The 121,896-nt window shown below is 47.1% G+C and overlaps 1 protein-coding gene across 1 annotated transcript; it reads right to left on the bottom strand.

Moving 5' to 3' along the window:
* Nucleotides 1-1,310: 1,310 nt before the first annotated feature.
* On the bottom strand, nucleotides 1,311-100,702 carry PITRM1 (pitrilysin metallopeptidase 1). The gene is made up of 27 exons (XM_069729693.1): nucleotides 100,501-100,702; nucleotides 85,836-85,938; nucleotides 85,519-85,625; nucleotides 82,062-82,213; nucleotides 66,122-66,236; nucleotides 62,947-63,043; nucleotides 57,189-57,349; nucleotides 54,785-54,911; nucleotides 53,802-53,890; nucleotides 53,392-53,520; nucleotides 52,938-53,051; nucleotides 51,049-51,145; nucleotides 50,806-50,940; nucleotides 41,314-41,452; nucleotides 38,428-38,544; nucleotides 25,240-25,369; nucleotides 23,426-23,546; nucleotides 23,237-23,313; nucleotides 22,849-23,014; nucleotides 22,604-22,704; nucleotides 10,992-11,112; nucleotides 9,142-9,207; nucleotides 7,689-7,801; nucleotides 7,312-7,437; nucleotides 7,089-7,234; nucleotides 2,490-2,592; nucleotides 1,311-1,584 (listed from the first exon to the last, which is right to left on the bottom strand). Exons 1-27 carry the CDS (start codon nucleotides 100,533-100,535, stop codon nucleotides 1,491-1,493), a joined length of 3,081 nt encoding a protein of 1,026 aa, XP_069585794.1. The 5' UTR covers nucleotides 100,536-100,702; the 3' UTR covers nucleotides 1,311-1,490.
* Nucleotides 100,703-121,896: the final 21,194 nt, after the last annotated feature.

Here is a 121,896-nt window from a genome sequence, read left to right as displayed (position 1 = left end):
CGGCTCAGCAGACAGTATCACACAGGAGAGGATTAGATACACGGCTCACCAGACAGTATCACACAGGAGAGGATTAGATACACGGCTCAGCAGTCAGTATTCCACAGGATTAGATACACAGGTCAGCACAGGATAGGATTAGATACACGGCTCAGCACAGTATAGTGATAGATGCAGGGTCTGATGTCCTGTGAGGAGCTGCAGTGAGGTTGTGCAGCACAGAGTCTCCCCCATCCCCCTCTGCTACCTCTCTGCAGCTCCTGATAAGAGAACATCAGACCCCAGCACTTCAGACTCTCTAGCGATTCTAGAGATTCAGCCACACACCAGGCAGCAGAGAACAGGGAATGGCCGCTGAGTGTGAGGGGAGACGATGGAGCTGCTCCTCCAACAGCACAGCTCAGTCACAGTGGAGCTCACAGGTACACTCCACTGTAGGCTGAAGCAAGATGGCGCCGATCTCCTGCCTCTGCTGTGATGTGGCCACATCAGAGCAGAGAAGCTTATAATGCTAGCTATGGGGTCGGACGCCGACTACAGATGTCTATGTCCAGGGCTGCCGTATGTGAAGACTGTAAGTGTCGTGCAGCTACACTTACAGTCCTGCAAATGAAAATGGCGGCGCCCAGTGGCAGAAAAAAAAATGAATAAAAAAAAAACAATAAATACTATGCACTTGAAAATAACTTATGAAAAGGAATTAAAGAGGTTTTTTTTTTTTTTTTTACAATATTAAAACGCGGCACCTTCCCTTTAAGATTAGATTATTACATTAAATAGACATTTAGGAATAAAATAAATGTTAGTTAGGGACCGCCCCTTTAATCTGGGTATAGCATAATCAGTCATCGAATCATCAGACTGATTGTAGATGTTGTTTTACCATAAATGGTTAAAACTTGCAAAATCCTTGTAAACACAGGCAACTTGCTCGTTGTTAAAAATCTCATTTTAATTCTATAGTTTTCTGCTCGTTGTCTAGGTTATCGGCCACTCTGCTGTCTTTTCAGAGGCGGCCATTATCCTAGAAACAGAGTGCAGTGCTTACAAGCTCTTTCCATTAGAGATTATCAGCACAGATATGAAGCAGACTAAATTGCTAGGTACGGCCGGACTTTCTGCATCTGAGAGGAGCGGAGTGAAGCTGCCTCTGCTTGCAGCATTACAAAGCGCACAATTTGGGCCAACACTGGTGCTGTAGACTGTCAATCCGGAGCACAGTGCCACCTGCCTCCCCCAGGCCAGGAGCTGTGCGCTTCTGAAGAGCGAGGATGGGGAACAAGGTTTGAAATGAAAGACATAAGGCAAAATACTTTTGAATTCTTTAGTCCTATAATTCAACATTTCAAGAAATGTTAATAGTTTAAAAAATAATTTGAGAATGGCATGATAGACAAATATATATAAATATCAGTAGATGTCATTTACAAGGACTGGTCAGCTTTGTACTGTTTTAACAACTCTTCCTCTTTCTTTATGGAGAATACATTTCATCGGATAATCCAGGTTGGGTCTTTGGCAATACTTGCATTTTCAGGGCCCAGAATAGCTGCTCCATGTGTGCACTGACCAATAGCTAAATATCTGCGAGGGACAAAAAAGCACAAACATGGGGTTGATCATATATTAATGTGTTTTTTTTAGAATATATATTTTTTTACTTTAAAATATCAAAAACGTAAATTTTGTGGAATTTCAATAATAATTTTCACAATTGGATGCGTTGAAAAAAAAAAAAATGTTCCTGTGCTGACAATCTTATAAATGTGCCCCTGCTGTGTACTGTGTAATGACTGTGTCTGACCGTACAGGGACAAGGTCTGATCATACCACAGCTCCTGGGTAGGGGAGGAAGCAAAAGACTATACAGACATTACTGCGAGGGATCGCAGACGATTTACTTTATCGAAATAATGAGATGTGATCCCGCGCTGTAATGTCTGTATGCTTCCCCCCTGCCCAGGAGCTGTGAAATGATCAGACCATGTCATGTACTAACATCAGCTGAACCTGCCGATACCAACTGTTTCGGCAGACAGGCTGATGTCTGTCGGGGCGCCCCCTACAGGTGACTGTTGGGGGAGTTAAGGATCCAGCGTGTTTTATTTCTGACTGCCGATTCTTTCGTTTACCCGAGATAAACCTCCAGCATTGCGGCTCTGTCGGAACACAGGAGCGCTTCGGTGTATGGGAGAGTAGGGCAAGATCGTTTGGCCCGACGGCTAGCTGAAGTGTATGGGGCACGTGAACGGTTTTTTCAGCCGCGGTCAGAGCACCACTCCACCCGCATCTGTTCAAGGCGCATGATGGCTGATTAATTCAGCCATCATGTGCGGGGAAAGATGTGGGCTCAGCGTGCGAGCCCGCATCAAAGGCAGGGACACATAAATGCAAGTCAAAGATTTTGAATGGGTTACGCGGAAATACAGAGACAAGAGGCTGAACCCACTGTGAACCCTGACTGTATTCTTAGTAATGGCCACACTTACCTGCAGGCGACATTAATGAGATCGGAATGACTGACGGCAAACAACTGCTCTCTGTGCTTCTGTTTCATCTCATCCGTGATGCCGTGCAGGAAGAGACTCATACCTAAAGAATATTACAGATGTTACAGGTGACTCCTAAGTGCCAGGGAAGCCAAGCATCAGAGGAAGCTATGCGATATGGCATGCTATAAGCTAAACGAAATTCAAGATATCATTGAGTGTTTTCAGATGGTTCCTACTATCCAAACCTGTCTGCATCACACGGACTGTGGTTTGGAAATAGCTGGGCTTAAAAGCGGTTGTTTAATTAACTGACCATATAGGAAAAACATCAGAACTCGTATGGCTGGGGCTTTGTCTGCTGGAATAAACGTGACAGTTCAGGTGCACACGGTCAGTCAACGCTGCGGTTTGGACGCTGTGTACCTCCGGCTCACCCGTGGAGATGGACATGCAGCGCGTCTTTCCAGACCGCAGCATGTCAATTTAGCTTGGGGAGATGCGAGTCTCCGCAAGATGAATTTCACCTGTACAATGTATTGGACGCGGTGATTCCGCACAGTTCAGTGATCACATGTACATTCACCTGTGTTCAAAAGCCGGAAGCGATATGGACGCAGCGGACATGTGCTGCGTCCAAAGCGCTGCCGATTACTGACCGTGTGCACATACCCATAGAAGTGACAGGAAAGTGATCAGTGAGATTACAAAAAGGTAATGTTAACCCCTTTCTGCCAGCTGATGGAACAACAGGATTTTTGGTTGCTTACCGTAAAATCTGTTTCTTGGAGCCTCCATTGGGGGACACAGGAACCATGGGTGTATGCTGCTGCCACTAGGAGGCTGACACTATGCAAATAAAAAAGTTAGCTCCTCCTCTGCAGTGTACACCCCACCGACTGGCATTAAACTCTTCAGTTAGTGAGAAAGCAGTAGGAGAAAGAACAAGGTTGAAAAACCATAACCACAAACTTGAGAACTGTAAATGTGAGAACAGTCAGAGAACATATAACAAAAACATTGGGAGGGAGCCGTGTCCCCCAATGGAGGCTCCAAGAAACAGATTTTACGGTAAGCAACCAAAAATCCTGTTTTCTTTATCGCCTCTCATTGGGGGACACCGGAACCATGGGACGTCCCAAAGCAGTCCCAAGGGCGGGAAAAACAGACTTCCATCAGGTCAGAGGACTCACCACTGCCGCCTGCAGGATCCTTCTGCCTAGGCTGGCGTCCGCCGATGCGTAGGTATGGACCTTGTAAAATTTGGCGAACGTGTGGATGGAAGACCAAGTTGCCGCTTTGCAAAGCTGTAGGGCGGAAGCCCTGTGGTGCACCGCCCAGGAGGCGCCGACTGCCCAGGTAGAGTGAGCCTTAATCCCAGGAGGGGGCACTCTGTTCTTGACCCGGTAAGCCTCCAAAATTGCCATTCTGATCCATCGAGCAATAGTCGCTTTAGAAGCCGGCTGGCCTCTGCGCGTGCCATCAGGAATGACGAAAAAAGAATCCATCTTCCGGAAAGTGGACGTTCTGTCCAGATAGATCCTCACAGCCCTGACAAGGTCCAGCTTGTTCAACGATCGCTCCAGAGGATGAGTCGGAGCTGGACAAAAGGAAGGTAGGACGATGTCCTCGTTGAGGTGGAAGGTGGAAACCACCTTAGGAAGAAAAGAAGGTGGGGGCAGGAAGACCACCTTGTCCTGGTGAATGACCAAAAACGGAGGACGGCAAGACAGGGCCACCAGCTCGGAAACGCGGCGAATGGACGTGATGGCCACAAGAAAGGCCACCTTCCATGATAAAACTGATTGAACCTCTTAGGGAGATTCCTCTAAGGGAGAAACCTTCAGAACGTCCAGTACCAGGTTTAGGTCCCATGCCTCCACAGGGGCCCTGTACGGCGGGACGGCATGGGCTACCCCCTGAAAGAAGGTCTTAACCTGTGGCCAAGAGGCCAAGGTCTTCTGAAAGAGGATGGAAAGCGCAGAGACCTGACCCTTCAGGGAACTAAGAGCCAGGCCCGAATCCAGTCCTGCCTGAAGGAAGGCCAAAAGAGAAGGCAGGGAAAAAACCATAGGCGGAACGCGGTTGGACTCGCACAAACGGAAGTAGGCCTTCCAGGTGCGGTAGTAGATCCTGGAAGACGAAGGCTTCCGAGCCTGAATCATGGTGTGAATCACCCGGTCCGAAAGGCCGGACGCTCTTAGAACCGCGGTCTCAACAGCCACGCCGTTAAACTGAGCGACCGAGAATTCGGGTGGCAGATCGGACCCTGGGACAGCAGATCTGGCCTGTCTGGAAGGCGCCAGGGAGCGTCCGCGAGTAGGTTGACGAGCTCCGCGAACCAAGCTCTCCTGGGCCAATCCGGGGCGATCAGGATGACCGGCACCCCTTCCACTTTGATCTTCTTCAACAGTTTGGGAAGTAATGGAAGGGGTGGGAACAGGTAGGGCAGCTCGAACTGTGACCAAGGAATGGCCAGAGCATCGACGCCCACTGCGAGAGGATCGCGGGACCTGGAGACGAACTGCGGAACCTTCCTGTTGACTCGAGATGCCGTGAGATCCACATCCGGAGTTCCCCATCGAAGACAAATCTGATGGAAGACCTCCGGATGCAAGGACCATTCCCCTGCCGCGAGGCCCTCGCGGCTGAGGAAGTCGGCGGCCCAGTTTTCCACGCCGGGGATATGCACCGCGGATATCACCGGAACCGTAGCCTCTGCCCAAAGGAGGATCTTGGATACCTCGGCAAGGGCCAAGGAGCTCCGAGTCCCCCTGACATATGCCACAGCCGTGGCGTTGTCCGTCTGGATCCGGACTGGAAGGCCCCTGAGGATCCTTTCCCAGTGGCGGAGGGACAGAAAGATGGCCCGAATTTCGAGGACGTTGATTGGCAGAGATGACTCCTGCGGCGACCAACGGCCCTGAACAGTCAGGTGGCGAAAAACCGCACCCCAGCCGATCAGGCTGGCGTCCGTTGTCACCACCTGCCAGTGAACCGGAAGGAAGGACCTGCCCTGGGAGATGAAAGGTGACGTCAGCCACCAGTTGAGAGACCGCCTGACCCGAAAGGAGAGTCTGATCGGTCGATCCAGGGAGAAGACTGACCTGTCCCACTGAGACAGAATGGCTTGCTGAAGGGGTCGCGAATGGAATTGGGCGAAGGGAATCGCTTCCAATGTAGCTACCATCCTCCCCAGAACCTTCATGGCCGAACGGAGGGAGGGAGGTCGAGGACCCTGGAGCAAGCGTATGTCCCGACAAAGAGTGGATCTCTTGTCTTTGGGAAGGAAGACTCTGCTCTGACGAGTGTCAAAAAGCATGCCCAGAAAGATGATGCGCTGAGAAGGAATAAGGCAGGACTTCTTCTGGTTTACCAGCCACCCGAAACGGGCTAAGGTGTCGAGAACAATGGACAGGCTTTCGTGAGCCTGAGCAAAGGACGGAGCCTTGATGAGGATGTCGTCGAGATATGGAAATAGGACCAAGCCTCTGACTCTCAAGATGGCCATCAGCGCCGCCATGATCTTCGTGAACACTCTTGGCGCGGTTGCGAGACCGAACGGCAGGGCGACGAACTGAAAATGATCTCGTTGCACTGCGAAGCGCAGGAAACAGTGATGTCCGGGAAATATCGGGACATGGAGGTAGGCGTCCTGGATATCTATTGAGCATAGAAACTCCTGAGCCTCCATGGAAGCAATTACTGAACGAAGGGATTCCATCCTGAAGTGTCTCAGGCGAACTCTCCTGTTCAGCAATTTGAGGTCCAGAATGGGGCGAACTTTGCCATCTTTTTTCGGTACCACAAAAAGATTCGAGTAGAAACCCGTGAAGCGTTCTTTTTCTGGGACGGGAACGATTACCCCGGATTTGAGCAGAGAAGCGATGGCTGAGAAGAAGCCCGGAACTAGAGCGGGGTCTCTTGGAGGACGGGATTGGAAGAAACGATCCCGAGGTCGGGAAGCGAACTCTATTTTGTATCCCGAGGATACAACTTCCCTGACCCATGCATCCTCCACTGCGGAAATCCAGACGTCCCTGAAAAGGAGAAGACGGCCGCCCAATCTGGGAGTTGGGCTGGAGTCTTGCCGAGAGTCATGCCGAGGTGGATCTTCCAGTCCTGGGCCTGGAGGATCTACCCTGGGAGAAACGAGGACGCCAGGACGGAGTGGGCCTAAAGGACACCGCCTTCTTCTCTTGACGTGCCTGTGGCCTCTGTTGCTGCTGGGAAAAGGAGTTTGACGCAGCGAAGCGACGAAAAGGCCGAAAAGAACGAAACTGTCGTATCGACGGCAGGAAACGACGAGATTACTATAGTATTTTCTCTGCAAAGGTGGGGAATCAAGGGATAATAAAGGCACTATTGTAAAGCAGAGCTCAGGCCCTATTGAACGATATTTTTATCTCCTATCGCAAAAACGGAGTGACAGGTTCCCTTTAACATAATGGCTGCATAGGAAGTTTGGAAACGGAGAAAGGCACCAGCCACAGGAGAAGCCAGAAACTGTGCATGGAAAGAACAAAAAGGCAGAAATGGTGAAATACAGTGCGCAAAACAAAACCAGCTTTTGCTGTCGGCATAAAGTCCTACGTGTACCTTTATCAGACGGAGCAACAGGAGAATCCACAGCTGAGAATACTGACAACTTGGCTTCCTCAAGGTCTTGTTCAGTGAAGTTCCCAGACTTGGCCCAGTCTACAGCCTTCTCAAATGTGGACAGTGTGGACAGTGAATTGGGATCTCTGTAAAATGAGCGAACATGAGAGTCTCCTCCAATTTACGACAGCTGGGTCTTCATGAAGTCATTTGTTATTCTTACCGATAGGAGTAAAATGTGAAAACTCCATCAAAACTCAGCCTGGCCCCTCCACCGTAGGCGCCTCCTTTTTCCCGGATCTCCCCATGGAGGAACTTTGCTGTCATTACTCGTGCAAGTAAACGAAGGCTAAAAATTTAAACAATGTTCAGAGCAGCCATATATAATGAACAGATGTGGATTTCAATTTTCTCAGGAACTGAAAACTTTACAATTTTGCAACATACAAGCAAAACCCACGACAGGCTGTAATTCACATCGCAACCACAGGGTGGCCGCACAAACTCTTAGCATAGACTTCTCGTGACAAGACATCACAAATCTATAAATGCACATATACAATATATTCTTACAAGATGCCCGCCTTGTATTAATGTTACCTGGCATAGTCATCATGCGTGTAAGGCACAGTCCGTATACATTCACCAATATAATTTACTGGAAATGGCAGGGAAAAGAGGGTCTTCATCTGACAGGGTTTGAAAGTTGGGTCCTGTGAAAACAAAACAAGCGCCTTATGTTATAATGTGTGACTTTTGGTTTTAACACACAAAAATGCACTAGCGCTTAGTATGTCTGAAAAGTGATAATTCTAATAGCAAATTTGTTCTCATCTCATGTTCCACTGTGAAATATCCCATAATACAATGTAACAGTATCCAGAAACCTGAAAGACTAAGGCTATGTGCACACGTTCAGGATTTCTTGCAGAAAATTCCTGAGAAAAACCTGAAATTTACTGCAAGAAATCTGCATGCGTTTTTTGCACGTTTTTGATGCGTTTTTTCCCGGACATTTCCCAATGCATTTTATAGTGGGAGATCCGCAAAAAAAAAAAAACAAAATTAATGAACATGCTGCGTTTTTTACCGCGATGTGTTTTTTTCGCGGAAAAAAAAACGCATCATGTGCATAAAACATGCAGAATTCATTCAAAATGATGGGATGCATATTGTATGCTGTTTTTTTGTGGTTTTATAGCGTTTTTATCGCGAAAAAAAACGCAAAAAAAATCAGCAACGTGTGCACACAGCCTTAAGAGCTTGTCTGAATGCTGTAAATTATTATTAAAATTACAACCTTCATACAAAAAGCAGCAGCTTTACAATATATTTCTTAAAAGTCCTCTCTGTTCTCAATAAAGGAGCAATTTATACAATTTTATAGATTCCTGCTCAATGCCGAGGCTGCCGGCCGCGACTGCAACCATTCGAAAGTCAAAGGAATCCTAAGTAAGGAGAGGAGCACGTACAAGCCTTTTTCTAAAGAACTTGTAAGCGCTCCAGCGTCACGTTGTAGAGGTAAAATGGCTTCAGCTCGCAGCATCGCAGAGCTCACTGTTCGGTCCAGCAGTGCAAACCAATGCCACCGGTCCAGACTGTCAATCACGAGCGCACTGCTACTCTCCAAAATGCGACAGTCTCACTATATTCAGTATGTGATACACATCCACAGGGAACACACTGTATTGGCGCAGGCTGCAAGCTCCAGTTCAGACCTGAGGTCGTTTACCATAAAACATGGTAGAAGAACCTGATAAACTGCCAGCCTACGCCAACACGTTAAAGAGGTTGAAAAAAAGTAGGATGAGTCCAGCTGATAAAAAAAAGGTAGTCTTTATTCCAAATCCGTATAAAATAGTGACATGGCACCCGTTAATGAGGTCGTCCACTACTTTTACACTGAGGACCTATCCGACCAATGTAAAGGCAGTGCACGACCTCATTAAGAGGCTGTAAAAAGCAGCATCAGTTCTGCCTGTAATAAACACAGTAATAAACCTGGATCTAATATATAAAATCCAATCTGTATTATCATAGATTAGCAACTTACATGAATTAATTTTCTGGAGCTTTTGTGGGAACCATCTTGTCCAGGCGATGAAGGATTTAAAGATTTCTGTGATAGAAATCAAATGTGATGTATTTAATAATTATCAGGTATATTAAAAACAAACATCCCATACAATCACATCGCTGCATTATGGCATTAGCATAATTAATGGGCAGCACAATGGCTCAGTGGCTAGCATTTCCGCTTTGCAGTGCTGGGGAGGGTACAAATCCCACCAAGGACAAAGACCAAGTTTGTGTGTTCTGTCCATGTTTTCGGGGGTTTCCTGCGGGTTCGCTGGTTTCTTCCCACACTCCAAAGACATCCCGATATGGAATGTGAATATGATGGTGCCATATAATATAGGTTACAGATCGGGGACCAAAGTCTGAGAAGAGACAAGTCCGATGCGGCCGCCGGCCGACTTTTCCTAGCACCGCTCTAGGCAATTGATGGGTATCTCGCTGTAGGAAGTGCCCGTCAATCACCTGCAGTGGGCACTGGGAAAAACAAAATGGCCGCAGTGGTGCTGGACTCTCTTGATCAGCAACCTATACCCTCTGAAACACAGCAACGTTTCAGAGAAAAATATACTTGGCTGCAAACCATGGGCACCATGAGTCAGGTGACAGGTTCCCTTTAAATAGCAGCTATACAGGGGGCTACGGACACTTGTCATGGAAAAAATTACTTTGTTACCATCCGATAGAAAGTTACACCAAGGTTCAGTCTGCAACGTTTATTCCTTAATTCATTTTCGGACCCCTGGCATTAGTAACCTGCCCCTAGTTCCAAGACTTTCCTCCTGTGGGGTGTTCTCTCAGTAATATAGGCTGGATGTGATGTGTGAACCAAGTGTGCTGCCGTCTTCACTATCTCTTATATGCAAGCACAGCTTCATTCCTGGACCGATTCCCCTTCAACTGAGATTTTTTTTCCCTCTTATCTGCTAACAAACACTGATTCCAAAGTAGAAAAATATTTAGAATTGAGAGTCCTCAGTGGTTGATACCTTTTACAAAGATATATTTCTTTCCTGATTCCAAAGTAGGTTTTTTTGCACTTGCACCTGATCATGAGTTAGCTTTTTCAGCTGTGATTTCCTTGCACAGGCACTTTGCTCATATATTGTTGTTTTGGCCAGTGAATGAACGTATGGGACGCTTAGGATTCATGTGTTGGGCAGTTTGGCCATGTATATATGCACTTTGCTGGTATACTGCTTTGCTGGCTAGCTCTAACATATGAGACTTCTATAAATCTAATAGCTTAACTCGCCAATCATAGAAGTATTATCTATTAATTTCTTTCCCCTCTCATAATTTGTGATAAACTCTGGCCTGGGCATTACCATTGCTTTTTTTGCCCAATTGTTCATCTCCCCAGGGTAATAGTGTATCTTCTCCATATTCACCTCGCTTTTTATGATTTTTGTATAAAATGAATTTTGTGATCAATAAAATTATGCCAATTTATTTTACTAATCCAAAGTCAGCACTACAATTTCTTAGCTTTTGAATCTCTACCAAAAGGTAGAGATTGATCAGATGGTGGGAAGGGTCATCAGCGGCGCCTGCATGCTCCATATATTTAGGCTGTGTTGTCCAGGATTATGCATTTACATGGTCCTATAGTCCTGATAATCTATCACTTACAGTTTCTGTATGAGTTAATGGCCACTAGCAGGACCCAAATAATAAAGGAGGGCCAGAACTTAGATGTTTGGGTTTTTCATTCACCCGGTGGTGGTGGAGTCTGTACTGATTATTTGTAACTATACACAAGAAGTAAAAAAAAATCCAGTAAAAAATAGAGGTAAGGGGACTTTAGTATTGGATGTGGTGCTTTACCTCAACAATATGAGGTCTGATTGCTTTGCGCTCCTTTTTATTCCGATTGATCCCAGCCAAAAAGTGTTCCACCTCCTTTGCTGCGGCAGACATCTGCTGAGGGGTGGCATTCACTGAGCACCTAGTAGGAAAGGAGAACAATGTGGTCGCACCGATACAGACATTCCAAAAAGACTTCACAAATTCAACTGTATGAGCTTCTACCATAGGGGTCAGACCGCAGGGACCCCAACCGATCAGACGGAGTAATGCACAACCCTGTTCTCACGGACTCGTGGCACTATATCGACCCTCTCTGCCGTCCCATAGAGTGGATTCGGGCAGGGGGATCTACTTGCCTGGCCACCATTCCAGTCCATTCTAAGGATCAGTGGGGGTCCCAACGTTTGGACCTCCACCGATCAACTAGAAAATGGCGATAACTGTTTGAAGCAATAATATAGCACATATGACCTAACGCTCCAATCGCCACGTGTGTCTCCCGACTTCCTGGGAATAAGATAATTTCGTCCTGTCTGCACCAGGCTCCACCAGGTTTGTTCCTCTAATTGCCCTTTATGTACACGAAAGGAAACATATCAAAACAAATGCACCAAACGCCTCCAGTAATTGGCGCCAATAACCTCTCTCTAATGACTGTCACCATATTACATGTTGCAGACACTTAGTGCACCTTGCCCCTGGCCTGCAGAAAAGACGCACGGCCTAAAATGCAGGTTTAAAAAAAATTAGAGTGGACATTTCTGACACAAAATAAGCCAATTACAGATAATCATTGAGACCGGGCAGTAAAATAAGACAGATTTATCCGTCAGCATGAAGCACACTGCTAAAACAGGATTTTTGGTTGCTTACCGTAAAATCTGTTTCTCGGAGCCTTCATTGGGGGACACAGGAACCATGGGTGTATGCTGCTGCCACTAGGAGGCTGACACTATGCAAATAAAAAAGTTAGCTCCTCCTCTGCAGTGTACACCCCACCGACTGGAAGTAGGATATTCAGTTAGTGAAAAAAGCAGTAGGAGAAGCAACATGTTAAAGATAGAAAGTCAAACTGTGACAATATAACACAATAAAACAGAGCTGTTCAACTTGGGAGGGTGCTGTGTCCCCCAATGAAGGCTCCGAGAAACAGATTTTACGGTAAGCAACCAAAAATCCTGTTTTCTCTATCGCCTCATTGGGGGACACAGGAACCATGGGACGTCCCAAAGCAGTCCCTGGGGTGGGAACAGCAGAAAAAAAACTCCATTCAGGTCGGAGAACTTACCACTGCCGCCTGCAAGATCCTTCCGCCTAGGCTGGCAACTGCCAAAGCGTAGGTATGGAGCTTATAACATTTGGCAAATGAGTGAATGGAACACCAGGTTGCCTTGCAAAGTTGTAGGGCAGATGCCCCATGGTGTACCGCCCAGGAGGCGCCCACTGCCCGGGGCAGAGTGAGTCTTAATCCCAGGAGGAGTCACTCTGTTCCTGACCTGGTAAGCCTCCAGAATAGCAGGTCTGATCCAGAGAACAATCATAACCTTGGAGGCTGGCAGGCCTCTTGGCGCACCGTCTGGAATGACAAATAGACGGTCCGTCTTCCTAAAGAAGGTGGTCCTAGACAAATAGATCCTCACCGACCTGACCAGGTCTGGCCTGTTCAGCGAACGCTCCAGAGAATAGGTCGGAGCAGAACAAAAAGGTGGGAAGGACGATCTTATTGAAGTAACAAGGAGGACACCACCCTGGGAAGAAAAGGCGACGATGGCCGTAAACTACCTTATCTTGGTGAAGAACCAAGAAATGGGGCGACAGGAGAGAGCCACCAACTCCGAGACGCGCCTAATGGAGGTGATGGCCACCAGAAACGACACCTTGCAGGACAGAACAGACAGTGAGGCCTCATGGGGAGGTTCAAGGGGGGGAACCCACAGCCTCCAGAACAAGATTAAGCTCCTTGGGATCCACGAGAGTCCGGTACAAGAGAGCTGCATGCACCACTCCTTGAAGAAAAGTTCTGACCTGAGAACGGGACGGATATATATCCTTGTACCGTGATAGCCAGTAGATAAAATATTTGGAATTTAATTAGTCTATGCCTGATGAAGAGGCCTGAGAAGTCTCGAAGGTTTGCAATTTGCTACCATCTTTTCAGTTAGCCATTAAGAGGTATCAACCACCGAGGTCTCTCAGATCTAAATATCTGACCTGAGAACAGGAAGTCAAGGACTTCTGAAATGGGACTTCAGAAAGAGAATGGAAAGCGTTGCTACCTGACCCTTTAGAGGACTAAGGTCAAGGCCAGCATCAAGTCCCGCCTTGAGAAAAGGCCAAATGGAAGGATTCAACAGCCAAGATGTTAAATTGAGCAACCAAGAACTCTGGTGGCAGATCGGTCCTTGGGACAGAAGATCTGGCCTGTCTGGGGCCTCCAAAGGAAGTCCGCGAGGAGATTGGCGATCTCAGCGAACCAGAACCTTCTGGGCCAATCTGGTGCGATCAGAAAGACCGGCACCCCCTCCGCAATGATCTTCAACAGCCTGGGAAGAAGGGAAGGGGAGGAAACAGATAGGGAAATACAAAATGCGACCCAGGAATGGCCAAAGCATCGGTCTCCACTACAAGAGGGTCGCGGACCTGGAAATAAACGGTGGAACCTTCCTAAGCAGTCGCGACACCAAGAGATCCGCGTCCGGAGATCCCCATCAAAGGCAAATTTGAAGGAAGACCTCCCGATGCAGGGACCACTCTCCTGCCGAAAGGCCCTCGTGGCAGAGAAAAACACCGCGGCCTAGTTGCCAACACCGGGAATATGCACTGCGGATAGTGCCGGAACCGTCGCCTCTGCCCAGAAGAGGATCTTGGATACCTCCGCCATTTCCAAGAGACTGATTCCCTCCATGGTGTTTGACATATGCCACAGCCGTGGCATTGGACGTCTGGATTCTGACTGGCAGACCTCTGAGAACCTTTTCCCAGTGACTCAGGGACAGAAGAATGGCCGCTATCTCAAGGATGTCGATCGGCAGAGGGGAATCTTGCTCCGACCAACGCCCCTTTAACTGACGGATTGTGGGAAACCGTGCCCCAGCCGGGAAGGCTGGCGACCGTCGTCACCACCTGCCATGGGCGAGAAGGAAGGACCGGACCTGGGGAATGAGAGGGGATGACAGCCACCAGCTGAGAGACCATTAGAATCGGACGGAAGGCCGAATCGGATGATCCAGAGACAGCACCGACCTGTCCCACTGAGAAAGGATGGCCTACTGAAGTGGAACAGCGCAAAAGGGAACACTTCCGATGCTGCCACCATTCGTCCTAGGACCTTCATTGCTGAACGGAAGGAAGGCAGCCGAGGGCCTTGCAGAAAACTCCGTCCTGGAGAATTGCCCGTTTCTCCTTGAGAAGAAAAAAATAACAAAAAAACCCTCGACTGACAGGTGTCGAACAGCATGCCTTAGAAGACGAGGCACTGACTCGGAACAAGACAAGACTTTGTTCTGCTGACCAGCCACCAGAAACGGGACAGGGAGTCGGATGATTGTCACTCTCCTGGGCCTGAGAGGGGGGCGGAGCCTTGATGTCTTCGAGGTACGGAATGAGCACTAGGCCCGTGATCCTCAAAATGGCCATAAATGTAGCCATGATCTTTATGAAGACACTGGGTGCAGTCGCAAGACCGAGTGGCAGGGCGATGAACTGGAAATGACTCTTCTGCACCACGAAACGCAGGAGACACAGGTGTGCTGGGAAAATCAGAACATCGAGATAGGCTTCTTGGATATCTATGGAGAACAGGAATTCCTGTGGTTCCATGCAAGCCAATACTGAACAGAGGGACTCCATCCTGAAATGCCGCAGGCAGAACCTTTTGTTCACTAACTTAGGAACCAGATGGGTCGAACTGCGCCGTTGTTCTTCGGCACTACAAGCAGGTTTGAATAGAAACCTGTGAAGCGTTCCTACTGAGATGGAAACGATAACCTCCGAACAAAGAAGAAAGGCAATGGACACAAAGAAACCTGGGATCAGATTAGGATCTTGTAGAGGGTGGGATTCGAAGAAGCGATTCCGGGGCCGCGAAGCGAACCCCATCTTGTATCCAGAGGATACCACCTCCCTGACCTCGACTGAGGCAAGCCAAACATCCCTGCAAAAAAGAAAAAAACAAAGACGCCCGCCCAAACTGGGAGGAACACTGGGCCCTTAGCATGAGTTATGCCAAGGAAGATCTGCCAGGTCTGGGCCGGGTGGACCTACCATGGGAATTGAGGGAACGCCAGGAAGGGGTAGGCTTGAAGGAAGCCTTTTCTCTAGCCAGGCGAGACCGCGGTCTGTGCTAGCCAGAGGAATATTCTGACGCCACGAACCAGCGAAAGGACAAAAAGGGAGCTGAACTGCCATATCAGGGGAGGCCAGCGACGCTCGTGCCTCCCGTTGCGTCCTTAATAATTTGTTCCAGCATGTAGTCAAAGACGGGCCCCCTGGAAAGGGAGGCTGGTAAGGGACTTCTTTGAAAACAAGTCCACCTGCCATGTCTTGAGCCAAATATTCTGCCAGATGGTCACCATATTGCTGGATACCTGAGCTGCACAAGACACGCATCTAGGGAGACAGCTACCAAATATTTCCCTGCATAGGAAATCTGGTACGTCAGGTCGGCCAGCTCCCCCGGAAGAGGTCCAGCCGTGGTACCCTTACAAGGCTGTTTGGTCCATCTAGCTGTGGTCCTTGAGACCCAGGTAGAGGCAATGGCCGAGGCACAAAGCAGAAGCAGCCACTTCAAAAGGCTGATTTTTCCAGCGATTCTATACTTGTATCCTTGGAATCCATGAGGGATGCTGCATTAGAAAAGTCGAAGGACCATGTTGGCGGACAGTCTGGGGACCGACGAGTCCGCTGCCGAGAAATCAGTCCAGTTAGCGATGAGCTCAGGGGAGAAGGGATATAGGATGCCGAGACGCTTCCCTGTCTGAAAGCATCTGGTATGGTTCACCTTTCCCCTGGCAAGTACCACAACAAATTCAGTGTGTAGAGCAAAGACCTTGGAAGTTGGTTTTGACCGTCTAAACGAAACCGCCTTTTCTGCGGGTTCCGTAGATGTATCCATGATGCCTAAGGTCTGGTTGACTGCAATAATAAGGCTTTGCACCCTATCACTCATGCTAGAGGCCTGTAGTGAAACAAAGTCTGAATCTTCCTCTGAAAACATGACCGAGGACGCCCGTCTGACTCGGGAGAGGAGGATCTGGAAGAGGGATCTCACCGTGCCAGACCGGAGGGCGAGATGGATCGGGAAAAGGACAGAATTTCGCTCCTGTCTGGATCTCTTGTGACCTGTGTTGAAAAGGCCGGATGGAGAATCCTGTGATCCACTGGCAACTGCGGGGGGCTGGGAAGGACAATCTGTCAAGCACGGACACCAGGGAAGTGACATCCTGGTGAGGTCCGCCACAGACAGAGACAGAAGGAAAGCCCACCCAGGGATAGGGGCCTCGGTCTCACCCGGGGTAGGAACTCCTGGGCGGTGGTTTCATGATGAGCAGACCCATTAACTGATGCCAGAACATTAGGGAATAGGAGAGCCGAGGAGAGTGTCGGGCTGCAGAGCAGCTACTCACAGTAGGTGCAGTCATCCTGTATTCAGCTCCAGACTGTAGGGCTGCTGTGCCAGGAAGAGAAGGCTCCACAGGAAACAAGTACAATCTGGATCAATAGGAAAAATGGCAGTCACAAGAGGGTGTCCAGGTCCAGGAGTGAAAAAGCGCACACTGCAGGGACACATGCTGAAAAGCCTGCTGAGACAGGAAAAAAGGGCAGAGCTAAATCGCGGGACCAGGGGGCGGAGCCAAGTGCCGGGGGCGGAGCTAAGTCCCGGCAGGAAGGAGCTGACTAAGAGCTAGGTGGGAAAAAAGCCCGCCCGAAAAGCAAGAAGAAGAGGGGCGGAGCCAGCCCTGCAGCTAGGCCCGAGTGAAGCCGGGACCTAAATTAGAGCTGGTGACCGCCGGAGGATGGGGGAGCGGCGCAGAGGATTGAAAAACGCTGCAAAACAATGCCTGCAGCCCCAAATACCCGCAAAATTAAAGGGGAAAAGACCCCCGATGCCCCACTCTGCAGCTAGGCCTGGAAGAGGCCGGGACCTAGATTACATCCCATGACCACCGGAGCACGGGGGAAGTGTTGAGGAAAGCCCTAAAACTGCTGCAAAGGTAACCTGAATTAAGGGGCCCACTATTAAAATAAAGGAATTTTTTTTTTTTCTTTCCCGATCTTCTTTCTTCTGTGATCTTCTTATCTCTGTACCTGGGGGGAGAGAGAGAGAGTACCTCCCCATCCAAGATCGGACGTCCGATAATCCAGCATAGTGGGACGTCCGTGTCTCCTCGAACCGACAGGCTCTGGTGGGCGAGTGGGTGGGAGACGGAGGCAGGCCCGGGTCTGAATCACCTCAACACGCTTCAGTGTTAGGGGCTGGGGTCCTGCCGACCAGACTTATGAGGATACGGGGTGGCAGTACACGCCGTACTCATAGTCTCTTTGTGGGACTACAGGTGTGACTATTCACACTGTATCCCTCCGTGGTACCTGAAAAGAAACGACGCACATTGAGGTAGATAAGGGTCTAATGAAAGACCCGTGTCCACCTCCTACTGACACTAAACTAAACTGAATATCCTACTTCCAGTCGGTGGGGTGTACACTGCAGAGGAGGAGCTAACTTTTTTATTTGCATAGTGTCAGCCTCCTAGTGGCAGCAGCATACACCCATGGTTCCTGTGTCCCCCAATGAGGCGATAGAGAAACAGAGCTTTTAAAGGGAACCTGTCACCAGGAGACAGTGGCCAGCTTTTGACCTCATTCTTTTCCCACTTTTTAATCTTCCTTACAGCTCCAGAGATATGGGCCTTTTTATTTTATGGCCTGAAGTGGGCGTGGCTCACGGGATAGTGCAGGGGCGTGTCATTCAGCACGTCTGCATAATTATCCTGTGAGCCATGCCCCCTGGGTAAAGACCATGTAAATTAGCACTAAATAAAAAAGCCCGTATCTCTGAAACCATATAGTGGATTTAAACAAAAAAAATGGAATAATAATAATAATAAAAAAAAAAGTCAAATTTTTACCTATCTAGTCTAAGCTTGCACGGTCTGAAAATCAGACAGTATAGATGGATGTGTTTCATTATTTTTGCCTTCCATCACTGCTCTCCGGCCTCCTTATACAGCAGGTAGAAGAGTGCTACCAATGATTAGCCACAGGCTTAATTCCTCCGACTCACGCCGTTTATACTTTGTGAGGTCTGTGTTGATTCTCAAGGATTTGCAGATTATCAGATGCAGCTTCAGCCTGTCTGCCCTGCCTCCTGCTTGTAAGAGAACACAGGGAGGAGAAAGCAGGTGCCAGGGGAGCCAAGCTAATGCTACATCACACAGGATATACGGAGACAGTGGGAATTAGGGCACAGCAGATATGTGGCACAAAAGTCTGCAATACACCTGCGGTGTTTTAAAACTACCCCGATCCTCTAAGAAGCATACATTTTAAAAATGTTTGACTGCAGTACATTATATATATATATATATATATATATATATATATATATATATATATATATATATATATATATATATATATATATATATATACATATATACATATACACACACACACACATATATATATTCATATATATTATTATATTCACACAATTTTGTATGTAATTTTATTTTTTATGTTTAAATATGCTGGCACCTGTGGAAAACAAGCAAAAATCAAATATATATTTATATCCCCCTTCAACCCCCCAAATGAGTTTTTATTAAATATCATCTACACGCTACTGAGAAAAAAAACCAAAATAACCCTGCAGTTAAAGTAGACCTTTTGCAACGGTCAGTTTATGCTGAGGATTTTGACCTCCAACACACCCTTACAATGCATAGTGGGCTGTATGCAGCAAATCAGTCGCCAGGATCCATGGAAATCCAGATAGAGCTCATGCAGATTTTGCAGCAGATATTGATGCAAATTTATCACAGACTGCAGCAGAATATTTGTGTATAAATGTACCTTTAAAAGGCCCCGTATTCATCAGATCATTCAGCCAACACCTATGTCTCCAAAGTCTCTCATACACAAACACTGTTCTCTAGGAGAGGGCTGCTGTTGGACTGCTGGTGGCTTATACCCCAGAGAACAAAGGGAGCGGCCATTGGAAATCTGAAGCCCCTAAAGGTACCGTCACACTTAGCGACGCTGCAGCGATACCGACAACGATCCGGATCGCTGCAGCGTCGCTGTTTGGTCGCTGGAGAGCCGTCACACAGACCGCTCTCCAGCGACCAACGATGCCGGTAACCAGGGTAAACATCGGGTAACTAAGCGCAGGGCCGCGCTTAGTAACCCGATGTTTACCCTGGTTACCATCGTTAAAGTAAAAAAAAAACAACCACTACATACTTACCTACCGCTGTCTGTCCCCGGCGCTGTGCTCTGCACTCCTCCTGTACTGGCTGTGAGCACAGCGGGCGGAAAGCACAGCGGTGACGTCACCGCTCTGCTTTCCGGCTGCCCCGCGCTCACAGCCAGTACAGAGAAGCAGAGCACAGCGCCGGAGGACAGACAGCGGAAGGTAAATATGTAGCGGTTGTTTTTTTTAGTTTAACGATGGTAACCAGGGTAAACATCGGGTTACTAAGTGCGGCCCTGCGCTTAGTAACCCGATGTTTACCCTGGTTACCAGCGAAGACATCGCTGAATCGGCGTCACACACGGCGATTCAGCGATGTCAGCGGGAGAGCCAGCGACGAAATAAAGTGCTGGACTTTCTTCCCCGACCAACGACATCACAGCAGGATCCTGATCGCTGCTGCCTGTCACACTGGACGATATCGCTAGCCAGGACGCTGCAACGTCACGGATCGCTAGCGATATCGTCTAGTGTGACGGTACCTTTATCCTTCTCTCTCCCAACATCACCTGTCGGGAGAGAATCAGGAGATGCCCACACAGATTAGACTGCCAGCCCCTCCTGTCAACATCTGCCAACACCACTGACCTTAGTCAATGTCTATGGGGGCTGTAAGGCTATGTTCACATGTGGCGTTTTTTGATTTTTTTAATGCAAATAAAAGCTAAATTTTACAGCACCAGCAAAAGCAATGAGACTTCAGAAATCTCATGCACACGCTTGTTTTCTTCATGATCAAATTTGAGAACTTTAACATTTTTTTTTTCCAATCTGCAGCGTGTCACTTTCAGTGTTTGGACCGTTTCTTTTTTCACCCATAGAAAGCAATGAAACTAAAAAAATGCTGAAAAATTGCAGTAAACAGGTTTTGCTGTATTTTTGGTGACTAAAACTAACTTTATTAAATATGTACTGTAGACAAATCACACATGTTCCACCCCAAAAAAAAAAAAAAAAAAAGCGACCTTTACCCCCTTAATCCCCGATGCTTTTTTAGGTTTTGCATTTTCGTTTTTCGCTCCCCTCCTTCCCAGAGCCATAACTTTTTTATTTTTCCATCAATATGGCCATGTGAGGGCTTATTTTTTGCGGGACGAGTTGTATTTTTGAACGACACCATTGGTTTTACCATGTCGTGTACTAGCAAACGGGAAAAAAAATTCCAAGTGCGGTGAAATTGCAAAAAAAAGTGGACACTTGTTGTTGGTTTGGCTTTTTTGCTAGGTTCACTAAATGCTAAAACTGACCTGCCGTTATGATTCTCCGGGTCATTACAAGTTCATAGACACCAAACATGTCTGGGTTCTCTTTTATCTAAGTGGTGAAAAAAAAAATGGACTAGAAACTTTGCGATAAGAAAACAAATGGCACAATTTCCATTACCCGTAGCGTCTCCATTTGTCGTGATCTGGGGTCAGGTGAGGGATTATTTTTTGCGCGCCGAGACGACGTTTTTAATGCTACCATTTCAGTGCAGATACGTTCTTTTGATCGCTCGTTATTGAATTTTAATGCAATGTAGCGGCGACCAAAAAAAACCAATTCTAGCGTTTTAATTTTTTTGTTGCTATGCCATTTAGTGATCAGGTTAATCCTTTTTTTTTTAATTGATAGATTGGGCGATTCTGAACGCGTTGATACCAAATATGTGTAGCTTTGATTTTTTTTCTTTGTTTTATTTTGAATGGGGCGAAAGGAGGGGGTGAGTTGAACTTTTAAATATATATTTTGTCATATTTTTAAAAACATTATTTTTACTTTTGCCAAGCTTCAATAGCCTCCATGGGAGGCTAGAGGCTGGCATACCTGATCGGCTCCGCTACATAGCAGCGATGCTCAGATAGCAATGCTGTAATTCTGCTACATAGAGGCTATGAGCGGCGACCACAGGGTGGCGCTCATAGCAATCTGGCATCAACAACCATAGAGGTCTTCAGGAGACCTCTGGTTGTCATGACGACGCACTGCTGACCCCTGATCACGTGACGGGGGTCAGCGGTGCATGCATTTCCGGCCAAATGGCCGGCAGCTTGTTAAATGCCGCTGTCAGAATTTGACAGCGGCATTTAACTAGTTAATAGGTGCTGGAGGATTGCAATTCCGCCCGCGCCTATTGCAGGCACATGTCAGCTGTTGAAAACAGCTGACATGTTGCAGCTTTGAGGTGGGCTCACCGCCGGAGCCCACCTCAAAGCGGGGCTTCTGACCTCAGTCGTACTATTCTGTCTGAGGTCAGTATGGGGTTAATTATACTCACATGCGGGGGCGGTCCACTCTGAAGGGTGTCGCTGGTCTTGGTCTCTTCTTTCGATGCCGTCCTCATTGCTTCGTGTGGATGACTAGTCCCTACGTAACCCACACAGGGTCCCCCGGCATCGCGCTCCTGCACGGCCGTACTTCACTTCTCTGTCCTGACGAGGACAGAGCAAAGTACTGCAGCGCACATGCGAAAGGTCAAAGAGGAGACCCCGTGTGAATGATGAAGGGGGCGCGTCATCCACACGAAGCAAGACAGACGGCAACGAAAGAAGAGAAGAGGCACTGGACCAAGACCAGTGACACCCACTACCCCTGCAGGCGGTAGAACAAAAGCTCTTTTTCTTGTCTTGCAGGTCGGGTTGGGTGCGTATATACTCCATTATAGAACGCTGTATATCAGGCCTGAAAGGTGGCGGCCGGATCTCAGATCAGCCAAACCTGGGGACAGGTTCTCATTAATTGGACATATAACAAGCAGAGGATTTTACAAAATCACTAGAAGGGCTAATATGGATTATATTTTTTTTCCTATATTTACTGGTGCCGGGTTTGTGGTGAGTTGGCCATACCTGACACTGAACACTGGGGGGATTTACCCTAAGATTGGAGCTGCAGTCAGAGCTCTGGGCGTAGGAGGTCAACTGACGCGATGGATCACTCAGCAGCTAAATCCTGGATTCTACAAGGGCCGGAGCTTGATTGTTGCACGGGTCGACAACCTGAGGCACTCCAGCAGTTGTAAAACTACAACTCCCAGCAGTCATGTTACACTCATGAAACGCTGAGAGTACAGCTGCCGTGCCCAAGGTTGTGTACCCCAGCGCTGAAAAATCTGGTTAACAATGAGCATCCCAACATATAGATTTAAAAAAATAATTAATGCAACGTAGAGCTTTACCTAATGCTGTCGCTTAGTAGTAAGAATTTCCGTATACGTGACATCTTCCGTAGTAACGGGCTCAAATCAGACGTTTCGGCAATCCTTTTCATCATTCTGACCTATTGCAAACACATTGAAAGTTAAAATGTGCCAATAAAAAGGAAGTCAGAAGCCAAGAAAGGTGCAGCTGAATGCATGAAACCTTTACCCCAGAAATAGTATAAGGTCGGCATTTAATGACTGTCGTTCTTGGGTTTCATTACCTGATCCATGCCACTGAAGAGCTCCTGGAGTTCTCCGGCCGGGGTCAATGTACGGCTTGCTCGTATAGCAGCGTAAGTATGGCCAGAATCTGGGATGCCGTTGGACATCTCCTGTGCGCTCATCCTCACTAAAACTCGGAGCCGCTCCTCATCATCAAAACGGGGACTGAGGGGAAAAATACACTTTGCATTAGCAAGGTTCAGATGGTCCAAGTACAAAGTAATCAATAATGGTCTGCAATGGCACATTACATATGGAAAAACGACATTACAGCTGGTGTCTCTGCGCTCTGATATTAAATAATGTTCTGCAAATTAGAATATACCAGAGAAATTGCTACAAAAAAAAAAAAAAAACACAAAAAAGCTAAAAAGAGGATTAAAATACCTGTTAAATATTTCACTCCACAGGTACATCATGTCGGGCAGATTCCTGTCCAAGCAGAGAGATGAAAACAGCACCCCCTGGTGGAATAAACATATAACACATCAATCACATGAAAGCAGCCAGCCTTGTCCTGCCCAACAAAGGGAATAAAGGAAAACAGATTGTATATTGTACAGTCCCTGAGGTCACCTGTTCATAAGTGTCCATGTTAGAGTCATCCGTTACAATGTGCGGACAGACAGACATCCCTCCTGTCGTCAGCTCCATCTGTTGCGCTTGCTCTCGGTAGTTATAAACGCCGCAGCCCATCCTACAGAACATAACTGCGTCAGTCATCACACGGCAAAGCACATCAGTAGGAAAGTTACTAAAAATAAGCCACATGACTGAGGTAATACCTTCACCATAAAACTAAAAAAAAGTGATTTATGTAAAGCAGATGTAGCAGAGCTGCACTGGTCATGTGTCAGTGTCTAATTATGAACCAGGAGGTAAAGTAACCTGTCACAGCTTAGGATTTATTTTCCTCCTTGAGGCTGTGTGCCCACGTTGCTTTTTTTATGCGTTTCTGCTGCATTTTTCGCCACAACGGAAACGCATAAAAAGCATTCCCATGCAATCCTATGGGATTCCGCAGTTGCTGTGCTCATGATGCGGATTATCCCGCTGCAGAATCGCATAGCGATAAAATCCGCAGAATGTTCATTATTTCTGCGGAATCACGGCAATTCCACCGTCATAGGATTGCATTGAAATGCTCACTTTATGCATGTGGCTATGCCCACCATGCGTAAAGTGAGCGCTTCATGTGCGGATGGTACCCAGGATCAGCAGGAGACTCTCCTTCAGGCCCTGGGAACCAAATTCATGTAAAAATAAGAATTAAAATAAAAAATAGGGCTATACTTACCTTTCGATGGCCCCCGGAGTCCTCCCGGCCCTCAGCGGTGCACGTGGTGGCTTTCGTTCCCAGGGATGCATTACGTGAATCACCTGAGATGAAGTCACGGTCACACGACCGTGACGTCACAAAAGGTCCTTCGCGCAAAGCATCCCTCGGAACAGAGCGTACCGGGAGAACCGCTGAGGAGATCAGGGGCCGTCGGAAGGTGAGAACAACAATATTTTTTAATTTTTTGTATCATTTTTAACATTCTATCTTTTACTATTGATGCTGCATAGGCAGCATAAATAGTAAAACGTTGGTCAAACTTGTCAAACACTATGCTTAATAAATATGATCAACCTGTCAATCACTTTTGCAAGCGATGCTTCAAATTGTTTGTAAAGTAAAAACGTGCTTTGCGAGAAATGCATGCGAATTCCGCATGCGTTTTACCCGCGGCAGGGAGGGACATTTCCGCAGCATTTCTGCAAAATGGACACATAGCCTGATCCTTGGCTGCTCTTTAGCCAAGCTTTATTACATGTAATACATATAGGACAGAGGCGGTAGTTGGCACGTGACTGTAAATGGGCCAAAAAAAAATAAAACACAAAAACGCATGAGTGGTCACATGACATTTGCGCAAACCCCTCAGGTTGTGTATTGGAGGGGGCGCCAAACTGAATTCTTGTCCCTGGTGCAGATAAACCTAGATTCACCTCTGTCTGATATAAAACAGCATAATATATACACACATATATGACAAAAATTAAAAAAAAACATAAGTGACACTGAGCCTCACAAATCCCACAATATTCTCTTCTGAGGCCTACTGGTTCCCAACTGGTCTCTTTCTCAACAAACCGTAAATGGCCACTGAGCCAACACTGCGGCCAGCAACTCACTTAGCAGTCATTTCGTCTGTGCCAAATAGGAGCAGAAATAGTAAAGCGGAGAATCAAGAGGTGCAGAACAAGAGCAGCGGGGACTAGTAGGCGAGTGTGAGCTTGTGATTTCCACACCCAATGCGGACTCTTGGTCCGACCTCATAGTGCAGCCGTGGTTCCTGCCCTCTGGCAGTAGCCAACCATCAGGGTGTTACACCCACCACACTTACTTGGTTATTACAGAGCAGAACAGAGGCACATACGGCTTCAGCTCCTCGGGAAGAGGATTTAGGCTGGAGATTGCTCGGAAATATACCAAGCCATTTGTCGGCTGAGCACAATACTGGACAGGAACCTCACCTGAAATACAACATGTCACAATACAGATTATGTGAGGATGGTCAGACCTCATCTGGAATACTGTGCTCAGTTCACAAAAAAAAAAAAAAAAAAAAAACATCGAAAAACTGGAGAAAGTTCAGAGAAGAGCTACCAGGATGGTGAGCGGTCTGCAAAGTATGTCCGACGAGGAACGGTTAAAGGATCTGGGAATGTGTAGCTTGCAAAAGAGAAGGCTAAGGGTATGTGTCCACGTTCAGGATTGCATCAGGATTTGGTCAGGATTTTTCATCAGTATTTGTAAGCCAAAACCAGGAGTGGAACAATTAGCAGAAAAGTATAATAGAAACATATGCACAACTTCTGTATTTATCATCCACTCCTGGTTTTGGCTTACAAAAACTGATGGAAAATCCTGACCAAATCCTGATGCAATCCTGAACGTGGACACATACCCTTAGAGGAGACTTAATAGCCATCTACAAATATCTGAAGGGCTGCCACAGTGTAGAGGGATCATCATTGTTCTTGTTTGCATATGGAAACAGGAGAAGCAATGGAATGAAACTGAAAGGGAGAAGATACAGCTCTGGCAAAAATTAAGAGACCACTGCAAAATGTTCAGTTTGCCTGATTTTTCTCTTAATAGGAATATTTTTGAGTAAAATGTAAGTTGTTCTTTTATTCTATAAACTATTGACCACATGTCTACGAAGTTCCAAGCAATACATTTTGTATTTACTTTCTGAAAATGAGAAATGGTCGAAATATAGGGATTTTTGTGTACTCACCGTAAAATCCTTTTCTCCGAGCCATTCATTGGGGGACACAGACCGTGGGGTGTATGCTGCTGCCAATAGGAGGCTGACACTAAGTGATACAAAAAAAGTTAGCTCCTCCCCTGCAGTATACACCCTCCTGATGGCTCTCAGTTAACCAGTTCGGTGCAAAAGCAGTAGGAGATCAATAACAATATATGAGCGTATAGCATGTCATATTCTAAAAAACAAGCATAAGCTAATAACAGGGTGGGAGCTGTGTCCCCCAATGAATGGCTCGGAGGAAAGGATTTTACGGTGAGTACACAAAAATCCCTATTTCTCCTTTGCCTCATTGGGGGACACAGACCGTGGGACGTCCCAAAGCAGTCCCTGGGTGGGGACAACAATAGATCAGGCCCTGTGTAACCGCTACTTACAATTGCGCCACCGCGGCCTGCAGACTCCGCCTGCCCAGACTCACATCTGTGGAAGTGTGGGAATTATAGTGCTTCAAGAATGCATGCGGACTGGACGAATCCGCAAGCTTGCAGGCGTGCCTTGCTGACGCCTGGTGCCTAGGACACTTGATAGACAGGGAGATAGGCTGACATCTAGCACGGAAGGACTCCTGGATGGTGAAAAGAATTCACCATGTTATCATGGTCGATGAAACGGCTAAACCCTTCCTGAAAATGTCAGGAAGCCTTCCTCTACCGTCAGGAAGCCCAAATAAAACGTCCAACCTTCAAAAGGACGTCGTCCTCAAGACGTACCTACTCAGAGCACTCACTTCGTCCAGAATATGGGGGATCTTAATCCATTTTGTGGACTGGAGCCAAAAGAGATGAGGGAAGAACTATGCCCTCATAACAGTGGTAATACAGTACCACCTTGGTAACAAGGGATGGAGATGGCCTGAGGACAACCTTGCCTCGAAGGTAATAAGGGAAAAAAGTCTGAAAGAGCAGAGAAGCTAGCTCCGAAGACTCGTCAGAGTGAGAATATCGCAGAGGAGAACGGGACGACTTTCCCTGATAGTAAAGTCTGCCTGGATGAAAAAGGAGCCTACAGTGAGGCTCCTAGGAATAATAAGGTCCCAATGATCTAACGGTTTGCGATAGGGAAGAACTACGTGTAAAAACTCCCTGTGAGAAAGTCCCTACTTGCAGTTGTGCTGCGATAAGGCGAGAAGATACTAGCTCCGCAAACAAAAAACGGACGTGGTCAGTGCGGATCTCTGAGGATCACTGGGGCCCCTTTCTGCTTCCGAAAGGCTTTCGGAAGCAGTGGAAGGGGAGTTATGGAAACTGGTACCACGGCAGAACCAGAGCATGGAGAGCGATGGCTCTTGGATCTCGAGGCCGAACCACGAACTCGAGTACATTGGCCTTCAGTCCGGATGTCATCCCACCTACAACTGGAGAGCTCCAGTAAGGACAGATCTGATGGAAGACTTCGGGGTGAAGTTCCCACTGACTTGAGGCGGAACCCTGACGGCTGAATTTGTTTGCCGTTCAGAGTTCTACTTCTGGGATATATACTGCCGAGATCACCGAATAATAGACTTCGGCCCATCAGAGAAAGTGAGGTACCTCGGTCATGGCGCCTGACCGTGGGTACCTGCTAGATGACTGACGTAAGGCACCGCCGTGGCATTATCCAATTGAATTCGGATAGGGTGACCTGCCAGAAGGCAGTGGACCTGCTGTAAGACTACCGTTCGGATCTCCAGAACAATGATGGGGAGAAGAAGACTGGCATTGGAAGTAGTTACTAATAACCATTGAACCGGGAGAAAGGCCCTGGATGAAGAAGGAGCTCAGAGACTATTGTCTGAAAGTCTGTTTGACTTGCTGAAAACGAGCGGAGCGAAGGAAACCGCTTCCATTGTCGTCACCATTTTTCCTCAGAACTCTCTTAGCAAATCGAATGAAATGAGGGGGTGAGTAATCAAGTCCTCAGAACTCTCCTTGCGCGAGCTCCCTGTTGAAGGGCCATGACCTTGTCTCGAGGAAGAATTACCATCCTTCTAGAAGTGTGCAGGATCATCCTCAAAAAGGATATCTGCTGGGCTGGAAATGAGGAGAACTTGTCTAAGTGTAGCTGCCAGCCCAGGAGAGAAGGTATCGCAAGAGATATAGACGACTCAGCGTAGTCCTGGAAGGGCGGCTAGACGGACCAAACAAGGCAGGACAAGCACGCCTCTAGAGTGCAAGAGAAACATGACATCCGCCATGACCCGAGCGAACACTCTGGGTGCGGAAGCAAGGCCGAAGGACAAGGTTGTGACTTGAAAATGCTGTTGACGAATGGAAAGGCGAAGGAATTTTTGCAGAGGGCAAGCAACCCGAATGTCGATGGATGCCGGAAACTGCACCTTTTTCTGTTGAAGTAATGGCTGAGCGGAGGAACTCCATCCAAAGAAGGAGGACCATGTCAAAGGTTGTTAGAAGTTTGAGGTCCAGGGTCGATCTTACTTTTCGTTCCCCTGTTTGGAACCAAGATCCCTTAGATCTAGACTGTGCTGGACGATCCTTATACAATCCTTTGTCAGTCTCCCGCTCAAAGGATTTGATTGGACAATAAAATAAAAACGTTGGGGTCTGAAACAGACCCATGTGCCTCCTACAGACACTAAGTAAGAACTGGTTAGCTGAGAGCCAGCAGGACGGTGTATACTGCAGGGGAGGAGATAACTTTTTTTGTATCACTTAGTGTCAGCCTCCTATTGGCAGCAGCATACACCCCACGGTCTGTGTCCCCCAATGAGGCGAAGGAGTAAAAAAAAAAAACAGGATTTTTGGTTGCTTACCGTAAAATCTGTTTCTTGAAGCCTCCATTGGGGGACACAGGAACCATGGGTGTATGCTACTGCCACTAGGAGGCTGACACTATGCACAAAGAAAGTTAGCTCCTCCTCTGCAGTGTACACCCCACCGACTGGCATTATACTCTTCAGTTAGTGAGAAAGCAGTAGGAGAAAAGAACAAGGTTGAAAAACCATAACCACAAACTTGAGAACTGTAAACGTAAGAACAGTCATAGAATCAGATAACAGAAACATTGGGAGGGAGCTGTGTCCCCCAATGGAGGCTTCAAGAAACAGATTTTACGGTAAGCAACCAAAAATCCTGTTTTCTTTATCGCCTCTCATTGGGGGACACAGGAACCATGGGACGTCCCAAAGCAGTCCCACGGGTGGGAAAGACAGACTTCCATCAGGTCAGAGGACTCACCACTGCCGCCTGCAAGATCCTTCTGCCTAGGCTGGCGTCCGCCGAAGCGTAGGTATGGACCTTGTAAAATTTGGCGAACGTGTGGATGGAAGACCAAGTTGCCGCTTTGCAAAGCTGTAGGGCGGAAGCCCTGTGGTGCACCGCCCAAGAGGCGCCGACTGCCCGTGTAGAGTGAGCCTTAATCCCAGGAGGGGGCACTCTGTTCTTGACCCGGTAAGCCTCCAAAATTGCCAATCTGATCCAGCGAGCAATAATCGCTTTAGAAGCCGGTTGGCCTCTGCGCGTGCCATCAGGAATGACGAAAAAGGAATCCGTCTTCCGTAAAGTGGACGTTCTGTCCAGATAGATCCTCACTGCCCTGACAAGGTCCAGCTTGTTCAACGATCGCTCCAGAGGATGAGTCGGAGCTGGACAAAAGGAAGGTAGAACGATGTCCTCGTTGAGGTGGAAGGTGGAAACCACCTTAGGAAGAAAAGAAGGTGGGGGCCGGAAGACCACCTTGTCCTGGTGAATGACCAAAAACGGAGGGCGGCAAGACAGGGCCGCCAACTCGGAAACGCGGCGAATAGACGTGATGGCCACAAGAAAGGTCACCTTCCAAGATAGAGGAATCTCCCTAAGAGGTTCAAAGGGAGAAACCCTCAGAACGTCTAGTACCAGGTTTAAGTCCCATGCCTCCACAGGGGCTCTGTACGGCGGGACAGCATGGGCTACCCCTTGAAAGAAGGTCTTAACCTGTGGCCGAGAGGCCAAGGTCTTCTGGAAGAGGATGGAAAGCGCAGAGACCTGACCCTTCAGGGAGCTAAGATCCAGGCCCGAATCCAGTCCTGCCTGAAGGAAGGCCAAAAGAGAAGGCAGGGAAAAAACCATAGGCGGAACGCAGTTGGACTCACACCAACGGAAGTAAGCCTTCCAGGTGCGGTAGTAGATCCTGGAAGACGAAGGCTTCCGAGCCTGAATCATGGTTAAACTGAGTGACCGAGAATTCGGGTGGCAGATCGGACCCTGGGACAGCAGATCGGGCCTGTCTGGAAGGCGCCAGGGAGCGTCCGCGAGAAGGTTGACGAGCTCTCCTGGGCCAATCCGGGGCGATCAGGATGACCGGCACCCCTTCCGCTTTGATCTTCTTCAACAGCTTGGGAAGTAATGGAAGGGGTGGGAACAGGTAGGGCAGCTCGAACTGTGACCAAGGAATGGCCAGAGCATCGACGCCCACTGCGAGAGGATCGCGGGACCTGGAGACGAACTGCGGAACCTTCCTGTTGATTCGAGACGCCGTGAGATCCACATTCGGAGTCCCCCATCGAAGACAAATCTGATGGAAGACCTCCGGATGCAAGGACCATTCCCCTGCCGCGAGGCCCTCGCGGCTGAGGAAGTCGGCGGCCCAGTTGTCCACGCCGGGGATATGCACCGCGGATATCACCGGAACCGTTGCCTCTGCCCAAAGGAGGATCTTGGATACCTCGGCAAGGGCTAAGGAGCTCCGGGTCCCCCCCTGATGGTTGACATATGCCACAGCCGTGGCGTTGTCCGTCTGGATCCGGACTGGAAGGCCCCTGAGGATCCTTTCCCAGTGGCGGAGGGACAGAAAGATGGCCCGAATCTCGAGGACATTGATTGGCAGAGTTGATTCCTGCGACGACCAACGGCCCTGAACCGTCAGGTGGCGAAAAACCGCACCCCAGCCGATCAGGCTGGCGTCCGTTGTCACCACCTGCCAGTGAACTGGAAGGAAGGACCTGCCCTGGGAGATGAGAGATGACGTCAGCCACCAGTTGAGGGACCGCTTGACCCTAGAAGAGAGTCTGATCGGCCGATCCAGGGAGAAGACAGACCTGTCCCACTGAGACAGAATGGCTTGCTGAAGGGGTCGTGAATGGAATTGGGCGAAGGGAATCGCTTCCAAGGTAGCTACCATCCTCCCCAGAACCTCCATGGCCGATCGGAGGGAGGGAGGCCGAGGCCCCTGGAGCAAGCGTATGTCCCGACAAAGAGTCGATCTCTTGTCCTTGGGAAGGAAGACTCTGATCTGACGAGTGTCGAATAGCATGCCCAGAAAGATGATGCGCTGAGAAGGAATAAGGCAGGACTTCTTCTGGTTGACCAGCCACCCGAAACGGGCTAAGGTGTCGAGAACAATGGACAGGCTTTCTTGAGCCTGAGAAAAGGACGGTGCCTTGATGAGGATGTCGTCGAGGTATGGAAAAAGGACCAGGCCTCTGACTCTCAATATGGCCATCAGCGCTGCCATGATCTTCGTGAACACCCTTGGAGCGGCTGCGAGACCGAACGGCAGGGCGACGAATTGAAAGTGTTCCTGTTGTACTGCGAAGCGCAGGAAACGGTGATGTCCGGGAAATATCGGGACATGGAGGTAGGCGTCCTGGATATCTATTGAGCATAGAAATTCCTGGGCCTCCATGGAGGCAATTACTGAACGAAGGGATTCCATCCTGAAGTGTCTCAGGCGAACTCTCTTGTTCAGCAATTTGAGGTCCAGAATGGGGCGAACCTTGCCGTCTTTTTTCGGTACCACGAAAAGGTTCGAGTAGAAACCCGTGAACCGATCTTTCTCTGGGACGGGAACGATTACCCCGGATTTGAGCAGAGAAGCGATGGCTGCGAAGAAGCCCGGAACTAGAGCGGGATCTCTTGGAGGACGGGATTGGAAGAAACGATCCCTGGGTCGGGAGGCGAACTCCATCTTGTATCCCGAGGATACAACTTCCCTGACCCATGCGTCCTCTACTGCGGAAATCCAGACGTCCCTGAAAAGGAGAAGACGGCCGCCCAATCTGGGAGGTGGACAGCCTGGAAACAGGGGTATCCACCGAGGGAGAGACCGTCCAATTTCTGGTGAAAAAGGATATAACACCCCCAGGCGCTTTCCCCTCTTAAAATGTCTAGTCGGATTCTCTCTCTCTCTCTGGACAAGATTTCCTCGAATTCAGGATGAGGAGTGAAAAATTTAGAAGGTGGTTTGGCCCGTCTAAACGAAACCGCCTGATCTGCGGGTTCCGTAGAGGGATCCTTGATGCCACAGGTTTGGTTTATTGCCCCAATGAGGTTCTGGACCGTCTCCCTCATGGTGGCGATTTGGTTAGGATCCAGCTCCGAAATATCCTCCGAGGGCGCATCAGATAATGCCTCGCCTGACTCAGGGGAGGAGGCTCGGGGGGGCACCGACCGCAGGGGAAGGCCGTGCGGCGAGATGGAACGAGAAGAGGACTCAGACCGACGTTCATGTCTGGACCTTTTGTGGCTAATCAAGGAGGGTTCAGACGGCTGTTCCTGCGACCCGCTGGCAGCTGCAGGTGTCTGCAGGGGTAACCGATCCAGCGCGGACACCAGGGTTTGGGACACCCGTGTTAGATCAGCCACCGATTGAGACAGAGAGGAGGCCCAGCCTGGGATGGGGGTATCACTCTCGGGCGGAACGGCCGGGGGGTCCTGGGCGGCGGGGACAATCGGGTTGCTACAGGACTGACATAGCGGAGAGGACTGACCTGAGGGAAGTTTGCTGTTACAGGACGAGCATGCAAAGTACTTAACTAAGACAGAAGATGAAGAAGTAGGGGGGGCGAGAGCTGCCCCCTTTAGAGTTAGACATTTTGATAGGTCCCTGAAGAAATGCCAGTGGGTTAGGGGACAGTGGGGCAGAGGGGGGTGTCAGTCTGCAGTGCAGAGCTACTCACGGCAGATGAAAACGGATTCTCGAGGAAGCTGACCGGCTTGATGGAATGGACCTCCGGCAGAAAAGTAGTCCCTCTGGCAGGAGGTATGGGCTCCTGCCGAAAACTGGGTCAGTGAAGATGCCGAGCTGCGGACGTGTGCTGTGGCGACAGGTGTCTGCAGAGGAACCTCGTGTTCCAAGATGGCGCCGGTGGGTGGGGAAAGGGGCGGGACTAGTGCCCCTGCCACAGAGAGGTTGTCAGGCGGGAGAAAAGCCCGTCCGACGAAGAGGAAAAGGGGGCGGAGTCCGGCGCCGGAAGTAGGCCCCGGCAGAAGCCGGGGCCTAAATTACAAATGGGTGCCGGAGAAGGCCGCAGCGTCTGGTAGAAAAAAGGAGCGGCGCGGCAGCTGAGACGCCGCACACCGCGGCAGACGCAAAGCGGTGTGGTGGCCTGCAAGCCGCCGTGCAAAGGTGGGCTGGACGGCCGCATACAGCGGCCGGGAACAGCGCAGCTGCAGGGACCCGCAGCGGTGTGGCGGCTTAGCAGAGCCGCCGCACTGAAGAAAATTAATGAACGGCCGCTTACAGCGGCCGGAGCCGGACAGCCGCAGGCAGTGCGGCGAACGGAGAGAGGCCGTGCTAGTGGCAAGGACACTGTTGAGAGCGGCCGGAACAGAGTGCAGTGGCAAGGTATTATAGGGAGCTGCGCCGGGCACAGGGGCAAGGCGGCCGCTGCCACAGCAGCATTGCGGCGGTTGAAAGAGATGGGGCCCAGCTCGGGAAAGGACCCCTTACCTCTGCCCAGCAAGGAAGGTGACTGCACCTGCAACCCCTAAATAAGGCACCTCCTTAGGGACCGTTAGGGAAAATACTCACCTTAGACCTCCCACGCCGGTACTAACCTGGAAGGTATCAGACGTCCAGGGGCTGATGGACGTCCTCGTCTCCGCAACCGACAGGCTCTGGTGGGCGAGTGGGTGGGGGATGGAGCCAGGACCGGACTTCTGAGCACGCTGGTGTGCTAGGATCTTGGTCCTGGAGAAGGATCTATGAGGATACGGGGTGGCAGTACACACCGTACTCATAGTCCGCCTTGTGTGAGTACAGGTGTGACTGTTCACCCTGTATCCCTTCCAGAAAAGAAACGACGCACATTGAGGTAGATAAGGGTCTAATGAAAGACCCGTGTCCACCTCCTACTGACACTAAGCTAAACTGAAGAGTATAATGCCAGTCGGTGGGGTGTACACTGCAGAGGAGGAGCTAACTTTCTTTGTGCATAGTGTCAGCCTCCTAGTGGCAGTAGCATACACCCATGGTTCCTGTGTCCCCCAATGAGAGGCGATAAAGAAAAACGCATTGCTTGTAGACCTCCAACAATGCAAAAAACAAAAAAAAGTTCATAATCATTTAGAAACAACAATACTAATGTTTTAACTCAGGAAGAGTTCAGAAATAAAGATTTTGGGTACCTACCGTAAAATCTCTTTCTCGGAGCCTTCATTGGGGGACACAGAAAACCATGGGTGTATGCTGCTGCCACTAGGAGGCTGACGCTATGCACAAAAAGTTTGCCCTCCCCAGCAGTATATACCCACCAACTGGCAGGAAGCTCATCAGCTAGTGAGAAAGCAGTAGGAGAAGCAACAGGTATACAACTGTCATAACATAACCACAACGAACAATAAACAAGTGCGGGCGCTGTGTCCCCCAATGAAGGCTCCGAGAAAGATTTTACAGTAGGTACCCAAAATCTTCCATTTCTCTATCACTTCACTGGGGGGACACAGGAAACCATGAGACGTCCAAAAGAAGTCCCAAGGGTGGGTAAAGGTATTACCGCCAAATCAGAGTTTGGGTCACTGCTGCTTGTAGGACGTTTCTACAGAGATTCGCATAGGACTAAGCCTACATGTGAACCCTGTAAGCACTTGGCAAAGGTATGACAGGAAGGTGGCAGGTGACAGAGGAGGCCTCCACTGAGCGAGAGGAGTGCGCAGTGATCTTAAAATGGATGAGAGCTGTCCATTAGTTGGTAGGCTTCAGAATGGCAGAGCGAACCCAGAAGGCCTCGATAGACTTGGAAACAGCCCTTTACGAATATATTCTGAGATTAAGAACAGTGATTTTGCAAATCTGATGGGTGCTGTCCTGCGAAGGTAGATACAGAGGACTCTACCAGGTACAGTTTGTTTAGAGGTCACTCTTGATGAAGAAAGGGAACAAAAATGGACAAAAGGAAGAAAAAAACAAAAAAACTAAACAGTATCCCCATTGGGGAGAAATGCAAAAAAAAAAAATCACTTCAGGCAGAAATGATGGTATCGGACGTTAACACTACCTTATCCTGGTAACACCCCAGATAAGGAAGAACAAGAGATCTGCGAGCATGGAAACTCATCTGATAGAAGAAACGGCGTCCGGGAAGGCAACATTCCAGGAAAGGAGTGAAAGACGTCTCGTAGAGGTTTGAATGTTGATTCTTGAAGAACATCGAGTAGTAAATTGAGATCCCAAGGGGTTTCCGGAGGCTTGTACACGGGAAAAAAAGACTGACCAACTCCCTGCAGAAAGTACTTGATCTGCAGGTGAGACATATAATCTTTCGAAAAGGAATGGAAAAAGCAGACACCTGTCTCTTGGGAAAACTGAAGGACAGGCCAGATCTCAAATGTAAGAAGGACAAAATGGAAAAACAAATGAAAGACCCGTGGTGAGGGTCTGATTAGTTACACACTAGAGGAGAAAGATTCTCCACCAACGGTGGGAAATGCGAGAAAAGGAAGGTTTCACAGCTCTGAACATGGTCTGGATAACCTGATTGGAGAAATCGGACAATTTCAGAAACATGGTCTTAGTCATGCTCTTAAATAGAGTGACGGTGAAATCTGGTGGAATAGAGAACCCTGAGAGATCTGGAAAGTCCTGGAGTTTCTACGGAGTGCCCGTGATTACTTCTGCATACCTGAGTCTTCTGGGGCGATGAGAATGTTGCTCATTCTGTAATGCTGTAGATAAGCCCCGATGTAACCTGAAAGATGAGAAAAACAAGTTAGATTATACTCACCCAGGGGCGGTCCTGCTGCGGTCTGGTCCGATAGGTGCCGCGGTCCGGGGCCTCCCATCTTCTTACGATAACGTCCCCTTCTTTGCTTCCTGCCGCGGCTCCAGTGCAGGCGTACTATATCTGCCCTGTTGAGGGCAGAGCAAAGTACTGCAGTGCGCAGGTGCCGGGCCTCTCTGACCTTTCCCGAAGCCTGCGCACTGCAGTACTTTGCTCTGCCCTCAACAGGGCTGATAAAGTACGCCTGCGCCGGAGCCGCAGCGTGAATACAAGAAGAGGATGTCACCGTAAGAAGATGGGAGGCCCCAGACCGGACTGCGACGCCCATCGGACCGGACAGCAGCGGGACCGCCCCTGGGTGAGTATAATCTAACTTGTTTTTCTTATCTTTTAGGATACATCGGGGGCTTATCTACAGCATTACAGAATGCTGTAGATAAGCCCCTGATGGCGGTGGCCTTAGCTTATAGGCAAATTTTGGGGTGACAGATTCCCTTTAATAAAAACAACAAAAGCCTAGAGGTAGAATGGGGCTGAGGCAGCACGTGTCCACCTCCTACTGACACTAAGCTAAAACTGATGAGCTTCCTGCCACTTGGTGGGTATTTACTGCCGGGGAGGAGCTAACTTTTTTGCATAGTGTCAACCTCCTAGTGGCAGCAGCATACACTCATGGTTTCCTGTGTACCCCCCAAAGAAGAGATAGAGAAGTCAATATTTTGTGGAATAACCATGATTTTTAATCACAGCTTTCATACGTCTTGGCATGCTTTCCACCAGTCTTTCACACTGCTTTTGGGTGACCTTATGCCACTCCTGGTACAAAAATTTAAGCAGTTCTTCTTTGTTTGATGGCTTGTGAATATCCATCTTCCTCTTGATTACATTCCAGAGGTTTTCAATGGGGTTCAGGTCTGGAGATTGGGCTGGCCATGACAGGGTTTTGATGTGGTGGTCCTTCATCCACACATTGATTGACTTAGCTGTGTGGCATGGCGCATTGTCCTGCTGGATAAACCAGTCTTCAGAGTTGGGGAACATTGCCTGAGCAGAAGGAATCATCTGTTTTTCCACGATAAACTTGTATGTGGCTTGATTAATACGTCCTTCGCAAAGAACAACCTGCCCAATTCCAGCCTTACTGAAGCATCCACATATCAACACCGATCCTCCACCAAATTTCACAGTGGGTGCAAGACACTGTGGCTTGTACGTCTCACCAGGTCTCCGTCTAACCATTAGACGACCAGGTGTTGGGAAAAGCTGAAAATTAGACTCATCACAGAAGATTACCTTGCTCCAGTCCTCTATGGTCCAATCTTAATGGTCTTTGGCAAACTTCAGCCTGGCTCTCCTTTACTTCTCATTGATGAAAGGCTTTTTTCTAGCTTTTCATGACTTGAGCCCTGCCTCTAGGAGCCTGTTACGAACTGTTCTCGCCGTGCATGTCACCCCAGCTGCCATTTGCCATTCCTTTTGTAGGTCACTTGATGTCATCCTACAGTTGCTGAGAGACATTCGAATAAGATGACGGTCATCCCAGTCAGTGGAAAGTCGTTTTCGCCCTCTGCCGGTTTGTAGCTTTGTTGTCCCCAATGTCTGCTGCTTGACCTTGTTGTAATGGACTGCAGGCTTAGAAATTTTAAGGATGGAGGCAACATGACACTCACTGTATCCCTCTTCTAGTAAAGCCAGAATTGAGCCCTTCTTTTCCTCACTCAAGACTTTTCTTTTCAACTCCTTTGGCATGGTTAAAAGTTTTTTCATTCCTATTACTTTTAGGATATTACTAGCACTTGTTTTGCCATCCAGCTTGTCCTATACTGAACACCACAGCAGGATTTTTTTTATACTTTCCTTCGTTAAATAAGATTTGGTTCAGGTGATCACCTAATCAGAAGCACATTAAGTAGAATGAGGCGTGCTCTGGTTGGAATTCAACTGACACTGGAATGGAATGGCTGTCAGACATGTAGAGAAGCTGATTTTTATAAAACTGTGCAGTTGTCTCTTAATTTTTCCCAGAGCTGTACAGATTAAATATTAGAAAAAAACTTTTGCCAGTGAGGGTGATCAATAAGTGGAACAGGCTGCCACGAGATATGGCGAGTTCTCCTTCAATGGAAGTCCTCGGAGGCTGGACAGACATCTGTCTGAGATGGTTTAGTGAACCCTGCATTGAGCAGTGGGTTGGACAACAATGACACTGGAGGTCCCTTCCAACTCTAACATTCTAGGATTCTATTTAGTTTTAAGAGATGAAAGCATTTCATATACCTATAAGATGACAGAAGCATATACTCCCTTATCATTCACTGAAGCCTTCATTGCACTGGGCTCACCTGCATAGGCCAATTCCAGATCTGTATGTGGGATTGTTGGTTCGATGTCAGATACTTTGAGTGCGGGGAGACAAGAAGCATCCTGGGGTTTACTCTGCAGCTCTAGTAGCTGTAAACCTGAAATAATACAAGTATTTTTATTGAGATAAATTAATAGTTGGGGCAAAAAACTAGAGCAGTACGGCAGAAGGGAAGTTCGCAGACTTCTACTGTTATTTCTCCCCCTGTAGCCTTACACTGACCGCCAATGGTGTGATATATGGACTTTTCTTCATATTATTACTGCCCTCTAACAATTACAGGATAGGTGATCTCCAATTGTCAGAAACAGAGGGGCTCTAGGTCTAGGCATCCTTTTGCTATAAAGCCCCACAGTAAAAGTTTTGCAAAGCATGGTTTCTTTATTTGCAATGTCCCTGAGTAGGAAAGTGCAGTCTGAACAGCGCACCCACAGCGCTCACTGTAAATGCTCCTGTCAGAGAATCGAAGTGGAATTTAACAAGTTAATAGATGCGGGCAATACGCCGCTCTATTTGCAGTTGTTAGATGGTGGCTGAATAACAACCATTATTTGCTGGGAACAGTGCAAGCACCATTTCTGAGCGCTCTCCATTAGTGCTGAGCGAATATACTCGGTACTCAAGATTTCTCGAGCATGCTCGGGGGTCCTCCAAGTATTTTTTAGCACTCGGAGATTTAGTTTTCAGTGCCGCAGATGAATGATTTACATCCGTTAACCAGCATAAGTACATGTGGGGATTCCGTAGCAAATCAGGCAACCCCCACATGTACTTATGCTGGCTAACGGATGTAAATCATTCAGCTGCGGCGCTGAAAACTAAATCTCCAAGTACTTACAAATACTCGGAGGATACCCGAGCATGCTCGAGAAATCTTCAGTAACGAGTATATTCGCTCATCACTACTCTCCATTCACCCCTTGCCGGACAGCGCTGCACGCGCACTGCAATCACCTGCCGACCAGCGCTGCACGCGCACCGCAATCCCCTGCCGGCCAGCGCTGCACGAGCACAATACCCTGCCGGCCAGCACTGCATGCACACCGCAATCCGCTGCCGGCCAACGCTGAAGGCGCACCGCAATCCGCTGCCGACCAACGCTGAGGGCGCACCGCAATCCCCTGCCGGCCAGCACTGCACATGCACCGCAATCCCCTGCCGGCCAACGCTGCACGCGCACCACAATCCGCTGCCGGCCAATGCTGAACGCGCACCGCAATCACCTGCTGGCAAACGATGCACGAGCACCACAATACTCTGCCGGCCAGCACTGCACGCACACCGCAATCAGCTGCCGGCCAACGCTGAAGGCGCACCGCAATTGCCTGCCGCCAACGCTGCACGCACACAGCAATCCGCTGCCGGCTAACGCTGCACATGCACCACAATCCCCTGCCGGTCAACAGTGCACGCACACCGCAATCCGCTGCCGGCCAATGCTGAAGGCGCACCGCAATCACCTGCCAGAAAATCCTGCACGAGCACCACAATACCCTGCCGGCCAGCACTGCACGCACACCGCAATCCGCTGCCGGCCAACGCTGAAGGCACACCGCCATTGCCTGCCGCTAACGCTGCACGCACACAGCAATCCGCTGCCGGCCAACGCTGCACATGCACCACAATCCCCTGCTGGCCAACAGTGCACGCACACCGCAATCCGCTGCCGGCCAATGCTGAAGGCGCACCGCAATGCCATGCCGGCCAACGCTGCACATGCACCACAATCCCCTGCTGGCCAACAGTGCACGCACACCGCAATCCCCTGCCGGCCAACGCTGAAGGCGCACCGCAATCCCCTGCCGGCCAACGCTGCACACGCACCGCAATCCGCTGCCGGCCAACGCTGCACATGCACCACAATCCCCTGCCGGCCAACAGTGCACGCACACCGCAATCCGCTGCCGGCCAACGCTGAAGGCGCACCGCAATCCCATGCCGGCCAACGCTGCACATGCACCTCAATCCCCTGCCGGCCAACAGTGCACTCACACCGCAATCTGCTGCCGGCCAACGCTGAAGGCGCACCGCAATCCCCTGCCGGCCAACGCGCACCGCAATCCCCTGCCGGCCAACGCTGAACGCGCACCGCTATCACCTGCCAGCAAATGCTGCTCGAGCACCACAATACCCTGCCGGCCAGCACTGCACGCACACTGCAATCCGCTGCCGCCAACGCTGCACACACACCGCAATCCGATGCCGGCCAACACTGCACACACACCGCAATCCGCTGCCGGCCAACGCTGCACACACACCGCAATCCGCTGCTGGCCAACAGTGCACGCACACCGCAATCCGCTGCCGGCCAACGCTGCACATGCACCACAATCCCCTGCCAGCCAACAGTGCACGCACACCGCAATCCGCTGCCGGCCAACAGTGCACGCACACCACAATCCGCTGCCGGCCAACGCTGCATGAGCACCGCAATCCCCTGCAGAACAGGGTTGCACGTGCATCACAATCCCCTGCAGAACAGCGCTGCACGCGCACCACAATCCCCTGCACAACAGCGCTGCACGCGCACCACAATCCCCTGCAAAACAGCGCTGCACGCGCACCATAATCTCCTGCAGAACAGCGCTGCACGCGCACCACAATCCCCTGCAGAACAGCGCTGCACGCGCATCACAATCCCCTGCAGAACAGTGCTGCACGCGCACCACAATCCTCTGCAGATCAGCGCTGCACACACACACGGTGATACCCTGCATACCCACGCTGCATATGCATTTTGATCCTCTGCCAACCAGCGCTGTGCGTGTACTGTACTGGTTGTTAAGGGGTTACTCATTTATCAAAAATTTTAGAATTTGCTGGAAAATCAGTTGTGTAATTGATGTGTCAAAAAGGTTATAGTCACCTTTCTCATAGACTTGTTTTCTCTCTTCTTCATTCAAAGCCAAAACCTTCTGGTTCAGTTTTTCATTTTCTAATTGATCTTTCTTCTCGTAATAATTTTCGTCAGGACTCATAGACAATGTCATGGTGTGCAAATTATCCTGTAATATAAAGGGAGCGATAAGCAATTTTTATTTGCAAACTTGGGTAAACTATGACAGTCTTAGGCCATGTGCACACGTTGCGGATTTCACCGCGGATCTGCAGCAGTTTTCTATGCGGTTTACAGTACCATGCAAACCAATGGAAAACCCAATCCACTGTGCACATGCTGCGGAAAAAAAAATGCGCAGAAACTCAGCGTTGTTTTTCCCACAGCATGTCAATTCTTTGTGCAAATCTGCAGCGTTTCTGCACCCACTGACTTGCATTGAGTCGGGCACATCCGCAGCAAAACCACAGATGTAAAAAAGATCTGCGGTTTAGCTGCAGGGGAAACGCTGCAGATCGTGAGGAGGGAAGTGTGGGGTGGAGACTGTGCATGTATGTGTGGGCCGGGTCTGCGGGCTGTCCGTGGGTCTACAAGGACGTCTGCGGGGGTTTGTGCGGGTCTGCCGGGCGTGTGTGTTAGTGTAGGCATCGTCCGATGGGACTACAAGTCCCACCGGCTATGCCCGCTACAGAGAGTGACACAGCCAATGATGGGACAGTAGTAGTCCCATCATCCGGCTACTGTGTTGAATGTAGATAAAGAAACATACACATATACAGTACATACAACATATGACATACAGAACATACAACATACAGTACATACAACATAGAGTACATACTCACCATCACCTTGATCTCTGAAGCCCTTGCCCATCTGTAAAAAATATTAAAATAATAAACAAACAATATACTCCCTGTGTCCACAGATATCCAATTAATATGAGTGTCCCACGACGATCTCCCGTGGAGAGCTGCCACATCAGCTGATGCGACCACTCTCCAGGGGCTCCAGGATACAATCACGGAAGGTATCTTTCCGCATTGTATCCCTCCGCCTCTGTGAGAAATAGTTCCTACTCTCACTTTTGGCACTGCTGTGTGGGAAAATTCATACACAGCTTTGCCATAAAGTGAGATCAATGAACTCAGGTAACCTCTTCAGTGATGCACTGCAGGAGCCATTGTCTCCTGTCAGTGTGTCACTGGAGGCCTATAGAGCAGTGACATCACCCGATGTCACTAGTCTATAGGGAAGATCGTTGGTGGACACTCGCTATTAATTGGACTAAGGAGGAAAGTGAGTATACGGTTGATTTATTATTTTTAATTTTTTGCAGGCGATCGAGTATGGTAAGTATGGTGAAATTAAGAATATTAAATACTTTTTTCTGGCTGTGTTTTTTTTTTTATTTTTTTTTTTTAACTCTCACTACTATAGGATTAGTAATGGATAGGCGTCTTATTTACGCCTCTCCATTATTAACGGGCTTAATGTCACCTTACATTAGCAAGGTGACATTAACCCTTTTTATTACCCCATATCCCACGGCTACAGGGGAGTGGGAAGAGAGGGGCTACGTGCCAGAATTGGCGCATCTTACAGAAGCGCCATTTCTGGGGCGGTTGCAGGATGGTATTTGTAGCTGGGGGGGGGGGGGGGGGGGGGCAGGCAAATATCCATGCCCCTCTCTAGGCTATGAAAATCAGTCCGCAGCTGTCTGCGTAGCTTTTCTGGCTATAAAATATAGGGGGACCCCACGTCAATTTTTGTGGGGGGGTCCCCCTATTTTAACAGCCAGTAAAGGCTACGCAGACAGCTGCGGGCTGATATTAATAGCCTGGGAAGTCTGTCGATAGGCGACAGATCTGTCGATAGGCGACAGATCTGTCGATAGGCGACAGATCTGTCGATAGGCGACAGATCTGTCGATAGGCGACAGATCTGTCGATAGGCGACAGATCTGTCGATAGGCGACAGATCTGTCGATAGGCGACAGATCTGTCGATAGGCGACAGATCTGTCGATAGGCGACAGATCTGTCGATAGGCGACAGATCTGTCGATAGGCGACAGATCTGTCGATAGGCGACAGATCTGTCGATAGGCGACAGATCTGTCGATAGGCGACAGATCTGTCGATAGGCGACAGATCTGTCGATAGGCGACAGATCTGTCGATAGGCGACAGATCTGTCGATAGGCGACAGATCTGTCGATAGGCGACAGATCTGTCGATAGGGGACAGATCTGTCGATAGGCGACAGATCTGTCGATAGGCGACAGATCTGTCGATAGGCGACAGATCTGTCGATAGGCGACAGATCTGTCGATAGGCGACAGATCTGTCGATAGGCGACAGATCTGTCGATAGGCGACAGATCTGTCGATAGGCGACAGATCTGTCGATAGGCGACAGATCTGTCGATAGGCGACAGATCTGTCGATAGGCGACAGATCTGTCGATAGGCGACACTGTCGATAGATCTATCCGTCATCTATCTATCTAGCCCATTCCTTCTATTTATCTCTGTTCTATCATCTATCTCCTTCCTTCTATCTATCTATATCTGTCTATAGAAGGAATGAGATAGATAGATGATAGATATAATAGATAGAAGGAATTAGAGATAGATGATAGATATAGATAGATGATAGAAAAGATAGATGACAGATAGATCTATAGATAGATAATATCTATCGATCTATGTATAGATCTATATACCCATAGATCTATCTGTCATCTATCTATTTTCTACCTATATTTATCTATCTGTCTCTCTCCGTGTAATGGAGTGCGGGTTGGACAAATGTAAAAGAGGAGGTTGGACAAGAAATGACATCACAAATTTTTTTTTTTGTTCAATAATACATCTTTAGCTTTCAAAAACGCATCAAACACACCTGCGTTTTCTGCCAAGAGATGCAGATTTAGTGCAGAAAAATCTGCAGGCAAATCTCCAACGTGTGCACATACCCTTAATTCAGAAAATGCTGGAGTAAAAGGGTAAAAAAAAATAAAAATAAAAAGTATCATTAGACACATGCCTCTTAATAAATTTGCAGCACTTTTGCTCATCAGCGCAGATCTACGCCTGCTAAGATTTGTTTCATCATTGATGCCAGATTCTGGTGTAGTTTATAATAAATCAGGTGGTGTGTGAACAGCCCCCTTACACCAAGCTCCCACTTTGTAAAAATTGTCAATGAAAAAACAGGATTTTTGGTTGCTTACCGTAAAATCTGTTTCTTGGAGCCTCCATTGGGGGACACAGGAACCATGGGTGTATGCTGCTGCCACTAGGAGGCTGACACTATGCAAATAACAAAATTAGCTCCTCCTCTGCAGTGTACACCCCACCGACTGGCATTAAACTCTTCAGTTAGTGAGAAAGCAGTAGGAGAAAGAACAAGGTTGAAAAACCATAACCACAAACTTGAGAACTGTAAACGTGAGAACAGTCAGAGAACATATAACAAAAAACATTGGGAGGGTGCTGTGTCCCCCAATGGAGGCTCCAAGAAACAGATTTTACGGTAAGCAACCAAAAATCCTGTTTTCTTTATCGCCTCTCATTGGGGGACACAGGAACCATGGGACGTCCCAAAGCAGTCCCAAGGGCGGGAAAACAGACTTCCATCAGGTCAGAGGACTCACCACTGCCGCCTGCAGGATCCTTCTGCCTAGGCTGGCGTCCGCCGATGCGTAGGTATGGACCTTGTAAAATTTGGCGAACGTGTGGATGGAAGACCAAGTTGCCGCTTTGCAAAGCTGTAGGGCGGAAGCCCTGTGGTGCACCGCCCAGGAGGCGCCGACTGCCCGAGTAGAGTGAGCCTTAATCCCAGGAGGGGGCACTCTGTTCTTGACCCGGTAAGCCTCCAAAATTGCCGTTCTGATCCAGCGAGCAATAGTCGCTTTAGAAGCCGGCTGGCCTCTGCGCGTGCCATCAGGAATGACGAAAAATGAATCCGTCTTCCGGAAAGAGGATGTTCTATCCAGATAAATCCTCACTGCCCTGACTAGGTCCAGCTTGTTCAACGATCGCTCCAGAGGATGAGTCGGAGCTGGACAAAAGGAAGGTAGAACGATGTCCTCGTTGAGGTGGAAGGTGGAAACCACCTTAGGAAGAAAAGAAGGTGGAGGTCGGAAGACCACCTTGTCCTGGTGAATGACCAAAAACGGAGGGCGGCAAGACAGTGCCGCCAGCTCGGAAACGCGGCGAATGGACGTGATGGCCACAAGAAAGGCCACCTTCCAAGATAAAACTGATAGAGGAATCTCCCTAAGAGGTTCAAAGGGAGAAACCTTCAGAACGTCCAGTACCAGGTTTAGGTCCCATGCCTCCACAGGGGCCCTGTACGGCGGGACGGCGTGGGCTACCCCCTGAAAGAAGGTCTTAACCTGTGGCCGAGAGGCCAAGGTCTTCTGAAAGAGGATGGAAAGCGCAGAGACCTGACCCTTCAGGGAACTAAGAGCCAGGCCCGAATCCAGTCCTGCCTGAAGGAAGGCCAAAAGAGAAGGCAGGGAAAAAACCATAGGCGGCACGCGGTTGGACTCGCACCAACGGAAGTAGGCCTTCCAGGTGCGGTAGTAGATCCTGGAAGACGAAGGCTTCCGAGCCTGAATCATGGTGTGAATGACCCGGTCCGAAAGGCCGGACGCTCTTAGAACCGCGGTCTCAACAGCCACGCCGTTAAACTGAGCGACCGAGAATTCGGGTGGCAGATAGGACCCTGGGACAGCAGATCGGGCCTGTCTGGAAGGCGCCAGGGAGCGTCCGCGAGAAGGTTGACGAGCTCCGCGAACCAAGCTCTCCTGGGCCAATCCGGGGCGATCAGGATGACCGGCACCCCTTCCGCTTTGATCTTCTTCAACAGTTTGGGAAGTAATGGAAGGGGTGGGAACAGATAGGGCATCTCGAACTGTGACCAAGGAATGGCCAGAGCATCGACGCCCACTGCGAGAGGATCGCGTGACCTGGAGACGAATTGTGGAACCTTCCTGTTGATCCGAGACGCCGTGAGATCCACATCCGGAGTTCCCCATCGAAGACAAATCTGATGGAAGACCTCCGGATGCAGGGACCATTCCCCCGCCGCGAGACCCTCGCGGCTGAGGAAGTCGGCGGCCCAGTTTTCTACGCCGGGGATATGCACCGCGGATATCACCGGAACCGTTGCCTCTGCCCAAAGGAGGATCTTGGACACCTCGGCAAGGGCCAAGGAGCTCCGAGTCCCCCCCTGATGGTTGACATATGCCACAGCCGTGGCATTGTCCGTCTGGATCCGGACTGGAAGGCCCCTGAGAATCCTTTCCCAATGGCGGAGGGACAGAAAGATGGCCCGAATTTCGAGGACGTTGATCGGCAGCGCGGACTCCTGTAGCGACCAACGGCCCTGAACCGTCAGGTGGCGAAAAACCGCACCCCAGCCGATCAGGCTGGCATCCGTTGTCACCACCTGCCAGTGAACCGGAAGGAAGGACCTGCCCTGGGAGATGAGAGGAGACGTCAGCCACCAGTTGAGAGACCGCTTGACCCGAAAGGAGAGTCTGATCGGCCGATCCAGGGAGAAGACCGACCTGTCCCACTGAGACAGAATGGCTTGCTGAAGGGGTCGAGAATGGAATTGGGCGAAGGGAATCGCTTCCAAGGTAGCTACCATCCTCCCCAGAACCTTCATGGCCGATCGGAGGGAGGGAGGCCGAGGACCCTGGAGCAAGAGAATGTCCCGACAAAGGGTGGATCTCTTGTCCTTGGGAAGGAAGACTCTGGACTGACGAGTGTCGAAGAGCATGCCCAGAAAGATGATGCGCTGAGAAGGAATAAGGCAGGACTTCTTCCGGTTGACCAGCCATCCGAAACGGGATAAGGTGTCGAGAACAATGGACAAGCTTTCGTGGGCCTGAGCAAAGGACGGAGCCTTGATGAGGATGTCGTCGAGGTATGGAAACAGAACCAAGCCTCTGACTCTCAAAATGGCCATCAGCGCCGCCATGATTTTCGTGAACACCCTTGGCGCGGTTGCGAGACCGAACGGCAGGGCGACGAACTGAAAATGATCTTGTTGCACTGCGAAGCGCAGGAAACGGTGATGTCCGGGAAATATTGGAACATGTAGGTAGGCGTCCTGGATATCTATAGAGCATAGAAATTCCTGAGCCTCCATGGAAGCAATTACTGAACGAAGGGATTCCATCCTGAAGTGTCTCAGGCGAACCCTCCTGTTCAACAATTTGAGGTCCAGAATGGGACGAACCTTGCCGTCTTTTTTCGGTACCACAAAGAGGTTCGAGTAGAAACCCGTGTACCGTTCCTTTTCTGGGACGGGAACGATTACCCCGGATTTGAGCAGAGAAGCGATGGCTGCGAAGAAGCCCGGAACCAAAGCGGGATCTTTTGGAGGACGAGATTGGAAGAAACGATCTCTGGGTCGGGAGGCGAACTCTATTTTGTATCCCGAAGACACAACTTCCCTGACCCATGCATCCTCTACTGCGGAAATCCAGACGTCCCTGAAACGGAGAAGACGGCCCCCCAACCTGGGAGTTGGGCTGGAGTCTTGCCGAGAGTCATGCGGAAGTGGATCTTCCAGTCCTGGGCCTGGACGATCTACCCTGGGAATAGCGAGGACGCCAGGACGGAGTGGGCCTGAAGGACACCGCCTTCTTCTCTTGACGTGCCTGTGGCCTCTGTTGCTGCTGGGAAAAGGAGTTTGACGCAGCGAAACGACGAAAAGGCCGGAACGAGCGAAACTGCCGTCTAGGAGGAGGGCGACGAGGTTTAGCCTGGGGGAGAAGGGAACTTGTGCCCCCAGTGGCGTCCTTAATGATCTGGTCCAGCTGGGAACCAAAGAGACGAGAGCCCTGGAAGGGCAGACTAGTGAGGGACTTTTTGGAGGACAAGTCCGCCTGCCAGGCCTTGAGCCAAACGGTCCGGCGGATGGCAACGGCATTGCTGGAAGCCTGAGCCGCACAAGACGCGACATCCAGGGAGGCGGAAACCAGGTATTCACCAGCGTGGGAAATCTGGTTGGCAAGTTCCGCTAATTGCGCGGGAGGAGCCCCGTCCAGGATACCTCGCCGCAGATCCTTGGCCCATTTTGAGATGGATTTTGAGGCCCAAGTGGAAGCAAAGGCCGGGCATAGCGCTGCTGAAGCCGCTTCGAAGGCAGATTTTGCGAAGGATTCTATAACTCTGTCGTTAGAGTCCTTCAGAGACGCTCCGCCGGACAGTGGGAGCACCGTGTTGGTGGACAGCCTGGACACAGGTGGATCCACCGAGGGAGAGACCGTCCAATTGGCGGTAAGATCTGGTGAAAAAGGATATAACACCCCCAGGCGTTTTCCCCTCTGAAAACGTCTGGTCGGATTCTCTCTCTCTCTGGTCAGGATTTCCTCGAATTCAGGATGAGGGGCAAAAAATCTTGAAGGTGGTTTGGCCCGTCTAAACGAAACCGCCTGATCTGCGGGTTCCGTAGAGGGATCCTTAATGCCGCAGGTTTGGTTTATAGCCCGAATGAGGTTCTGGACCGACTCACTCATGGTGGCGATTTGGCTAGGATCCAACTCCGACATCTCCTCTGAGGGCGCATCAGATAAAGCCTCGCCTGACTCAGGGGAGGAGGAACGGTGCGACACCAACCGCGGGGGAGGGCCGTGCGGCGAGATGGAACGCGAAGAGGACTCAGACCGACGTTGCTGTCTGGACCTTTTGTGGCTAATCAAGGAGGGCTCGGGCGGCGGTTCCTGCGACCCGCTGGCCACTGCAGGGGTCTGCAGGGGTAACCGATCCAGCGCGGACACCAGGGTTTGAGACACCCGTGTTAAATCGGCCACCGATTGTGACAGAGAAGCGGCCCAGCCTGGGATGGGGGGATCACTCTCGGGCGGAACAGCCGGGGGATCCTGGGCGGTGGGAACAATCGGGTTGCTGCAGGACTGACACAGCGGGGAGGACTGACCTGAGGGAAGTTTGCTGTTACAGGACGAACATGCAAAGTACGTGACTAAGGCAGAAGATGAAGAGGTAGGGGGACGAGAGCGGCCCCCTTTAGAGGTAGACATTTTTAGGGACCCTGAAGATGCCAGTGGGTTAGGGGACAGTGGGCAGAGGGGGGTGTCAGTCTGCAGTGCAGCTACTCACGGACCCGGTCCTGGAAGATGTCCCACTTGTCCTCGGCGGAGAACTTCCCTGAGGTGCTGATTCTGCGATGCTGAGCCACAGAAGATGCGAGTGCTGCTGCTGTGAGAAGCGGTGCACACCGGCCGAGGGACCCACGAGGAAGGGGGTGGAGCCAGACGCAGAGGCGCCGGTGGGCAGGGCGCAGTATGTCGGGCGGGAAAGAAGCCCGCCCGCAGAACCGGAAGTGAGGAGCCGAGAAACCGGAAGTAGGCCCCGGCGTAAGCCGGGACCTAAATTAGAGACCGGCGCCGCCGGAGAAGGGAACCGCGGCGCCGGAGCAGCGCGCCGCAGAGTCCGAGAAGAGCGGCAGTCCGCCAAGGCTGCCCGAACGGAACCGGCGGGGCCGCGGCGCCAGAGGCAGGCCCCGGCAGAAGCCGGGACCCAAACTAGAGGCCGGCGCCGCCGGAAAATCGCGGCGCCGGAGAATCGCGGCGCCGGAGCGTCGCCAGAGGATCGCGGCGCCGGAGCGCCGCCTGAGAATAGCGGCGCCGGAGCGCCGCTGGAGAGTGGCGGCGTCGGAGCGCCGCAGAAAGCAAGCGGCACGGCACCCTGCCAAGGACGCCGTGCAGACACAGGACACACCGCGGCCGCCGAGAAGCGATGGGGGAGCGGCGCGGCAGCCCGCCAGGCCGAGACTCCACAAGGGAGACACCGTGGCTGTGCGGCCGCCAATGAAGGAGAGCCCCGGAGGAAAATGAGCCACAGCCCCCGTGGCTGTCCCTGGGATCCCCCCAAAACAAACGCCATGAGGGAGGACCGGGGGACATCTGGAGAAAAGATCCCGGGGGAATGGAGAGCCCGCCAGGGGGAAATACTCACCTAAACATCCCACGCCGTTACTAACCTGAGGGGAATGAGACGTCCACGGAGCTGTGATGGACGTCCTCGTCTCCTCCGACCGACAGGCTCTGGTAGGCGAGTGGGTGGGGGACGGAGCCAGGACCGGACTTCTGAGCACGCTTCTGTGCTAGGATCTTGGTCCTGGAGAGGGATCTATGAGGATACGGGGTGGCAGTACACGCCGTACTCATAGTCCGTATTGTGGGACTACAGGCGTGACTGCTCACCCTGTATCCCTCTGGAAGAAAACCTGAAAAGAAACGACGCACATTGAGGTAGATAAGGGTCTAATGAAAGACCCGTGTCCACCTCCTACTGACACTAAGCTAAACTGAAGAGTTTAATGCCAGTCGGTGGGGTGTACACTGCAGAGGAGGAGCTAATTTTGTTATTTGCATAGTGTCAGCCTCCTAGTGGCAGCAGCATACACCCATGGTTCCTGTGTCCCCCAATGAGAGGCGATAAAGAAACTAGGATTTTTTATTGAGAACTCAGTATTACCTGAAAATAATGCTTGACCTTTTCTTGAAGGAACGTGGGATTTTCTTTAAGACATTGTCTGAATTTCTTTACTTTCTTTCCAATTTGTAACAAGTCAACAGGATCTCCATCGTGATTCCAACAGGATGCGATGTACTAGAAGGGAACAGATCACCATTCAGGACTGTGAAACATTTGCTTTTGTGTCCATAATGAGGATAGGCTTCAGGTCCCACAGATTAGGTAATAAATAGTCAAACCTACTGAGGCTAGGGCAAGGCCAAAGCTTGTAGACTGATGCTTCATCTGGATCTCCACCTTGTGGAGAATTGCTTCAATTCTCTCTGGCTCAAACCCCTTCCTGCAGTAAAAGAAAAATCTCATCATAAAACCCATTTTTCCTGGTGTTTGAACGGTCAGCATTCTCCGATCTCAGTGACGGGTGACGGATCTTAATATGGCTCTAATTTTATTCTAATATTGTGTAGTGGAAAATACCAGAGGGGGCAGAGTATCACCACAAAAACCTTCCATTTATCTAACGGAAGACCGCGAGAAACCAGTGTCCGAACTGCTGTTCCCCCCCACAACGCAGAGTCAGCGTACCCCATGTGGTGTCCCCCCACACTGCAGAGTCTCAGCGTACCCATGTGGTGTCCCCCCCACACCGCAGAGTCCGCGTACCCCATGTGATGTCCTCCCACACCGCAGAGTCAGCGTACCCCATGTGGCGTCCCCCACACTGCAGAGTCTCAGCGTACCCCATGTGGTGTCCCCCCACACTGCAGAGTCTCAGCGTACCCCATGTGGTGTCCCCCCACACCGCAGAGTCAGTGTACCCCATGTGATGTCCCCCCACACTGCAGAGTCTCAGCGTACCCCATGTGGTGTCCCCCCACACTGCAGAGTCTCAGCGTACCCCATGTGGTGTCCCCTCACACTGCAGAGTCAGCGTACCCCATGTGATGTCCCCCCACACTGCAGAGTCTCAGCGTACCCCATGTGGTGTCCCCCCACACTGCAGAGTCTCAGCGTACCCCATGTGGTGTCCCCTCACACTGCAGAGTCAGCGTACCCCATGTGATGTCCCCTCACACTGCAGAGTCTCAGCGTACCCCATGTGGTGTCCCCTCACACTGCAGAGTCTCAGCGTACCCCATGTGGTGTCCCCTCACACTGCAGAGTCTCAGCGTACCCCATGTGGTGTCCCCCCACAATGCAGTCTCACCGTACCCCATGTGATGTCCCCTCACACTGCAGTCAGCGTACCCCATGTGATGTCCCCTCACTGCAGAGTCTCAGCGTACCTCATGTGGTGTCCCCTCACACTGCAGAGTCTCAGCGTACCCCATGTGATGTCCCCTCACACTGCAGAGTCTCAGCGTACCCCATGTGATGTCCCCTCACTGCAGAGTCTCAGCGTACCTCATGTGGTGTCCCCTCACACTGCAGAGTCTCAGCGTACCCCATGTGATGTCCCCTCACACTGCAGAGTCTCAGCGTACCCCATGTGATGTCCCCCCACAATGCAGAGTCTCAGCGTACCCCATGTGATGTCCCCTCACACTGCAGAGTCAGCGTACCCCATGTGATGTCCCCCCACACCGCAGAGTCAGCGTACCCCATGTGATGTCCCCTCACACTGTAGAGTCTCAGCGTACCCCATGTGGTGTCCCCTCACACTGCAGAGTCTCAGCGTACCCCATGTGGTGTCCCCTCACACTGCAGAGTCTCAGCGTACCCCATATGGTGTCCCCTCAGGAAGTGGGGAGAGCATTATCGGCACGTACACCAGAGGTCACTGGAGCGGAAATCGCCTGCGCAGAAGATCCCTGAATACAGTGTCCATAGAAGAGAGGATGAGGGAGGGAGCAGGCGCAGGATTCTGGGGCCATAACTGAAATGCATGGGAGTAATGTAATGAGGAGAGGAGGCAGGGATTTCTTCCTGGCACCGCACGCCTCAGAGCCTGGAAGAAATCATTAACATAAAAGGAAAGAATATAAGATTTCTCCCCAACAAGAACATTAATATAAGGCATACAAGTAGGACTAGTGTAACATTCTATTACCTGTATGCCCATATTAATAGGTCATATGTCCCAGGAGGGGTCAGATTCCTTTTAACAATTCCCTTTTTAATGTCATACTTACTCAGCCACCTCATGAATAGTTTTAGTTATGATTTCTTTCACGGACTGGATATCATCAGTATTTATGCCCTGTAATCCAATGCTGAAGAATGTATCCCGGGTGCAATTGTTAAACCTAATAGTAAAGACAAAAAAATATATATAATCTAATTTTAAAAAAATTATATATATATATATATTATATATAATATATACGCACACATTCTATATCTATTACCGTTTCCCTAATGTTGCAATAAAATCATAGCAAATAGCCTAAACCCTAAATGACACCAATAAAAACTACAGCTCGCCATGCGGAAACCATACCCCTCTCACAGCTTCATTGCTAGAAAGATAAAAGCAATGAATATCAGACAGTGCCAACACAATCCAACTATTTTTAATAAAGTTCTGAATTTTTTTCATTACAATTATGCAAAGTAAAAAAAGTTATGAGAAGAGAGTTGCCTTACCCGCTATCGGGAGAGAAATCTGTCCCCAGATTGGCTTCTATTAAGGCTTTGTAGAAAGGAGAATTTGGTCCATCAGACAACAAAGCGGATAAAAGGCTCAATGTAAATGCTTCAGATGAGTCTGCAATACTAGAGACAGAACACACTAACAGTCTCTGCTATAATATCTATTCCAGCTTTGTGGTGAAGATGTAAGATTTGAATAGCGATCACTTACACACGGCTATAGGGGAAGAGCGTGGACGTAAGCAGTTCTATAATACAGTGCAATGTAAGAAACTCTAATGGTGCCTAATAGATTGCACAGACGGTGCCCGAGGTTGCAGGGGGGGAGCACTGGATAATAAATTCTTGGATAATTAAACACCATTCAAATACAATAATAAAATCTGCAGAAAAGCATTACTCACTCTGATAAAAGGAAGCTCACGCTGACCATCGTCTGCTTAGCCGGGTCAGGTGCAAACGTGTCCACGCCACAAGAGGTATGATATTCTCTCTGCAAATTACAAAGTTTCTTTTGATTTATTTTTTTTCAACTGGACACTTTGTCAAAATACTGAAAAAAAAACCAAAAAGAACAAAAACAGCTGCCCTTGGATATATTTAACCCTCTAAGGCTGGTGTCACATTTGCGTCTTAATAGAGATTAAAAATATAAGCAACAACAACCACATAAGATCAGCCACAGCTCCATCCAAACACCTCCTCGCCACAGTCATGCCGCTAGGGTGCAGGGGGGGGGAGAATGGGTTTAATTCATTTCGGACATATGTACGTTACTAAAATTCTTTTAATTTCCCACTGATTTTACTCTTGGATCGCTTGGACCGAAAAAGGCGGTTACTTGTATTACAGAAGTATATTGAAGTCAAGACTCAAGAGCACGAAAAGAACGCCAAAAATAACATGGCAAATAAAACGGATACATGCAAACAAATAAAGATATATTCACCCTCCAACCTCACAGATGTAAACTGTATGGAAGGAAATCAGGACACTGTTTAAATCTAAATATACATTAAAGGGGTTGCCCTGGAGCCACTAAGATAGGACATCAATAGAGACAGAATTTGTTACCGATCAGCTGTTGCCAGCGCAGGTGATGGTAAACAATGAATAGAGGGAGGACAGCTCCACACACTGTACCGCCGTTCTCAGGCTCTGTAAAGCAAGCTCCTATTGAAGGGAATGGAAGCATGGTGCCCAAATACAGCCACTGTTTATATCCACTGGTCGCAGGACCACCTAACAGTTAACCTACCCCCAAATAGATATTTATGACCCATCCTATATTGCAGTCAGGGACATCCCCTTTAAGGAGATTTATAGTTGCAACAAAATGATGAATTTCTAAAGAGACAAAAGAAAAAAAAAAAAAAAAAAAACTTACCGCACTACTCCATCTCTGCTGTAGCGGAACCTCAGTGTGAGGATCAATGCGCTCAAACTTGCTCAATGCATCTTCATGAATCTGTTTTAAGTGTTGCTCCAATGGAAGATTACCATAAGTAAAAAACCTAGAGCGGAAAAGCAAATGAAAATCAGTATTACAGGACAGCACTTATTTTACAGCACTGGGGTTCTGGGTTCAAATCCCACCAAGGTCAAGATCTGCAAGGAGGTTGTATGTTCTCCCCGTGTTTGCGTGGGTTTCTTCCGGGTTCTCCGGTTTCCTCCCACACTCCAAAAACATACTGATAGGGAATCTAGATTGTGAGCCCCAATGGGGACAGCGATGATAATGACTGTAAAGTGCTGTGGAATTAATGGCGCTATATAAGGGAGTAACATAAATAATATGCCTAAGGCTATGTTCACACTTTGCGTTGTCCTTCTGCGGGTTCTCCCGCAGCGGATTTGATAAATCTGCAGGGCAAAACAACTGCGGTTCTCCCTGCAGATTTATCGCGGTTTGTTCCGCGTTTTCCGCTGCGGGTTTCCGCCTATACTATTGATGCTGCATATGCAGCAATATGCAGTATCAATAGTAATGTTAAAAATAATAAAAATTGGTTATACTCACCCTCTGACGTCCCGATCTCCTCGGCGCTGCACCCGGCAGTCTGGTTCCAGAGATGCTGTGCGAGAAGGACCCTTCGTGACGTCACGGTCATGTGACCGCGACGTCACCGCAGGTCCTGGTCGCACAGCAACTCTGACCGGACGGCCGCGTGCAGCGCTGAAGACTTCAGAGGGTGAGTATAACATGATTTTTTATTTTTTAACCCCAAATATGGTTCCCACGGCCTGGAGGAGAGTCTTCCCGCAACGTGGGCACAGCCCCATGCGGGAAGTAAGCGGTTCAATGTATTCCTATGGGTGCAGAATCGCAGCGATTCTGCACAAAGAAGTGACATGCTGCGGGTTGTAAACCGCTGCGTTCCCGCGCGGTTTTTCCCGCAGCATGTGCACAGCGGTTTGCGGTTTCCATAGGGTTTACATGTTACTGTAAACGCTATGGAAACTGCTGCGGACCCGCAGCATCAAAATCGCGGCGGTTCCGCGGTAAAAACCGCAAAGTGTGAATATAGCCTAAGATACTGCCAATATTACATTTAAAGGGAACCTGTCACCCCCAAAATCGATGATGGGCTAAGCCCACCAGCATCAGGGGCTTATCTACAGCATTCTGGAATGCTGTAGATAAGCCCCCGATGTATCCGGAAAGATGAGAAAAAGAGGTTAGATTATACTCACCCAGGGGCGGTCCCGGTCCGATGGGCATCGCGGTCAGGGGCCTCCCATCTTCATAGGATGACGTCCTCTTCTTGTAGTCACGCTGCGGCTCCGGCGCAGGCATACTTTGTCTGCCCTGCCTCTCTGACCTTTCTCAGCACCTGCACACTGCAGTACTTTGCTCTGCCCTCAACAGGGCAGACAAAGTTTGCCTGCGCCGGAACGTGAAGACAAGAGGACATCATCTGATGAAGATGGGAGGTGGTGGACCGGGCCGCGACACCCATTGGACCAGAACCGGACCGGGACCGCCCCTGGGTGAATATAATCTAACCTCTTTTTCTCATCTTTCAGGTAACATCGGGGGCTTATCTACAGCATTACAGAATGCTGTAGATAAGCCCCTGATGCCGGTGGGCTTAGCTCATCTTCGATTTTGGGGGTGACAGGTTCCCTTTAATCATTAATTATTTATAATAAAATCCTCCAGTTCTACAGTCATAATTAGTACAAAATATTTCCTCCCAATTATTCTGCATTAAATCTTGGGACAAAAAATAAACCTGTAAGTATAAATATCTATACTAAAATCATAAAGTAAAGGCTTATAGGTAATTGTCAGCAAATTATTGCAACCCCATTTTGAGAGCAGCATTTTGTAGAGGCAGAGACCCTGATTCCAGCTATGTATCACTTATCGGGCTGCTTGCTGTCATTTTGATAAAATCAGTTATATTTGCTGCAGATCTAGCAGCACTGCTCCGAATTTTGAGCTTTGTATTTGCCCACACCAATGATTAGTAGTTTTCTGCCTATACACAGTGCACACAGAAAGCTATCAATCAGTGGTGGAGCATATGAATATGCTTGACTTCTGACAGAAGGTTTACTAGTCCTCTAGTGATAAAATCCCTACACTAAGTAGCCAAGTGACACGTTGCTGGCATCAGGGTCTCTGTCTCCACATGATGCTGCTCTCAGATTAAAGTGGGAAAAACCTGGTGACAGAACTCCAATTCCATAAACCTCTTACAGCAGCTTTTTCCAAAAAAGATGCAAAACCCCAATTTTGGTTAAACATTGACACAGGAACTAAGTTGTTGGCACATCTATTGTACCTGGCATTGCTTGGGTGATAGTGAGTGGCATGGAACTGCTTCAGCTGGGCCCAGGTGAGATCTGGGATGTCCAAGGGTTCTCCTCCAGAGACGACAGCATATGTGTGGTCCGGCAGAAGCTTATTCTGAAGCTGCTGTGCAAATACGCGCGCATTATCTGTCTAAGGAAGACAACAAGATCTTTAATATACACAAACACAGACTGACATTACTCTGCACATGTATTAACAGGTATGGAAAAAAAATAAGAATGCTTTAAAAAAAAAAAAAAGAAGCGTTATAGTTTTTGTTAATTGATTAACAAAATGCTTCCAAAACCGCATTTTGACAAGATCATCACAAAGCGAACTCCTGCTGACAAGCTAAAAATCTCTGTGGATTTCTGGTCGCAAAGTGTTACATTTTCCTGCAGCACCCCAACAGGTGGAATAAAGTATTACAGGGCATATTCAAAGTAATGCTGAACGGGTTGTGTAATGTCTGACAGTGTCTCTGGAGAAGGACCACTTTTGTATTCATTCTTCACTCTGGCCAAGAGAGGAGACTCCCCAACAAAGCTCAAAATTCTAAAATAAGGCATACAAACAACGAGGTCTGTAAAGAGGATAGCCCCTTTGCGTTTTGAAGCACTGCAGAAGTAGAATTGCTCCTAGATGTTAAAAAAAAAATTGTCCGAGTCCACAGATAGCGGCAGATCATCTAATGTGTATGTCCAGGAAGAGAAGGATCAGGACAGATGAATTTCAAGAACAGAAACTTCAATTACGAGATAAGACGCTGCCAGGAAGTCTGGCAGCAGATTTAACAGAGTAGAAGAAAGCTTGAGGTGAGCTGTGTGCTCCTTACATAGGTTGAAAAAAGACCTAGGTCCATCAAGTTCAACCTTCCTCCCCCAATTTCATGGATAAGCAAGAAACTATTTTTCTGATACAGCTATCAAATGTGTAAGGGGCCTTTATAAAGACTGTTAAAGCACAAGTACCAGACAGTTACAGACAAAATGAGAACACATCAGTGCCGTGCTGTGTGCTCACTACGGGCGTCACTGTATTCAGTAACGGTGTCACTGCTCCGCCACAAAACAACTGGAATATAAAAGGCATTTTTGGGAGTCTATTATAATTTCTTTCTGACATTTAATAGGCATCATCTATTCACAGGATATACTCCCAGATCCCGAGAATCTGGCTCTGACCTGTACACATCACGAGCGCCACATCATTCTCTATAGGATAAGTGATGACTAAAGGTACCGTTACACTAAACGACTTACCAACGATCACGACCAGCGATACGACCTGGCCGTGATCGTTGGTAAGTCGTTGTGTGGTCGCTGGGGAGCGTCACACAGATAGCTCTCCAGCGACCAACGATCAGGGGAAAGACTTCGGCATCGTTGAAACTGTCTTCAACGATGCCGAAGTCCCCCTGCAGCACCCGGGTAACCAGGGTAAACATCGGGTTACTAAGTGCAGGCCCGCGCTTAGTAACCCGATATTTACCCTGGTTACCATTGTAAAAGTAAAAAAAAAAACACTACATACTCACATTCTGATGTCTGTCACGTCCCCCGGCGTCCACAGGGTTAAAACTGCTTTCGGCAGGAGCGCTGCTAATGCACGCGCTGCTGCCGAGAGCTTCCCTGCACTGACTGTCAGCGCCGGCAGTAACAGCGGTGACGTCACCGCTGTGCTCAGCTTTACAGCCGGTGCTGACACAGTCAGTGCAGGGAAGCTCTTGGCAGCAGCGCGTGCATTAGCAGCGCTCCTGCCGAAAGCAGTTTTAACCCTGTGGACGCCGGGGGACGTGACAGACATCAGAATGTGAGTATGTAGTGTTTTTTTTTTACTTTTACAATGGTAACCAGGGTAAATATCGGGTTACTAAGCGTGGCCCTGCACTTAGTAACCCGATGTTTACCCGGGTTACAGGTGAACACATCGCTAGATCGGCGTCACACACGCCGATTCAGCGATGACAGCGGGTGATCAGCGACCAAAAAAAAAAGGACCTGATCATTCCCCACGACCAACGATCTCCCAGCAGGGGCCTGATCTTTGGTCGCGGTCACACCTAACGAGATCGTTAGCGGGATCGTTGCTACGTCACAAAAAGCGTGACGTTGCAACGATATCGTTATGTGTGAAGGTACCTTAAGGCTGTGTACACACATTGCAGATCTTGTAGATAAACTTGAAGCAATCCTGATGCCAGCAAAGTGAATGAGAAGCCTCAAGTGCCATGCACATGTTGAGTATTTCTGACATGCAGATAAAAATCTGCAGCCATGGCAATTCTCTGTGCATTTTTGAAGGAAAAATAAACGCAGCTGTAAAAGTGTTGCAGAAATTTTACTCAACGTGTGCCAGGGTGGATTTGATTTAAATCTAACGGATTTAAATCACGATTTAAATCACTAGTCAGTAAGGCTTGATTTAAATCAGTGATTTAAATCAAAGTTTCTACCTAAACTAGTTCTTGCTACTTTAACATGCAAGTAGATGAAGATTTTTAGAATCACTTTTTATATTACTTTTTTCTCCCCAGTTTAATGGGTTAATCATTCATATTTGGACACCACTGTTCTGTTGTACTTAGGAAGGAGAAAAATAATCCTGACCTTAACAATTTAAATAGATTTATTCAACTGAAACAATAACAACATTACAGCACAAGTTATTTGCTTAAACAAACAAACATCCATGTTTGTTAACTAATTTGGCTAAACAAAATATATATATATTTTAAGAAACTTAGACTGTCAGCCCAGCCGACACATGAAAAGCTTAAATACTACTGTCCCTGCTGTCCTCTGTAGCTCACTTGTCGTCATCTTCATCATCATCTTCTTCTTTGTTCCTATTCATAATCTGGAAAAGAAAAACAAGCTTTCCTGCTTTATTGGGTCCCAACCGATTTCTCAATTTAGAATGAATGAGTCCAAAGGAAGAGAATATTCTTTCAACGCCTGCAGAAGAAGCTACTGCTGTTAAAAGTGAAATCATTACTTGAACAGTCTCTAAATCCAAGAGCTTAAGTGACTTCCACCAGTTTACTGGTGTGACCTTCCTTAAAATATCTTCAGCAAACATATATTTCTTGAATGGTTCCCCCTTAGCTCTGAAGTTTATTATAGTTGGTATTAAAGATGGATGATTGCTGGATACCCATGCCATAGCTAACTCCTCTTCCTCAGCACTTAGGTTTTGACCCTGATATTGGATATTGACAATATTTGCCAACAAATGAGCTGGAGTCAGTGCTTGTCCCATTCGTTTGTTTACTGCTTGTAATTTAATTCTGTCCATGTGTAGTTCTGTTTTTAAGTGTTCACTCAGTTCCTTCCAAATTTCAACAGCATCCGCAATAAAACAGCTATTTTCTGTATTTTGTTTAAAGCTTGAGAGATGGGTTTCAGGAAGCTCAGCATATGTTCAACATTTCTCTTAAGCCCAATGTTGAGTATTTTGGCCGTGACAGTGCCATCTATTTTATCTCGATTTTCTTCACAAAGTGTCATGAGAATAGGCCAGTTTTTGTTATACTGCTCAAAACAGTCCACCACAGAGTTCCATCTAACATCTTGTGGGAGCGTTAGCTTGGTTCCACCCATACTTTTCAGAGCTGCTGCAGCAAAATGATTATTACGGAAGTATTTAGCAATCTCAACAACATTAGCCTTTATTTCTGGAACCCTTAAGTCTTTGGCTAAGAGGTGCAGCAAATGAGCACTGCAACCATATGTTATTAGCAGCTTTGTATTCCCTCCCTGCTCTTCTAAATCTCTTCTCATCTTGGATATGTTTGCAGCATTGTCAGTGACCAAACTGCGTACTAGACATTTGAATTTTTGTTCACATGTCGTTATAGCTTTTACTGCCACTTCTTGTAAGTATTCTGCTGTGTGTGCATTTCCTGACGTATCAGTTGTTTGTGCAAGGAAGACTTTACCTTCTTCTGTTGTTATACAAGCACATACAATAGGATCATTGTGGACATTACTCCACCCATCAATACTTAGGTTAACAATTTTACCCTCCAGAGCTGTTGCACATTGCTCCATTTCTCTGTCATACACTTGATCCAGCAGTTTCCCTGCAACATCAGCTCTGCTGGGTGGACTGTATCCTGGTCTCAGTGACTGAACCATATTAATGAAATGTGGGTTCTCAGTCAGACGGAAAGAAGAGTTCGTTGCATAAATAAACTGGGCAATTTTTTCATCAATCAACTCTTTTCCTAATCTGCTAGTTCTTATCACAAACCTATCTATGGTGGTTCCAGGAGGTAAAGGTTTTTTCTTCCTTTTGGGTGATGGTAATATGTGGCTGTGGGTGTCTGATGATGATGCTGCTGCTAATGAAGCACTATCCTGGATGGATAACTCTGAAACTGTAGAACAGGATGATGGTAATCTTGGAGTTGGATAGTTTCCAGAATCCATGAATTCCCCTAAACAAAAAAAGTCAATGCTGTTATTTTATTGTTTATACAATTTCTGCTTATTGTACACAACACATCACTGCCCCTGCCCCAAAAGGAATATTTGTTTTTCTTCATAACTGTACCAAATGACAGTAACATGTAGTAATAATAAGAAATATAATTTTTCTCACACATGACAGTTCAGTCTTTAGAAATAGGATTCAATAAAAATGTTTACCAACCTGAAGATCCTGCCTGTTCAGAAGTGTTTCTTTGGTCATCTTCATCACCGCACTTCTCATGATGTTGCCTCATTCGCGCCACCAGGCCTTGCATCTCTTTGTTGCATCGTTTGCATTTTGCACGCATGCCTGCCTTACCGATAGGCGAAGGAGCTTCATTAAAATATTCCCAAACTGGGTCTCTTTTACGGCCTGCTGCCATTATAAGGAAAGAATGTAATAAACCTCAGATCGTACACACAAACAGATCCAGACTTGTCTGTCTGTGGCTATGCTGCAGTATTGTGCTCAGTTTCACTTTCATTTTCTTGTCTGCTTGCCCTTCCTCCTCCTCACACTTAGATTCACATTCTTCTTGTGTTGTGCAGATCTATTCCACTCCAAACAATAAGAAACATATTGTCTAACTTCTTGGACTTGGCACTGAAGGGGTTGATTCTGTATTCATAGGTTTGTAGAACAATAGGATTAAGGTCTTTTTCTCAACTCTGTTCATGTTGTAACATTTTTGCTGTGAAGAAGAGGCTGGGACCTCTGCGGAGTCAAATTCAGTTTTGAGAACTGCGTAAGTAAAGTGAGCGTCTGTGATAATATAGGAGAGAAACTGCCCACTAATCCTACAGAAACCTCTGGAAGAGCATGGCATTGTGAATGTTACACATATACAGCCTTTATTCTACTGAGTTAAACAACTCAGCTTTATCTCATGATGGAAGAACCTTTGGATGGTAAAATATTTTCCTCAAGCAGTTTATTGAAAAAAATCCGATTTATATAAAAAAAATCCGATTTAAATAAAAAAAATCCGATTTAAATAAAAAAAATCCGATTTTTTTTATTTTTTTTAAAAAAACATTGACTTTTATCCACCCTGACGTGTGCACATCGCCTTTATGTTGAGAATCATTTTAAAACTTAAATGTTATCAAATTATTACTTTCTGTACGTGACACTTTTGCTAATTTGTCTACCTATTTTATTTTTTTTTTTGCATTTATACCAGACACAAAAGTACATGGTGACCAATAGATGAAGTTATTTCATGACTGAGGGTGAAAAAAAAAAAAAAGGAAAGAAAAACAACAACTTACAAATGCGCCCTTCATCTCGTTAAATACAATGCCCTTGAAGGTCAGAGGAGAAGACGGGTCAGTGGGATTTTTGTGCTCTAACCTCCATCCTTCTTGCCTGTATAAAATGACAAAACAAAATATGTTTTAATTATTCAAATTTAAATGGGGCTGTTTCTTTTCAATTACCGTAAATTTCTCCCTTTGGTGGAGACTGGTATAAAGCAAAAAAACAAAACTGTGCTCTACTCACCATTCCACCAGCGAGCCTCCGCTGCTGCTCCCTATGTCAGGCGCTGGCTGTGGGGCCAATAAATGAGGCTTTTAGGCTATGGGGGAATATCCCGATAGAACCGCTAAACTTATTGATTGGTTGCAGCGTAGTAAGGCTATGTGCACACGTTGCAGATTTGCCTGCGGATTTTTCTGCACTAAATCCTCAGCTCTTGGCAGAAAACGCAGGTGCGTTTTTGATGCGTTTTTTGCGCGGTTTTGGTGAGTTTTTTTATGCGGTTTTTTAATGCGTTTTTGTAAGCTAAATAAAGATGTATTATTGAACAAAAAAAAAAAAAAAAAGATTTGTAATGTCATGTCTTGTCCAACCTCCTCTTTTACATTTGTCCAACGCACGGAGAGACAGACGGAGAGACAGACGGAGAGACAGACGGAGAGACAGACGGAGAGACAGACGGAGAGACAGACGGAGAGACAGACGGAGAGACAGACGGAGAGACAGACGGAGAGACAGACGGAGAGACAGACGGAGAGACAGACGGAGAGACAGACGGAGAGACGGATGGATGGATAGATAAATAGATGTAGATATATGGATAGTTAGGCTACTTTTACACATCAGGTTATGCCGTTGGGCACAATCCGGCGAGTTTTGAAAAAAAAAAAAACAGATTTTTTTTTTTGCTGGATCCGTTTTTTTCTCATAGAGTTGTATTAGCGCCGGATGCGCCTGATGGCCACACATTTCATCTGTTTTTTGCTGGATCCGTCAAAAATAACTGTTTCCAGCAGACTGAGGAAACGTACAGAGGAAAGTTTTTTATGTCCGGCGAAAAAACGCACAGCGACGGGTCCGGCGAAAAATGTATGAAACTGAGATGTGAAATGATGAATCCGGCCTCCGAATCCGGTTTTGCATGTATTTTCTTTGATTGAAATCATGCACATCTTCCATTCTCTCGCTCTTAAAAAAAAACAAAAAAAAAAAAAAAACGGATCAGTTGCATCAGTTTTTCAAACAAGCAAAAAAGAAAAAAAGCCAGCTCAAGGTGTGTCCTCTCTAATTTTAATATGCTGGATTAAAGTTTTATATTTTATCAAGAAGCTGGAACATTTTCTCTTTGTTCTTGCATCAGTTTTTCACCATTTGCAATGGATCCGTTTTTTCAAAAATTCGCCGGATCCTGCCTGACAGAAACAAACTGATGTGTGAAAGTAGCCTAACTATCCATATATCTATCTACATCTGTCCATCAGGCAGGATGCAGCGAATTTTTTAAAAAAGGATCCATATATAATAGCAAGGCCTATGTTTCTTAAAGAACGTTTAATTAAAAAAAAAAAAACGGAAAAAAATGAAGTGGGCTCCCGCGCCATTTTCTGCACCAGAGGGGGAAAGCCAACGGCCAGGGGCCAATATTTGAAGCCTGAGAAGGGTTAATACACATGGCCCCTCCCAGGCTATGAATATCAGCCCACAGCTGTCTGCGTAGCCTTTACTGGCTATTAAAATAGGGGGACGCCCCAAAAAAAAGAAAAATGACGTGGGGTCCTCCTATATTTTATAGCCAGAAAGGCTACGCAGACAGCTGCGGGCTGATATTCATAGCCTAGAGAGGGGGTGATGTCACTGCTCTATAGGGCCTCCAGAGACACTGACAGGAGACAATGGCTCCTGCAGTGCATCACTGAAGAGGTTACCTGAGTTCAGAGTCTCACTTTATGGCAATGCTGCGTGGGAAATTTCTCACACAGCAGTGCTACAAGTGAGACTAGGGACAATTTTTTACAGTGTCGGAGGAATACAGTGTGGAAGGATACCTTCCGTCATTGTATTCCTGGAGCCCCTGGAGAGCGGTCGCATCAGCTGATGTGGCTGCTCTCCACGGGAGATCGTCGTGGGACACTCGTTTTAATTGGATATCTGCGGATCAGGGAGTATAGTGTTTATTATTTTAATATTTTTTACAGGTGACACTGCTTCAGGGATCAAGATGACAAGGTGATGGTGAGTATGTACTCTATGTATATATGTATGTACTGTATATTGCATGTTTTTTGTTGCATTTTCTATGTTCTGTCATATGTTGTATGTTATATGTTTGTGTTTTCTCTTTTTTTACATTCAACACATTAGCCGGATGATGGGACTACTACTGTCCTATCATTGGCTAATGTGTCAATCACTGTCACTGCAGTAGGCATAGCCCGATGGGACTTGTAGTCCCATCGGATGATGCCTACACACACACACACCCCCCCCCGCTCCCCCCCCCAGCAGCCCCGCAAGCCCCCCCGGGCAGCCCCGCACAGACCCCCCCCCCCCCCCGGCAGCCCCGCACAGACCCCCCCCCCCCCGGCAGCCCCGCACAGACCCCCCCCCCCCCCCATCGGCAGCCCCGCACAGACCCCCCCCCGGCAGCCCCGCACAGACCCCCCCCGGCAGCCCCGCACAGACCCCCCCCCCCCCGGCAGCCCCGCACAGACCCCCCCCCCGGCAGCCCCGCACAGACCCCCCCCCGGCAGCCCCGCACAGACATCCGAGAGCCCCGCACAGACCCCCGACAGCACACACATACACGCACAGTCTCCGCCCACACACTCCCCCCTCCCGATCTGCAGCGTTTCACCCGCAGCTAAACCACAGATCTTTTTTACATCTGCGGTTTTGCTGCGGATGTGGTATTCCATAGGTTTACATGGTACTGTAAACCGCATGGGAAACTGCTGCAGATCCGGGGTAAAAACTGCAACATGTGAACATGGCCTTACAGTATTGTCAGTGCCGCAGAAAATGCAAGAGACTGAAAATAGTAGCGGCGGCTCGCTGGTGGATTCAGGGAAGGAGAGTAGAGAACTTTTTTTTTTTTTTTTTTTTTTAAATCTAGAATTTAATTAAAGAAGAACAACCCCTTTAACTATTATTAAATATTACACATGTCCTTTTATATATGGATGTTACCAGAAGTCCAGCTCTCTCAGGCAAGGAAAAAACACAGCATCTAGATACACAGACAGCAGATTCTGGAAGTCCTTGGCATTTTGAGTTGAAAATGGGTACATTGTGTAATCATATGCTGCAAATAGAAAAAAGAGAAGTGATTATTGACGGCAAAAGGGGTATGAGGCGCTGCTATTGTAACATTGCATTTCACCATTTACTGTCTACACCAGTCCGCCCGTTACTGGGGGCTTGTAGCATCATCTCTATCAATACGGCCTGATGCATGAGGCTGCATTACTGATCGGTGTTACACAGACCTAAGCCTCAGTCTCCAATGGGTCGCTCACTGTTAACTCTCTGTGCATCAATTTTAGGCTTATACTCATTTGCGAGAAAAAAAAAAAAAAGGTCCGTAATCTGGACCAAAAAAAAATGGACGAGTTCCATGCGAGTACAATGCGATTTTTCTCACATAGCATCCGTATGACATGCGTATGTAATGCGTTTTTTTTCTCTGCTACTATTTTTCTACAATCATTTACAGGACCATTTACAGTGTTCTATGCCACAGAATGGTAAGGTAAGGCATCAAAACTATGAATTAACAAATGTGGAATTATATACTTAATAAAGTGTGAAGCAACTGAATTTATGTCTTATATTCTAGGTTCTTCAAAGTAGCCACCTTTTGCTTTGATGACTGCTTTGCACACTCTTGGCATTCTCTTGATGAGCTTCAAGAGGTAGTCACCGGGAATGGTTTTCACTTCACAGGTGTGCCCTGTCAGGTTTAATAAGTGGGATTTCTTGCCTTATGAATGGTGTTGGGACCATCAGTTGTGCTGAGCAGAAGTCTGGTGGATACACAGCTGATAGTCCTACTAAATCAGGGCCAGACTGGGACTAAAATTCAGCCCTGGCATTTGAAGTTACACAGGCCCACTTGTCACATGGTGACTGTATAATATCTTTGTACGCTTGTAGGCAGGGCCGGTTTTAGGCAAAGAGGGGCCATATGGGAGGTGGAGCCGCATATTCATTACTGTAATGAGCGGTACCATGTGACCGCTCAGTACAGGAAGAAGCTGGGGCGCTGGGGACCACACCATGAGCAGGTGAGTATAATTAGACAGCCCCTGCTCCCCCTGCCAACCCCTGGGTATGACTCGAGTATAAGCCGAGAGGGGGACTTTCAGCCCCCTAAAAATGGGCTGAAAACTAAAAATATTGCACACATGAATGAGCCCTAAATCTGTGTTCACAATTTCGCATGAGTGCTACCAGCCAAAAGAAACGGATCTATTTGTATTCTCAGCAGGAAGGAAAGGAGGGGTACTCTAGCGATGAGGAAAGTTCAATCCACCAGTTAGATAAATAGTAACTTATACTATGATTTAGGCATATCGCTGAAACGCGTTAGTTTCCTTACGTGTACCATCTGAACCGAGTCCCGTACTGGTTGCAAACAAGTTTTTAATGGATTAATTAGAAATTACCGTATATACTTGAGTATAAGCCGAGATTTTCAGCCCAAATTTTTGGGCTGAAAGTGCCCCTCTCGGCTTATACTCGAGTCATGATCGGGACCGCTAAATTAAAATTATGAATATGGATTCCACTCCCATAGGGGTAGAGCCGCATATTCATTCCTCTAATGAGCGGTAACGGTGACCGCTGACAGAGGAAGAGGCTGCGGCATCCGGAGACCAGCTGTCCAGGATAAGGAGCCAGGGACGCCGGGAGCAGGTAAGTATGTCAGTTACCTGTCCACGTTCCACACGCCGGGCGCCGCTCCGTCTTCCGCGTCCTCTTGCTCTGACTATTCAGGTCAGAGGGCGCGATGACGTACTAGTGTGCGCCGCCCTCTGCCTGAACAGTCAGTGCGGAGAGATGCCGAGACGGGATGCTGAGGAGCTGCAAGCAAGAGAGGTGAGTATGGCATTTTTTTTTTATTGCAGCAGCAGCAGCAGCATTCTATATTGCACAGATTTATATGGAGCATCTATGGGGCCATAATGAACGGTGCAGAGCATTATATATGGCACAGCTTTATATGGAGCATCTATGGGGCCATACTGAACGGTGCAGAGCATTCTATATTGCACAGCTTTATGTGGAGCATCTATGGGGCCATAATGAACGGTGCAGAGCATTCTATATTGCACTGATTTATATGGAGCATCTATGGGGCCATAATGAACGGTGCAGGGCATTATATATGGCACAGCTTTATATGGAGCATCTATGGGGCCATAATGAACGGTGCAGAGCATTCTATATTGCACAGCATTATATGGAGCATCTATGGGGCCATATTGAACGGTGCAGAGCATTATATATTGCACAGATTTATGTGGAGCATCTATGGGCCATAATGAACGGTGCAGAGCATTACATATTGCAAAGATTTATGTGGAGCATCTATGGGGCCATAATGAACGGTGCAGAACATTATATATGGCACAGTTTTATATGGAGCATCTATGGGGCAATAATGAACGGTGCAGAACATTCTATATTGCACAGCTTTATGTGGAGCATCTATGGGGCCATACTGAACGGTGCAGAGCATTCTATATGGCACAGCTTTATATGGAGCATCTATGGGGCAATAATGAACGGTGCAGAGCATTATATATGGCACAGCTTTATATGGAGCATCTATGGGGCCATAATGAACGGTGCAGAACATTATATATGGCACAGTTTTATATGGAGCATCTATGGGGCCATAATGAACGGTGCAGAGCATTCTATATGGCACAGCTTTATGTGGAGCATCTATGGGGCCATAATGAATGGTGCAGAGCATTCTATATGGCACAGCTTTATGTGGAGCATATATGGGGCCATAATGAACGGTGCAGAGCATTCCATATTGCACAGCTTTATGTGGAGCATCTATGGGGCCATAATGAACGGTGCAGAGCATTCCATATTGCACAGCTTTATGTGGAGCATCTATGGGGCAATAATGAATGGTGCAGAGCATTATATATGGCACAGCTTTATATGGAGCATCTATGGGGCCATAATGAACGGTGCAGAACATTATATATGGCACAGTTTTATATGGAGCATCTATGGGGCCATAATGAACGGTGCAGAGCATTCCATATTGCACAGCTTTATGTGGAGCATCTATGGAGCCATAATGAACGGTGCAGAGCATTATATATGGCACAGCTTTCTATGGAGCATCTATGGGGCCATAATGAACGGTGCAGAACATTATATATTGCACAGATTTATGTGGAGCATCTATGGGGCCATAATGAACGGTGCAGAACATTATATATTGCACAGATTTATGTGGAGCATCTATGGGGCCATAATGAACGGTGCAGAACATTATATATTGCACAGCTTTATAAGGAGCATCTATGGGGCCATAATGAACGGTGCAGAGCATTCCATATTGCACAGCTTTATATGGAGCATCTATGAGGCCATAATGACCGGTATGGAGCATCTATTTTTATTTTTGAAATTCACCGGTAGCTGCTGCATTTTCCACCCTAGGCTTATACTCGAGTCAATTTTCCCAGTTTTTTGTGGCAAAATTAGGGGGGTCGGCTTATACTCGGGTCGGCTTATACTCGAGTATATACGGTACTTTTTATCTTACTGGTGGATTGAACTTTCCTCATCGCTCGAGTACCTTTCTTTCCTTCCTTCTTCATTCATCACGTGGTAGACTCGGACGGCTCCATGCGGATGATTTTTGCAGACAAGGTGTAAGGCATTTCGGTGAGCTGACTTTTCCTTCATCCTCCCTCTCCCTTTTTCTTGCATTTTTAATTATGGTACTCTTTTTTATATTCTACTTTTTTCTACTGAAGAGCTGTGATTGTTTCAAGCCCATAAGAGGACCCCTGACCAGTCACGTTTTTATTCAACCAATCTGTGAGACCCAAATGCAAAACGGCAACAATTCAGAAGCTTTGTGAACGGCACCCGTATCACACGGACACCATAGACATTAAATGCGGATTCTCAAAATCTTATGAGAATAAGACTCAAGGATCTCACGCTCTGATCCAAGATTTTTTTTTTTTTTTTTTTTTTTTTTTTAAACATAAATTTTTATTTACAAATTGTGTCAAGCATTACATCTTATTGACATTAAATTCTTAATCATTAACACAACGTTATGGGGATTAGGGAAGGGAAGAGGATAGGGGAAATGGTGACATTACAATAACTATCCAATCACATTCTCTATATGCAAATCTGCAAAGTCATTTAAGAACGGTATTTAAACGGAAAGATAACCAATTGTTCCATTTTTTCTGAAATTGAGCTATATTATTATTAGATGTAGCGATTATTTTTTCTGATAGGCAATTTTCGTTGATCAGTGATACGACCTCGGGCAGTGAGGGGCACCTGGAGTTTTTCCAGTAACTAGCAATTTTGAGTCTTGTTGCTACAATAATATGTACAATCACTGTACGGAACTCATAGGGAAACGAGTCCAAATCAATAGCGAGTAACGCCTGCTGTGCATTAAGAGTCACCGGTATACCACAAATCTGGAACATCAGATGATCTATGGCTGCCCACAGACGTCTAATTCTGTCACAACTCCACCATATATGTAGCATGTCTGCACAGGGGTCTCCACACCTCCAGCACGTGTCTGGGGAACTGCAGAACATCCTGGACAATCTACTGGGAGTGAAATACCACCGATATAACAATTTCCTGGCGTTTTCTATGTGGTTAGTACATTTAGATTGGCTTCCAATAATTAAGAAGGATGCCCTCCACTGATCCGGTGTGAATGTGCAGTTTAGGTCTTTTTCCCACTTTTGCAGGTATGTAGTTAGAGAGGGCAGAGTATTCTCCAACATACAGTCGTAGCTTGTGGACAGCGCTCTAATCTGTGATGTCGGGTTCATCAGCATAGAGTAAAGTTTAGATGGCGGTGCAGGCATCTGTTTTTTCCTTTCAGTTAGGAAATGCCGGATCTGCAAATATTTGTAAAAATCCCTTTGAGGAACATTGTATTTATCTCTCAATGATGTAAAAGTAATTAATTCCTCCCCCTCATACAAGTTCCCAATTGAGGTGGTTTTGGGTAAATTCCAATTTTTAAGTTTGAGGTCCGGGATACAATGCTCCAGTGTCTCTATAGGAGCTTTGAGGAATGCGGTTTGTATAAGGCCTAATTTATTAGTCAACACACTCCATAGCTCCAGAGCCGCGTCTATTGTTGGGGACATTTTTAGGTTTCTATTAGGGACTTTAGTTTGATGTGCATGGTAAAAAGCTGAGACATTGGAGGTTCTCATCAAATGTTTTTCAATTGCTATCCAGTGCCGATCATCATCATTATTCCACATGAATCGTAACTGTTCGAATAATGCGGCCCTGTAGTACCGGACCACTGAGGGGCACCCCAGGCCACCCTTACTCATAGGGATGTAAAGCGTGTCCGCTTGGACTCTGGGTTTTCTCTCTTGCCAAATGTATTTTAAAATCATTGCTTGAATCTCTTTTAATATTTTCATTGGGAATATGATGGGGAGATTGCGGAACAAATACAGTATTTGTGGGAGAATGAACATTTTTACCGATGCAATCCTGCCCAGCCATGATAGTTCGTGTTTCTTCATACGTAACATGTCAGTTTGGATTTTCTTCCTTAGAGACTCATAATTCAGTGATAGCATTTTATCTGCCGAGAGTGTCAGCCGAATACCCAAATACTCAATGTGGTCATTTTCCCACTTAAAAGGGTACTTATTCTCAAAGCTTTTGGGGTGTTTTGTGAGAGGGGTCAGGTTTAATACCTGGCATTTAGACACGTTCAGCTTATAATATGATATTTTAGTATATGAATCGATTACTTGCATTGCTGCCGGTAATGATTCTGTCGGGTTTGTTAACGCTAGAATGATGTCGTCAGCAAATAAGCCTATTTTGTGTTCCGTTTTATTCACCTGAATTCCTGATATCATCGAGTGTGATCTAATTTTCTGCGCTAGAGGCTCAATCACCAAAGCGAATATAAGGGGTGATAGCGGACACCCCTGTCTCGTCCCGTTAGTAATAGTAAACCTGTCCGACATCATTCCAGAGACAGAAACCGATGCTGATGGGTGAGAATATAGCAGAGTGATTGCTTTAGCAATATTACCCGTAAATCCGAATCTGGCCAGAACCTCAAACAGGTATCCCCAATGCACCCGATCGAACGCCTTCTCCGCGTCCAGGGATAGGAGCAGAGAAGGCGTCCGGTCGCTCCCCGCCACATGGATGAGGTCAATCATTCGTCTGGTGCCGTCCAATGTCTGTCTAGATTTGATAAATCCAACCTGGTCTCTGTGCACCAGGGAAGGGATTACATCGGAGAGTCTATTTGCTAAGATTTTTGAGTACAGTTTGAGGTCAGTATTTAGTAGGGATATTGGCCTGAAATTACTTGGATGATCGGGAGTTTTTCCTGGCTTGGGAAGAGGGACTATAGTCGCTTGTAACATTTCTTCTCGTATTTTGCCTGTTTCAAATATATTTTGGAAGACTAATAATAGATGTGGGGACAATATTTGGTTGAATAACTTCAAGTATTCATTAGTTATACCATCCGGTCCTGGGGATTTATTATTTTTTGTTGCCTGAATGGTTTGTTGGATTTCTTTTTGGCTTATAGGTTGATTTATTGCCATCAATTTATCCTCTGGGATTTGGGGTAAAGATATGCTATTCAGGAAATTATTAATTAGCTCAGCGTTGGGTTGTGGGATAAGGTTGTCGGTCTTGAGATTATAGAGTGAGGAGTAATATCTTGCGAAAGTATTCGCAATTTCTTTAGGGTTGTATATTTTGTTCTTTTGATCATCTTGTATGTGAGCTATTTTTTGCTTTGTTAATCTCGCTTTAATCTTATTGGCAAGTATTTTACTCGCCTTATTCCCCTGCCAATAATATTTAGCTTTATTCCTCCTCAAATTATGCTCATATTTATATTGGAATAGCTGATATAGTTCGTATCTTGCCTTTTGTAGTTTCCTATATACCGTGGGTGATGGGCTATGTTTATGGATGTTTTCCATTGTTGCTATATTTTTATTGAGCTCTTCTATTTGTCGCATTCTCAATTTTTTGTGTTGCGCTGCTATCTGTATTAGCCGCCCTCTTATATAGGCCTTGTGGGCGCACCACACGGTGGTCGGGGATATGTCAGGGGTACTATTGATATCAAAAAATTCCTGGAGAAGGTCGTTAAGTTGGGATTTAATATTATCTGAGGCTATTAAGAAGTTATTAATTCTCCACGGAGAATAAGTTAAATTATTGTACGTCTCTTTAATTTGGCATGTTACAGGAGCGTGGTCCGACCAGGTTATGTTCCCAATTTTTGCTGATTGTATATTTTGTAGGAGCCATTTATCCACTACTATTAGATCTATTCTTGAATATACTTTATGTGGGTGGGAGTAATATGTATAATCCCTTTCAGAAGCATGAAGGACCCTCCACGTGTCATACAATTCTTCTGATATAAGACACTGGGACAGCGCATGGGATTGGGACTTTTTCTTTGAGCACCAAGATTTGTCTATGTTGGGGATCGGGACGAGGTTAAAATCTCCACAGATTAGCAGGGATCCTTGTTTTATTTTGGATAATTTAGTTATGAGGTCTTTAATAAAAGTGATTTGACCTGTATTGGGTGCATATATAGATGCAATTGTATACACCTTGTTATTGATGCTACATATCAATATTACATATCTGCCTTCATCATCCAGAACGCTATCAACAAGCTGGAACGCTACAGTGTCTTTTATTGCAATCGCTACCCCTCTCTTCTTTTTCGCCGCATATGACACATAGATATGGGGGTAATTTTTATGTTGTAGTCTATGGGTATCATCACGATTTAAATGAGTTTCTTGGACACATAGTATGTCCGCTTTGAGTGCCTGGGCTTCCTTCCATAATAACGATCTCTTGAAAGGGCTGTTTAGGCCTTTCACATTAATGCTAGATATTTGAAATACCATCAGTTACAAAAAAGAAAAAAAAATTCAATCAGTCACCAGATACAGGATAATAATAAGGGAAACAAAGGGGTTAAAGTAATTAACAACAACCAGAACAAGTACAACTTGTACAACTCAGAGTCCGGTTCTATGTGAACCAACTGGATAGTCGTTCCTATCCAGTATTAAAGGGGGGGAGAGAATAGAAAAAACGAAAGCAATATTCTCATGCCCCTTCAACCTGCCAGCCAGGCAAAAAAATAACAGTGTGGTGTCCTGGCATAGGCACACGGGATACATATGGTAACAGAGTACTTGCGTGAGAATCAGGTCCATTCTTTGTTCAGTGTCGGGGGTCTTTTCTTTAGTGGGGAGCTGGTATCTTCATCCACTGATGTCAGGGACCATTCCTGGAGCAGGGTCATGGCCTCTCTGGGAGACGCAAGGACGTGTGAAGTTCCGTTTTTCGTCACGATGAGCTTTACTGGATATCCCCACTTGTAGACAATACTGTTGTCCCGTAGAATCTTGGTTGCGGATGAGAATTCTCGCCTCCTGTTCAGGGTTGTCGCAGACAAGTCGGTGAACACCAGAATGTTCCGGAATCTTTCTGGAAGTTCTTGCTTTGCTGACGCTGACTTGGTCACTGCCTCCTTGAAATGGTAGAAGTGCAGCCTGGCTATCACGTCTCGCGGTGCGGAGCTGGGAGCAGACTTTGGTTTGGGGATCCGATGTGCCCTGTCAATCAGCAGGTCCCTCTGTTCTGCTGACGGCACCAGAATTGTGAAGAAGTCCATTAGAAACTCCTTTAGTGTATCCGCTGACACACTCTCAGGGATTCCTCTGAAACGTAGGTTATTGCGCCTGGATCGGTCTTCTAGGTCTGCAAGCTTCAGTTTTAGGGCCATGATTTCTTCGTCCGCTTCATTATGCGCGTCTACTAGTTGGTTGTGCGCCGTAGTATATTCCTCCAGTTTCCCCTCTATGTGTGAGGTTCTGTCGCCAATCTGCGTTATTTCTTTATGTAGCTCAGTGAAAGCCGTTGTGATATCAGTATGAATGGCTTGCTTCAGGTCTCCCAGCAGGGATTTGAGTGTGGCTACAGTGACAGGGGCAGAATTGGAGTCTGTAATAGGAGAGTCTGAGGAGACGGTCAGGGCTGTGTTTAGTGGCTGTAAATCTTCAGGCTCTGAACCTTCAGCATTCCTAGCAGGGGGGAAAAGCAGGGACTGCAGCGTTGGTGAATAGCTCTGTGTGCTCAGGGATCTTTCAGTTTTGCTGGGAGTTTGGGGCTGGTAGAGTGATTCACTGTGCAGCTCTGACCTTTGCTTCACACTGCCATCACTCCTGCTGCTGCCGGCGGCCGCGTGGTGAGAGTTGCGGTCGCCATCTTGGATCCAACTACCCATCGCTTCAAAGACCTGGACCCTGCTGGGCGCCTGCCCCCTCCTTCTCCCTCGCTTCATTCCTGGAGTGCACCACCGCCTGGCTTATCTTATCTTCAGATCTGACCTCCTCCGGTCACCTCACTGTGCTTTGGGCCGCTTATGATAGCTGGTGGTTAGGGAACTCGAGCCTCGCACGTCCGCTCAGCTCCACATCCGGTCACGCCCCCCCTGATCCAAGATTTTAACGGATGTATGAAGCATCCATTCTACTTCATGCACGAGGGCTATCGGGGAAAAAAAAAAAAAAAACACACACAAACAACAGACTGCTCTTGGACATGTCACAGGGATGTGTGAATGCAGCCTAAGAGTACAGATTGCATGAAGGTGTAGACGATTTTCACAAAACTATTTCTTTAACATCCCTTACGTTAATAAATGTGAGATATCTATAATGTAAGAAGATATTTTCTGTTTCTATTTAAAGCTTAAACCCCAAATATAAAAAACTACAAATAAATGAAAAGTTGTAAACTTTCTTATTCACAGGGTCTGATTCTTCATAGCTTTTTATTTCTATATATTGTTTAATATGCACCTTTCTCCTTCGCCTCATTGGGGGACACAGACCGTGGGGTGTATGCTGCTGCCAATAGGAGGCTGACACTAAGTGATACAAAAAAAGTTAGCTCCTCCCCTGCAGTATACACCCTCCTGCTGGCTCTCAGCTAACCAGTTCTTGCTTAGTGTCTGTAGGAGGCACATGGGTCTGTTTCAGACCCCAACGTTTTTATTTTTGTAATTTTTTATTTTTTAATTAACGGAGTGAAGGGGGCGACGGTTCCTTTCAAGGTTCCGATCTCCCCCGAACCATCAACAGGCGAGCACGGCGAGTACACCTCCCCGTACCCTCTCCTGCGACGTGGGAAGCCATGCCTGAGCTCACTTCAGGGGCGACGGTTCCTTTCATGGTCCCGATCTCCCCACACCAGCAGCAGGCGACCACATGGAGTGTCCTCTCCTGGAGCCAGGCCTAATGCCGGACAACTGGCCCTGTCCACCCGGACTGAACTCCGTGGCTGTACAGAGGCCCCTCTCTATGGCGTCCGAGCAGCCCCCACTGTCCCACCACTGTGAAAGCGGATGGCACAAGAAGGCGGACGGTTCCTCTCCACCTCCCTAACAGAGGGATGATGGATTGAGGTTTATCCCTGCACCGTCCACGCTGCACAGAACAGCGCTGAAACCCACATCCGCGGCGGCTCCATGCTGGGATGCGCACCAATGATGAGTGGATCCATCTTCAGTGGGATATTCACATGCTGACAGGCAGCCTCAGCCACTTCCCTGTGGCCCACCTCCCTGAGGTAACGCTCTGGATGGCTGCAAAAAATTTAGTCCCCGGCTTCGGCCGATTTGTAGGCCACATCCTGGAAGTCTTGCCTGGAACGCCCCGCTGGTGTCGCCCGCCGGCTACAGAAATTTAGGCCCCGGCTTAGGCCTATTCAACATCATGTCTGTGGCTCCGCCCCCCAAATTGGCGCTTCTCGCTCTCTGCAAGATTTTATCAACTCTGCAACTCCCGATGGCCATCTTGGTCCACCCGGCCAGCTCACACTGGGGTGACAGTATTTTTGCATTAAAGGGGCACATCGACTCTACATCAGTACCCGGGTAAGGAAGTACCTGATCTTAAAGGCACATGACCAGTATTCTCTGGTCTTAAAGGCACATGACCAGTATTCCCTGGTCTTAAAGGTGCACGACCAGTATTCTCTGGTCTTAAAGGAGCACGACCAGTATTCTCTGGTCTTAAAGGTGCACGACCAGTATTCTCTGGTCTTAAAGGTGCATGACCAGTATTCTCTGGTCTTAAAGGTGCATGACCAGTATTCTCTGGTCTTAAAGGCGCTTGACCAGTATTCCCTGGTCTTAAAGGCGCATGACCAGTATTCTCTGTTCTTAAAGGCGCATGACCAGTATTCCCTGGTCTTAAAGGCGTACGACCAATATTTCCTGGTCTTAAAGGCGCTTGATCAGTCCGAGGAGCCCTCCGCCGCCGACCCCAGCTTTATCCTTTAGTTCCCCTCAGTGGACTTCTTCACTGACCAATCCATGGTTCTCTGACCAAGAGATTGAATCCCTCTGTGTACCCTCTGTGTTTGGAGTGCTCGCAGGACCAATATACATGGTCCCTATCCTACATGGGAGCCGTCTGCTAGCAGGGGCCGCAAGTATTCTAGAAACGTGCAGGCGTCTAGAAACATACAGGTATCTAGAAAACGGAAGTTTTTCGTTTCCTGCTCCCTCACCAATCATTTGATGACAACAAGGCTCTGAAAATGGATTGGATATTGCCTGAGCTTGCCAGAGCTTCAGAGACTAAACTCCCTCGAGAGCATTTGCCATTCAATTCGGATAAGCGATTCACTGGACAGAAGCCTCTACGTGGGATGCCATGCCTGGCCTGTTTTTTAAGGGCGACGGGTCCTTTAAAGGGCACCGATCTCCCCACACCATCAACAGACGAGCACACGGAGTGTCGTCTCCATGTTTCCTCTTCTGCATCCAGGCCTAACGCCAGACAACCTGTCCTGTCCACCTGGAGACCTGAACTCTGTGGACATATAGAGGCACCCTTTTTGGCGTACAAGCACCCCCCTCTGCATCACCACTATTTAGCGGATGATGCAAGAAGGCGGACAATTCCTCTCCACTTCCCTGTTAAGAGGTTGATGGATCGAGGGTGCCTAATTTTTATCTCTGCACCGTGAAAAGAGGAGATGGCAAGAGACTATGACCTGCTGGATGCAGCCGCACATTCTGCCATGGGGCAGATTAACCGGGTAGAATCTCCTGTGGTATTCCTACCAGTATCCCTACCTGATGGGTCATCAATTAAAAATACCACGGACTGTCAGATAGCAAATCTGGTTCGTTCCGTCTTGCGGCTTCGAGTCCAGCGCTCTATCCTCCCTAGCGGCCGCATGGATTGCTAGAGCAATGGTCTCCTGGCTGGAGACCTTAACTAACTTGATTCACACCAGCAACAACTGGCCAATCAAATCCTTTGAGCGGGAGACTGACAAAGGATTGTATAAGGATTGTCCAGCACAGTCTAGATCTAAGGGATCTTGGTTCCAAACAGGGGAACGAAAAGTAAGATCGACCCTGGACCTCAAACTTCTAACAACCTTTGACATGGTCCTCCTTCTTTGGATGGAGTTCCTCCGCTCAGCCATTACTTCAACAGAAAAAGGTGCAGTTTCCAGCATCCATCGACATTCGGGTTGCTTGCCCTCTGCAAAAATTCCTTCGCCTTTCCATTCGTCAACAGCATTTTCATGTCACAACCTTGTCCTTTGGCCTTGTTTCCGCACCCAGAGTGTTCGCTCGGGTCATGGCGGATGTCATTTTTCTCTTGCACTCTAGAGGCGTGCTCGTCCTGCCCTGTTTGGTCTGTCTAGCCGCCCTTCCAGGACTACGCTGAGTCGTCTATATCTCTTGCGATACCTTCTCTCCTGGGCTGGCAGCTACACTTAGACAAGTTCTCCTCATTTCCAGCCCAGCAGATATCCTTTTTGAGGATGATCCTGCACACTTCTAGAAGGATGGTAATTCTTCCTTGAGACAAGGTCATGGCCCTTGAACAGGGAGCTCGCACAAGGAGAGTTCTGAGGACTTGATTACTCACCCCTCATTTCATTCGATTTGCTAAGAGGGTTCTGAGGAAAAATGGTGACGTCAATGGAAGCAGTTTCCTTCGCTCCGCTCGTTTTCAGTAAGTCAAATAGACTTTCAGACAATAGTCTCTGAGCTCCTTCTTTATCCAGGGCCTTTCTCCCGGTTCAATGGTTATTAGTAACTACCAATGCCAGTCTTCTTCTCCCCATCATTGTTCTGGAGATCCGAACGGTAGTCTTACATCAGGTCCACTGCCTTCTGGCGGGTCACCCTATCCGAATTCAATTGGATAATGCCACGGCGGTCATCTAGCAGGTACCCACGATCAGGCGCCATGTCCGAGGTACCTCACTTTCTCTGATGGGCCGAAGTCTATTATTCAGTGATCTCGGCAGTATATATCCCAGAAGTAGAACTCTGAACGGCAAACAAATTCAGCCGTCAGGGTTCCGCCTCAAGTCAGTGGGAACTTCACCCCGAAGTCTTCCATCAGATCTGTCCTTACTGGAGCTCTCCAGTTGTAGGTGGGATGACATCCAGACTGTAGGCCAACGTACTCGAGTTCGTGGTTCGGCCTCGAGATCCAAGAGCCATCGCTCTCCATGCTCTGGTTCTGCCGTGGTACCAGTTTCCATAACTCCCCTTCCACTGCTTCCGAAAGCCTTTCGGAAGCAGAAAGGGGCCCAAGTGATCCTCAGAGATCCGCACTGACCACGTCCGTTTTTTGTTTGCGGAGCTAGTATCTTCTCGCCTTATCGCAGCACAACTGCAAGTAGGGACTTTCTCACAGGGAGTTTTCACACGTAGTTCTTCCCTATCGCATACCGTTAGATCATTGGGACCTTATTATTCCTAGGGGCCTTACAGTAGGCTCCTTTTTTCATCAGGGCAGACTTTACTATCAGGGAAAGTCGTCCCGTTCTCCTCTGCGATATTCTCACTCTGACGAGTCTTCGGAGCTAGCTTCTCTGCTCTTTCAGACTTTTTTCCCTTATTACCTTCGAGGCAAGGTTGTCCTCAGGCCATCTCCATCCCTTGTTACCAAGGTGGTACTGTATTACCACTGTTATGAGGGCATAGTTCTTCCCTCATCTCTTTTGGCTCCAGTCCACAAAATGGATTAAGATCCCCCATATTCTGGACGAAGTGAGTGCTCTGAGTAGGTACGTCTCGAGGACGGCGTCCTTCTGAAGGTTGGACGTTTTATTTGGGCTTCCTGACGGTAGAGGAAGGCTTCCTGACGGTAGAGGAAGGCTTCCTGACGGTAGAGGAAGGCTTCCTGACGGTAGAGGAAGGCTTCCTGACATTTTCAGGAAGGGTTTAGCCGTTTCATCGACCATGATAACATGGTGAATTCTTTTCACCATCCAGGAGTCCTTCCGTGCTAGATGTCAGCCTATCTCCCTGTCTATCAAGGGTTCTAGGCACCAGGCGTCAGCAAGGCACGCCTGCAAGCTTGCGGATTCGTCCAGTCCGCATGCATTCTTGAAGCACTATAATTCCCACACTTCCACAGATGTGAGTCTGGGCAGGCGTACTCTGCAGGCCGCGGTGGCGCACATGTAAGTAGCGGTTACACAGGGCCTGATCTATTGTTGTCCCCACCCAGGGACTGCTTTGGGACGTCCCACGGTCTGTGTCCCCCAATGAGGCGAAGGAGAAATAGGGATTTTTGTGTACTCACCGTAAAATCCTTTTCTCCGAGCCATTCATTGGGGGACACAGCTCCCACCCTGTTATTAGCTTATGCTTGTTTTTTAGAATATGACATGCTATACGCTCATATATTGTTATTGATCTCCTACAGCTTTTGCACCGAACTGGTTAGCTGAGAGCCAGCAGGAGGGTATATACTGCAGGGGAGGAGCTAACTTTTTTTGTATCACTTAGTGTCAGCCTCCTATTGGCAGCAGCATACACCCCACGGTCTGTGTCCCCCAATGAATGGCTCGGAGAAAAGGATTTTACGGTGAGTACACAAAAATCCCTATTTTTTACATTAACTTCCCAACGTTTTGTATATTTTTGTGGTCACCACTATGGATAAGCATTTCAGTAACCTAGATGTTTAAAGGGAATCAGTCAGCAGGTTTTTTACTATGTAATCTGAGAGCAGCGTAATGTAGGGGCAGAGGTCCGATTCCAGCAACCTGTCACTGGGCTGCTTGTTGTAGTTTTGATATCCGTTTCTCTGCTGCAGATCTAGAAGTTCTCTGAATGCTCTGCACGACCAATAATTGGCAGCTTTCTGCCTATGCATAGTGTACACAGAAAACTGCCAATCAGTTGTTCGGGTGGGGTTATACAGAGCAGAATGACTACATGGCACAAGATGACTAATCCTGTAGTTATAATCTCCTGCTAATAAAATACTTATTATAATGAAACAACACAGTCCAGTAAGTGATATCGCTGGAATCAGATTCTCACACCCTGTATCATGCTGCTCTCAGATTACATAGCAACCTACTGACGGGTTTTAAGGCCATATCATCATTTGTGGCTTCTTAAAATGTCAGTAAAGTTTAGCATAATTGTAATCCAGTATCTTAGAGTACAGAATCTAATTTTTTTCCCTAGTTGGACGACCAATGTATGACATTTTAAAGCTTATTGAAAGAATGGTGACACTTTTTACTTTAAGAGGGCGCAAATAAGCAAAAGAACCACAACAAATATGAATCTTTCAATTACAAGAAGAGATTTCACATATTGTGCTCCAATACAGGAATACATGAGAGTATGTCTGCAATGGAGCTGTGTAGTGCAAAATGGAAAAGAGAAGACACACTATAATAATAAAAGAACATTTCACACATTAAACAAGGCACGGGCAGGGGTTTCATCAGTCATACCTAACACTGAACGAGTGGGAAGGTGAAGTGATCTCACCTGTGAACGCATTCATAAATGTTGACAAGGATCGATTTAACATCTTGAAGAAAGGGTCTCTACAGGGAAACTTCTGGGAGCCGCACAAAACTGTATGTTCCAGGATATGTGGGACGCCGGTGCTGTCCATAGGAGTCGTCCGGAACTGTACACTAAGAAATAGAGAGACACTGATGGAAGTGGATGGAAAACATCCTAAATAATTGCTCTATGGCTCCCAAATGTCCACATCATAGTTTGGACGAATATTCATTGTGCGACATCTCCCGGAATCAAATAATGGAGAATTCACTTGTGTCTGACCTACAAACGTGTGACTAGTGTTTTATCATTCTGACGGCCCCCTCCTGACACAAGTGGCAGCATTACACTACAGAGGTACTAGAGGCATGAGGCAAGATAAGGGATCATGCACAGACCCTATAACTTGAAGGAAAGCCATCTTCATTTTGACTAGATAGGGCTCGACCCCATGTTATTCTAAAGGTACTGTCACACTCAGCGACACTGCAGCGATACCGACAACGATGTCGATCGCTGCAGCATCGCTGTTTGGTCGCTGGAGAGCTGTCTGTGTGACAGCTCTCCAGCGACCAACGATCCCGAAGTCCCCTGGTAACCAGGGTAAAAGTAAAAAAAAAAAAAAAAAAAAAAAAAAACACTACATACTTACCTACCGCTGTCTGTCCCCGGCGCTCTGCTTCTCTGCACTCCTCCTGCACTGACTGTGAGCACAGCGGCCGGAAAGCAGAGCGGTGACGTCACCGCTCTGCTTTCCGGCTGACCGACGCTCACAGCCAGAGCAGGAGGAGTGCAGAGAAGCAGAGCGCCGGGGACAGACAGCGGTAGGTAAGTATGTAGTGTTTGTTTTTTTTACTTTTACGCTGGTAACCAGGGTAAACATCGGGTTACTAAGCGCGGCCCTGCGCTTAGTAACCCGATGTTTACCCTGGTTACCAGTGAAGACATCGCTGGATCGGTGTCACACACGCCGATCCAGCGATGTCTGCAGGGAGTCCAGCGACGAAATAAAGTTCTGGACTTTCCTCAGCGACCAACGATCTCCCAGCAGGGGCCTGATCGTTGGTCGCTGTCACACAGAACGATTTCCTTAACGATATCGTTGCTACGTCACAAAAAGCAACGATATCGTTATGTGTGAAGGTACCTTAAGGGTCTGTGCACACATCCATTTTTTTCCCTTGGACTGGGTCGGTCAAAGGAAAAAAGAAAAAAAAAGGTCTCAGCATTGACGACTTGTCTCTGACAATTATACGACACTAGCCCATTCATGTCTATGGGTCTGTGGAAAGAAGGGGGAGAAATAAATTGGACAGTCATCAGACCGTCATCAGAGCACGAAGTAATTTTCATGGACCAACATTATAGAGAAACTTTTATCGCCTCCTCCAAGAAAATCACGATCAGAGTCTGATCAGAGAGTAATTAAAATAATTGGATCGATTTTCTCGAAGATGGAGAAGACTCATCTGCCCCTGCCGAAACAGCAAAACTAATTTTCTAAAAGTTTGTTCGTTTTGCACGAGCAGATTAATTAGCTGAATGCTTAAGGTTACGTTCCCACAATAGGTATTTGGCGAGATTTTGATGTTGGAGACAGCACTTATTAGGCAAACTAGATTTTGTTAGTTTTTCTAACACGTTCTTTTGTTATGTTCTTAAAGGGACTCTGTCACCCACTCCGGCCGTTAGAAACTAAAAGAGCCACCTTGTGCAGCAGTAATGCTGCATTCTGACAAGGTGGCTCTTTTAGTTATTGGTGCAGTCAAAGCAGAAATAAAGCGTTTTATAATTTCGCAAAAATACCTGTCTTTAGTCGTGGAGGCCCCCTCCGCGCTGTTTTCAAATCAAATCCGGCGCCTGATCTGTTTTGTTCTGCCTGGGGCAGGCGCAGTGAGCGCTGCCCGTCTGACCTCACATGCAGTCTCGCAGACTGCGCCTGTGCGGCCACCCAGCTTGTGAATCCCAGCCCCGCAGTGTTATGCATTATGCACAGTGCGGGGCTGGGATTCACAAGCAGGGCAGCCGCACAGGTGCAGTCTGCGAGACTGCATGTGAGTTCACGGGCAGCGCTCACTGCGCTCCCCGTAGTCTGTGTCCCCGGCGCTCCGCTCCCCGTAGTCTGTGTCCCTACTCCCCTCCGGTCACCGCTAACACAGGGTTAATACGGGTGGTAACGCATTCCGTTACCGCCGCTATTAACCCTGTGTGTCCCCAACCTTTTACTATTGATGCTGCCTATGCGGCATCAATAGTAAAAATATGTAATGTTAAAAATAATTTAAAAAAACAAAAAACCCGCTATATTCACCCTCCACCACCTTTCTCGCTCCTCTCCACGCTCCCGGGATCGCTCCATTGCAAGCGGCAGGTTCCACTCCCGTCCCAGGGCTGGTGTGCGACAAGGACCTGCTGTGACGTCACGGTCGATCATGTGACCGCGACATCATCATAGGTCCTGCTCACACCAGCCCTGGGACGGGACTGCAAGCTGCCGCTTGCAATGGAGCGATCTCGGGAGCGTGGAGAGGAGCGAGAAAGGCGGTGGATGGTAAGTATAGCAGGACTTCAACGGGCTATAGGTGAGTATATGTTTTTTTTGGGGTTTTTTTTTTAAGTCTCTATACTACATGCCTCTGTGCTGGGCAATATACTACGTGGCTCTGCTATATACTATGTGGCTGGGCAATATACTATGTGGCTCTGTGCTGGGCAAAATACTATGTGGCTGGGCAATATACTATGTGGACATGCATATTCTAGAATACCCGATGCGTTAGAATCGGGCCACCATCTAGTACTGTATATATAAGCATACTCAATAAAAGAAAGTGATACAACATTAATATGGAATAAATTATAATCATAATATTGAGCAGCATTATGGTTCGTCCCTCCACAACAGTCATGGAAAGCAAAGTACTGCAGTGCGCAGGCGGCGGGAAAGGTCACAGAGGCCCGGCGCCTGCGCACTGCAGTACTTTGCTCTGCCCTCAACAGGACAGATAAAATACACCTGCGCCGGAGCTCCGGCAAGAAGAGAACATCATCGTATGAAGATAGGAGGCCCCGGACCGCGACGCCCATCAGACTGCGGCGGGACCACACCTGGGTGAGTATAATATAACCTTCATCTTTCAGGTTACATCGGGGGCTTATCTACAGCATTACAGAATGCATTACAGAATGCTGCAGATAAGCCCCTGATGCCGGTGGCTGCAGCTCATAGACTCCCTTTAAAGAATAGCCATCATTTCATTTTTTTTTTTTTTTTTTTAAATGATAGGTAGTACATAACAAGTGAACAAGATCGGTGGCGGTCCTCCCCCCACTGCCTACTAAAAAAAAGCCGCTCTGCAGTGCACTGCTCAGCAGGTAAAAGCGCTGATCTTCTGCTTCAGGCACACATTGCACTCAACATAAATGTGCTGTTTACCTGAATAAGTTATTGGAGTCTTCTCTTGCAAGATGCAAATATTTGGCCCCGGTGCCCTCATGGTTCAGCGTTACTGCAGTTAAAAACATGTCAGGGACAGGAGTGACCTGTAGAAAAATAAAAATATACATATTGTATTAAATACACAGGAGCTTTCCGTAGATTTACACTATGTAGAACACCAGTCCTTTCTGATTACATTATTTAAGCAGAATGCATTGGGATACATTAGCTGTTCCCCATCAGGGGGTCTCTGTTCAGCTCTGGAGGTCTTTGTCTTTCCGTCAAACATTTTTTACAGCATGACGACGCCATACCTCCTTCACTGTGAATCCATGGATACGTTCGCCTGGCTTATACTGTAGCGCTCGTTCGCTCGCTGAGGTTGTTTGCCATCTCCATGGATTCTTGAAAAGTGCACTAAGGAAAAAGATAAGAGAAAAAGAAAAAAATTTATATTAGTATCTGCTGTTTGTGTCTCTCTATGATTGGGGTCTAAGAGAGCAACATTTCGCCTTATGGACAGTGACATGCCAGGGTAAGGAGATTTATAGGCCATGAAATGCTCCTCTGGGAAATTAAACATGCAAATTGCCTCTTCAGAGAGTTTGAGGACTCGAACTCTAATGCCACCTATTGGAAGTAGCAATCCTAAGGCCATGTTCACACGTTGCCGATTTCCCTGCTGTTTTTTCTGCACTAAAAACCGCAGCTCTTGGCAGAAAACGCAGGTGCGTTTTTTGATGCGGTTTTCTCTGCAGAGTCTGTGTGTTTTCTAGGAAGTTTTTTTAGGGTTAAAATGGCTGAAAATACCCTAACCCTACCCCTAACCCTACTCCTAACCCTACCCCTAACTGTAGTGGAGAAAAAAAAAAATTCTTTATTTTATTATTGTTACTACCTATGGGGGTGATAAAGGGGGGCAGCCACACTCCGCCCACGCACTTCCTGCTGCAGCGGTTCTGCACCACAAACCGCAGAAAACCCGCAGATATATTTTTGATCTGCGGGTTTTACTGCGGGTTTAACCTCACAATGGAGGTCAATGGGTGCAGAACCGTTGCAGTTCCGCAAAAAGAAGTGACATGGTACTTCTTTTTTACCGCAGCTATTCAGCAGTTCCTGTTTTCCATAGGGTACATTGTAATGTACCCTGCATGGAAAACAGCTGCGGACACGCTGCGGCAAAATCGCGGCGGTTCCGCATTAAAAAAAGGATTGTGTGAACATGGCCTAAAAGTCAAAATCGACCCTTTAACAAGCTTTGTCACATGACTTAAGATGAAGCCAATTCGGACTATGTACACACAAATTTCAGGGAGTTGCCCCTCATCAGTGCAAGGTATAAGATCTGATTTGGCTGTATGAGATGCCTCTGACTGGGGTCTAAGGGGTAATGCTTCTCCTTATGGATAGTGACATACAGTACAGACCAAAAGTTTGGACACACCTCATTTAAAGATTTTTCTGTATTTTCATGAGTATGAAAATTGTACATTCACACTGAAGGCATCAAAACTATGAATTAACACATGTGGAATTATATACTTAACAAAAGAGTGTGAAACAACTGAAAATATGTCTTATATTCTAGGTTCTTCAAAGTAGCCACCTTTTGCTTTGATTACTGCTTTGCACACTCTTGGCATTCTCTTGATGAGCTTCAAGCGGTAGTCACCGGAAATGGTCTTCCAACAATCTTGAAGGAGTTCCCAGAGATGCTTAGCACTTGTTGGCTCTTTTGCCTTCACTCTGCGGTCCAGCTCACCCCAAACCATCTCGATAGGGTTCAGGTCTGGCGACTGTGGAGGGCAGGTCATCTGGAGTAGCACCCCATCACTCTCCTTCTTGGTCAAATAACCCTTACACAGCCTGGTGGTGTGTTTGGAGTCATTGTCCTGTTGAAAAATAAATGATGGTCCAACCAAACGCAAACCAGATGGAATAGATTGCCACTGCAAGATGCTGTGTTAGCCATACTGGTTCAGTATGCCTTCAATTTAGAATAAATCCCCAACAGTGTCACCAGCAAAGCACCCCCACACCATCACACCTCCTCCTCCATGCTTCACAGTGGGAACCAGGCATGTAGAGTCCATCCGTTCACCTTTTCTGCGTCGCACAAACACACGGTGGTTGGAACCAAAGATCTCAAATTTGGACTCATCAGACCAAAGCACAGATTTCCACTGGTCTTATGTCCATTCCTTGTGTTCTTTAACCCAATCAAGTCTCTTCTGCTTGTTGCCTGTCCTTAGCAGTGGTTTCCTAGCAGCTATTTTACCATGAAGGCCTGCTGCACAAAGTCTCCTCTTAACAGTTGTTGTAGAGATGTGTCTGCTGTTAGAATTCTGTGTGGCATTGACCTGGTCTCTAATCTGAGCTGCTATTAACCTGCGATTTCTGAGGCTGGTGATTCGGATAAACTTATCCTCAGAAGCAGAGGGACTCTTGGTCTTCCTTTCCTGGGGCGGACCTCATGTGAGCCAGTTTCTTTGTAGCGCTTGTTGATTTTTGCCACTGCACTTGGGGACACTTTCAAAGTTTTCCCAATTTTTCAGACTGACGGACCTTCAATTCTTAAAGTAATGATGACCACTCGTTTTTCTTTACTTTACTGCTTTTTTCTTGCCATAATACAAATTCTAACAGTCTATTCAGTAGGACTATCAGCTGTGTATCCACCAGACTTCTGCACAACACAACTGATGGTCCCAACACCATTTATAAGGCAAGAAATCCCACTTATTAAACCTGACAGGGCACACCTGTTAAGTGAAAACCATTCCCGGTGACTACCTCTTGAAGCTCATCAAGAGAATGCCAAGAGTGTGCAAAGAAGTCAACAAAGCAAAAGGTGGCTACTATGATGAACCTAGAATATAAGACATAATTTAAGTTGTTTCACACTTTTTGTTAAGTATATAATTCCACATGTGTTAATTCATAGTTTTGATGCCTTCAGTGTGAATGTACAATTTTCATAGTCATGAAAATACAGAAAAATCTTTAAATGAGAAGGCGTGTCCAAATTTTTGGTCTGTACTGTACCAGACATGCCATGGTAAGGAGACTTATAGGCTGTGCAATGTTCCTCTGGGAAACTAAATATGCAAATTTTCAAGCATGTCTGTTTCCATAAGGAGAAACGAAACATTACACCCCAGGTTTTTATCCCAAGTCATGTGGGCAACCTTGTTAAAGGGTGGATAATGATTTTTCGGGTTGCTACTTCCAATAGGTGGCACTAGACTTCAAGTCCTCTTCTGCTCTGAAGACACGATTTGCCTATGTCTATTTATGACTGGTACACAGAGCAAGGCATCATGTGGCCAGGTCTTGGCGCCTTTAGCTCGGAGAGGTCATTGACGGTACAGCCGTGAGATACACATCACTAGGTCTCACATATTTCACAACCGGCAAAATCGTTCTGACATGTTGAATTTCAATATCTCCAATCCTTTATTTTTTCATTTTCCCCACGGAGTATGTATGTATGGGAAGAATAGTCGCTAAATCTTGTGGTAGAAGGGTTCCCTTAGCTGCACACGGAGGTAGACACGTGATCACTGCGGCTTTAAGAACTTCCTTTGGTTTATTGTAGGCAGCATAAAAACAAGGTGTAGTAAAGAAAATACAGCCCTCTGGGCAAAACAGGAAAGCAAAACCAAAATGGTGGCAGAATAGTCCTTTTGTGAACGGGGTTCAGGGTCACAAGTCCATGCAGCACTCTCCTGCAGTGCTCCTTCTCCAGGTGCACACACTGAACACAAAGCTCTTGCCTTCAGCCATTTAAGCCCAGATCTTGTGACTCCTCAACCACGTGACTGATCACAAGACTGTGACCTCACCAAGGTCCTGTCAACACCCAGCGGTGCTGGCTCTGTATGTGGAGATATGGGGGGGGGGGGGGGGGAAGACACTCTCCCACCCGCTCCATGAATGTCCCCCTAATAAACACCCCTCAATATATGTTAACTTAACCCTCACAACACTTACTGTGCTGGAGGAAAGAAATCTCTGGATTTTATATCACTGACGACATTAGGCGTAGTGAAACATACAGTTGTGCTCAAAAGTTTACATACCCCGGCAGAGTTTTTGCTTTCTTGGCCTTTTTTCACAGAATGTGAACTCATGGTTAGTGGATAGGTGAAGCCATTTATTGCCTAACGACTGTGTTTTCTCTTTTTAGAATCATGACAAAAATTCTGCAGGGGTATGTAAACATTTGAGCACAACTGTATCTCCCTTCTATTACATTATATATACCCTATCAAAAGGTATACAGCCATGTGATGGGTTGTACATTCACATGACCGCAGCTGCTAGTCACTGGCCTCAGCCTCGCTGTATCTACAGTACAATCATTGCTTTGGAGGGCAGTTATTTAATTCACAGAGACTGGAAGGGACCTGAAGAAGAGCAGGAAACTAGAGAAGTGACCCTCCAGCTGGATGGCACCAAACAGCCCCTCTAACTGATGTTTGCAGTATAAAAACACAACTCATGGCCTATTAAAATCCTAGGGTACCCCTTTAATAATACACTGCTCAAAAAAAAAAATAAAAGGAACACAAACAACAGAATATAACTCCAAGTAAATCAAACTTCTGTGAAATCAAACTGTCCACTTAGGAAGCAACACTGTTTGATAATCAATTCCACATGCTGTTGTGCAAACGGAATAGACAACAGATGGAAATTATTGGCAATTATCAAGACACTCAATGAAGGAGTGGTTCTGCAGGTGGGGACCACAGACCACATCTCAGTACCAATGCTTTCTGGCTGATGTTTTGGTCACTTTTGAATGTTGGTTGTGCTTTCACACTCGTGGTAGCACGAGGTGGACTCTACAACCCACACAAGTGGCTCAGGTAGTGCAGCTCATCCAGGATGGCACATCAATGCAAGCTGTGGCAAGAAGGTTTGCTGTGTCTGTCAGCGTAGTGTCCAGAGGCTGGAGGCACTACCAGGAGACAGGCTAGTACACCAGGAGACGTGGAGGGGGCCGTAGGAGGGCAACAACCTAGCAGCAGGGCTGCTACCTCAGCCTTTGTGCAAGGAAGAACAGGAGGAGCACTGCCAGAGAACTGCAAAATGACCTCCAGCAGGCAGCAAATGTGCATGTGTCTGCACAAACGGTTAGAAACCGACTCCATGAGGATGGTCTGAGTGCCCGACGTCCACAGATGGGGGGGTGTGCTCACAGCCCAACACCATGCAGGATGCTTGGGATTTGCCACAGAACACCAGGATTGGCAAATTTGCCACTGATGCCCTGTGCTTTTCACAGATGAAAGCAGGTTGACACTGAGCACATGTGACAGAGTCTGGAGATGCCGTGAAGAGCGAACTGCTGCCTGCAACATCCTTCAGCATGACCGGTTTGGCAGTGCGTCAGTAATGGTGTGGGGTGGCATTTCTTTGGAGTGCCGCACAGCCCTCCTGTGCCCGCCAGAGGTAGCCTCACTGCCATTAGATACCCAGATGAGATCCTCAGACCCCTTGTGAGACCATATGCTGGTGCGGTTGGCCCTGGGTTCCTCCTAATGCAGGACAATGCCAGACCTCATGTGGCTGGAGTGTGTCAGCAGTTCCTGCAATATGAAGGCATTGAAGCTATGGACTGGCCCGCCAATTCCCCAGACTTGAATCCAATTGAACACATCTGGGACATCATGTCTCGAACCATCCAGCAACGTCACGTTGCACCACAGACTGTCCAGGAGTTGGCGGATGCTTTGGTCCAGGTCTGGGAGGAGATCCCTCAGGAGACCATCCATCGCCTTATCAGGAGCATGCCCAGGCGTTGTAGGGAGGTCATACAGGCACGTGGAGGCCACACACACTAATGAGCATCATTTCCTTGTCTTAAGGCATTTCCACTGAAGTTGGATCAGCCTGTAATTTGATTTTCCACTTTGATTTTGAGTATCATTCCAACTCCAGACCTCCATGGGATATTCATTTTGATTTACATTAATAATTGTTATGTTTTATTGTTCTGAATACATTCCACTATGCAATGAATAAAAATTTGCAACTGGAATATTTCCTTCAGAGATATCTAGGATGTGAGATTTTACTGTTCCTTTTATTTTTTTCAGCAGAGTATAAAAAAAAACGCTGTCCACCTGCGAATCCCACCAGATGTAAGGACATGGTCTCACACTTTATATCCACAAGGAAATGCACGATTGAGACAGGAGAGCCGCGGCCACACCACACTGGGAGCACAGGGTCAAAAGCGGCCATTGGGATTATTCACAAGCAAAACAGTCACATGTGAACAATCCAAGCAGCCACGGTGAGAGAAGCCGTCCGGTCGCCTGAGTAATTGTACAAGGAAGAAAAGGCTCCTCCTAAAGCCTCTTTGGAGCAGTGGTTATTTGTCGGGGACAGGACCCCGGCTCCCCGGAGGGGACAGACCTACAGGTCTGAAGGACTACAGAGCCCAGAGCTGACACTAGTGAACTATAAGTCCCAGCAACTCAAGCCACTGACAGACAGAAGGACGTGACTGTACACTACGGTCACACTGCCGGACAAACACGGGTCACCTCACAAAGACTGCACTCCCCAGACATGACAGCAGTAACGCCAAAAAGCGCTCACTACACAGCGCCGCACACACACGTATATAACCCTGTACACACAGCGCCGCACACACACGGCCGTACACACACGTATATAACCCTGTACACACAGCGCCGCACACACACACGTGTATAACCCTTGTGGTGCGGTTACAGCCAGGGGGCGCTGTGTGTGCACTTCAAGATGCGCTTGGAGGCATAAATGTGATGAGACAAAGTCCGGCAGGAGTGTAAATGGCCGGTGTGTGTGTTGCAGAGGAAGACACTCTGCGCTGTCAGTCTGAAGTTTGGTTGGTCTGCTGGGACCTGTAGTCCCACAAGTAATTGTGTAGTTCTAATGGGAGATTGGCAGGGCTAGTTATCAGAGATGGGAGGGTCAGACTAGCCACACACACCCACCCAGGGGAGTGGTTACAGGTATGTAATGTGACCAGGGTGTGGGTCACATGTTCCTGTGTATGGATCTGTTTGGTCCATGTGCACGGTCGGTGTTGCGGTCTCCTGGCATTGGAGAAGTCCTGCAAGCACCTGAGACCGTGGACCTGATGTACGGTCAGTATTGGATTGTCCTGGAAGCACTGAGATCCGTGAGTCCTGCAATAGTCTGGGTGTTGGATTGTCCTGAAGTGGGCTGGAGTCCTGGAAGCACTGCTGAGGCTATGGACTGAATGCTCGAGGGTATTGGATTGTCCTGGGATGGGCTGGAGTCCTGCAAGCACCTGGTAAGAGTGTGAGCCCTGGAATGGTCAGAGTGTTGGATTGTCCGCGGATGGACTGGAGTCCTGTAAGCACTTGGTAAGATCATGGACTGATGGCCAGTGTGTTGGAAGTGCCTGTGAATGGACTTCCTGGAAGCGCATGGAAAGGCTGCATCTGCAGAGCCTGGGACGGTTTCTGTGTTGGGGAAGCTACAGTTCCTACTGTGGGTCTGGACTATCCGAGGTGCCCTGGTCACAAGGACGGTGATCCCAGTGAGGCAGTTTCCCTGTGAACCAGCACTGGCAGGAGTCAGTGTGTGGAGCCAGAGCTCCTGTAAGGTAACTCCAGATAACAAGGGGTTACGGGCAGTCACGGATCTGCCATTGGAACAGACTATCGGTGGTTAATGTGTTCCGTTAATATAAATGATGAACGGTTTGTGTTATGGTTTGTGATGTTTAATAAACCAGAATAGACTGTTTTTGTGGAAAAATTGTGCTTGTATGTGTTATTCCCGTGCAAAGCGAGTGTCTCCCCAAGACCCGAAGTAAGGGAAACACTACACCCTGTACACACAGCTCCGCGCACACACACATATATAACCCCGTACACACACGTATATAACCCCGTACACACGGCTCCGCGCACACACGTATATAACCCCGTACACACAGCTCCGCACACACACGTATATAACACTGTACACACAGCTCCGCACACACACGTATATAACCCTGTACACACAGCTCCGCACACACATGTATATAACCCCGTACACACACACACATATAACCCCGTACACACAGCTCCGCACACACACGTATATAACCCCGTACACACACGTATTTAACCCTGTACACACACAGCTCCGCACACACACGTATATAACCCTGTACACACAGCTCCGCACACACACGTATATAACCCCGTACACACACGTAAATAACCCTGTACACACAGCGCCGTACACACACGTACAGTGGGGCAAAAAAGTATTTAGTCAGTCAGCAATAGTGCAAGTTCCACCACTTAAAAAGATGAGAGGCGTCTGTAATTTACATCATAGGTAGACCTCAACTATGGGAGACAAACTGAGAAAAAAAAATCCAGAAAATCACATTGTCTGTTTTTTTAACATTTTATTTGCATATTATGGTGGAAAATAAGTATTTGGTCAGAAACAAAATTTAATCTCAATACTTTGTAATATATCCTTTGTTGGCAATGACAGAGGTCAAACGTTTTCTGTAAGTCTTCACAAGGTTGCCACACACTGTTGTTGGTATGTTGGCCCATTCCTCCATGCAGATCTCCTCTAGAGCAGTGATGTTTTTGGCTTTTCGCTTGGCAACACGGACTTTCAACTCCCTCCAAAGGTTTTCTATAGGGTTGAGATCTGGAGACTGGCTAGGCCACTCCAGGACCTTGAAATGCTTCTTACAAAGCCACTCCTTCGTTGCCCTGGCGGTGTGCTTTGGATCATTGTCATGTTGAAAGACCCAGCCACGTTTCATCTTCAATGCCCTTGCTGATGGAAGGAGGTTTGCACTCAAAATCTCACGATACATGGCCCCATTCATTCTTTCATGTACCCGGATCAGTCGTCCTGGCCCCTTTGCAGAGAAACAGCCCCAAAGCATGATGTTTCCACCACCATGCTTTACAGTAGGTATGGTGTTTGATGGATGCAACTCAGTATTCTTTTTCCTCCAAACACGACAAGTTGTGTTTCTACCAAACAGTTCCAGTTTGGTTTCATCAGACCATAGGACATTCTCCCAAAACTCCTCTGGATCATCCAAATGCTCTCTAGCAAACTTCAGACGGGCCCGGACATGTACTAGCTTAAGCAGTGGGACACGTCTGGCACTGCAGGATCTGAGTCCATGGTGGCGTAGTGTGTTACTTATGGTAGGCCTTGTTACATTGATCCCAGCTCTCTGCAGTTCATTCACTAGGTCCCCCCGCGTGGTTCTGGGATTTTTGCTCACCGTTCTTGTGATCATTCTGACCCCACGGGGTGGGATTTTGCGTGGAGCCCCAGATCGAGGGAGATTATCAGTGGTCTTGTATGTCTTCCATTTTCTAATTATTGCTCCCACTGTTGATTTCTTCACTCCAAGCTGGTTGGCTATTGCAGATTTAGTCTTCCCAGCCTGGTGCAGGGCTACAATTTTGTTTCTGGTGTCCTTCATAGCTCTTTGGTCTTCACCATAGTGGAGTTTGAAGTCAGACTGTTTGAGGGTGTGCACAGGTGTCTTTTTATACTGATAACAAGTTTAAACAGGTGCCATTACTACAGGTAATGAGTGGAGGAAAGAGGAGACTCTTAAAGAAGAAGTTACAGGTCTGTGAGAGCCAGAAATCTTGATTGTTTGTTTCTAACCAAATACTTATTTTCCACCATAATATGCAAATAAAATGTTAAAAAAAACAGACAATGTGATTTTCTGGATTTTTTTTTCTCAGTTTGTCTCCCATAGTTGAGGTCTACCTATGATGTAAATTACAGACGCCTCTCATCTTTTTAAGTGGTGGAACTTGCACTATTGCTGACTGACTAATTACTTTTTTGCCCCACTGTATATAACCCTGTACACACAGCTCCGCACACACACGTATCTAACCCTGTACACACAGCTCCGCACACACACGTATCTAACCCTGTACACACACGTATCTAACCCTGTACACACAGCTCCGCACACACACACGTATCTAACCCTGTACACACAGCTGCGCACACACACGTATCTAACCCTGTACACACAGCTGCGCACACACACACGTATCTAACCCTGTACACACAGCTGCGCACACACACACGTATCTAACCCTGTACACACAGCTCCGCACACACACACGTATCTAACCCTGTACACACAGCTCCGCACACACACACGTATCTAACCCTGTACACACAGCTCCGCACACACACACGTATCTAACCCTGTACACACAGCTCCGCACACACACGTATCTAACCCTGTACACACAGCTCCGCACACACACACGTATCTAACCCTGTACACACAGCTCCGCACACACGTATATAACCCTGTACACACAGCACACACATATACATAACCATGTACACACAGCTCCGCACACACACGTATATAACCCCGTACACACAGCACCGCACACACACGTATATAACCCCGTACACACAGCACCGCACATACGTATATATCCCTGTACACACAGCACCGCACATACGTATATATCCCTGTACACACAGCTCCGCACACACGTATATAACCCTGTACACACAGCTCCGCACACACGTATATAACCCCGTACACACGTATATAACCCCGTACACACAGCACCGCACATACGTATATATCCCTGTACACACAGCACCGCACACACGTATATAACCCCGTACACACAGCACCGCACACACACGTATATAACCCTGTACACACACACATATATATAACCCCGTACACACAGCTCAGCGCACACACGTATATAACCCTGTACACACAGCTCCGCACACACACGTATATAACCCTGTACACACACACATATATATATAACCCTGTACACACAGCGCCGCACACACACGTATATAACCCTGTACACACGTATATAACCCCGTACACACAGCTCCGCACACACACGTATATAACCCTGTACACACACACATATATATATAACCCTGTACACACAGCGCCGCACACACACGTATATAACCCCGTACACACGTATATAACCCCGTACACACAGCTCCGCACACACACGTATATAACCCCATACACACAGCTCCGCACACACGTATATAACCCCATACACACAGCTCCGCACACACGTATATAACCCTGTACACACAGCTCCGCACACACGTATATAACCCTGTAGACACAGCACACACATATACATAACCATGTACACACAGCTCCGCACACACACGTATATAACCCCGTACACACAGCACCGCACACACGTATATAACCCCATACACACAGCACCGCACATACGTATATATCCCTGTACACACAGCACCGCACATACGTATATATCCCTGTACACACAGCTCCGCACACACGTATATAACCCTGTACACACAGCTCCGCACACACGTATATAACCCCGTACACACGTATATAACCCCGTACACACAGCACCGCACATACGTATATATCCCTGTACACACAGCACCGCACACACGTATATAACCCCGTACACACAGCACCGCACACACACACACGTATATAACCCTGTACACACACACATATATATAACCCCGTACACACAGCTCAGCGCACACACGTATATAACCCTGTACACACAGCTCCGCACACACACGTATATAACCCTGTACACACACACATATATATAACCCTGTACACACAGCTCCGCACACACACGTATATAACCCTGTACACACAGCGCCGTACACACACGTATCTAACCCTGTACACACAGCTCCGCACACACACGTATATAACCCTGTACACACAGCGCCGCACACACACGTATCTAACCCTGTACACACAGCTCCGCACACACACGTATATAACCCCGTACACACAGCTCCGCACACACGTATATAACCCCGTACACACAGCTCCGCACACACACGTATATAACCCTGTACACACAGCTCCGCACACACACGTATCTAACCCTGTACACACAGCTCCGCACACACACGTATCTAACCCTGTACACACAGCTCCGCACACACACGTATCTAACCCTGTACACACAGCTCCGCACACACAGCTCCGCGCACACACAGCTCCGCACACACACGTATATAACCCGTACACACAGCGCCGCACACACACGTATATAACCCTGTACACACAGCGCCGCACACACACGTATCTAACCCTGTACACACAGCTCCGCACACACACGTATATAACCCTGTACACACAGCGCCGCACACACACGTATCTAACCCCGTACACACAGCTCCGCACACACACGTATATAACCCCGTACACACAGCTCCGCACACACACGTATATAACCCTGTACACACAGCTCCGCACACACACGTATATAACCCTGTACACACAGCTCCGCACACACGTATATAACCCCGTACACACAGCTCCGCACACACACGTATATAACCCTGTACACACAGCTCCGCACACACGTATATAACCCCGTACACACAGCACCGCACATACGTATATAACCCTGTACACACAGCTCCGCACACACGTATATAACCCCGTACACACAGCTCCGCACACACACGTATATAACCCCATACACACAGCTCCGCACACACGTATATAACCCTGTACACACAGCTCCGCACACACGTATATAACCCTGTACACACAGCACACACACACACGTATATAACCCCGTACACACAGCACCGCACACACACGTATATAACCCCGTACACACAGCACCGCACATACGTATATATCCCTGTACACACAGCACCGCACATACGTATATATCCCTGTACACACAGCTCCGCACACACGTATATAACCCTGTACACACAGCTCCGCACACACGTATATAACCCCGTACACACGTATATAACCCCGTACACACAGCACCGCACATACGTATATATCCCTGTACACAGCACCGCACACACGTATATAACCCCGTACACACAGCACCGCACACACACGTATATAACCCTGTACACACACACATATATATAACCCCGTACACACAGCTCAGCGCACACACGTATATAACCCTGTACACACAGCTCCGCACACACACGTATATAACCCTGTACACACACACACGTATCTAACCCTGTACGCACAGCTCCGCACACACACGTATCTAACCCTGTACACACACGTATATAACCCTGTACACACAGCTCCGCACACACACGTATCTAACCCTGTACACACAGCTCCGCACACACACGTATATAACCCCGTACACACAGCTCCGCACACACGTATATAACCCCGTACACACAGCTCCGCACACACACGTATATATCCCTGTACACACAGCTCCGCACACACATATCTAACCCTGTACACACAGCTCCGCACACACGTATATAACCCCGTACACACACGTATATATCCCTGTACACACAGCTCCGCACACATGTATCTAACCCTGTACACACAGCTCCGCACACACACGTATATAACCCCGTACACACAGCTCCGCACACACGTATCTAACCCTGTACACACAGCTCCGCACATACGTATATAACCCCGTACACACAGCACCGCACATACGTATATAACCCTGTACACACAGCTCCGCACACACACGTATATAACCCCATACACACAGCTCCGCACACACGTATATAACCCTGTACACACAGCTCCGCACACACGTATATAACCCTGTACACACAGCACACACACACACGTATATAACCCCGTACACAGAGCACCGCACACACACGTATATAACCCCGTACACACAGCTCCGCACACACGTATATAACCCCGTACACACAGCTCCGCACACACACGTATATAACCCCGTACACACAGCTCCGCACACACGTATATAACCCCGTACACACAGCTCCGCACACACACGTATATATCCCTGTACACACAGCTCCGCACACACGTATCTAACCCTGTACACACAGCTCCGCACACACGTATATAACCCCGTACACACACGTATATATCCCTGTACACACAGCTCCGCACACATGTATCTAACCCTGTACACACAGCTCCGCACACACACGTATATAACCCCGTACACACAGCTCCGCACACACGTATATAACCCCGTACACACAGCTCCGCACACACACGTATATAACCCTGTACACACAGCTCCGCACACACGTATCTAACCCTGTACACACAGCTCCGCACACACACGTATATAACCCTGTACACACAGCTCCGCACATACGTATATAACCCCGTACACACAGCTCCGCACATACGTATATAACCCCGTACACACAGCACCGCACATACGTATATAACCCTGTACACACAGCACCGCACATACGTATATAACCCTGTACACACAGCTCCGCACATACGTATATAACCCCGTACACACAGCTCCGCACATACGTATATAACCCCGTACACACAGCACCGCACATACGTATATAACCCTGTACACACAGCTCCGCACACACGTATATAACCCCGTACACACAGCTCCGTACACACAGCACCGCACATACGTATATATCCCTGTACACACAGCTCCGCACACACACGTATATAACCCTGTACACACGGCTCCGCACACACGTATATAACCCTGTACACACGGCTCCGCACACACGTATATAACCCTGTACACACAGCACCGCACACACGTATATATCCCTGTACACACAGCTCCGCACACACGTATATAACCCTGTACACACAGCACCGCACACACGTATATAACCCTGTACACACAGCACCGCACATACGTATATATCCCTGTACACACAGCTCCGCACACACGTATATAACCCTGTACACACAGCTCCGCACACACGTATATAACCCTGTACACACGGCTCCGCACACACGTATATAACCCTGTACACACAGCACCGCACACACGTATATATCCCTGTACACACAGCTCCGCACACACGTATATAACCCTGTACACACAGCACACACGTATATAACCCTGTACACACAGCACCGCACATACGTATATATCCCTGTACACACAGCTCCGCACACACGTATATAACCCTGTACACACAGCACACACATACCGGCTCAGCAGCCGCCCGGCTCTGCTCTGCCTCATGTCTTCTCCGTACCCGGCCGGCAGCCGGTGAGGTCAGAGCGGTTTACAGCAGGTCACATGACACCGGCAGGAAGAGGCGGGGCTTATCGCTGATACAGAATAGATGACGTACTGAAAGGGAGACAGCAAGAGGTTCCGGCAGAGAACTAAGTGCGGGGGGCGGAGCCGAGAGAACAACACGTGTCACGGTGCGAGAGCTGGAGAATGGGGGATGGGGAAATCTGACAAAAGCCTGAGGGGGAGCCTGTGGGAGGGAACAATGGGGAGGAGCCTGTGAGGGGGCAGATATGGGGAGGAGCCTGTGAGGGGGAGACATGGGGAGGAGCCTGTGAGGGGGGAAAATGGGGAGGAGCCTGTGAGCAGCAGTGATGTGGGGGATGTGATGTGGGGAATGTGCAGGGATGTGCGGTGATTGGATTGGCTATTGGATTAATAATGGATAGGTGTCATAATTGACGCCTCTCCATTATTAATCTGGCTTAATGTCACCTTACAATAGCAAGGTGGCATTAACCCTTCATTACCCCATATCCCACCGCTACACGGGAATGGGAAGAGAGTGGCCAAGTGCCAGAATAGGCGCATCTTCCAGATGTGCCTTTTCTGGGGTGGCTGGGGGCAGATGTTTTTAGCCGGGGGGGGGGGGGGGGCAATAACCGTGGACCCTCTCCAGGCTATTAATATCTGCCCTCAGTCACTAGCAGATAAAATTGCGCAGGAGCCCACGCCATTTTTTTCCGTGAATTAATCCTTTAGTTTAACCCATACAGCTCCCAAATTTTGCACACACACACTAACAAATATTAGTGAGGGATATATAAAACTACAACGGATATGCAATGGTTTACTGTATGTAGACCAGGCCTCATATCCTGTCAGGTTCAGTAATGATTTAGCAAAAGCCGGCAATTGGATTGCTGGCTTTTCTGCTATCTAGCTCTGTATGAAATATATATATTATATTATATTTGTTTGTTTTCACAAATATTTGAGCCCATGGATCCATTATATGTCCATTTTGCAAGCTGGCGAGAAAATCTCGCCATACGGATGACACACGGATACTTTTTTGTATCCTCGCATTGCACACGGATCACTGTTCATGAAACATTTGCGTGATTCTCGTCTGTGGAAAATGGACCCCCTTTTTTTTTATATGTTGTGTGTGACGCCGGCCTAATGTTAAAACTCTGGCTAGTGTCAGAATTAGAAAAGGAACAGCACTGACGTGCAAAACCATTGGTTCTGCAAAGCAGGGGTCCAGCGGCTTAGGCTGCTTTCACACATCAGTTTTTTGCCGTCAGTCAAAATCCGGCGAATTTTGAAAAAAAACGGATCCTGCAAAAGTTGCCGCCTGATCCGTTTTTTCTTACAGACTTGTATTAGCGATGGATTGCGACGGATGGCCTTACGTTTCATCCATTTTTCGCCAGATCCGTCGAGAATTGTTTATCCGGCGGCCGGAGAAAATGGATGTAGTAACGTTTTTTGTATCTGTCAACAAAACGGACAGTGACGCCGTTTTGTCGTTTGCTAGAATGGAAGCCTATAGTGACAGAATCCGTGTTTTTTTTTTTTTTGTTTTTTTTAACTGAGCATGCCCCGATTTTTATATCGGATCCAATTAGCTGGATCAGCTAGTCGGATCTGGTGAAAAAACGGATCCGTCGCATCAGTTTTTTGCAATCTGCGATGGATCCGTTTTTTTTCAAAATTCGACGAATTGTGACTGATGGCAAAAAAACTTGTGTGAAAGCAGCCTTAGGCCTCTTTCAGACGTCCAGATAATTCCGGTACCGGAGAAATCGGTACCGGAATTATCTGTGTCCATGTGCTCACGTAGCACATCAGTGTGGCACACGTGCGGCATCCGTGTGCCGTCTGAGGACAACACGGACCGTGCAGGGGAGACAGCGCTACACTAAGCGCTGTCCCCCCTGTGCGGTGCTGAAGCCGCATTCATCTCTTCTCACCCGCAGGAGAGAAGAGATGAGATGAAAGATCATTTTTTCTTTTTTTTTTGTTAAAAATAAAGTTTGCGTGTGACTCCCCGCTCCCATCCCCCGTGCGCCGCCCGGCCCCTTGCATAGAAATACCTAGCTCCCGCGATGTCTCCTCTCAGCGCTGGCAGCTTTTCCTGTGTGAGCGGTCACGTGGGACTGCTAATTACAGTGAGGAATATGCGCATATTCCTCACTGTAATGAGCGGGACCACGTGACCGCTCACACAGCACAGGCTTCAGCCGCTGAGGAGACATCGCTGGAGCTTGGAGCTGGGTGAGTATTTCCTGGCCAGCCGGGGGGGGCGCACAGGGGATAGGAGGCGGGAGGGGACAAATAAACTTTATTATTAAGGGGAAAGAAAAAAAAAAAAAGATGATTCATCCCTTCTTTCCAGCTAATGCTGCTGGGAAGAAGGGATGAATTCTGGATTCAGCACCGCACACAGGGGACAGCGCTTAACTGTAGCGCTGTCTCTCCTGCGGGCGGTACGTGCACACGGAGGAGAGTGCACACTGTTCTCCGTGTGCACGTGTGCGGCACGTATTGCGGTACGTGCTGCCAGCGAAAAACGGACATGTCTCCGTGTTTTCAACAGGGACTGAAAATGCGCTGCCCGTGCCTCCATGATTGAAAGCCAGCGGATATGGGGAGAAATAAAGTTCACTTACTCCTTGTAGCTGCGCTTTCAGTGCGGTGGCCGGGCAACTTTGGAACACAATTAACTTGCAGATTGACCCCATATCTGCAGATTAATAGCATTTGGGAGACTGAAGGGTCCCCTTTATGGTAGGGTCAGTGTGACGGTTATATCTAATAATGGCAGGTGTGGTAGTTATGAGCATTGTGGAGACTATATTTGTAGAAAAGGACAATGTGCAGGCAATGTACCACAAGAGGGACAGTGTGGGTGCATATTTTGTGCAGGAAGCACAGTAACGGGCAATTATTCAGGAGCACAATGTAGACGAGATATTTTTAATCACGAGTAGAGAGGGATGAGCAAACCCAAACTCGGACTTTTGACAGTATGTCTCGTTTACTGTTTGGGTTCGGATGCCTAATAAAGTTTGTTGAAAGGCTGCAGCACAGCCAATAAACAAGCTTTTAGGCTGTGGGCACTTCCAGAGAAATCACAGGCATGCTAAGTATTGCCATGGCTTTGATTGGCCAGTGCACCACGTGAAACGATCTGTATAAATGTTGGATCAGGAGTGCTGCCGCCTTTCTGCTCTGATTAGTGTAGTCACTGGATGTAGCTGGAGTGAGGGACAAAATGAAACTGCACACTCTGCAAAAAAGCCACTTTTGTATACTCTACGTGTCTCAGTAGGAATACTATGCCAAAAAACCACTGTGTGTACTCTGCAACCCAGCCTACAGGAGTACTGTGCCAAAAAGCTGCTGTGTGTACTCTGCAACCCCGCCTATGGGAGTACTGTGCCAAAAAGCCGGTGTGTGTACTCTGCACCCATATCTGTGGGAGTACTGTACCAAAAAAGCGCTGTGTTTACTCTTCAACCCTGCCTATGGGAGTGCTGTGCCAAAAAGCCTCTGTGTGTACTCTGCACCTTCCGCTGGTAGAGAAACTACTGATAACTTTCCCACCTGACAGCGGGACCACAGTGGAAGAACAAGGAGGAAGTTGCCAACGCAGCTGGAGCACCTCGAAAGGCAGGGTTAGCATGACCAAAATGTGGCAAAACTTTGTCAGCACCCCACAACATCCGACACCGCCATCTAATATGGTCCATATTAGCAGGAGGCAGCCTATGCAGCATCAATAGTAACAAGATGTAATGTTAAAAATAAAAAAAAATTAAAAATCATTAAGTACTCACCTTCTGTCAGCCCCCGGGTACAGCCTAGGCCTTTCCCGCTCCTCGCGACGCTCGGGTCCATGCATTGCGGTCTCGCGAGATGATGACGTAGTGGTCTCGTGAGACCGCTATGTCATCATCTCGCGAGACCGCAATGCACTCTTGGGACCGGAGCCTCGCGAGGAGCATCGGTAAATGCCTGGGCTGGATCCAGGGGTTGACGGAAGATGAGTATATAACTATTTTTTTTTTAATAGGGATATGATGCCCACATTGCTATATACTACGTGGGCTGTTTTAGATACTGCGTGGGCTGTGTTATATACTACATCTCTGTGCTATATACTATGTGGGCTGTGCTATATGCTATGTGGCTGTGGTATACAGTATATTACGTGGCTGGGCAATATACTACATCGCTGTGCTCTATACTACGTGGCCTGGGTTATATACTGCATGGGCAGTGTTATATACTACGTCTCTGTGCTATATACTACGTGGCTGTGCAATATACTACGTGGCTGTGCTATATACTATGTCTCTGCTATATACTACGTGGCTGTGCAATATACTACTTGGCTGTGCAATATATTACGTGGCTGGGCAATATACTACGTGGCTGTGCAATATATGTGGCTGGGAAATATACTACGTGGCTGTGCTATATACTACGTGGCTGGGCAATATACTACGTGGCTGGGCAATATACTACGTGGCTGGGCAATATATTACGTGGCTGGGCAATATACTATGTGGCTGTGTTATATACTGCATAGGCAGTGTTATATACTATGTCTCTGTGCTATATACTACGTAGCTGTGCAATATACTACGTGTCTGTGCTATATACTACGTGTCTGTGCTATATACTATGGCTGGGCAATATGCTACGTGGCTGGGCAATATACTACGTGGCTGGGCAATATACTACGTGTCTGTGCTATTTACTACGTGGGCTGTGTTATATATTACGTGAGCTGTGTTATATACTAAGTGGGCTGTGTTATATGCTCCTTGGCTGTGCTATATTTCTCTGCTGTATCTGTGCATCATGAACCGTGGTATGTGTTAAAGAGGGGGACTCACTGAGACTCTTTCGCCTGGGGCCCTCAAAAACCTGGAGCTGGCCCTGGCTTCACTGATTGGTCACGCCCGGCCGCGAACAATCAGCAACAGTCGAAGTCCACCCGCGAATTGGCGCGGAATTTGAACCACACTTCGTTAATTGGTCGCGGCCGGCCGGCTAAATCCTTTGTATAAATTGCATTATTCTGAAAACTTCATAAACTACATACATATTCTAGAATGCCCTATGCGTTAGAATCGGGCCACCATCTAGTATTAAGATAATTGTTAAATTATAATATTATGTGTTCAATGTGTAGTGGTAAAGATAGTGGATAATGTGTAGCAGTATTATTTTGTTCTTGTGTAGTAGTAATTTTGATAATATTGGTCTGGGCATAGTGGGTTTTAGAATTATCATTGGTGTGCAATAATTCTAGATGTACAGTATATATAATCTTTTAAGTAGTAGTAGGAGGATTGGATGGGGAGATGGCCCTGATGTGTTAGGACCCTAGCAACGCCCCTGGTCACTGGCATCCCCTGATGATGTCCTGTTTCGAGTGGGTTATTGAGATATCACCACAGCTTTACTTTAGTAGCCGCCACAACCACCACACAGCAGACCTAATGCCAAAATTATTAGAATAGTGCCATGTGGAAAGTGAGTATCTTTTTATTTTATAAGGGAAACTCCATTTAAAAATGGTTGTCTAGGTAGTGGATAACCTCTTTACAATAGTAAAACTAGGCAACAAAATAGATGCAAACGCAATTATGAATTGTTCCCCTTGTGTTTCCTCCCTCTTCTAACCTATGTAAATTTAACTTCTAGAAAACTGGCCTGATGACTACAAGTTATAATTGATTCAGACCTGTCATTCACTCTCTATAGACAATCACTTATATGCTTGTGTCATCTGCGCCACAAAAATATTGTGTCTCCAGAATGTGACGTTTTCTTATAGTGGAAACGGCAAAAACTTATTGTAACTTACTACTAATAGGTCATATCCTCACTAAACTATCCATTCTCTACAAACTATTAATTCTCTATTCTGAAATTGTAGCCAGGCTCATATTTCTATCCAGCAGCTACACTGATACCTCTGCTCTGTGCCAGTCACTGCACTGTTTGTCCCTCCTCTACAGCAGCAGTCCCCAGCTTTTCTTACTTTTTACTATTACTATTATTTATTTATATAGCACCATTAATTCCACGGTGCTGTATATGAGAAGGGGTTACATCAAAATACAAATATCGCTTACAGTAAACAAAACTAACAATGACAGACTGGTACAGAGGGAAGAGGACCTTGCCCTTTTGGGCTTACATTCTACAGGATTATGGGGAAGGAGACAGTAGGTCGAGGGTTGCAGTAGCTCCGATGGTGTTGAGGTGGCCGTGTGGTCATTACAGGCTGCAAGCTTCTTTTAAGAGATGGGTTTTCAGGTTTCTTTTTAAGTAACCAAATGTGGTGGATAAGCGGATGTGTTGGTGTTGGGGTACAGAATTCCAGAGGATGGGGGATATTCGGGAGAAGTCTTGGAGGCGATTGGGTGAGGAGCGAATAAGTGTGGAGGAGAGAAGGAGGTCTTGGGAGGACCGGAGATTACGTGAGGGAAGATATTGAGAGAATAGAAAGGTTATGGATGGCTTTGTAGGTCAGTGTTAGTAGTCTAAACTGGTTATGTGGCGCCCTAGGGTCCTGGTCATCACAGTGGTATTGCTTTCCTCTCAGGGAGAGTGCTGCTACGTTTGGAGGCAAGGAAGGATAACTGCATCCAGGTACCACAAACATGCAACACTTCACACTCCAGGCCACCAGGGGGAGCTTTTGCTCCTATTTACTAGGTCACTCCCTACATATATATAACTGGTGGTCTGTAGGGAAAGTCAGTCAGTTCTTCAGGGAAGCTGTTCCTGGCAGGAGCGAATTCCTGTCAGAGGACAGAGGAGAGGGTTCACGGAGCTGTGCATGCCTACACAGCTGCAGCTCCCAGAAAGAGACATTGAATACCGAATTGTTTTCAGCGAGCGCGCAGGAGAGGAAGCACAGGAGAGGATACCAGAAGGGGATGAGCCCCGAGCAGGCTGCCTCTTTCTGAGGCGCAGAAATGCTGGTAACTGGAACACCGAGGTTGTGAGGACCTCTACGCCTTACAGGGCACGGTGACACCCATAGAGCCATGTCATCCAAGAGATCCTATAAACAGGCTCAAGTCACCACCAGTCATACGGGTTTTGTCCTATCCTTTCCGGGGGACAGAGAGAGAGATAACATCTGTGAGGACCTTATGTGAAGCCTTAGGCAGTAAGGGACTACACTACAGCGCAAAGGAAGGCTTTTATTCTCCATGAACAAGGGGACTCTGGACTTGCCTCCAAGCCGGCCAGACCCTGCCTGCCCTGTGGTCTGGTGCTCTGGACTGCGGATGCTGAAGTCTTCAGGAAAGGTAAAGAGACTACAACCTTGTGTCCTCGTTCTTCTCTGCGCCTCTCGCCATACCACCATCTACACACTGGGAACCCCTGGGGATATACTTCCCCTATGGGAAGGTATACCATCTAGCTGCCATAACATCACCCCAGCAGACCCCTTAAAGCAGCGTTGGTCACCCTGACCGAATACCACAAGTGGCGTCACGAACATAAACTCTATCCCTCTAAAGACCTTTCCCTTTTATACGGACGTCCCAGGGACTCGGACTGGGTCAGCCATTGTGACATCCCCCTGTGAACAGCGGACCCGGTACCGAGTACCCCACTGCACTGACGAGGCGCTCCAGATACGCTGGGAAATTGGGAGCCAATGAAGGGATTTGCAAAGAGGGGAAGCAGGAGTGTAGCGAGGAGAGAGATTAATTAGTCGGGCAGCAGAGTTAAGGAGGGACTGAAGGGGTGCAAGAGTGTAAGAAGGTAGGCCACAGAGGAGGATGTTGCACTAGTCGAGGCAGGAGATGATTAGGGCATGCACAAGCATTTTGGTAGAGTGAGGGTTGAGGAAAGGACGGATTCTGGAAATATTTTTGAGCTGGAGGCGACAGGAGGTGGCGAAAGCTTGGATGTGCGGTTTAAAGCAACATTCATCTCTGAGAGATGGTCATGAGATATTTTCAGTCCAAACCCCTCCTCCCCTACAATAGTGACACTCTGAGTCCACCATTATTGGAATAATGACAGAGAAAGCTTCTCCACAGGAAGCACACTGAGGCCATGTGCCCATATAGGCAGAAAATTATATCCAAATGTTCCAACTTTACATTATGTTTAGTATTCTCATATCAAGCAATCCCACCACAATATTGCATCCACTTCAATCAACCCTCTAACAGTATCATTGCAGTGCCCCAAAGTCCTGGTTGTTGCAGTAATGTCATTTTCCTCTAGGGGAGAGTGATATTACGTTTGGAGGCAAAGAAGGACAGCTGAATCCAGGTATCACAAACATGCAACACATTTCGCACTCCAGGCCACCAGGGGGAGCTCTGCTCCTATTAGGGCACTCTTCACACTTAGGTAAAACTGGTTGCCTGGGGAGGAGGTTACTTAGTTGCTGGCTGAGCTTCTCTTAGGTAGTTTGTCCCCGGCAGGGGTGGGATCCTGTCAGAGATCGAGACAGAAGGACACGGAGCTGTGCATGCCCTGAGAGCTGCAGCTTCCAGAAAGAGACAATGAAGGAGAACTGTATTGCAGAGAGGGTGAAAGAAGTCATAGCAAAGGAGTGGATTCCAGGAAGGGAACAGCCCTACACAGGCTGCCTCCATCTGAGGTGCAGAATCCCGGTAGCCGGAACACCGAGGGAACAACGATCCTTTATGCCTTGCTCCAGAGACCGGCAGGACAGCTAATTTCATGTTACCTGCCCGCCCCTACACCCAGGAGGCAAGGTGGCACCCCTTAGAGCAGTGGTCCCCAACTCCAGGCCTCGAGGGCCGCCAACAGTGCAGGTTTTCAGGATTTCCTTAGTATTGCACAGGGGTTGGAATCATCACCTGTGCAGATGATCACATTACCACCGATGCAATACTAAAGAAATCCTGAAAACCTGCACTGTTGGCGGCCCTCGAGACCTGGAGTTGTGGACCCCTGCCTTAGAGGCTGGGGCATGATAGAGTCCCTGTAAAACGCCTCTCAAGCCACCGGTCATACGAGTTTGTCCTATCCATCTGGGGGACAGAGAGATAGAGACATCTATAACATCTGTGAGGACCTTATGAGAAGCTTAGCAGTAAGGAACTACAACACCACGGCGCTAGAGAAAGGCTACTGATTTCTACCTGGACAAGGGGACTCTGGACTTACCTCCAAATCGGCTGGACTCTGTCTGCCCTGTGATTTGGTGCTCTGGAGTGTGGATGCTGAAGCCTTCAGTAAAGGTAAAGAGACTGCATACTTTACCAGTGGGAAGTTATACCATCTAGCTGCCATAACATCACCCCAGCGGACCCCTTAAAGCAGCGTTGGTCACCCTGACCGAATACCACAGATGGCGTCACGAACATTTTCCCTTTAAAGACCTTTCCCTTTTTATAAGGATGTTCCAGGGCCACGGACCGGGTCAGCCACCGTGACATCCTCCTGTGAACCGAAGGACCCAGTACCGAGTACCCCACGGCCCCATGGGGGCGCTCCATCATCATATCTCCAGCTCATTATATTTATTTCTCTCCTCCTTGCCGCATGTAAGTATATGCACATCTATATCTTCGATTCTGTTTTGGGCAATTCAGAAAAGTCCATAATTAGATGCTAGTCCAGATGCTAATGCACTAGGTTGGTTAACAGCTGCGAGCCACACATTTTGGGCCAATGAGCCTCATGGGGCTCCCAAGCCACAGGTTTGAGATGCCTGCTGTACAAAATACAACATAACCTTATTACTTTTACCCCCATAACACTCAGCAGCATCACCTTACATCTCCTCCCTCATCGTTGTCTACTACCTTATTCATGCTCTTCTTTCCACTAATGACCTACAACTAACATCCTCTGTTTGAAAACTTTGCATTCGCGTCTACAAGACATTTCTTGTGCTGCATCAGTTCATTGGAATGAACTACCCCGGTCAATCAAGTTATTTTCCAATGTAACAGTTCTGAGTGTGACCTAAAAAAATATATTCTTAAAGGCAGATCTTTTACATTACTAATTTTACTCTTCTTTGTTACCCCCTTTTACTTGGTTCCTTCTTTAAATAGTTTCACCTGTGACCCACACTCCATGCACTCGGTAACACTTAGGCTGTGTGCACACGTTGCGGTTTTTTCGCGGTTTTTCCCGATAAAAACGCTATAAAACTGCAAAAAAAACGCATACAATAAGCATCCCATCATTTAGAATGAATTCCGCATGTTTTGTGCACATGATGCGTTTTTTCCGCGAAAAAAATGCATCGCGGCAAAAAACGCAGCATGTTCATTAATTTTCCGTTTTTTTTGCGGATTTCCCACTCCAAAATGCATTTGGAAGTGTCCGGAAAAAACCGCGGCAAAAAGGCGTCAAAACCGCGGCAAAAACGCATGCGGTTTTCTTGCGGATTTCTTGCAGAAAATGTCCGGAATTCTCAAGAATTTTCTGCAAGAAATCCTGAACGTGTGCACATAGCCTTAATGTCTGGACATATACAGATACTGGCTGAGATTGGATTATAAAGCTTTGTATATATATAACCTTATTTATTATAATGATGGCTAGACCTTACAATACAAACACTTTTTACCTTTTGTATCCTCCCTATTTCCTCACAGATTGTAAGCTCTTGCGAGCGTGGTCTTCACTACTCTTCTTTGAATTATTAAGTAATGTGTTGCTTTGTAATGTCTTATTATTTGTACATGTCCCCTCTGAAATTAATGAATATGGTGGTGTTATACACTTCTAGATAATTATCATTACTAGTAATATTGGTCACATTCTCTATCTCTGCTGCGTAGGATGTTAGCAGAATCTGATGTTCTATCCATGGCGGTATGATAGACCGAGATATGTCTGGCATAAAACGTAGAATTACGGATAAATATTCTAACTTCCATGGCAGTTTTCTATCGGCTGATTAAACGTCTTTTGCGGTCTCTCACTAGGTGGCAGTAGATGTTTATATTTGGAGTTATGACCATTGACATAACTTGAAATACTTCAGCTTTGTCCTGACCGTTCTGCTTATTTTCTCTATATTTTTCTCACATTTTTTTTAACAGATCTGTTTGTAAAACTGAAGGAATTGTCGACTTTGCAATTAGAAAGCCCAAGGGGAAGAAAAAGGCATTGGAGCAGCATTTTATCAATAGCAGAGAGTTAATGGCTCCTAAAAATGTACGTTATTCATGGCCCTCAGTATGTTGTAACATCATATTTGTCAGGCGTCTCGACATGCCGCTAGGACTTCATGTTCTGTACCAAAGACTTCCAGTCTCTTCACTTTAGCCCAGAGCAAAATACTTATGAGCTGTTATCACATAAATGTCTTTAATCTTGTAATCTGGTGCTGATAGTTTCGCCTATTGTCATTTGTCCCATTTCCTTTTAGTCTGAGATGTGAGAAAACTAGAATGAGACCCCCTTTGTAGCGGTCAGCAGGAGATTATAGTAGAGACACCTCCTCCATCCCTGCCCTGTATAGGATCATCCTGACGAAGATCATAAAGGTCCATCCTGGAAAAAACAAACAAACCTGTAAACTGAAGTTGTGGGTTGATTTTTCGGTTAGTAAAATGTTTGTACCGTACTTCTTAGGACTCATTCAGGCATTCCTTTTTGTTCTGCATACAAGTTGAAATGGTCGATTTTCACCAATGTTTTTATAATCCGATTTATCCAATTTTTTGTCCATTTTTGTTATCATCGTTGAATCCATTTTTCTTTAGAATGTAAAAAATCAGACAGTACCCGGATGACACACAGGCAGCATTCATGTGGAGTTCGTTTCTTTTCTCCGACCCATTGACTTGAATAGGTGAATTTCATTTGCAAATTGGATCAAAAACTGACAAGTTCATGTCAAGCACTCAGCACCTTTGGCAACCCTTTCCGGACTGTTGGAAAGCCATTCCAGGTGATGACCTGATGAAACTGCATGAGAAAATGCCAAGGGGGTGTAAAGCTCTCAACAGAGAACAAAAGGGGTACTTTGAGGAATCTAAAGTTTAAAGGGGTGTTCTGTGACTTTGATTATTTCTACCTATGGGTCTAAGAACTTACTGGCAGGTAGTTGATAATGGACAGCTCCTACTGATGATTCTGCGGCTTCTGGTGACGTCACATCGACAGATAAGCTTCTTCTTTTCTGCCCTGCTGTCAATGTGGCGTTACTGCCGATGTCATGTCCAGGAGTGGAACAAATAGAGGAAAAGTATAATAGAAACATATGCACCACTTCTGCATTTATCACCCACTCCTGGTTTTGGCTTACAAATACTGATGTAAAATACTGACCGAATACTGCTAGTGTGACGGCAGCCTAATACATATTCTGCTTTGTTTCACACATATCTACTCTTGGTTTCCATTTGTGGTCTTTTGTCTATTTGCTGTGGTCAGTTTGAATCTACATTGTTTACTTCCAATAAAAAACAAGGAAACCATTGCATGAACAGGTATATCCAACACTTTAAGAACAAAGAAAAAGAAAAAACGATCCAACATCCCAGATATTACTATAAAAAGCAACATTTTTTTTAGCCAGCCAGATCAGATGCAAGCAGAGAAGTGAAGGAACAAAAATGTGCACGCATGCGGGAAATTGGGCGCACAAACAGAGATCACACATTATTGTAATCTATATTAATGGAGACACAATTTATGTGATAATAGAAACACTGCCATTGTATAGTTACTGCAACAGCCCATAAGGCCTAGATAGATTCTATATATTGCAAAGAAAAGCACCCAAATATGGGTAATATAATAAGAAATTGCACATTTACCTTGATCAATATAGTCAGATGGAACATGGAAATCCCTGGATGTGTGCGCGCCCACCCCAACGTACATTTCGGCCAAACTATACAATGGCAGTGTTTCTATTATCACATACTGTAGATTGTGTCTGCATTAATATGGATAACATTAATGTGTGATCTCTGTTTCTGTGCCCAATTTTCTGCATGCATGCATTAATGTGTGATTTCTGTTTGTGCGTCCAATTTTCTGCATGCGTGCATTAATGTGTGATTTCTGTTTGTGCGCCCAATTTTCTGCATGCGTTGATTAATGTGTGATTTCTGTTTGTGCGCCCAATTTTCTGCATGCAGGCATATTTTTATTCATTCCCTCTCTCCTTGTATCTGATCTGGTTAAATAAAATTTAGCATGTTATAATAATACCTGAGATGTTGGATAGTTTTTAATTTTTCTTTGTTCTTGATACGATAGCAGCGATTTATCCCATTATGAACTAAGTCCTATGTTTGGTATTTTATAATTAGCACTTTTGCAATTAGATGATAGTATATGCATGCATATAAATTACATGAGTCTCTTAGTGTCCAACACTTTGACCGGTAACGTGGGAACATACCCATAGATTATAATGGGTATGTGTTCTATCCATGAAAAAAAAAACTAACTGAACATATGAATGAGGCTTTAGAATTATGAAGGACACTAGGGTCAGTGATTCTCTCACTCTGTTCCATCAAACGCAAGAGGTTACCAAGATGAGAGTTAAACTATACGTTTTTTAGCCTATGGAGCTGCTCAGTTCACACCAGTAAGGGCTCATACTCATTTGCGAGAAAAACGGACGAGTGCAATCTGATAAAAAATGAGCCCTAAGTCTGAAAATCATGGTCTGTATTTGTACCGTGGTTCACGGTCATCTGAACACGGCTTCATACTTAGCACTTTCTGCTCTATTTTAGCTGCTTCCTTATGGACATTCACCAAAAATCCAGGAAGAAAGGACTCAAATGGAGCAGAAAGTTCTGAGTCCTACAATGTAGTGTCCATTCGCATTGGGACCCGGAGGGGTTTTAGGAGCGCACTGTATTACTTACTCATTAGGTCATTTACAGTGGTTGAGCAGTATAATTCCGCAGATCAGGAACTGTGTGCCATTGCAATCTGAGTAAATCCCCTCGCAAATTGAGCAGGAAACGTTGTGTCGGACAACTTGTTCTTTTAGAGTTGGGTAGGGCAGACTGCTAATGGCAACCAACTAATTGTGAAAATAAATATAAATGGCAAAAAAAGACACAATCAAATGGATGCAAAAACAATAAAGCAAAGTATTTACCTCTGTTTTTTTTTTAATTTATGACTCATTTATTCTGTATAGCTAATAAATTGTTGAAGATTCTCATCACCAATGTTTCTTCCAAGTCATTATAAAACACACTGACGACAAGAGCGGAACTCGAATCCAAGGACCAATGAAACAGCGACCAGTACCTTAGCTTCTTGGATCATCTGACACCGGCTGTATGGTTTCTGCCATGTATCGACTCGGCATTTTAGATAAAAGCATCTTTTGAAAGCAGACGGTGGAACGAGTAGCACAGGAGACCGGTCAGAAAGGCAGGAATGGAATATTGATGGAGACCTATAGAAATGTATAAGTCCCCTACTGTACCTCCAATGGCATGTAAGGCTGGTTTCACATTATTGTAATGGGTAAAAACAGCTGCAAATTTGGAAAAAATTAATGACAGATAGTGCGTGTTGCAAATACCAAATTTTGAAGTATCTTTCAAGCCCTTAGGCTTTAATGTTTCATATAACAAATTACAAATGTAAGAATATACAATATATGTGGCAGTGTGTAGTAAAAACAGAGGATAACACAGAAGGAATGGTTATTTTACACCTTTATTTAGAAAGACCTAAAGAAAAGTCACAAACTGGTTTCCAAACGTCCCTTTTTTCCACAATGGCTGTTGCTGTTCCCATATCATTTAGCTGAGCTCTAAAAGCTGAATCAGCTGCTGTGATGTGCGATTCTGAAGTGTCGTTCCATTGCCATAATGGTCATATTTGAACAGTGCAGCAATAACATTGCAGTGCCGAGCCGACCCACCAGCAAAAATGACGCCGTTTCATCTCATCTTAACAGATGGCAGATTTCAAAGCTGGCCTCATTTGAATAGGAATATTAACCCTGTTATTCCTCCCTTGGTCTCCTGCTACTTCAAGTAATTGCCGCTAGAGCAGAAAATCATATGTAATCAGTCACTGCATAATATAAAACTGCTGCCTCACTCAGATTATATTATCACATCCCCTTTTTTCTATTTAAAGGAGTCATCTGTTTTATCTGTAGTTTAACAGATGTAGTGGGGGCATGATTTTGTGTCACTTACTAATTTATAAGTTCTCATACTCCCCAACTTTGAGTGATAAGAAATATGGACCAAAACGGCAGTGCCTCTAGCACAGTGACACAGACCACACAGTAATAGTGAAGCCCATTAGTGTTCCAACACAGTCCATTTCATGCCCCCTTCCTCATGGTTCCTCTCACACACAGTGTAATGTCCCTACATTGGACTCCACACCACACAGTCTCATGCCCCCACAAACCCAGCCTACAAAGTATTATGTACCCCCACACTGGTCTGATACATTAACACACAGCACAGCTACATCTTAAAACTCAGCTTAGTTACAGTTACACAGCTCAACTACATCTACACACACAGCTCAGAAACATCTACATATACACACTGCTCAGCTACACACAGCTCAGCTACATCTACACACAAATACTACTCAGCTACATCTACACATACAGATCAGCCACATACATACACACACTGCTCAGCTACATCTACATACACACAACCCTGCTACATCCTTCTCTAGTCCACTGCTTAGTTCTGTTCTACGCCTCTGTCTAGTCATGTGATTCGAGAATGTCATCTGATCCAAAGTTCCTGGCAGGGGCTTTACAAAGAATAAATAGTGGAGAAAAGATCTGTCGGCTCCCTGCTCCATCACTCAATCAGTATATTTAGCTATATATGTGTCCTGAGGATGCAGACACAATTCCACCCTCCCAGAGCAGCGGGACTGCTCCCTAATTCCTGGACAATCTTGCTGGATTGGGAGGTACCAGGATGATGAAGATGAAACAAGGGTGGACATTTCAGCAAGACAATGATCCCAAACACACAGCCAAGGAAACTCTCAATTGGTTTCAGAGAAAGAAAATAAAGTTGCTACAGTGGCCCAGCCAATCACCTGGCCCGAGTTCAATAAATAGAAAATTAATAGAAGGAACTAAAGCTCAGAGTTCATAGAAGGAGCCCACGGTGTCACGCTGCACTACTTAGGGTTACTGCAGGGTAACACAAACTCCACTAGATGGCAACAGAGTGGAGAATCAGTTGAATCCTGCAATGAGGCAAACCAGTAGTAATACAGCGAAGCAACCACTAGGTGGTAACGGAATAGTCAGAGAGCCAAGTCGATACCAGAGAGTAGCCCAGTACCAAGGGGAAATCCAAAGTCACAAGTCAGGTCACATGCTAGGGTCAGAATGGTAGAGAAACAGCGGATAAGCAGAGGAGCAATTACAAAATGGGTATTCTGAACATGGTCCAAAGGTGAGCAATGGAATATCAGATACAAAGGAGCAATAACAATCAGGTAGTCTGAACATGGTCCAAAGGTCAGCAAACATGGGTCGGGTCAGACGAATGCAGCAAGACAGAACAAGAACTCACCAGAGCCAGCTAAATATGCCGAAGGTAAGCAGTACAACTGGCACTGCACACAGGTTGCAGCACAGAGATATAGCAGACTGGACACAGGAATGAGGCAGGGGAAATTAACCCCCGACATGACCAGACCGGGAAAGGAGAGACAGGCAAAAACCTGGCCTGAATCATGACACACGGGACCTTCAGGATTTGAACAGTGTTTTGTGGAAGAATGGGCCAAAATCACACCTGAGCAATGCATGCGACTAGTTTCTCCATGCATTAGATGCCTTGAAGCTGTAATCACTAACAAAGGCTTTTGTAGGACGTATTAAATAAATTTCAATAAGCGTGCTCAATACTGTTTCTGTTGTGAATTCCGCCCTCCGGTGGTTGTAAGTGGCACTTTGTGAGTTCTGCTCTTGGGCTCCCTCTTGTGGTTTCAAGTGGTATGGCTGCTCCTTGGAGTTAGCGGTCATCAGCTGCCTCCACTTATCGTCTCTTCTGCTCGGCTATATAGGCCTGGCTGTTCCTTTAGCCAGTGCCACTTGTAAATGGTTTCTGGTTGGATTCACATCTCTTTGGATTTCCCTGTTTTCCTGACCAGTTCTGCAAAGCTAAGTTCTTGCTTGCTCTGTTCTGTTCACAGATTGTGGACTTATCTGTTCAGTGCTTTCTATGTTTGTCCAGCTTATCAGTATGAATTAATTCTGTCTTGCTGGAAGCTCTGGGAAGCAGATTTACCCTCCACACCTTTAGTCAGGTGTGGAGATTTTTTGTAAACTCTGTGTGGATTTTTGTAGTGTTTTATACTGACCGCACAGTATTCTATCCTGTCCTATCTATCAAGCTAGACTGGCCTCCTGTGCTCATCCTGGTTTCATTCTGTGTATGTCTTTTCCCTCTCCACTCACAGTCATTATTTGTGGGGGGCTAATCTATCCTTTGGGGATTTTCTCTGAGGCAAGATAGTTTTCCTGCTTCTATCTTTAGGGGTAGTTAGCTCTTAGGCTGTGACGAGATGCCTAGGGAGAGTTAGGAGCATTCCACGGCTACTTCTAGTGTTGTGTTGAGCTTAGGGACTGCGGTCAGTACAGTTACCACTTCCTTCAGAGCTCGTTCCATGTTGCTCCTAAACCACCGCATCATAACATGTTTCCCTGTGTCATTTCTCATTATTACACATAACTTAATTTATGGACATCTATGGTCTCACTTTTTTTTCTGTATCGATTGGATGGGTTGTTACCGACATCTGGTGAGAATTTCAAGTCAATAGCACCTTTAGAAATATATTTACTTTAAAAATTGGTGGCGTGTTCAATATTTATTTCACCCTCTGTATGTATAAAAAGCATGCTTACATCTTGAATTGGCTCCTCTCCATGAGATTTGTATCTCGCCAAATTTTGTGACATTGTTTTTGTCACATGAGTGTGACAGCCTATTAGGAGCTGCTGATGTCTTGCAACGCTCATGTTACATAATATCACAAGATCTTCAGGGGATACAGATTTTGGAGTGAGGACTGGCACCAATTTAGGAAGTTACATACTGTAGTTATATGGTTAATAGAGTTGAAAAAGACACATGTCTATCAAGTCCAACCGAAGGATGGGGAAGGACAAAGGAAAGAGCACCTGCACAACCGCAATGCATGATTCAGTCTGTACAAAAAGAGCTAATCTTTCCATCCTGATCCCCATTGTTGATCAACCGGATAAAACAATCAGAAAACAACTTTAATCATATGCACAATTATGTTAATTTCTTCTTAAAAGTATCTAAGCCTTTAAAAAAAAAAATAAAAATAAAACATTGACGGACGATTCCTGTGGTGACCAGCTCCTGACGCAGACTATTCCACAGATAAGGGTATGTGCACACGTCAGGATTTCTTGCAGAAATTTTCCTGACAAAAACCGGACATTTCTGCTAGATATCCGCATGCGTTTTTACCGTGATTTTACCGCGATTTTGGTGCGTTTTTTGTGCGTTTTTTCCCAAATGTATAGAATTGCGGGAAAAACGCAGAAAATCCGCAAAAATAATGAACATGCTCATTTTTTTTTACCGTGATGCGTTTTTTTCGTGGAAAAAAACGCATCCATGTGCACAAAACATGCAGAATGCATTCTAAATGATAGAATGCATAATGTTTGCGTTTTTAATGAGTTTTTATAGCGTTTTTAGTGCGAAAAAACGCGAAAAAACCTGTACGTGTGCACATAGCCTTAATATTTTTCATGATAAAGAAACCTTTTCCTCCTTGAAAATTGAACCTGTCTTTCTGCAGACGGAGAGAGCACCTACTTGTCTTTTGAAGGGGTTTTTATGTTAAAGTATAGTAAGTATGCATTTTATTTTCCTAGACGCATTAGGGACATGGAAAAGGGGTTGTCCAATATGACCGATCCCTTTAAACTGTGCTGGAAAATAAAACTTTAAATCTAGTTGAGTACAGCTATGCAAGATAACAATTTTGATTCATGAGGCTTATTTCACTTGCTAAGGAAAGCTAAAGGAGCAAATTGCTACTGAATGCAGAATAAGTGCTCTTGTCATTGACCTCTCAGACATTTCAGCTTTCTTTTTGCTATTTACATTACTATTAGCTGTTCAGTAACACAGAATAAAAGACGTTCCACACTGAGTTCTATTTGCACGCCGTTATTACATTGACTAATAATGTATTTCCTGCGCACCTGCTGGTTCTAATCTGGCTTATGAATTGGGTTTAATTATCTTCCCCTCCTTTCCCAATCACCTCTGCTCCTCCATCTTCAAGCTTATTAATGGAGAGGAGCAAACAAGCCTATTTGGATTTCACGTGGATTTCTAAAAGCCCATTCAGATAAAAGGGACAGTCCCAGAAATGTCGGCAACTCGTCGGCTTTGTGTAAACTTAACTTTCTGCAATTGATGTTTCTGTCTATAAAAGATGGCATTACAAAGTCTGAAAAATTCAGTGGTCCATCAGTTACTACACACTATCTGAAAATATATTTGCACCCTTCTGATCAGACCCTAACATAGAAGGCTTACTCACCCTTGAACACCTTTTAAAGCATAATGGTCCCCAAGTTAAAGGGAACCTGTCACTCCCCAGGCGTTTGTAACTAAAAGAGCCATCTTGTGCAGCACTAATGCTGCATTCTGACAATTCTGACAGGCGCCGGGGACGCTAATGAAGGAAGACGGCCCTGCGCGCGGAGGCCATGAGTGACGGCTGTGGTGGGTCTGTGTTAGGGGGAAAGACCTGCCCCCCTGGCGATTTCAAGGTATGAGGGGCACATTATAAAAGCGAATATTGCAGCGTTGGCAGGGACCAGAACCAAAAGAGCCACCTTGTCAGAATGCAGCATTAGTGCTGCACAAGGTGGCTCTTTTAGTTACAAGCACCTGGGGTGGGTGACAGGTTCCCTTTAAAATAGCCTTAAGTAAAGGGAGAAAATAATGTTTTATTTTCCCTTCACTTCCAGTCTTCAGGTTGTGAACAGTCAGCGCTGAAAAGCCAGTGAACATATAACCACTTCATTAACTGACAGCCAACCCAGCACACACACTAAAGAGAAGGATGTCAGTCAAAGAGTAAAGTTGAGAGAATTTGATCGGGTCAGGGCTTATTCGGCAAGCTATTGATCTTACCGAATGAGCTGCAGTAATAATATAAAACCAAAAACACATGGGCTACTTGCACAGTGAACAAGTCTGTAGAAACCTGTTCACACCACCAAAGAACTTGAAGACATAAAAGCGCACAGAGAGGTCAAAAAATACTCTGATGTAAAAATGTCACAGTAAATAAGCAAGTGCTAGTGAAAAGATGAAAAAATACAAAAATACAGGGTATTTAGTTAATACGTTTTTTTGCAAAAAAAAAAGTATGTTAAGCTGCTCCACCAATCGCCAAGGTATACCCATAATAGAGCAGTCCTATCTAATGTATATAATCCCTATCTGATGTATTTAAAAACCCGATCATATGTATAGTACTTGTATGAGCAGGGTTCAGAGAGAAAATATCCATGTGGAACTTGCAGGATGGAACAGCTACAATGCAAATGACCCACAGAGGAGTGGTGGACTCCCCAGTCTTGTAGAAACAAGAGAACAATTATAGAACCAAAAACACATGGGCTACTTGCACAGTGAATAAGTCTGTAGAAACCTGTTCACACCACCAAAGAACTTGAAGACACCGAGTATTTTTGACCTCTCTGTGCGCTTTTGTGTCTTCAAGTTCTTGGGTGGTGTGAACAGGTTTCTACAGACTTGTTCACTTTTTTATTTTAATTGCCGCATTTGGAGCATAATCTATGGAGCATCTTATGGGGCATAATATATGAAGAACTTATGGGGCATAATCTATGGAGCATCTTATGGGGCCATCAACCTTTATACAGCATTGTATGGGGCATAATCTATGGAGCATCTTATGGGGCCATTATTAACCTTTGTGCAGCATTATATGGGGCGTATTTTGTATAGATGGGGCCCATCATGAACTGTATGGAGCATTATATGAGGCTCCTGATTCAATATGGATATTCAAAAACACTTAGCCTACTGATGTCTCAATTAATTTTACTTTTATTGGTATCTATTTTTATTTTTGAAATTTACCAGTAGCTGCTGCATTTCTCACCCTAGGTTTTCCCAGTTTTTTGTGGCAAAATTAGGGGTCTCGGCTTATACCCGGGTCGGCTTATTCTCGAGTATATACGGTAAATGTTTACACAAGTGAAGAACATTTAGTGTGCAAACTCTGTTTAACATATTTTATGGGGGAAAAGACAGATGTAAAAGCCGGCCTCACTGATCAAACCCATGGT

This window comes from Ranitomeya imitator, chromosome 6 (assembly GCF_032444005.1).
Source record: "Ranitomeya imitator isolate aRanImi1 chromosome 6, aRanImi1.pri, whole genome shotgun sequence".
Classification (NCBI taxonomy): Eukaryota; Metazoa; Chordata; class Amphibia; order Anura; family Dendrobatidae; genus Ranitomeya; species Ranitomeya imitator.
This window is presented reverse-complemented; position numbering and strand designations above follow the sequence as displayed.

Coding starts and splice junctions, on each gene's coding strand:
- PITRM1 (XM_069729693.1), bottom strand. CDS start 100,535: ATGAGGCAGAGCAGAGCCGGGCGGCTGCTGAGCCG. Junction 51,146..52,937: donor ACTATTCATGAGGTGGCTGA/GTAAGTATGACA, acceptor CTTTTACTGCAG/GAAGGGGTTTGAGCCAGAGA. Junction 23,314..23,425: donor ACATGGACACTTATGAACAG/GTGACCTCAGGG, acceptor TTATTCCACCAG/GGGGTGCTGTTTTCATCTCT.